General features: G+C 37.0%; 1 protein-coding gene across 2 annotated transcripts; it reads left to right on the top strand.

Moving 5' to 3' along the window:
- The first annotated feature begins 50,843 nt into the window (after positions 1-50,843).
- Positions 50,844-143,856, top strand: TNPO1 (transportin 1). 2 transcript variants are annotated; one of them, XM_045999203.1, is made up of 25 exons: positions 50,844-50,970; positions 90,761-90,874; positions 93,774-93,849; positions 97,921-98,070; positions 101,095-101,201; positions 102,717-102,850; positions 106,939-107,020; positions 110,836-110,958; positions 113,095-113,213; positions 116,144-116,204; positions 116,715-116,883; positions 118,777-118,929; positions 120,106-120,331; positions 122,296-122,467; positions 123,683-123,769; positions 124,873-124,980; positions 125,116-125,274; positions 125,355-125,442; positions 128,003-128,101; positions 128,312-128,407; positions 131,253-131,328; positions 132,208-132,307; positions 134,822-134,896; positions 135,740-135,882; positions 138,123-143,856. In XM_045999203.1, exons 1-24 carry the CDS (start codon positions 50,956-50,958, stop codon positions 135,845-135,847), a joined length of 2,697 nt encoding a protein of 898 aa, XP_045855159.1. In that variant the 5' UTR covers positions 50,844-50,955; the 3' UTR covers positions 135,848-135,882; positions 138,123-143,856. The 2 variants fall into 2 exon arrangements, with proteins under 2 accessions (XP_045855159.1, XP_045855160.1); XM_045999204.1 differs by lacking the exon at positions 50,844-50,970 and adding an exon at positions 90,392-90,626.
- Positions 143,857-144,179: the final 323 nt, after the last annotated feature.

The raw sequence follows: 144,179 nt of genomic DNA, 5'->3' as shown, positions 1-144,179 counted from the left end.
AACTGCTGTGTGTCCTTGTGTGTTCTTGGGGGCGAGTTACTCTGAAGCAAAGAGAACCTGTTTTCATAAAAGACTCCGTGCTGGTCAGAGGGACAGGCTGTGCGGCAACGGGGTCCTGGTAACTCAGTGGGGCGTCAGAGGTGGACCTGGGACCGCAATCCCCAAGTGGAGGCTGCAGAGAGGGCCTCCAAGAAGCTGGTGGGGAGGATGGAGAACAAAGCAGGGTCCTGTGAAGTTTATTCCCATCGGGCTGGCTTGTGGGCTTGTGTGAAGCCGGGCCTCCTGGGGAGAATCACAGACATCTCCGTGGGGAACTTTGCCAGAAGGGTGAGTCCCGGAAACTTGGAATGACTGGGTTTTAACTGGAGAGAACTTAAGGTTTTACCCTACATTTATACGTCCTTCCAATGAACAGCTTATTTATTTATTTATTTATTTATTTTTGGTCTTCTTGTTGTGGTTTCTGCAGAGAAGGCAGAAAAATCATTTGACATCAAATTAGTCTTTACAGGGGCGCCTGGGTGGCTCAGTGGTTTAAGCCGCTGCCTTCGGCTCAGGTCATGATCTCATGATCTCAGGGTTCTGGGATCAAGCCCCGCGTCGGGCTCTCTGCTCAGTGGGGAGCCTGCTTTCTCCTCTCTCTCTGCCTGCCTCTCTGCCTACTTGTGATTTCTGTCAAATAAATAAATAAAATCTTAAAAAAAAATTAATCTTTACAGGGGGTGCCTTTGCAGGGGGCATGGTTCAGTAGGTTAAGCACCTGCCTTTGGCTCCGGTCAGGATCTCAGGGTCCTTGGATCTAGCCCCACAGTTGGCTCCCTGCTCTGCAGGGAGGCTGCTTCTTCCTCTCCCTTTGCCCCTCCCCCTGCTTGTGCTCCTGCTCTCTCTCTCTGTCAAAATGAATACATAAAATCTTAAAAAAACTAATCTTTGCAGAGTTGCATGCTGATCCCCAAACAAGTCAGTTTTTTAGAATATTATGATTAAAACGAGTCTGACATATTTTCATTTGGGCTACTCCACAGTTAATAGGCTTTCAAGAAAAATAAACAGTACTACCTAATGTGGCAGTCAGTCTCCAGAATGGCTCCTTACTGGTTCTCTTCTGGTGTGCATGCTCTGGGTCGTCCCCTCCCACAGTATATTAGGGTTGGTCTGAGTCACCAGTAGAATACAGTACAAGTGACAGTGTGTGACTTTCCAGACTCCCCCATAAAAAAAAAAAAAAATTTTTTTTTAAAAGAAAAGAAAAAAACAGTGCTACTTCCATGTTTTCTCTTGGATTACTCACCCTGTGGAAACCAGCCACACAGTCGTGATGATATGAAAGCAACCCCGTGGAAAGAGGCAAGTGGTGAGGAACTCAGGTCTCCTGCCAACAGCCAGCATTGACTTGCCAGCCGTCTGCGCGAGCCGCCTTGGAAGTGAATCTTCCAGCTCCAGTCAAGCCTTCTGAGGATGGCAACCGTGGCCAACATCTTAACTGAAAACTTCCAGGAGACTCTGAGGCAGAACCACTCAACCAAGTTGCTCCTGAATTCCTGAACCTCAAAAATATTATGAAATAAAAATCAGCAGTATTGTTTCAAGTTTGGGATAATTTGTTAAGTGGCAATATTTAACTCACACACTTAATTTAGAGCCACAAGAACAAAACAACTCACTGACGTAATGCCCCCAAAACAAAGAGATTGCCCCATAACAGGTTTTGTCGTCTACCTTTAGTCAACTCAAGCAAATTTCTGGCACTTTTCAAATTCACTCACATTTTTGTCCTCGCTTAAAGACAATAATGTTCAGAAATATTAAAACCTAAGTCCAAAACACCCATTATAGTACCATGTAGATAGCTAGCTGGGCCGCAGAGTCTGCTAAATTAATTTCGAAAAAGCAGGCAAAAAATTAGTCTAGACAGTATCTATGGGTAAACAACATCATTACATTCAATTATCTGACTGGAGAGGGAAGGCAAAAATAAAATTCTGACAGTAATTTGATTTTAGGAAAAGAGAACTATGATAAAATGCTATTATTAAAGAAAAACTGAACGTGAATACTATATTTTCCAAAGCAAAATGCCTACAGCAACAGGAACACATTCAAAATCTGTTATTGAAATCCCAGGGAAAATGCTGGCCTCTACATAAGGTGAGGAGCTTGAATAGATCTCAGAGGACTAAGAGCAATGTTATAAGCAAATTCAAGCAAAAATTCAAGCAAAGAAACCAAGATGTTTCAATTGGCACCAAAAAATAATAATAATAACCAGAACTAGAGACAACACCCCAAGTTTGGGAGGATCTCGAAGATGAGGCTATGTGTTGTCATCAGGCATAGCTTTGTACTGTGGTTCATGCTTTATGTGTCTGCCTCTTGGCCTAAACCAAAAACTCCTAAGAGGTAGGGACTCGGTATCTGTCTTAAGTCACTGCCCGCAGTTAGGGTGTTAGTCTGAGTTCCCTAGAGGAAAGGTGATTCTGAAGCAAGACTTTCTTGGCTGGTGCAGTCCCAGGGCAGCAAGAGTGAAAGGAAAGACAAGTGAGTCAGAAGAGGGTGGGAAGAGCACGCACGATAACGCACTGACCATGCTGGCTACTCTTCTAGAATAAGCAATTGCCTCATTAGAGTTGTAATTGGACCATGCAGGGAATGCCTGGACAGCTGACATGGAAAAACCATGACTCGCAACAGTCTATGGTAGGGGGGGGAAATGGAGAAGAAATTCATCTGCTAGCTCCATCCTGCCTTCTACTTTTCACTAATCAAAGTTTGCTCCATGAGGAGGCTATTTCCCTAAACACCCAGCTAGTGGCCCCTTGAGCAACCACTGGGGAAACGACAAATCTGAAAAGGTAAGAGGGACCGGAGACCTTGGCCATTCATCTAGGGTAAAAAAAATGCAAGGACCCACACAGAGTCCTTCACTACAGTGGCTATGGCAACGGTATAAAAGCCTAAGGCCTTAGGGGTCAGGTGAGTTGGAAAAATGCATTCTGTATAGCCAGTGTTGGTTGACATTAGTGGATAGAACCTTCTTGTAGTAATAGCAGTAACAACCACAAGAATACTAGTATTTATCATTTTAGAAGTACCAGCTACTGGCTTAGAGTCTCCATATACATTACTTCCTGTAATTTTCACAACAGCCCTGCAAGGCGATACTATTATTTCCCCTTTTTACAGATAAGAAAACTGAGGCTCAGAGGTATTAACTAATTGAGCCAAAATTACACAGCTAGTAAGTGCACCCTTAGTTCTGGACCCAGAGTTCTTTCCACTGTCCCGAACTCCCTTGTAAGGGTAGAGTACGTTAAAGCTAAAATGTGTACATAAAGTCTTTATGTTCACATGTTTATTAGCTCTTTTCATCTTGATCATGACTTACTTTATAGATAAGGAAAATGAGGCTCAAAAAGTTTAGGTATCTTTTCCAAGTTCATACAGCTATTAATAGAGCTGGGAGTCAAAGCTTAGCTGGAGTTTTTGTTTGTTTTCAATCTTTGCTTCTCACCAGAAACTATCAAATGCTTGGTTGAAATCACAACTATCTGAGTTCAACTCAGTGTTTGCTAATCTATCATCATAGACACACCATCTAAAAATTAGTTTCCACAAATCCTATTAGAAAAAAAATCACTCGGAGCAATTGTTTTCACAAGTTCTTACCCTCTGAATTAGTGAGAAACTTCTATATTCATTGATGTAAGTATGATTTTATGCTGGGAACTCATGAGGATTTCAGAGGAGATGAGAATGGAAGAAATTATAAGACCCTCACAGAGACACTGAAAAGAGTATAGCAATAAGGACCCTCAAAGCAGCCGACATCTTAACAGGAAGCCTAAAAGATTATTGAAGGAGGAACAACAGGACTAAAAAGCTGGAGACGAATGGCAACAAAACACCACACCATGGAAGTATTTTAATACACTGAGGAAAATACAGAGAAAGTTTTTTTGGAAAGTTTCTGTTACTTTCTTCAAATATTTATTAGAATGGGGTTTGGCTGCGTAAAAACAGAAAGATCCACACTGACGGTGGAAGTAAGACGGAAGTTTGCATCTCTTTCATGTAGTGACCAGATATTGGCCATTCAAGGAGGGAGTCCACTATGTGGTGTCCATCCAGTGTCAGAGACCCAGCATCTTTTCTTGTAGCCGCTTTGTGATTAACAGCTTCCATGTGCTAAGTCACCTCATGGCCCAAGCTAGCTGCTGGAGCTCTAACCATTATATTCACACTTTAGGCTACAGGAAGAAAGAAGAGGAAAGAAGGGTCTACGTCGTCCCTTTTATTGAGATTTTTCCAGAAATAACTCACAACACTTCCACTTAGGTATCATTGAGCAGAATTTCATTACAGGAGCCCATGGACACCTAGTTGCAAAGAAGACTATCTTTCAGCTGAGTATATTGTCCCCATCTGAATGCAGGTTTTTGTTACTGAGGAGGAGAGGGAATGGCTATTAAGGTGTACAGCTAGCAGATTCTGCCACAAATGTGTAAAAGATTAATAACAATAATAGTAACAATAAAAATGATAAAACGTGTTCAACCTACCGACCTAGCTCCTCAAAGACATCCACAACAGAATATCCCAACGCCATCCATAAATTCGTACCACAGGACCATTTTTTATAGGATTTTTAAAGTGAAGTCAATTTAGAGACTTTTGTCACAAGATCATGGGAATGGATTGATGATAAAGCCAAAAGTGAAAAAAACTTGAATTTTGTATTTTGCTAAAATCTCAATATTTCTCTAACGTGGCAGTTGGCTTTTGTCCTCAGACTGCAGTGGCTGGCAGCATAAGATAAGAAACTCTCTTACATTCCATGTCATCTGTATTCTCCCGTTGTTACTCTGCAGATCGCTTAAATTGAACTTGCAGAAGCCCTCTTTTCTACTTAACTGTATTCATATTTCAGGCAAACACAGCTCACATTTCAAGGGAAAACTCTATCAAAAATGATATTTAACTCCTTTGCATTCAAAACACTGCACAGAAGCTAAATTCTCCCCTCATTCTAAAACAGTAGAGAAATAAGCAATCAAAGGAAAGGAAATCGTGGGGAAAAATAAGGTGCCTGATGCATTCCTGTGCAAAAATAAGTGTTCTTTTAAATGTATTTTTATTTCCAATAATGGTAATAATAGCTAACATTTATTGAGTGGGTATTATGGGCCAAGAGCAGAGGGGAGCACACTATTGCATTCATTCAGAAACTGTAAGAACCTCAAGTGTGTTTAGTTGAACTTTTGCTCCCTAGGCTCTGTCATTCATTCATCCTTCCGTGAACATTTGCCAGACATTTATTATGCACCTAGCACTATGCTAAAAGATAGGGAGACAGAGATTTTTTAAAACAAGATACTAGCCTAAGGAAATTTGCATTTTTCTTGAACGAACAAAGGGAAAAATAGAAGGAGTACATTTTAATCCCTGCTTGCATGGGTTCTGGGAAGGGCCATCGGGGTTTGCATCCTGACCCTGTGAATGCTTAGCCATGGAACTTGAGGCAAATCACATAACTTCTCCAAGTTTCAGTCTCCCTATCTGAAAAATGGGAATACCAAAGTACTGAACAAAAGAAGCCATTTAGGCCCTTAACTCACTGTTTGGCACCAGGTAAGCACTCAATAAATGTTAGGTATTTTAATTTATTTGTATATTGGCATCCAGGGTGATAAAGGAACGCTAAGAAAGATGCTGAACCAGACTCTAGGCTGAAGGGGCCTAATGAAGATACCCAATTTGAGCATTTAAGACTGTACAACTCAGATACTCACCTAAATTCTCTGGTCCTCAGGGGTCAGCCTTCTCTTCTATGCCCAAATAACCCTGATTGCACATGCCTATGAAAGTAGAGAGTCTCATCTTTCACTGGGTCACCCCTCAAGGAGAGCAGTGAAAACTTGAATAATAGAGACATGTTTCACATACCCTCGGGCTCCTCCAGCCAGACGCTCTCTCTAGATGATTCGTCTACTTCGCGCACAGGATCTCTGCTCACACTCTCCACCTGGTCCCTCCAGGCTGTTTCTGCTTTCCCAGGTTCACCCTTCCTCAAGAACGAGCAGAGCTGCCTCCATTGATACTTCGAGGCACAGCCCAGAAGAAGCAGTCCCTTGAGAACGGAAACACACAGAGAAGGTAGCCACAACGAGGGCTACAGGCTTTTTCTCTGAGAGTCACAGCCCAAACACAAGTTAACTATCCCTGACCAGCCCCCACAGATCTTTTCCTGGTGGGGGTCAGAGCCAACTGCTCCCCACCCAGAGGAATCTTCAGGCACCATAATATTCCAGCATCCAAACTCAATTCTCTTTTTTTGATGCCAGGGAAGATGGAAAGACTCTCCTCAGGCTGAAGCCCCTCTCTTTGCCACCTCACGATGGCGGCTGCATGTGCGCCCATTTCCTCCAGGGTGCTGCGGCCCTCTGCTCCAAGTCACCCCTGGTACAAATAGGTGAATCCTCAAAACCTAAATCAGGGTTATCCATTTGGATATCCTCCTGGACAGGAAACCCGAGCCCAGTCCGTCTGGTGCTGCTTCAAGTTAATCTGTATCCACATCACGGGCTTCCCTTGGCCCCGAGACGAAAGGAGGTCCAGGCCTGCGTGACTTTGGTGGTTCCTGGTCTTGTATGGACACTGCTTGGACAAAAATCCACCTAACTCTACCAAACACATCGTTTCCAGGCAAAAAGGGCAGTCTAAATCCAGATTTAGGAAATTTTGTTTCCACTAACTTGTTAATATACTACATTTATATTTTTAAACAGCACAATAGGTTACTTGAAGGTTTTGCATGTGGAGTTATTATTCCTACACTCTAGGCCTCCCTGAGAAAAATGAATAGGTGTTTGCCTTATGGATACATTGCTAAAAGGATTCATTCAAGTGGTCTGTGCTCAAACAAAGGGAAGTCTCACCCCAAAGACAAATGTTTACCTGTCAAATGTCTCATTTCCTCAAAGCTCCGCTCTCAACCAGATTTTGTGTTAGATATACTTTGCTTTTCCATAAGTATATGCTTCAGCCGTTTAGAATGGAAATAGCCCACAGCACTTTGCAAGATGTGGAGAGCTTTTTTGTTAAAAGGCATTTTAGTATTCTATTGTTATTGAACACAATTAATACCTCTTGGCCAGAAACTCTTTCAGGGATATTAGACATATAAGGAAAAATCCCCCTCTAGAAGTCAAGGAGAAGCGCTTCCTAAACAGCAAGAATCATTTGGCATTTGAACATGTACCCAAACAGATTTTTATTAATACTACTCATTAATACTACTAATATTAATACTACTCATGCCTATTAATACTACTCAAGCAATCATTTAAAAGTTAGTGACTCTTACATTCCGAATCATGGAGCTAGAGTGTATTATGCTAAGCTCAACAAATCAGTCAGAGAAAGGCAGATAGCAAATGACTTCGCTCATATGTGGAATTAAGAAACAGAATGGATGAACATAAGGGAAGGGAGGAAAAAAGAGAGGGGAGAGAGAGGCAAACCATAGAGACGCTTCGCTATAGAGAACAAACTGAGGGTTGATGGAAGGGAGGTGGGTGGGGGATGGGCTAGACGGGTGATGGGGTAAAGGAGGGCACTTGTGATGAGCACTGGGTGTTGTACGGAAGTGATGAATCACTAAATTTTACTTCTGAAATGAACATTACACTATATGTCAACTAGAATTTGAATAAGAACTTGAAATAAATAAACAAACCATCCACCATCATCTGTTCCCTGATATCTTTCCTCTGCTTTACGTGAGCAAGTTTAGACAAGTTTATTTATTTTTTTTTTTTTTTTTAGACTCTCCCATCAAAATGTCAAGTTTTTTCTTTCCTCTCGGCAGTAGGGAACTTTAAAAAATATTTCGTTACCATTAAGTGTTACTTAATGTTTAACTGAAATTTTAAAAATAGTATTTTGCCAGGAATTTCAATGGACTATTGGAAAAATCATTTGAGGTAATAGGGTAACGAATGCATAGAACAATTTTTAACACACTGTAGACTGTGTATAAATTACTATCGTTATTCCTTTGTTAAGGTCAGAGGAGGGTAGATAAGCCTTAATTGGACAAATAGCATTTCATACATGGCCTGGAGAGCTGGAAGGAAGAGGAACTAATTCATATTGAGACCAAATTTGTAATCACTTAGTCTTTCTTAATCCTCACAACCAATCTACGAATTAAATATTTCCATTTTACTAGAAAGGAAACTGAAGATAGGAGGGGTCAAATGACTTGTCCTATGGCCACATAATTAATAAGATCCTGAATGGGATTTATACTCAAAAGGGAGGGCTCACAAAGTGTTAGAAGAAGAGCAGCAAGAATGGGACTGGCTAACCTGCATCTCACTATTGCCTGGGCCACCCTCACTTGGTTCCCCTGGCAAGTGAGGAAAGTGATGACTCTCCTCCTCCAGCCCTTCCTGCTCAGCCTCAGCCCCTAAGTTCACCAAGCCAGGCTGGACCCTGGCCAGTCAGCAGTGAGCAGAGGACCAGCACACGGAGTTGGTGTCTGGAGTGCTTAGTGGACCTGCTCTTCTGCCCTGAGCTTCCTCAGACTCACGGAGGTATAGCTCTGTCCCGCTTTTACCAAAGTATCCAGGTTGTAAGACTGGGCTTCTTCCAGGCTGTCCAACCTTCCCATTTCCCTGCTGAGGTCTGAGACTTACCCTGAGTTTCAGTACCCTAAATTCTCACAGGTGGTGGAACTTGTCCCTTGGATTCTAAGACAAGCAGATAGGCCATCTTGAACCCAGGCATGGCCCCTTATCTGATCTGTATATTGCCACCAACCAGAAACTCCTGTTATGCCACCCTATCCATTAGATGATCTCTTTGGGCAAGGATTCCTGGCTACATCAGTTCTGCATTATTTGCTTTGGCTTTTCAGATGTTGCATGTTGGCCAACAGCTAACGCCTTTGGGTCCAGGCCAACCTTGGCCTTCTTTTACTCTCTTCCCAAGTTCATGAAGTTTCAATGTGCCTCACGGCTAAGGCATCCGAGTCAGTGCAGGATGAGGCCCTGTAAGGCTTACCATAAATGGAAAATGCCCATGTGGAAAACAGGCACCCTGCCACGAACACACAAGAGGGTCACAGTTTACCAAAATGTAGCTTGACTGCAGAGTCACAGATTAAAAACAGAAGTTTGGGAAGAGGTAGGTATGAGGAGCTTGTTCCACTGGCTAGCTCTGTGATCTGTAGCCAGTGTCATTAGGGTCGCTGTGCTTCGCTCTGCTCATCTGTGACATAAGCGCAAGGACACCCGTGTCACTAAGTCTTTATAAGGATTAATTGAGATAATGTTTGTCAAGGATCAGGAACAGACCTGGTAATAGCAGACACTTAGTAAGTGCCATATCTAATTGATTCTAAAGTGCACGCTCATTTTCACATTGTAACACTCTAAAATTGGAATGGATCTCATATCATGTCACAGTTTAACCAATCATGATTTTTTTTCTTCTTTTTTAATGGACATAAAATAATGGTAGATCTTAGAATCAGTGACACATAAAGATCGATAAAATGCTGTCCAGATGGTCCCCAACTTACAACAGTTCAACTTACAGTTCTTTTACTTCATAAAAGGGTATGAGAGCAATATGCATTCAGAAACTGTACTTCGAATTCTGAGTTCTGATCTTTTCCCCAGCTGGAGACATGCAGGAGATACTCTCTGGTGATACTGGGCGGTGGCAGCTCCGTCAGCCACGCATGTACAAGGATAAACCACCCACACACTGACAGTCACTTCGTTTCTCACTTTCCGTACAGCGTTCAGTGAATTATATGAGATCATCAATACTTAATTATAAAATGGGCTTGGGGCGCCTGGGTGGCTCAGTTGAGTGTCAGAGTCTTGGTTTCTTCTCAGGACATGAGCTCATGGGTCGTGGGATCAAGCCTTGTGTGGGGACTCTGCGCTCAGTGGGGAGTCTGCTTAGGATTCTCTCTCTCTGTCTCCCTCTGCCCCTCACCCCACTCTTGCATTCATGCTCTCTCTCTCTCTCTCTCTCATGAATAAATAAATAAATAGAGCTTTAAAATCATCATAAATAAGTAAGTAAGTAAGTAAAATAGGCTTTCATTCCAAGCATGTTTACAGCAGGCCAGGTTAAGCTATGATGTTCCATAGGTTAAATGTATTAAATGCGTTTTCAACTTAGGATATTTCCAACTTACATTGAGTTTATTAGGATGTAACGCTAACCCAAGTCAAGGAAGATGTGTGATATCTTTCTCTTACCACAGTATCCAGGACCATACTTTACTCCCTCCCAAACCCGACGAGTCCAACAGCAAAACTAAAAGCAACATTGTAATGGATGGTGCCTTATAACCATGTAGAACAATTGAGAACAATTTTTCCCCATTTCATCTGACAATTCCACACCTAAGGCTGAGAAAAGACCACTGAGATTTTTGTGAAATAACAGGATCTTTAGAGAGGCTCTTCATTTTTGCATTTTCCACAGGCAGGCCTTGTTTTTCCAAAAAAAATTAATTGCTAACTGTAGATAATACAACTCTATGAGAGGAAATATGTTCTCCTTGTTTAAAAATGTTGCGCAGAGACCATACTGGTTAGTTCTGTGAAATCATCAAACATTTCCAAACAGATTGAATTGTTTGGGTCCCTATCCTGAATTTAAAACTGATTCATATGAGGACAGTCTTGAGTGAATGAGCCCCACAAACACACCTACTCTCTCGTTGGTCACTGGTCCCTTTCCTTCTGGGATGCCCTTTCTCCTCACCTCTCCATCTGCTGAATTCTTACCCAAGAGCAACAATGAAACAAGAAATCATAGAACCTTAGAGCTAGACTGAAGCATTCCCAGATATCCCCAACTCAAAATCAACGGTTTCTCTCCTGGGTTTCTATAACCCCTCGGCCTGATTTCCATTCTAGTATTTAGCTGCCACAGTTGTAGTTTCAGGATATCTGTGTCTCTTTTCACTTCTCCTCCTTGGCTTTAAAAGTCCTGTAGGGCAGGGTTTTATCTTTTCATCAATCTGTATCTCCACGGTACCTTATGAAGTATCTTAAATATATTCATTTTTCTTTTTTAGCTGAACTGGACTTATGTACAAGTGCTTTTCACCAAATACAATAGACTTTTGTCAGTGCTGTTGTAGTATAAATAACATCAGAGAATCCACATAATCACAAACGAGTATGCATCCTGATTAAGGAATTGGACCTTCCTTGAAACTTGGTTGGTCTTGCCCATAGACTATTCCCAGAAAACCCTAGATCCTCCATAAATATTGAATGAAGGAATATCTACTCTGCCTTCCATCTCACTATCATCCTATTTTTCCAGATATTCTTCCAAGTAGTTATAACATTTTCCTTTGTCTACTCAAGCAAGAAACGGCCAACTTTCAGGGTGCGTAGGTGGCTCAGTCATTTGGACGTCTGCCTTTAGCTCAAGTCATGATCCCAGGGTCCTGGGATTGAGTCCCACATCGGGCTCTCTGCTCAGCCGTGAACCTGCTTCTCCCTCTGCCTCTGCCTGACATTCTGCCTACTTCTGCGCTCTCACTCTCTCTCTGACAAATAAATAATTAAAATCTTAAAAAGAAAAAAAAAAAAGCAGCCAACTTTCTTTAATCTCCACATCATGACTGTTGCTGTGACTGTCAGAGCCTGACACCTGTCCGCAGTCCTCCTCTTCTCCTCTCACCCCACCCCCTGGTTCTACAGCTTCAGGTTGTCACAGCTACCTACAAATTTTGCTAATGACCATGACCAAGCTACATTTATGTAGATGATAGATAGATTGATATATAGAAAAAGATATATATATATATAACATATATATATCTTTAAAAATATTATAATAACTAGGACAAAATGGAATTATGAACCCAAAACTACAATTTTAAAAAATTATCTGGGGGAAAGGGAGGAAATAGGCAAGAGACAGAGGCAAAAGTTACACTACTCAAAATACATTTTACTTTGTATGTTGGAATTTGAGGCCAAATTTTATGTAATTATAAAACAAAAGTAAATTTAGGGGCACCTGAGTGGCTCAGTTGGTTAAGCATTCAACTCTTGATTTCAGCTCAGATCATGATCTCAGGGTCCTGGGATAGAGCCCCACATCAGGCTCTGTGCCTAGCAGGGAGTCTGCTTGAGATTCTGTCTCACCCTCTGCCCCTCCCCCAACTCTCGCATGCATGTGTACTCTCTCTTTTTCTCTCTCTAAAATAAGTAAATCTTTAAAAAATTTTAAATTTAAAAATTCCACAAAACAGACAAAAATCAAAAAATTAAAATTAATTAAAAAGTATTTCAACTGATTTCACAGTAAATAATTTGATTGTACAATCCTTGTAGGATAAAATGACCTATACAAACAACTGTAAAATTGTTATCAGAAATATATTGTGGGTATAATGTTGATACTGTTATTGTGCTGGGTATGTTTTGTGGGACAAAACAAACGAGTAATGCTGCTGGTGTCATCGGGAAGTAATCAATTGTGGGATGGAAGAAAAGAGATGAAGGTGATATAAGATTGATGATGTTAAATAAGAATTCTGTACTCCTGAGTTTGAATTGGAAGTATCAGTATGAATGCATCATGTATTTTATCTTTATTTTATTTCTTTTCTTTTCAGTGTTCCAGCATTCATTGTTTATGAACCACACCTAGTGTTTTATCTTAAAAAAGTGTTTTCCTAGCTCTGTCCCTTCAAAAAGCCTAGAAAGCAGATTGTAGTTCCAAAATAACATTTTTACGTTAAAAACACAGAGCTTCTTGAAGAAATGGCTGATTCCAGGTCTGGGGGAGAAAATGTGCCAGATGAAGCTGAACTATTACGTTGTTCCACAAGCAAGGAAGCTATCAAAGAGTAATAGGTCCTATCTAAATGTCTCAGAGCCAACTTGAAGATGCTCCCACTGGCCAAAGATGGGACAATTGGAGCAACAGTAAGGATGAAAAGTTTGAATCCAGAAATCCATAATGATACTGAAGAAAAAAAAAAAAAACCTTCACTGGTCACATTTGCAGGATGCTGGCTAAACAATTCATGTTTTGAAAACCGACAAATACAGAGAAAGACTCAAGCATAAGTTTTGTCTATTTTATGCCTATCATACCTCAGACTACAACAATCATCCTTTATAGAGAGAAGTTTCCCCTTATAGAAATAGCCCACGTGATGAGTGAAGAATGATACAATTCAAATATAACCATTTCATAAACCCTCATGAAATAATGGGCCTGAGAAAAGATTATTAATGGCTGCTAACATCACACAAAAAAGAGACATTACTGTCCAGATGGAAGTACCCATGGCTGCTTAGGAAGTAGACACAACCAAATAATCAGACATGAATCTCTTAAGCCTCAAGGTTTAAATACCAAGTTATAGGAATAGGAGGAACAGCAGAACATGCTAACACCTGGGCATGCAAGTAGCAATATCCAGACCACGGGTCATTCTGCAGGACAGAAAGACCCAATTTCTTCAAGAAATCAATTGCAAAGGAGTAAAGGGGAGGAAGGGCAATTAGCCATGGAAAGAGACTTCAGAGGCATAACAGCTAATAAGCAGTGAGGGGACATTGTTTGGGTGGAGATTTAAACAAATCCTAAAAAAAAAAAAAAAAAAAAATTGAAATAACTATTTTATAATGTTAAAAACTGTTGCTAATTTTTAGGCAAAAGAATGGTACCTAATCTTTTAAAGACACATATTGAAACATTTGCAGATAAAGTGATAGAGTGTCTGAGATTTGTTTCAAAAGAATTTAGGACTGAGGAGAGTGGGTGGTGGTACAGATAAAACTCAGTAGTGAAATTATTGAAGCTGAGTAATACGTACATAAGGAGGGGTTCATTATACTGTTCTCTCCACTTTCATATCAGTTTGAAATTCTCTATTAAAAAAATTTGAGGGCGCCTGGGTGGCTCAGTGGATTAAGCCGCTGCCTTCGGCTCAGGTCATGATCTCAGGGTCCTGGAATCGAGTCCCACATCGGGCTCTCTGCTCAGCAGGGAGCCTGCTTCCCTCTCTCTCTCTGCCTGCTTCTCTGCTACTTGTGATCTCTCTCTGTCAAATAAATAAATAAAATCTTAAAAAAAAAGAAAAAAAATTTGAAACATACCACTGTAAAAAGTACTACAACTTATTTCACATTGAGGGTGAGTGATTCCTGTAGAATCTTCAAGAAGTACTAGAGATGGCATGCGTGCCTATGAGTAAAGTCCTGTCTCTTCAAGGTGGTCAGATATTTCAAGATGAAGGACACCATAATCTGAAGGAAGTACCATTTAGGTTCACATAAACTCATTCTGCTCTACTTTTTATCCAAAAATGCACCTTTGGATAGATTGGCTCCAAACACACCAAATTTTTATGCCTCATCACTTCCAGAAGCTATCAGTCATTTCTTATACCAGCTATGTCATTGGAACATCTCAGAAACAACCGTGGGTCCCCTGGCACTACTAATGTTTTTCCTGGGCATCAGTAGCTTTGTCTAGGCCCCTTGATTTTATTTTATTTTATTTTATTTTAAATATTTTATTTATTTATTTGACACAGAGAGATCACAAGTAGGCAGAGAGACAGGCAGAGAGATGGGGGGAAGCAGGCTATCCTCTGAGCAGAGAGCCCGATGCGGGGCTCGATCCCAGGACCCCGAGACCATGACCTGAGCGAAGTGAAGGCAGAGCCACCCAGTGGCTCCAGGGCCCCTTGATTTTAGATTTACTGGTGCTAGCATCAGCTACCCAGTTCCCTCACATTTGGGGCCACAGATATTCCTTACATAATCTTCTCAAGAAGATAAACATCCCTAGATCCTCTTATTCAGTATTTTGCTCATCTCTTCAAGTCCATAGGCACACAAAATTATTCTATTGGTCTGACCAAGTCCGCTTGGCCGGTACAGACCCAAATTGGCAGCAGTAATGGGGACAGGACAAAAGCAGGGGGATCGCCCCTGTGGTGGCTGCCATGGGAGAAAGGAGGGGCTCTCCAGGTGCCCACCATGGAGACCCCGGGTGGGAGGTCGGCTTGCCCATCGGTCCCTGGAGCCTGGACTTGGTGTTTGCACAAATATTAACTCTGGCCAGAGGATGGGCAGGAAGTGCAGGAACCCAGGCAGTAAACTTCCTCAGTAAATTATTACAAAATGAAAGTCTACACATTGACACTGTGAGAAAACATGTCAAGAAGTCCTGATAATCCTTTGAAGAGTTTAGAATCTGTTTTTAAAACTGCTTCAACATTGTAAAGCACATATCCACAGACTGAGAAACAGAAAAGAAATATCAAGACTCAGAAACAAAAAAGGAATTTAAGGATGTTTGACCGTAAAGCAGACTGTGTTCATCTTCCCACTTATTAATAAGGAATAATAATTTTAAAATCCCTTTTTCCTTGCAGTTGGAGATGCGCTGATAGAATGTATGAACCAGAGTTTTGAATTCTAAACAAATCATGAAGCCACATTTGATTTCTTGTACAGCCTCCCCAAGTTACAGGAAATGTCACAGGAAACATTAAAATACCATTGCATAAATTTACATGTAAAATTAAAATTTAACTTACACAAAACAGATTTGTATGAAGAATAAAGTATTTTTAGAAAAATTGTTCCATGAGAATTATCAACTCTAGAAGTATTAAAATTTTTATTTCAAAATAATTTATCAGAAATGTATCTGAGGGGCACCGGGTGGCTCAGTGAGTTAAATAAAGCCTCTGCCTTCGGCTCAGTCATGATCTCAGGGTCCTGGGATCGAGCCCCACATCGGGCTCTCTGCTCAACGGGGAGCTTGCTTCCCCCTCTCTCTCTGCCTGCCTCTCTGCCTACTTGTGATCTCTCTCTGTCAAATAAATAAATAAAATCTTAAAAAAAAGAAATGTATCTGAAATGTTGTCACAGCCTATAAAATACTCTTAACAGCTTCAATAATAATTGCCTCAGCAGAAAAATCCTTGTCAGAATTTTTTTTTGAAGAATTTATTTATTTGTTTGAGAGAGACAGTGAGAGAGAGAGAGAGAGCATCAGCAGAGGGAGAGAGGAAGAGGGAGAAGCAGGCTCCCAGCTGAGCAGAGAGCTCCATGTGGAGCTTGATCCCAGGACACTGAGATCACAACTTGAGAGACACCCAGGTGCCCCTCCTTGTCAGAATTTAAAATGATCAAAAATTATTTACAATCTTTCATGTTTCAAGAGCAACTGTCTCAACTGTATGAACTAAAAATAAAATTGCTAAAAGTATATATTTTAGTGATCTAGTACATAAATTTACAGAAGAGCAAGTCACAGAATAGTGATTAATCAAAATATCACATTAATAAAGTATTATTTATTATATAAAATTATGACATCAAAAATATTTTTACACTTTGTAAGTTATATTGTTACTCATAAGTCACTATTACCTCTGTTGTATTTTATAAGGAAGATATTTTTATCTCTTCTCTTGTTATAAGCAAATCATTTTTAAAGGAAAAGCTTTATTTCTAATTTTTTAAAAAGATTTTATCCATCCATCTGACAGAGAGAGAGTATAAGCAAGCGGAGTGGGGGAGAAGCAGGCTCTGGATGGCTGAGCAGGGATCAGTGTGGGACCCGATCCCCAGACCCCAGGATCATGAACTGAGCTGGAGACAGACACTGAACTGACTGAACCACCCAGGCGCCCCTTTATTCCTAATACTTTAAATGGCATTTTTCTCCTGCTTTTTCAACAAGGACCCTGCATTTTCATTTTGCGCTGGTCTCATCAAATTATGAAGCCTGCCCTTATTCATTAAAAAAACGGGTGTTTTTATATGTTCCATCTGCTTAGGGGAACAGCTAGATTTCTAAATGTAATCATGGCCTTCAAGGTCATTTCTAAGCACTGTTACATGGGAGAAGGGAAGGGGAGGGAGAGAATCATTAAAAATCAACAATTCCATTATATCTAGCAAAACTGAGGCACCCAGGGGCACCTGATTGGCTCAGTTAAGTGTCTGCCTTTGGCTCACATCATGATCTCAGGGTCCTGAGATTGAGCCCCACATTGGGCTCTCTGCTCAGCGGGGAGCCTGCTTCTCCCTCCACCTCTGCCACTCCCCCTGCTTGTGCTCTCTCTCCCTCTCCCTCCTTCTCTCTCTCTCCCTCTCCCTCCTTCTCTCTCTCTCAACCACTAATAAATTAAAAAATTAAAAAATTAAGAAAAATAAAAACCTGAGGCACCAAATTGTGATTGTTTTGAGGTCATAAGTGATGTAGAATCAAACTTGGAACTAAATCTCAAATCTCTCCAGTCTGCCAGGTGCAATTTGTACCACCGGATCTTTCTGATTGTATCATGAAGGATTCAGGAAATCAGAGCACACTCTAGGTATTTCAACAGAATAATATGAGTGGTGACCCCCAAGAAGGAGGGCGTGTTCAAAGGGGCTAGGGAAAGGAAGTTCGGAGACACAATTACTGCTGGCCACCTCCAGAAGCAGAAACCGAAGAGACACTCTGCCTTCTTCCTTCCTCCCTCCCTGCCTTTCATCTTTCCCTGCACGTTCCCATTAGCAGAACTGAGCCGGAAGCCAGCTCTCAGAAGAGCCTGGAAAACTCAGTCCGTAGGAGTCAGCCCCCTGCGATATTCAGCAGAGAAGGGCAAGGGTGAGAAGTGGATTTGAAAGAAAACCAGCAAATGACTGGCACTCCAAAGAAACCAGGAACAGGAACTTCTTCGGGCCTGAAGGCTACCTGCAAATCTAACAGGTGCCGGTAGCCGGACGTCCTTGGCCAACCTCAACGATGACCATAATGCTGGTGAAGCCCTTAGCACAGAGCCCAGAAGAGGGCAAGTGGAAAATCATCACCATCGTCATCATCATCACCATGACTGTCACTATTAGGACTATTACATGGGAAGAAGTGTTAAAAATGAGAAAACGGATCAGGAAAGTTTGTCTAACGGTAATGAGACTGCAATTCAGCATGTGAAATAGAAGGAGAAAGCTGGGTTTCTTGATGACCACGGAGGGGGGCACACTGCTGGCCCGACCCAGCCTCTCCACGCAGAGCCACCTGCTGACCTGATGAAAGGTCTCCGTGGGGGGAGAGCGAGGCGTGCAGGGTGGTGTAAGTGGGCTGACATCACCTGTTGCCCGTGGTTACTCAGCTGCTGATCAGTGGACACTCGCAGGTGTGTTTACTGGAGTGAGTCCACTCTGATTTGCTAACGTGCCTCAGGGGCTTACAGAGGCAGGATCCTCCATCAATGGAACGGGGTTTAAGACGGGTTCTTCTGGCTACTTGTTGCCTTCACTAGAGCAAAAATCAGGCTTTTTTTTTTTTTTTTTTCCTGAGTTTACGGGAACCTCTTTATTTCCATTTTTTCTTTCTGGTTCTTATCCAGGTAAAGCCGCAGCAGAGGCCTTCAAGGACGGTGCAGATCTTCACAGCCGTCCATTTTCCTTGCAGGTGAGCTTTCATTGGGGGAGACTTTAAGTTTTCATGTCTGTTGGCGTGATTTTGCTGGGTTTGTTTTTTGTTTGCTTGTTTCTGGGGGTTTTGTCCTTGAATTATTTGTTGAATCATCTATCAGGACGGGGCTGCACAAAAGCGATTAAGACTCAGGAAAATATTGTAACAACAGTGAGATAAGTAAGTGTAACTGGAAGGAACTAGAAGACGTTTTAGAACGCTGATCCCAAACTTCCCCAACGTGGTGGTGAAAACAAGTCTCAGAGATTCTCTAAGTCTGTTTTTGATAGCGAGGTCGCCTTTTCTTTTAGCTTAGGTATAGATTATCCCAATTCACTTGTAATGTGTAGGTATAATACATAGTGTTAGCCGTGGTTCAGAATCCCCCCTGGTTAACAAAAAATAATAATAATCATAATAAAAAATAAAAATAAATCCAAGGCCATTCTACTATCTATAACTATTTGGTTTAAGGACTTGTAACTGATTTGTTGTACACCAGAGTTTAAGCTGTATTGTTTACAACATCAATCAAAGTAATGGAACAAATTTTTAATGAATGCCTCTTGTAATTTAACTCCTATAGGTAGGATCATTTTTCAGAAGGCTTCTCTCCCCATCAAAGGTTTACACTTTTGGTTGCTGGGGGGAGAGGGGTAGGGAGAGGATGGCTGGGTTATGGACACTGGGGAAAGTATGTGCTATGGTGAGTGCTGTGAAGTGTGTAAACCTGGCGATTCAAAGACCTGTACCCCTGGGGCTAATAATACATTATATGTTAATAAAAAAATTAAAAAATTTTAAAAAAAGGTTTACACTTTTGTACTCTTTAAAAGGAGATCTAACCCATTTAGTATGTTGGAGAATTGTATTAGTTATCTGTCCTTTGTAACAAATTATCTCCAACCGGGCAGGTTGAAAACAAGAATATTCAGCATCTCCCATTGTTTCTGAGGGGCAGGAATCTCGGAGTAGCTTGTACAGTCGTTTGGGGTCAGTATTTCTCTCGGGGTTGCAGTTAAGATGTCAGCTGAGGTTGCAGGGCTCTGAAGTCTTGACTGGGGGTATAGCGTCTGCTCCCAAGAAGGCTCACTCAAACGGTTGTTGACTGGATGCTTCAGTTTCTCACTGGCTGTTGGCAGGCTGTCTCAGCTTCTCTCACCACTTGGCCTCTCCATGGGGTTGCTCACAACATGGCAGCTGACTTCTCCTAGAGTGAATGATATGAGGACAAGGCAAAAATCACAGGGTCTTTTATTACCTAACCTTGGAAGTGACATGGTGTCACTATCGCTATATATTCTGTTGGTCACAAAGATCTACCCTGATAAAATGTGGGTGGGGTATTGTGTAAAAGAGTATCAATTCCAAGAGGCAAGAATTACTAGGGACCTTCCTGAAGACTGCTAGTCATTCAACAGAATAATTCACCTTGGTCCTAGATTGCCACTGAAGAGCCTGATTCCTTTAGAGGAAAAGAGCAAAAAGCCATGTATGAGATAATTCAAATTATCTTGGACTCCAAATATATTGTCTCTGAGTATCATGTGACAAACCATTACTGTTTGCATTTTGTAAGAACCCCGGTGCCAGGATATTTTCCTTCATTAATGGATGGTATGCAAATAGTATCATGCCTGGTAAAGTTTTCGCCAGCTCTTACTTTCATGGATCCCATAACAGATCATTCCCAGTGTTTCTTTTTAAGAATTTAAGGATCCAGATTTTTCTGTATCCATCACAAAATTCTTGACCTTCCCCCTGGACTTGTTATTTTGTTGTTGTTGTTTATATGAGGTCCCTGTATAAGGACTTTAGTCAGTCTGTTTAGTGTGCATTTTGTGAAAATATTTCAATAGTATTTCTAAAGTGTATCTGTTTTATCTATTGCATGATGTGCTTGCTTCTATAAGACTTCTTTTACTGTGAGTCTTTACTTTTATTATAGCAATTATTTTAGATATCGTGAAGGCCTCTCATAATTAATGTATTTATTGCTTATTTGTTGTTTACTTTTAAAGAGTACCTAAGTAAGATTTTAAAACCTCTTTTTTATAGCAAATTCTTAAAAGTAAACTATTTTAAGAGAATACCAAGTAGTGGGGTGACTGGGTGGCTCAGTCCATTAAGCATCTGCCTTTGGCTCAGGTCGTGATCCCAGAGTGCTGGAATCGAGTCCTACGTGGGGCTCCCTGCTCAGCAAAGAGTCTGCTTCTCCCTCTCCCTCTGCTGCTCCCCCTGCTTGTGTTCTCTCTATTTCTCTCTGTGTCAAATAAGTAAATAAAATCTTTTAAAAAATAAAATAAATAAAAGAATACCAGTGTTAATTTATATACTTATTATTTTACTTTAGTAATTTGAAATGCCCAGGAAAGACCACAGTTTAGTCATTGGCGCAATTTGAACAATTGGTAAGGAATGGGATTTTATAAGAGAAAATGGTCTATGTATTGTGAAGGAAGCCCGGTCTTTTTCTTTGTGGTAAAAACACATAACATATAATTTACCATCTTAACCATTTTTAAATGGATAGTTCAGTAGTCTTAAGTGTATTCACGTTGTTGTGAAACAGATCTTTACAACTTTCTCATGTTGCAAGTCTGAAACTCAATCCCATTAAACAAAAATTCCTCTCTTCCGTTCTCCATGGCTTCTAGTAACCACCATTCTACTTTGTTTCTATGAATTTGACTACTTTAGATGGCATATAAGTGGAATCATACAGTATTTATCTTTTTGTGACTGGCTTATTTCATTTAGCACAATGTCCTCAAAGTTCATCCTGTTGTCGCACACGATAGGATTTACTTCCTCTTTGGGGCTGAGTAATATTTCATTGTTTGTACATACTGCATTTTGCTTATTCATTCATCTGTCAGTGGACTCTTGGGTTGTTTCCACCTTTTGGCTCTTGTAAATAATGCTACTGTGAACATAAGGAAGCAAATATCTCTGCAAATACCCAGTAAAGGGATTGCTGGATCATGTGGTAGTTCTATTTTTAATTAATCTATTTTTCCTTTTCTGGGAAATCTCCATACTGTTTTCCTTAGCATTGTACCATTTTGCAATTCCAACAGTATGGCACAAAGGTTTCAATTTCTCCATATTCCCACCAACACTTGTCTCTCTCTTTCATATATATCTATAAACATATATATATATATATAATGTACATATATCATATATATTTACTATCATATATTATCATAATGTATGTGAGGTGGTAGCACATTGTGGGTTTGATTTGCATTTCTCTGTGATGATTGTAATTAGTGATGCTAAACATCTTTTCATATGCTTGTTGGCCATTTGTGTATCATCTTTGGAGAAGTGTCTGTTTGAGTCCTTTGCCCATTTTTTAATCAGGATATTTTATTTTTTTGTTGTCGAGTTGGAATTCTTTATATATTCTGGATATTAACTCCTTATAAGATATACAGTCCGCAAGTATTTTCTCCCTGTTCTTTGGTGCATGGAAGTTTTTAAGTTTGATATAGTTCATTTGTCTATTTTCTCTTTTGTTGCCTGTGCTTTTTCTTGTGTCGTATCCAAGAAACCATTGCCAAATCCAACATCATGAGGACTCTCCCTGTGTTTTCTTCTAAGACTTATAGTTTTAGGTCTTAAAATGAAATTGTTAATCCATTTTTTGTTAATTTTTGTATATGGTTTTAGACTTCATTTTTTGCATGTGGATATTCAGTTTTCCCATCAAAATTCATTGAAGAGACTGTACTTTCCCTATTGAGTGGTCGTGGCACCCTTGTTGAGCATCATTTGACCATATATATACATGAAGGCTTATTTCTGGGGTCTCCATTCTAGTCCATTGGTCTGTTTGCTGGTCTTCTTTTTTAGGCCCATCAACAAACAATATTGCCAGCACTTACTAGTAGAGCAACAAAGAATATTAAGTCAGCAGTTAGTACTGGAGTGTCCAAATATTCTATTCTAAGCATGAAATTAATTATCCTCTATTGGATAAGGGTCATAGAAGTGCCAAAATGAGATTATTCCACTGGTAGATGATAACAGGAGAAAAAAGAAAGCATCCATATTTTATAATTAGTTAATTGACTAGCATAAAAATGCTGAGAGTTTTTCATTAACAATAAGAACTTACTATATATAATATGAGATATAAAGGTGATCACAGTATAAGGGCTGAAGATTTTTTCCAAAGATTGATTGATTGATTTGTTTGTTTATTTATTTGAGAGCAAGAGTGTGCACCAGTGTGGGGTGGGGGGTGCGGCAAGCGGGGGTAGGGAAAAGGCAGATGTCTCACTGAACACAAGCCCTACACAGGGTTCAATCTCACCAACCCAACACCATGACCTAAGCCAAAATCAAGAGTCAGGCATTAACTGACTGAGCCACCCAGGCGCCTGTATCTGAAGATGTTTTAACTTATTTGGTTGAGGTCCATAACTGTTGGAGGCAACTAAATGAAAGGTTGGTTACTGAATTAAGGGACCAGGTTTAATAGACAATAGGTCTTAACTGCCATGTAGGTGACTTAAGACCTTTGGAGCATGGCTTTTCTCTATTTGTACAAAAAATGAAGAGTTTATATAATCCAGGAATACTTTGAAGAACTCTGTTCTAATTACTCTGCCTGCATTCATAGAATTCTGGATACTAATTATTCCTTGAGTGATTTTTCAAACCATGCATAGTATAACTATATTATTAGTCACATCAGCTATAATTTTATTGTGTGTGAGAAGTTTTCTGACTTTTAAAAAAATGGCTTTTTGCAATACATTTTATACAGGCAGATCCATTTGCAAAGAAATCCCTAGGCATTACATTTGTAGGAATTGTTTCACAAAGATGAAAGGAACGTCCTGATGATGATTTTGAAGTGTCAGTTACAGGTTGGGACCTGGGAAACAACTTGGGATTTTTAGAAATTTTTATATTTTAGTGCTTCCAGGAAACCAAGGGGGGGAAAAACTTGTTTTTGCTGACACCATCTGCAATGTACTGTATACCCTCAAATTTATCTTTTATTATCTTCTTTTACCATCTGGCACAACCAGTCATTTTTACTTGAAGATAAAATTTCTGTCTTCTTTCTTTCTGAGAGTCTTTCTCAGTTTTTAAACAACTTTAAAATTTTCCTCTGACAGATCTGGTGTTCTACAGGAAAGAGATTAATGGTCAATGAGTAACCTCCATTGCAATGATAAAACCACATTAGTCCCTCTGAATTAGAAGGAGAAAAGGGAAGTGTTGGGGTTCTGGGTCACCCTTGGAGCAGCATCAATGGACATATGTGGATAATTGTCCTTCTGTTTCTTAGCCAATATAAAATATTGATTCTTTCAACGATTGTTATCTTTACAGTATTTACAGGCATCTTTATCCATAGACTCCCAACTTTTAGAGGACAGACTTTCTAGTGATTTTTTTTAACTAGAGAGTTAAACATTCTATTGAGTTCAGCTTACTTACTTCCAAAGTTTCTGGAAAATAGCCACATGTTGAATAGTTTTTAGATTGGCAATTTTACATTTCAATTTCTTTTTTATTATCAAATTTTCTCTTTCAGACTTGATCCCATTTATAAAGGAAGACACATCTCTACTTTAGCTTCTAGAATAATTCTTGAAGTCTATTTTTCTCATCTTTTGTTTTATTTACAATTTCAACCTTCTTACAATCTTGCCCTTAAAATAATCATCTCTGAAATTACCTTATCATAGTACATTTTTCATTTTTATTGCTCCCTTAAGTCAATTTTTTAAAAGTTCATTTAACTAAGTGACTTAAATATTTAATTTCCTATCTTCCCACTTATTAATGATTTTTTCTATCTGAGAGGCTAAGTGTTGGCGAAACAGATCTGCAATAGATGAAATGAAGTATACAACAAGATATGAAATTCTGTAACAAACTTCTGCCTGTATTCTGAATAGGAAAATCCTTAATTATGTTCCTTAACTTGGCTCGACAAGAATCCTAATTCAACCTTCTGGTCTAGAAATTTTACAATATAACTGTTCTTTGCTGAAGAAAACCCTGAAAAAAGAATAGCTCGTTGAGAAGACCAAGTAAAGCTGACTAAAACAAAAACAAAAACGAAACTGCAAAGTAAACAGTTTTCCAAAGATTAAAAAGTCTTTAAGAGAAACTATCTTTCAAGTTAGAGGGTTTTTTTTGTTTGTTTGTTTGTTTGTTTGTTTGTTTTTGAGGCCTTAGCATATCAGTTCAGGAAACTAATTCCTGATTATTTGAGACTTTGGCTCTTATTATTTTTAGAGTTCCTCTTAATGATATCAATTTAGAGATTTGGACATCTGAGAAAAATGTAAAAGTTAGAATTGCAGCACTTTTTTTTAATTTTTAACATATAATGTATTCTTTGCTTCAGGGGTACAGGTCTGTGAATCACCAGTCTTACACAATTCACAACACTCACCATAGCACAAACCCTCCCCAGTGTCCATAACCCAATCACCCTCTCCCTACCCACCTCCCCCGGCAATTCTCAGTTTGTTTCCTGGGATTAAGAGTCTTTTATGGTTTGTCTCCCTCCCTGGTCCCATCTTGTTTCATTTTTTTTTCCCATTTTATTTATTTTTTTCAGCATAACAGTATTCATTGTTTTTGCACAACACCCAGTGCTCCATGCAAAACGTGCCCTCCCTATTACCCACCACCTGTTCCCCCAACCTCCCACCCCTGACCCTTCAAAACCCTCAGGTTGTTTTTCAGAGTCCATAGTCTCTTATGGTTCGCCTCCCCTCCCCAATGTCCATAGCCCCCTCCCCCTCTCCCAATCCCACCTCCCCCCAGCAACCCCCAGTTTGTTTTGTGAGATTAAGAGTCATTTATGGTTTGTCCATCTTGTTTCATTTTATCCCTCCTTTCCCCCCATAGCCTCCTGCCCTGCCTCTCAAATTCCTCATATCAGAGAGATCATATGATAATTGTCTTTCTCTAATTGACTTATTTCACTCAGCATAATATCCTCTAGTTCCATCCACGTCATTGCAAATGGCAAGATTTCATTTTTTTGATGGCTGCATAGTATTCCATTGGGTATAGATAAAGATATAGATATAGATAAAGATATATACAGCATCTCTTTATCCATTCATCTGTTGATGGACATCTGGACTTTTTCCACAGTTTGGCTATTGTGGACATTGCTGCTATGAGCATTCGGATGCATATGCCCCTGCGGATCACTACATTTGTATCTTCAGGGTAAATACCCAGTAGTGCAATTGCTGGGTCGTAGGGTAGCTCTATTTTCAACTTTCTGAGGAAACTCCATACTGTTTTTCAGAGTGACTGCACCAGCTTGCATTCCCACCAAAAGTGTAGGAGGGTTCCCCTTTCTCCTCCTTCTCACCAACATCTGTCATTTCCTGACTTGTTAGTTTTAGTCATTCTTACTGGTGTGAAGTGGTATCTCATTGTGGTTTTGATTTGTATTTCCCTGATTCCAAGTGATGTTGAGCACTCTTTCATGTGTCTGTTGGTCATTTGGATGTCTTCTTTGCAGAAATGTCTGTTCATGTCTTCTGCCCATTTCTTGATTGGATTATTTGTTCTCTGGGTGTTGAGAACTTCTTAAAGGAAATGGACTCCTTCCAGAGAGAGGATGAGACTTAGGCAAAGGTAAACCCATAACCTACAAGGAAGACTAACCTTTTGGACTGTGTTTTAGACAGGCAGAGACTAGAAAGGAGCTGTACAGTCAATAACCTTGACAACTCCTGATTCTTGAGTATGGATAAAACAAAGTGATCTTCTTTCACAAATTGAACAAAAAAAAGAGGATACCCTCATGAAGTTTTGTGGGGGACCCTAGACAATGTTTGACAAACCCTTTTTTCACACGTTGATTGTTGATCTAACAGGCCTCCAATCATGAGGCCTCAACACTGGCCTGCCTTGAGCTGGAAACTTACCAAGCTTATATTTCAATCCATTCCCTTACACATTCAAAAGAAATAAAGCAAAACAAGACAAAACAAAAACACATGAAACAAGACTTTGTCCAGATAGCTGAGCAGCAGCAAAAACAAGTCATTCAGCAGGAGAAGACACAGGTTAATGGCAAAAACATTTCTCAAATGGCATACCTCCAAAACAAATGTCCAATGACCTTACACAAAGATGTCCGTCTAATCATTTACCAAAAAGTGTACCTCTAAACCAAGAAGTCTAATTGCTGCACACAAACATCTTGGCCTAAACAAAGACTTACTGTGATTCCAAATCCTGGACTAACAAAATAAGTTTAGCAATATGAACTCAATGAAGCTAGTGGAGATCGGTTTGTTATTGAAACTGACTGACTTGAGAACATATCTGAAGAGTAAAGCGAATTTGGGCACAAAATGCCCATGAGTGCACCAGGAATGCTGGAACCCAGGGTTCCCTGGAATGCCGCCAAATGAGGGTCTTCAAAACAATCTTGGTGGAAACTCCAAAAACATCCAACACTCAAATAAAAAAGTAAAACTAACTTATTGCTTATTATGATAAGAGATGCCAGTCAGACACAGTCTGTTCAAGCAGAACAAATTGCCAGTCTTAGGTAAGGTTTAGGGGAAACATGAGGTTCAGGAATTGGTGGACTCTCAGAGGCATGAGTGAGTTGACATCATTTGTGGAAGCCTGGTTATGCAGGTGAGGCTATTGTTGGTTAGGTTCCACTCAGAGGTGTGCTGTTGGAGTGAGTCTGTCCCTGACTGGCTGAGTTTCAGGAGTGACAGACTGACAGAGTGGATAGCTTATAGAAGTGTATTTACCAAGGCGAGCTGTTGTTTCACCAAACAGATTTAAAAGCTTCATGGTGGTCACTTTTTAAAGACTTCAGAATCATCAGTTGTTTCTGACACTTGTAACTTTTTTATTCACAAGTTCAAAAATAAGATAAAAGAAGGAAGAAAAGGTGAGAGAAATATTGGAAGCTACTCATGATATAAAAAATGTACAGTTTAGGGACACCCGGGTGGCTCAGTGGGTTAAGCCTCTGCCTTCAGCTCAGGTCATGATCTCAGGGTCCTGGGATCGAGCCCCACATCGGGCTCTTTGCTCGGCAGGGATCCTGCTTCCTTCCCCTCTCTCTCTCTGCCTGCTTCTCTGCCTACTTGTGATCTCATTCTCTCTCTCTCTATTAAATAAGTAAATAAAAATAAAAATATATTTTTAAATGGTACAGTTTACCACAGTGAACAGGTGCCATCCTTTAAGTTAGACAGTGAAGTGTCTTTGGTTTGAGTGATATTTCCGTGTGTGTGGTTGCACTTTATATGGTTAACCAGTAGAAGAAGGAAAAAGGGGATGATTCTGGAAAAAAGATTGTGATTTCAGTCAGTACATACTTACATAATTTCAAATCTTCATTCTCTACTGTCATCAATGCTTATTTCATAAAGAAGAGTACCAAACACTCTTCTTTATGAAATATATTTGTAAAAATATATGTAAATTTGTTGAGAGGGTGTTCTGTATTCAGCTTCTACATTCCCTTACTTGGTTTTTCTTCTTTATTTCATCATTACACCAAGATACTCCTTAGAGAACTTCACCTGTTTCTCATATTTAATATTAATATCATCAGCCACTTCTAGCTTTAATGTATGATACCCTCTTCATTTCCAAGGCAACCGGTTATAATGTTATTGGCAATCAGAGAGAACTTCATCACAGAGCTAAACATTAGAGAAGGAAATTTTAAATGTATTTTTTTGAAAAGAAGAGGAAGAAAAGACAGTACCAGCATGATTAACAGCTTAATCTCTGGTTTTAGACAGATCTGAGTTTAAGTCCTGGTTCTTCCATTTATGAATTGCGTGACCTGGGGCAAGTTACTCAACTGTGGCAAGCTTTGTGTTCTCATCTATAAAATGGTGATAATAAATAACGCCTACTTTATATGGCTATTGAGGGGATTAAAAGCAGTAAATTATGTAGGGAGCTTAGCCTAGTTCCTGGTACATAGCAGACATCTAACAAATGGAATGTATTATTTTTGTAATTAATAGGAAAACACATGAAGAACCATGCTAAAATAGAGAATTTATGTGTTTTTCTTCTCTTGTTTCAGTGTTGTTACTGTGTAAAAAAAACTACTTGTAGTATTTTGAAACTCTTTTCCTAACATTTACAACACAAAACCCTACTTAGATCTTCACAGTCCTTTAAGGTAAGAAATATGTTGATAATTATGTTAATATGTTGCTAGTAAGAAAAAGCTTTACTTGGGTAAGGTAACAAGGGTGAGAATATGAGACCAAAGAAATGTATGAGTTCATTAAATGTGGCTAAGATGTCCAGCGAAGATGGTCATTTATACTCCCAAAGAACTTTCATTCCAGCCACATTCCGCCCATTTAAAGACATTGTATGTGGAGCCATGGGCTGCTGCAGGAGAACATAACAGAGTGCCTAATTAGGATAGGGCCTCCTGGTCCTTATGAACAGCTCCAAGATACAGGGACAGAGAGAAGGCTTGCAAAAGGCCAAGTAATGTTTTGTGACATTGGTGGCTTGTTCCATTGCATCCTAGGAAAACGAAAGTTCTGACCAACTCTGGTTGAATAATTATCCTTTGAATGGATATACTATAATATGTGTAACCATTTCCCTTGTGAACATGTAGTTTCCCCCCAATTTTTTTAATGTTATAAATGATGACACCACAAGCATCTTTGTAGATAGAACTTCTTTTCTTCCATCATGATGCAGTGATTATGAGTCCAAACCATGGACCTTCCAGTTTCAGCTCCGCCAAGAGACAACCATGGGATCTTAAGCAACTTGGGCATCCCTCAGTCTCCTCATCTGTAAAATGGGGAGTAATCAAAGTACCTATTTCATGTGGCTGCTGGGAAGAGTAAGTTAAAATTTATATGAAGCACTTAGAAATGTCCTTGGCACAAAAAGACACTCTAAATGGTAATTACTATTAATGGTGAAATTTTGTCTAAGGTTGAATCTTTGGTTGTAAAGGCTTTTATGTTTTTATGCTCTTGATATTTAATGCTAAGTCACTTTTTAAGAATTAACTGTTATTCCATTAATTTATATCAACAATAGGGAGGCCTGAGTTGTTATTTTTCTATAGCCTGGTCATAGTTTTGTAGTATTTCTTATACTTTAAAGCTCATTAAATGTGAGATGTTACCCTATTGTTGTCTTTAATGCAAATGTATTTAATTGCCACTGAAGGTATTTTTTACGTTTTCTCTTGTTTGAATGCTGTTAGTGTCCTTTTGTTCTTTTCGGGATTTGGTGTTAGGCTTTAGCTTTGACTAAAGACTGATATATTTAACAATTTTTAGCTCATCTGTCATATTTAACACAAACAATTCCCTGCTTATTTTCTTTGTTAAATTCCTTTACTAATTATTATTCTATAGAAATTTAAAATGTTTGTATAATCATATAGATCTATCTTCTATTTTTTTCATTTCTGTTTCCTCTGCTATTTTTCTCATTTTCTTCTACTTGAGTTTGTTAATATTTAACTTCCTGGAGTTTTCTCCTAAAAGGTAGAAACTCAGTTCCCAGCACAGGGTGACCAACCTGTAAATAACTGTGGGATGAATGAAGAAGTAAAGGGGCAAGTGAATCAGCCACAGTAATTCACAGACCACATAAACCTGGGACTACATACTAAGGTCACATTTCCTTTAGTAGCCTAATGACAAGAACCATGAACCATTTCATAGGCTCTAAGAAACTCATTCTTCCTTGGGATTTGTTTCCCACAGACCTATTACACTTCCCCTAAATCAGTCTTCAAGATCATTTATCACCATGGTTGAAACCAGAGGGTCTACCATTTGATGGACCCAGAATGCCATTCTCCCCAACCAGTTTCTCTCCCAGAATGGGCACTCATTTCTCCATTAGTTCACCAAGGGACAGCCAAGACAAGCCTGAAAAAGTTAACAGAAATGTACTGTGGATGCAGGGATGCAATAATGACACTCGGGATAGATTATAAGCACTGCTAAAAGGTGTTACTTTTAGCACACTGAGTGTGACAAGGCCCACACACACAGGAGAAAAAGAGTTAGAGACAGAGATATGCAGAGAGAGAAGCCTCCTCTCCAAATCCATGCCCTGCCTCCTATGGTTGTTGCAAAGATTGAGTTAAACAAATTAACCAATTGACAGTGGGAACACCCACACGTTCAGAGCTTCATCTGGTTCCCACCCTCACACAAGACAACAATAAAGGTCTGCAGTGCATCTCCCAGAGTGGAGTTCTTCTGTCTTAAGTAATACTATGGGAAATGCACCAGTGGTCCAAACCAAGTATTCTTGTACTGAGTCCAGCCCTGCCGATTTCCCTTTCACACATTTTATCTCTAGCATGAAAAGATAAGGCCTACCCAGCCCTCTTTGTATGGTCCAGTATGACAATCACCTGTAAGCAATTAGTTGAACAAAACACACCCACTCATTCTATCTCTCTGTCCATCTATCTCTTCCAAAAAAATAAATAGTACTTTGCAAAGACCATTCAACCTAAACCCATATTCTGGGGTGCTATAGTTTGAATGTTTGCCATCCCCCAAAATTCTCATGTTGAAATCCCAAGACCAAATGTGATGGTTTGGAGGAAGTGGGGTCTTGCTGAAAGTACAGAAATTAGAAGGCTGACCCCTCATGAATGGGATTAGTACCTTATAAAAAGAGGCTCCAGGATACTCTAGGCCTTTCTACCTACCTTGTAAAGACATAATGGAAAGTCTGCCAGCAGGAAGAAGGCCCTCATCGGACAGACCAGGCTTGGCACCCTGACTTCCACTCCCCAAAACTGTAAGAAATAAATTTGTGTTGTTTATAAGCAACCCTGTCTGGAATTTTCTTATGGGAACCTGAACAGTCCAAGACACGGTGTTTTTCCCCTCTGATTTTGAAAGGACATACACCAGTCAATAAAACCAATTCATGCTTCAAGATCAAACTTGTCAGCTTAGTGGAGACTTCAGTTTCCTCCAAAAGCAACAATTGAGTACTTGTTCCACATTCATGTAATTAAAAGGGTCTATTCTGGTGCTTTTTTCAAAATTAAGGAAGGATTCTTGAAGGATGAATTGATGACCGCATCTCTACGAGAAGGAAACTGGAATCTTTTAAATAGCCAGCTTTCAAAAACAGTAAAATCCTGATGGGCAGCCTTTTGCAGAAGGGATAAAAGTGTAGTGTGAGGTGAAGGCCCAAATTGATTTTTCTTCATATTAATATCTGGTATTCTTACTAGCGCTTAAATCATCCCCATCATTTGGGTAGGCTGTGTTTATATATTAAGCATTTATATAAAATGGGTTTTTTTAAAGATTTTATTTTTTTATTTGACAGACAGAGATCACAAGTAGGTAGAGAGGCAGGCAGAGAGAGAGAGGGGGAAGCAGACTCCCCGCTGAGCAGAGAGCCCGATGCAGAGCTCGATCCCGGGACCCTGAGATCATGACCTGAGCTGAAGAGGCTTAACCCACTGAGCCACCCAGGCGCCCCTAAAATGGATTTTTTAGTCCTTTCATATACCCTTTTCTTCACTTTTAAACTAATACAATATTGTTTCCATTTATTTCCTTTAAAATTCCAGTATCTACCAAATATTGTTCCTCTTGTTTCCTTTTTTTTTTTTTAAAGATTTTATTTATTTACTTGACAGAGAGAGAGATCACAAGTAGGCAGAGAGGCAGGCAGAGAGAGAGAGGAGGAAGCAGGCTCCCCGCGGAGCAGAGAGCCCGATGCGGGGCTCGAGCCCAGGACCCTGAGATCATGACCCGACCCGAAGGCAGCGGCTCAATCCACTGAGCCACCCAGGCGCCCCTTGTTTCCTTTTTTTTCTTTAGAGTGCTAGGGTTGACCACTGAGGGATAATGCACTGATCCCCCGCACAGCTGAAAATCCACTGTAACTTTTGGCTTCCCAGAAATTTAACCACTAAACGCCTACTGTTGACTGGAAGCCTTACCCATAACATAAACAGTTTACACATATTTTGTGTGTTATATGTATTATACACTGCACTCTTACAATAAATTAAGCTAGAGAAATGAAATGTTATTAAGAAAATCATAAGTGAGAGAAAATACTTTACAGTACTGTACTATATTTATTTTTTCAGTTTTTATTTAAATTCCAGTTAACATACAGTGTAATATTAGTTCTAGGAGTACAATTTATGTACTCTATGTACTTTAAAAATCAATGTGTAAGTGGATCCACCCAGTTCAAACCTGTGTTGTTCAAGAGTCAACTATATTTGATAATTCTGTCCATTTGTTTTGTCAGAACAGTTTTGGAGTCATTTTGTTGAGTTCTATATTCTTTAGTTTTTAATGGGAATATATTAAATTTATATATTAATTTGGGAAATATCATCTCTGCTATCCACAGTCAGGGTGTGTCTCTGTATTCATTGGGTTTTTTAATTCTTTCATTAAAGTTTTTTTATAGTTTATGTGCCTTACACCTTCCACATTAAAATCCATGTATTTTATAATTTACTGACATTGCTAATAAGATTTTTTTAGTTATCTTCTCTAGTTTGCTTTTACCGATATGTAGCAAAGATTTGTATGTTTAGACTTGTATTTGTCCATTTCACTGAATGCTTTTAACATTTCAAATAGTTTTGTGGAGGGTAGGAATGGCTTAATTTGGGTCTTCTATTTCTTCAGTTAACATTTCTGTACCCCCTCCCACCCCACCAATATTTAGTTCTCATTTCTTTTGAAGATCCTATAAAAATAATTTTCAGGGGTGTGTGGCCGGGTCAGTCACTGGAGCATGTCACTCTTGATCTCAGAGTCATGAGTTCAAGCCCCACATTGGACACAGAGATTACTAAGGCATATATGTATATATATGTTTATAATTTTTGCATTATAATGGAAAATGCTGGTGACAGCTTTGTTTTGCTTTGTTCATTTTTTTTAAAGGGAAATATTTCTGGATTTGCTCTACCATTTATGAAATTAACTCCATTTTTAATTCTTAGTTCTTCCTTTTTTATGTTAAGAAAGAGTGAGCCTATATCTCACTTTTAAGGTGTTTAAGACTGGATGTTGAATTTTATCAAATATCATTTGGAGGGGCACCTGGGTGGCTCAGTGGGTTAAAGCCTCTGCCTTTGGCTCGGGTCATGATCCCGGGGTCCTGGGATGGAGCCTCGTGTGGGGCTGTCTGCTCAGCAGGGGGCCTCCTTCCCTTCCTTTCTCTCTGCCTGCCTCTCTGCCTACCTGTGATCTCTGTCAAATGAATAAATAAAATCTTTAAAAATATATATATATATCATTTGGAGCTTTTATTGTTATGACCTTATATGGCTTTATTATTGAAATTATTGATATGTGTCTTCTGTTTTGATTTTCCTTTGATTGAATCATTCATGAATTCAGAGAGAATTTCTTTAATTTCCCAGTGTTGAGTAGCCTTCTGTCTCTGTGTCACATTTCTCATTTTATTCTTTCCATGGCAGTTACTGCTATCTTGAATTCTCTTGTTTATTTGTTTATTTGTTGATGTATTTATTGTCTGTCCCCTATGCATTGGGCCCTTACTGGGATTGTTGTTTCAAAGTCCTTACTGGTCAGCTTGTCATTGCCATATTAAATTGTCATATACCCTGATCTAACATTACAGTGCTATCTTGGAGCTGATGAAATCCAAAGCTGTTCCTAAATCCTGGCTTTTCCTATAGATCTGTTTGCAAGTCATGTCTGTGCAGAAGTGGCCTTTCACTCAGGAGAGAGCTCTGCATGGAACTGACAGTTTTCAATTTCTGAGCTGAAGTTCTAAGCCACTGTTAAGTCTTGTTGCCACTGGACACAAGAAGATCAGGGATTTACATATACTTTTACTCAGAGATTGTACAAATAAGACATCATCCTTAAGCTTTTCTAGCAAAACAAAAACCATTCCTAAGCAAATAATAAGAACAAGATATGAGCACTAGATAAGAAAAAACATTTGCTCTTCTCCTATCCCCTCATATCAGGGAGATCATATGATAGTTGTCTTTCTCCGATTGACTTATTTCACTAAGCATGATACGCTCTAGTTCCATCCACGTCGTCGCAAATGGCATGATTTCATTTCTTTTGATGGCTGCATAGTATTCCATTGTGTATATATACCACATCTTCTTTATCCATTCATCTGTTGTTGGACATCTAGGTTCTTTCCATAGTCTGGCTATTGTAGACATTGCTGCTATAAACATTCGGGTACACGTGCCCCTTCGGATGAGTAAATGAAACAAGATGGGATTGGGAGGGAGACAAACCATAAATGACTCTTAATCTCACAAAACAAACTGGGGGTTGCTGGGGGGAGGTGGGATTGGGAGAGGGGGAGCGGGCTATGGACATTGGGGAGGGGACTATGTACTCTGAAAAACAACCTGAGGGTTTTGAAGGGTCAGGGGTGGGAGGTTGGGGCAACCTGAGGGTTTTGAAGGGTCAGGGGTGGGAGGTTGGGGGAACAGGTGGTGGGTAATGGGGAGGGCACGTTTTGCATGGAGCACTGGGTGTTGTGCAAAAAGAATGAATACTGTTACACTGAAAAAGTAAAATGATAAAAAGGGCATGAGTTACCGCCCTGGAAGAAAAGGATCCTCAAAAAAAAAAAAAAAAAAGAAAAAACATTTGGACTCCAGCCCAGATATTTTCATTTATTTACCATGTGACCTTGGTCAAGTTATTTATACTATTAGATTTCTCCTCTGTAGAATGAGGGAACTGCGTTAGATTTATCAATGTCTTCCAGCCGCAATTGAAAATGAATAATTTATTAGAATTTATAAAATTAATATTAATAAACTACTCTTTTTATATCTAAGTACTTACAATAAAGCTTGGTAAACCTTCAGGTATACTGTCATCTTACCAGAATATGATGGTAGCTTAGTGGGATTTTTTTTTTCCCCCTGAACATCAAATCATCTCTTCAAATTAAATCACATGAATCAAGTGATTTAGAGATCGACTTCTATAGTAGAAAACTCTGAGGTAATCTCCTGGGCCCACTGCTTATTCTAGAAACTTCTCCTTCCTCTCTTTTCCCCACTCCCACTGCAATGCATCCACAGCAGGACAGTCCTATTGCAACATGACTCTTCCTTCTGGCCACAGTTAATCAGCGGTGGTCCAAGTTGGACACCACATTCCTTCAGGAACAGTAAGTCCCATCCTCAGGTATTTGGGTCTTAGGGGGGAAGAAAATGGAGAGTTGGTCCCTAATATTTGAAGCTACAAAAAGTAAACCTTGGGTATACCAGGTAACCGTGTTCCCCACGGGAAAGAGTGTCTACAGAAACAGGAGGTAAGCAGACAATCTGACATTGTTGCTCCAAGGACGAACTATATTACAGTCCCTAGAGTAAATTGTTTAACTCTTCTTTGAGATATACTTCAGCATAACCTTCAGTAAGCTACTTTTGCCTTAGTTGGTCAAAATCTGGTTTTGGTGCCCTCACCCTGCCCCAAATCTAACATGACACAACTTCCATCCAAATAAGTCAGAATCTCTAGTCTTCAGTTTATCTCCCTGCCAAGGATGACTACTTCGTTTCTAGCCTTGTTTATCTCTGTGACTTCTATAATACTGTCTTGAGTTATCTGCTCATGGTACTTCTTTGAAATTGAAAGATTTCTATTAGCCTAACTAGTAAAAGATGTACTTTCTAAAGTACCCCTAAAATGACCTGTATGACTTAGAGATATTTTCACCTTGTTTCTTTTACTTCTGAGCCCTTCTCCTTCAGATTCTGTTAGAGCACTATAGTTTCCTGTAAAAGAAAACTCTATAGATCCAGATCAATAGACGATATCTATATACTTCTATACACTATCTACATATTTTTGTTGCACCATAAGAATGGCCTTAATTTCATTTGCTCAGATCTTTATGTAAAAGAAAAAAATAAAAGATGTGTAAGAAATAGTCATTTGAGGCAAAAAAAAATATATTAGAATCATGGTAAATTAGAATCATGGTAAATCATCCAAATGGCAATGTGATGGCATCCTGCCTCTTCAGCAATCCAAATTCCAGTATTACATCCCTTTTTAACAGAGTAATTATGTACTCCCTATATTGGAACGTAGTTCTGAGGAAGGAATACAAATTATTTGAGCATAATTATTGCTAACAGGCATAGAAAAAAGGGTTAATGAGGAAATGGGAAAGGTGTTAAGGGATATAAATTAATGGCTTACTATTGAACTTTTTCTCTGTTTTGATATTTCAGATGTCTTATCGGCTTGTGTGTTCTTCATAATTAAATTCCCTAATGGTTTTTCTTTCTAATTTCTGCGAATCTGCATCCCCTCAGAAAAATCTGATTCCAAGTTAGAAAGCTTTCCTTTTGTTTAGTCCTTAGAGACCCTGAGATATGTTTTCCCCCACAGGCAACACAAATCCTGTGAGATGAAAGCACAGCTTTTATGCCTTAAAATTCATTTATCTGAATTACAATCATGACCAGTATCGACAAAGCAAATCCAAATTACCACTTCCGCTTTCGGCCAAGTAGAGAAGAGATAGTCCTCATTTCAGAAATCTCTACATTTTCTCTGACAGGAGTACTAGGAAAAGCACAACATATGGAATCACAAATTGGTCTTTTGACAAACTGCCAATCGAGTGACTCTTAAAGGAAGAACAACAGTGAATACCACGGACAAGACAAAAGTAGTAGCTGAGAGATGCAGCTGAAAATTGAACTAAAAATGCAGAGAAGGGCCTGGGGGCAAAGAAGTCAGTCTAGCATATATGTAACTTCAGAGCCCCAAGGGAAAACTTCATAAGGAAATCTTTTATTGCTTTAAAATTTATGAATAAATATAGCAGAGAATTCCTGTGGTTTGGTGGAATCCTTCGATATTATAACCTCAGAATTTCTGGTACAGAAATTAAAAGTTAGAAAAAGAGTTTCCTATTTTCTGTCTCCAGGGATGATTTATTTGAAAAGATTTGCATATATATTTAATTTGCAAGTTTTGTTATGACAGTCTATGTTTAAAAACATAAATCTTTCTGGACAGAATATCTTCCTTATATGAGAGGTGAAGATTCACTTGTAAATTAATTTTGTGAGGAATTTTCATGACACTCAAAACATGAAAAATTATAGGGCCGTTTATTTGGATTGATTTAGTTAATGTTATCCTCCATGGGCTATAATAAAATCATAACAGGATTCCTAAGATACCAGTGGAATTACGCCTAATTTTTTTAATACTCAATTCCCAGTTGCTAACTTAATCTACTGACTCAAGTTATATACACTGAAATACTTCCTCTCTTCCTCAAAATTTAAAATGAAACCATGTCCAGTATATTATCTACCATTTACTTTTTTTTCATGTTTTTTAAAATTATTATGTTCAGTTAGCCGACATATAGTATATCATTAGTTTTTGATATAGTGTTCAACCGTTCATTAATTGTGTGTAACACCCAGTGCTTATCACCACACATGCCCTCAGTTTTTCCCCCCCCTGAATCCAGAGTCTCTCATGGTTTGTCTCCCTCTCTGATTTCTTCCCATTCAGTTTTCCCTCCCTTACCCCTATAGTCCTCCTCGCCTTTCCTCATGTTCCACATACCATTTACTTTTTAAAAGCAGAATCAAATTTTCCTGTTTAACCTGTTAGATGTATTTTTCCTCTCCTCTCCTATATTAAATCCCCTGAAAATGTCAGTAAAGGAAATTTTCTAAAACGTGTAAGTCCACAAGCACAAGGAGAGCTGGAAAGACACTACAGCAGACAAGGAATGTTAACAAATTTGTGAAGATGGAAAGCAGATGAAGAAGTGGAAACTGGCTTAGAAGAACAGAGAAACCTAAAATCTGAGTGCCAAATACCAAACTGAGGCATGCTGATTCTCTCTGTAGAGCCAAGGAAGGACTCAGGAATCAGATGTATTCAAACAGGCATAGATGAAGAATTTCACTGACAATATTGAAAATGTTGAAAAGAACTCTGGAACCCTACCTGTGAAGCCTGACCAGGACTCCTGGCTCACCTTAGAAAAATGAGAGGTTTATTCTCCCCAGTAACTGAACTAGAGAGGCCCTAGACTTGAGGATTCTAGACCTCGGAAAGGGCAGGGATGAGGCACCAAAATGAAAATAAATCAGAGTTAGCATGATGACCAAGGCAAGCTCCCACTTCCATGGCTGGAACCCCTTCCAGATCCCGGAATACCCACAGGCATGCTCATTCCTCCCAGCCAACATATCAGAACACTTGTCAACTTAAAAGTTGTCTCTGTGCCCACAATGAAGATGCTCACTTGTCCATAATTTCTCCATCACAACAGAGCTTCCAGTCTGCTTTTCAGTGCCTTACTCTTAAATATGCCTGAATGGTGAGCAAAGTCTCACCAGACATTTAAGAAACCTCCAAAGTGAAAAGATGAAAGGGGGAGGCAAAAATAAAAAGAATTTGGGGCAAAGGGAAGAATGCAAGCAGTAGAAGAAAACTTCACTTTTAAACTTTGATCAATATCCCCCAAGAGAGAAAACGAACCCCGAATGTTTCCTGCCATGCTTTTCTTAAAAGGGCTGGATTTGAGGTGCCTTTAGGTACCTCTGTCACTGAGTTCTACCACTATTTGCCACTATTTCTGCTTTGTCGGGGCTAGGTAACCTGCCCAACTCGTCTTTATCTTAGTAGAGTATAACACAATTACTCAAAACATTTATCAAAACAGAGACATTCTTACAGGAAAAAAAGTTCTTATCCCTCTATTATACAGTTAATAATATTAGAGGAATGAGTATTATTTTCAGTTCACTTAGCAAAAATCATCTCCCATTCCAAGCAGTAATAATAATAATGAGAAGGCAGATAGCTGGTATGTACTGAGTGCCTCCTTTGTGCTGGGCACTGTGACAGACTAAGGACAAGCACAGTCTCTCATCACGCTCTCCATAGCCCTAATCGGTGGCTACTGCTATTACTCTCATCATACAGATGCAGCAACCAAGGATTCTCAAGGTTGCTCAACATCTCCAAGATGGCAAAGAATTTGAATCTACCTGTGCCCGGCACTAAAGCTTTGTCTTCAACCTCTGTGTTCACTACTTCTCAGTGAAGGAAAAGGAAATCAAAGTTGTATTGTAAGCATGCAAATGGAAGGGGATTAAATGGTAAACTGGTGTCTTATGTCATTGATAGATGTCTTCCTCAGAAGTCTTGTAAGCTAGGGAGTCTGCGAGGCTCAGTTGGTTAAGTGTCTGACATCAACTCAGGTCATGATCTCAGGGTTCTGGGATGGAGTCCTGTGTGGGGACTCCACACTCAGCAGCGAATCTGGTTCTTTCTTTCCCTTTGTCCCTCCCTCCCCCGATTCATGTGCACTCATGCTCTCTCCCTCAAATAAATAAATAAAATATTTTTTAAAAAAAGTTTTGCAAGTTGAAGATAAAAATAAACCTAAAATGTTACAGAGGAAGCAGAGCTGTTCTCCTAGTCAGGGACTCACACAGGGCCTCAGCAGGGCCTTTACCTTGATAGGGTTACCATGGTCCAAAGTTGGAGGTCCCAACTGCTATTCTAAGAAAAGTTCCCCAGCAAGATCAGGGGTCACCCAGCAAAACTCTAAGCACAAAGGTAGATCTGCTTCTCAGGAGCAAACTCTAATTAGCCAAATGCAGGAGACATATGCATGAAGAACCAAAATGTCAGTGTCTAAACGTGCCTGGAACAGTTTTTTCTCCATTAATCAAATTTGGGTGGAAAGCTAAGTTATAATCAGAAAGTTGCTTAGCTAGCATGGAAATAAAGCCATTTATTTATGGATTCTCTTAATAGCTAGCTAGCTTCACCAAGTGTTAGAAGGTGGAGGGGGGACAGTGAAGATTCCTCCAGACTGAGAAGGCACTTTGAGGCAAAAAATGAAGCAAACCACCCTTACCATTGACACAGTTTTACTCAAGGTCACTTGCTTGTGGAGAGGGAGAGGGGATCAGGTGGATGGCGATCTAGGTGCTAAACCCCTATATTTTCTGCAAAGTTCTGATCTTAATCCACAAATTTATAGAGCAAAGAGATGTGGTTATCTAAGGTGACATCATCCATATTCCAAAGGAGAGGAAGAGGAAGCTGGCTCTACGAGTTATCTAAACAACTTTAGGAAGGATCAGAACAAGCCTTCTTGCATTCTGGTCTGGGCATACATTAACCTCCAACGAGCCTGGAACATGTACAGCCAAGGGAGGTCATGGGGAGGACATGAACAAGATGGAGGGCCAGAGCTGGAGATGGTATTGTCTGCACTCCTACATCAAGCTGGCCATCCATTCATCCACTCATCCGCTCGGTTACTGTTTATTTAGTTCTTACTTTATGCCTGGCATTGTTCTTAACACTAAGGATGTGAGTGTTGATAAGAGAGACAGAAGTCCCTGTTCTAATGAAGTCTACATTTTAGTGTAAGACGTGGACAACCTCAAACAAATACAGAATATGACTTCAGGGGCGCCTGGGTGGCTCAGTGGGGTAAGCCTCTGCTTTCGGCTCAGGTCATGATCCCAGGGTCTGGGAGTGAGCCCCACATCTGGCTCCTTGCTCAGCAGGGAGCCCTGCTTCCCCCTGTCCCTCTGCCTGCCTCTCTGCCTACTTGTGATCTCTATCTCTCTTTCAAACAAATAAATAAAATCTTAAAAAAAAATGACTTCAGATACTGATAAGTGCAATGAATAAAATTTCATGGTGAGAAGATAGAGGTTTAATAGGTTGTCAAGAAATATCTAGCAGGATGTTTGCAACCCGAAGGGGGACAGCAATTCAGCAGAGAAAACAGCAGGTGTTGAGAACCAAAGGTGGAGATGAGCTCAGTATGTTTGCGGGACAGTATGGCTGCAGTCAGGTCCGCAAGTAATGGACAGGTGGGAGGTGAGGTCAGAAAGTAGGAAAAGGCCAGATCGTGTAGGGCTTCATAACTATGATAAGGACTGTATTCTAGGAGTTATTGGAAGCCCTTGGGGAGGTTTTCAGAAGAATGGTGGAATGCGATTTCTGAGAGGCCCTGGAGCAAAGTGAGAGGTAAACTTGTACTTTTCTTTGAGAATGGAGTAAGGCCTAGATGCCAAGCTAGGTATGTGACAAGTGACAAAATTCTAGCTGATGACAAATGAAATCGGTGCTTGCACATTTCTCAAAGGAAGGCTCATATACCTCTCCTTATTTTTTCCCCATCCTTCTGGCTGGGATGTGGTTATAAATCCCCAAGGTAAAACCTGGGAATTCATACTGAACCATGAGAAGGGAGCTTCATGCTAAGGATACAAAAGCAGCAAGATGGAAGAACCTCTGTCCCTGGTAATTTTGAACCTTCCTAGGCAGCTGTGAACTGCCTATGGTTTATATGAGAGATAAATTACTATCTTGTTATGAGTTTTCTGTCACTTGCTGCTGAATCGAATCCTAACACACTCTGTTCTTAACTTGCTTAAGATTGCATACTGACTAGAAATTTAGGGCCAGGACACTTACAGGAGTCTTCCCAGCAACACTGATGCAACATACTGAGCCCTATTTCTAGTTTGTGGTAGAGAGGTCAGAACTTGGCAGTCTGCTCATTGTGGCACCCAAACTCCACGTAGTAGGCAGCCCCGGTCTATTCAATGAAGTCTGTGTCTTCTATTCCAGTGAACCCCTTGGTTGAAATTTGTGTTTCTCTGACATAAGATAGGCAAACACATTCTCCTTCCAACCCTATAAAAACTTAAAAATTTGATGGAATCTTGCACTCTTTCTTAATGTAGGACCCCTCAACTCTTACGAATAGTAAAACCATACCCAGTTTAAATTAGCAAAAGTTGTGGAGGGAAAGGTTGAAGATAGAGGAAAGAGAAACCTGGAAGGAGATCAAGCAGATAAATGGTCTTTGCTAGAAGAAATCTGGGGTAGGCTTTTGTCACTGAATGTTCTCCGAAAACCCATCCAGGTTGTTGTGTGTATCAATAATTTGTTTCTTTTTATTGCTGAGTAATATTCTATGGTAACTATTTATCTATCGAAGAACATCTGGGTTGTTTCTAATTTGGGGTTGTTACAAATAAAGCTGCTATAAACATACAGGTTTTGTATGAAAGCAAGTTTTCATTTTTTCTGGGATAAATGCTCGAGAGTGTAATTGCTGGATTATATGGTAATCACATGTTTAGTTTTTTGAGAAAGTGCTAGACTGTTTTCCAGTGTGGCTATTCCATTTTATCTTCCCAGCAGCAATGTGTGAGTGATTCAGATTTGGGTGGTGTGGCTTTTTTTTTTTTTTTCCTTTTTTCACCAGCCGTTCGGACATGTGGATAGGGATATCTCATCTCTTATGGTTTAATTTGCATTTCTCTGATGGCTAATGATGTTGACTAGTTTTTATTTTTGTTTGTTTTTTAAGATTTTGTTTATTTGAGAGAGAGAGAGAGTACACACTCACACACTTTGTGTTTTTTTTTCTCAGTCTTGCTAGAGGTTTATCAATTTTACTACTTTTTTTCCCCCAAGAAGCTTTTTGTTTCATTGATTTTTCTCTTCTGTTTTTCCTGTTTCCAATCTCAGTGATTTCTGCTCTTATCATTATTATTTCCATTTACTTTCTGTCTGCTCTTACATTATATTTGAAGTGAATCTCTTGTAGATGACACTTGGCTCAAATTTTAATCCACTCTGCCAACCAAAATACAATGATGTTTATATACCATTTATGTTTAATATAATTATTGATATGTATGGGCTTTCAGTCTATCATTTTACTTTCTGTTTATTGTTTTTTATTTTTGTTTTTCTGCCTTTCTATGAGTTATTGCACATTTTTTGAATTCCATATTGAGTTATCTATAATGTTTTCGAATGTAACTCTACATAACTTTTTGACTGGTTTCTCTAGCTGTTACATTATATATATAGTTATAGTTATATATTGTATTATATATTTTATGCATTACATATAATAAATATGTGTTCTATTTAATAAATATTATGAATGTGTAAGTTATCCCAGTATAATGGTAGTGTCATTTTACCAGTTCAAGTAAAGTGTAGAACCCTTGTCTCCTTTTATGTCTCTTTACCTTCTCGATTTAATACTACAATTACATTACATATTTCCTCTTCATACATTTAGAACCACATTAAGACAATGTTAAAATTTTTGCTTCAACCATCAGACATCATTTAGAAGATTCAAGGAAAAGGAAGGGACACCTGGTTGGCTCAGTCAGTTAAGCATCTGATTCTTGATTTCCACTTGGGCCATGATCTCAGGTCTGTGAGATGGAGCTCCACGGTCAGAGGGGTGTCTGCTTCTCTCCCTCTGTCCCTCCCCCAATCACATGCTCTTCCTCTCCTTCTAAAATAATAAATAAGTCTTTAAAAAAAAAAGAGAGAAGGGAAACTTATTATATTTACCCATATTTTTGCCTTATTCTTTCTTCCTTCTCAGTGTTTCTACACTCTTTATTTTATGATTTCCTTTCTGTTTAAATACCTTCCTTTAGCCATTCTTTTACAAAAAATCTGCTAGTTACAAAAAGCTTTTAGTTTTCCTTTTTCTGAAAATGTTATGATTTTCACTCTTAAAGGATATTTTTGCCAGATATAGGATTTTGGGTTGATAGTTCCTGCCTTTCAACACTTGAAAAATGTAGTGTTACTTCCTTTTGGATTCCATGATTTTTTTTTTTTTTAACACAGATATTATTTATTTATTTATTTGAGAGAGAGAGTGTGTGTGCATGAGTCGGGGCGGGGAGGGATAGAGGGAGAAGGGGAAGCAGATTCCCCAGTGAGCATAGAGCTGACATAGGGCTCGATCCCAGGACCCTGAGATCATGACCTGAGCTAAAGGCAGATGCTTAACCAACTGAGCCACCCAGGATCCCCCGACTCCATGATTTCTGATGTAAAATCATTGTCATTCAAATTGTATCCCTTACAGGTAAAATGTCATTTCTTGCTCCAGTTTTCAATGTTTTTCCTTTGTTTTTAGTGTGCAGAAGTTAAACGGTGGGTCCTGTCATGAATTTCTTTGGGTTAATCCTATTTCATTTGTTTATTTTTTAAGATGACTTGTATTGAGATATAATTTATGTACTATAAAATTTGCCCTTTTAAAATGTACCATAATGTGGTTTTTAGTATATTCACAGACTTGAACAACCTCCACTATCTAATTTTAAACTGTTTTCATCACTCCCAAAAGAAACACTATATCTATTGGTAGTCACTCTCTATTTTCTCTCTTCAGATCCTTAGAAACTATTTTCTGTCTCTGTAGATTTGCCTATTCTAGATATATATAGAGAGATATATGGTCTTTTGTAAGTGGATGCTTTCCCTAGGCATGTTGTCAAGGCATGTATTAGTACTTTTTTCCTTTTTAGTACTAATTAATATTCCATATATGGATATATTTATCCATTCATCAGCTGATGGACATTTGAGTCCATCATTTTCCAATTTATGGCTCCTATAAATAATGCTATTATGAATATTTGTACATAAGTTTTGTATAGACATATGTTTTCATTCCCATGAGGAGTGGAATTGCTGGATGATATGGTAAATCTATGTTTAATTGTTTGAAAAAATGCCAAACTGTTTCCCAAAACAGCTGTAGCATTTATATCCCTACAAGCAATGTATGAGAGTTCCAATTTCTCTACATTTTTGCCAATATTTGATATTACCTGTCCTTCTTATTATAGCTGGGTATGAAGGGGTATCTCTTTTTTTTTTTTTTTTAGATTTTATTTATTTATTTGACAGAGAGAGATCACAAGTAGACAGGCAGGCAGAGAGAGAGAGAGGGAAGCAGGCTCCCTGCTGAGCAGAGAGCCCGATGCGGGACTCGATCCCAGGGCCCCGAGATCATGACCTGAGCCGAAGGCAGCGGCTTAACCCACTGAGCCACCCAGGCGCCCCAAATCTCATTATTTTAATTTGCATTTCCCGAAAAGCTAATTATGTTGAGCATCTTTTCCTATACTTATCAGCCATTTGTATAGGTTCTTTGGAGATATACAGATTTTTGCCCATTTTTTAATTTGGTTATTCATCTTTTTTATTATTGAGATTTAAGAATTCTTTATTCCAGACGTAAGTCTCTTATCTGATAGATTATTTGCAATTTTTAAAAATTCCATGGGTATGTTAATGCAGATGTCGCCCTTAGCTAAACTAAGAAAACAGGAAGACAAAACACATCAGGGAGGACTTGGGTTACAGATTTGTACAGTATAAGTGTATAGAATGGAGAACATCTATAGAACATCACATTTAAAGGAAGCAGGGAGATGGTAATCAACACAAGTTTCTAATGTATTTGGACAAGAAGATGCAAATGATGAAAATGTAAGCCTAATGTACAGTTAAAGTTATAGTAGGCCAACTATGGAGCTAAATGATGGAAACCAACTGGTTGGGACCTGACAAGGGAATGTTACATCCATCTGCCTATACTTAGTTTGGTAGGATGCCTGGGTGGCTCAGTGGGTTAAGCCTCTGCCTTCAGCTCAGGTCATGATCTCAGAGTCCTGGGATCGAGCCCTGTATCAGGTTCTTTGCTCAACAGGGAGCCTGCTTCCCCCTCTTTCTCTGCCTGCCTCTCTGCCTACTTGTGATCTCTGTCTATCAAATAAATAAATAAAATCTTTTAAAAAAAATTCCATGGTAACCCTTTTACTTCCTTTCTTAATGGTATCCTTTGTAACACAAACTTTAAATTTTGATGAAGTCCAGTTTATCTAGTTTTTTCTTTTGTTGCCTGTGCTTTTAGTATTGTATCTAACAAGTCTTCAGTTTTCCTAACTGAAGGTCATAAATATTTACTTTCATGCTTTCTTATAAGAATTTTATAGTTTTAGCTCTTTCATTTGGTTTTAGCTCTTATACTTAGCTCTTACATTTTGAGTTAATTTTTGTCCAACTTTATCCATTGGCATGTGGATACTCAGGACTGTTTGTTGAAAACAGTCTTTCCCCATTTTATTGTTTTAACACCTTTGTTGGAACTCTGTTCAGCTTCTTAAGTCTGTAGTTTATGTCTTTTGTCAAATTTCTGAAGTTTTCAGCTATTATTTTTAGTGTCACCCTCTTTCTTTTCTTCTTCCAGGACTCTGAGGACATGAGTGTTAGACCTCTTGTTAATTCCATGAGACTCTATTCATTTTTTTTTAAATTTATTTGCTCTCCATTGTTAAATTGAGTAATTTCTATGGTTCTATCTACATTTTCAGTGATTCTTTCCTCTGTCTCCTCCACTGTGTTATTGAACCCATCCACTTTGTTTTTTATCATGGCTATTGTATGTTTTAGGTCTAAAATTTGATTCAGCCATTCTTTACATCTTCTATTTTTCCCTTTTGTTCCAAGTGTTTTTGTAGTTGCTCACTGAAGTGTTTCAGTTCTGCTTTAAAATCTTTGTCAAATAATTCTAACATCTCTGTTGCCTTGGATTTGTCATCTATTAGTTGTTTGTTTGTTTGTTTTTTGGCTTTGTTTTTGCATGGTTTGAGATATTTCTGGTTCTTGTTAAGATGAGCAGTTTTCAACTGAAACCTAAACATTTGAGGTATCATGTTATAAGACTTTGGATCTTATTTAAATATTCTGTTTCAGCTGGCTTTTTCTGACAAAGCACTGTTAGAGGAAGTGGGGGTGGGGAACAGGCACCACCTCCTTACTGCCAGGTTGGAGAGTAGTCTAAGTTCCTCACTTGGCCTCCATAGACACCCAAGTCTCTCTCTCTCTCTCTCTCTCTCTCCCTCCCTCATTACTGGCCAGTGGGAAGAAAGTCCTGGCTGCCCCCTAACTTCTTTGACACCATAGGATGGGAGATGGGGTTAAGGCACCTTGATACAGTCTGGTGAATGAGAAAGTCCAGGCTTTCCACTAGACCTTTGCTGACTTGAGTGGGGGATGGGGAGGAGTGGTCATGATTTTTACCTGTAGTTTGCTTTTCTTTAGTTTTATTGGTTATTGTCTAAATGGTTTTTGTTTGTTCTTTTTGTTGTTGTTGTTTGTTTGTTTTATCTGTTATATTGCCTCTTTTCTCTTTCTTCAGCTAAAGTGAGCATTATTTTGTTGGGGATTTCTTTGTCTGAACCACTGGAATTTTCAGGTTGCCAACGCCTTCAATTTCAAGTCTGAGATAGAGGAAGCAAAAAACCAAAACAAACACACACCAAAAAACACAGGGAACTACTCTTTATGTTGTTGCTTGGGTCTTGAGGTCCTTGCTGGTCTGTCTTGTCTCCTTCTTTCAGAGTCTTCATATGTTTGTTTTATATGTAATGTTTAGGGGCACATAATTGTACTTACTAGGAGGAATAGGGAAAAGTAGGTCTACTTCATCTTCCCAGAAGTAGAAGTCTAAGTAGACCTTTTTATAAATAAGACTCATATTTTAATCACTGAGAGACATTAATAGTTGAGGGAACTTTGAAGTTAATCCTTTCCCAGATAATAATAACTTTCTAATTTATCTTTTTTGTACATTCAAACAGTATAGTGGGTTTGCTTAAAATGAAAAATGCCTCTAGATTATTTACACATTTCTGAATAAGTAAATAACTGTTCTCTTTCAAAATTTGAATTAAATTCTTCTAAATAATTACTTTAAAAAAGTTTTTTTCCTTAATGCCAATCTGAAGATACTGCAATGGCAGGCGATTCCTGAAACTGTCTAGTATTAAAGATTATAATGAGAATTCCCACATCTTTCCCAAAGTATACGATGAGAATATTTCCAGAAGTATTCTATTTTAAAAGATTGCCGGTATCTAAGATTATTTCACTTCTTTTACTGTGTATCTATATATTCACGAACAACTTCCTATTAAAGATAGATTTCCAAACCTATAATTTTTTTCAATCACCACTCCTCCTTCTCAAACATCTGTTCTTTTATATATATTAATACCTAGTAATACTATCTTTCATTGTCCTCTATCTGCCAGGCACTTTGCTAATGAGCTCTTAATATACTTTATCTTATTTAATCCCACTTAAGACAGGTGAAGCTCAAAAAGGCTGAATGGGAAGCATTCATAAGTGGTAAAGCGAGTATCTGCATACAGGCCCTCTGCCTCCCAGCTTCATGCTTGTTTTGACAATGCTACATTGACAGAGTAAGCATCTTTTTCTTCCAAGGGAAAGTTTATAGGTATGTTTCTCCCTTAATGCTATTTTGTAATTTCTACCATTGTTTATTTTTATCTTTGTCAATTTTTTGACAATTCTAAGAAAAGAATTAATGCACAAATTTTAAATATAGGGTATGCGTAATAGATTTGGGGGTTAAAAATTTAAGTTATTTACCACTTTTAATTTAAGTATATGTCATCAAAAAATACTGACAAAAGTTTTACTACAGGAGTTCTGCTGCTTTGAATTTGGGCGTAAAGAGAAAATATTACTGAACAGCTGCTATTTCATGTGCAAAGTGTGCAAAGGGTAAACAAATAACAAAAAATAAAATAAAATAAGCCATGTTAATAAACCCTTGTTAATGGTAAGAAGATCTACTGTTTAAAACATCTATTTTTAATTTAACCTAGAAGGTAGAGACAAAAATGCTTTATATAGAACCATCTCTTCATTCAATGCAGAACTATTTCATACTAAATTTTTAATTCACTTTCATTTAAATTTCATAGAAGTATGTAGAGTAATTTACTCGGTCTCAATTTCATATTTGATAATCAATATTTTTTCTTTCAAAAGATTTTGGTCAATAAGTCCTTTTACATCAAACAATACTTCATTTTCTTAAGTTAATTTCAATTATTATATATAATAATCCAAAGTATTATTCAGGTGAATTCCTGACTAATTGCTTTGTCAGTAGTTATTTACATCCATCATTATTTGCTCAACCTTTACATTTAGAAAGAATTCCTATTACGTTTCTTTAGCAAAGTAGAATGCAGATACCACACAACTGATTTGTACGGATCAGGGCTCCCTTGATGTCCCAAAAAAGTCCCACAGTGGGACTTTTCAAATGCAGAAATAAGCCCTTTTTGTTATTTGGATAAATACACATATTCTGGATAAATGTTCTTGCAGATACACTAAACGACCATTTTGGAAGGTTTGCATTAAGTATTTTTTTTTTTTTTTTTTTGCAATCTGTTCCCATTTATAGATCTCTTTTTGCTGCATGATCCTGTATTCAAGTGCTATCAAATTAACATTAGGAATGGTGGAGCATTTCAGTTATTAAAATATTTTTCTTACTATGTTCCATTTCCTGATGATAAAAATAGTCCTATACTCAAAATTTAAGTGAAATAAATTGTTTTGTAAAATGACTTGTTGCAAATAAAAATTATTAGCAAGTTTGTTAACAAATAATCTACACCAATATAAATTTAAGAAACTTTCTAGTACCGGTACTGTACTTTTATCTAGGCTATGCCTGGACAACAACTGCTACACACTTTCAAAACGTGATATATACAGCACTTGCAAATAGGATAGTCGAAACTGCTGGCATTTTACAGAAGCTGATCTTATGAGGAAGAATATTATCAGCGGCATCATCACCGTAGGATATAATGATTATCCAGCTATGCAAATTAAAAATATTCACATATAGTCCATTTATATATAAGAATAATGTGGGTAAGGGAACTGTTATTTATCAATCATTACCATTATCATAATTGAGTATAAAAATAGCCACCTCTCCCATTTTTAATTATGTTCTGTTCAGAAAACCGAAGACATTTTAATTTCTCGTGATGGCTGCTTATGGAGAGAAGGGCTTGTTATTTCTAGGAGCAAGAAACACTTTGAATTCAAATGAAAACATTTGAATACACACTAGGACATGTAAAAATTTTATAAGCCCATTAATTTTAACATACACGCTAGGTCAAAAGTCAATCACGCAACATTAGCAATCAGCCTTCTGCCCTTATCCATCTACTATAGTCGTTTGTTTGTTTGTTTATTTATTTATTTATTTATTTACCAGCGACTTTGGAACTGTATTATTGGGGGACTGGTGGCATGCTCCGTGTTAAGTAGGCTCCCGGGGTAGGGCTGTCACTTGGGAGATTCTCCTGGGGTACGGAAGTTCGCTGGCGTAGGGTCTTCATGCTAGGAGGCCCTGGACAGCCCCCAAGCAGCCACACTTCGAGGGCCATTTTGGTCGAGGCCTCACCGCGCAGGGTAGCGGGCGGCAGCGCGGCTTGAGCAATCACCGCCGCGCGCTGCTAGGCGCAGGTCCGCAGGCCCCGCAGGCCCCGGCCGCGCTTTTCCCAGCCGCGCCGCCGTTGCCTAGGCGACCGCCGCGGAACGTTCCCGAGGCGGGCCCCGCCCCCCGGCCAATCGGACCGGCGCTCGCTGGAGCCCAGATTCTCTTTGTTCCGCAGCCATTTCAGGCCCCGGACGGGAGGCAGCGCCGCTACGGCAGAGGGCCCGAGCGCCGGAGGCCTCTGGGATGGTGTGGGACCGGGTAGGTGGCGTGAGGGTACGCGACCCCAGACTGGAGGGCGGGAGCGGAGGCCAGCTGTTCCGAAGCTGCCTGACGGGCTGCGGGAAGAGGCGCCCGACCCGCCGCCCTCCCGGCCGTTTGGAGCCGGGCGGCGGCGGCGGCGCGGTTCCAAGCCCAACAGCTGCCGGCCGGAGCGTCCTGCGGGACACTGGCAGGGGTCGAGCAGCGCTCCTCAGGTGTCCGAGGTCAGGCCCTGGGCCCTGTGGGGGCGGTGCGAAGGGGAGAGCCTTCTCGCCGGGCGCTTTTTATTAGACGCGGCATTTGAGGGCCCTGGTGTCGCAGTCGCTGCCCCAGGACGACTGCTTCCCGCCGGTTCTGGGCGCTTTGGGGCACTGCCGGGCGCTGCCCCGGATGGCCGGTCTTTGTCCCCGCCCGGTCCTCTCTGCCCTGGCGTCCGGGGCCCGCGCACACCTTCGCCTCCACACTCAGCTGGCTGATCGCTTTCTCTGGGCTGCTTTTTGCCCCCCTCGGGGCCTCTTGGCCTCACGACGTATTTACATAATTTTAAGGTTTGTACGGGCTTCGCGTGGGTTTGTTTTTTGCACTTCCACCCTTTTGTACTTCTCCCACGCGAACACGCAACAGGGAACAGCTGCTGAGGAGCCGACCAGCTATCACAATTAAAAAGAAACGACTTCCTTTAAAAATGATCGATTGTTTGTCTATCAGCTGTAAAAACCAACTGGATGTTGCAAAGATTGCTTAGCCTTTAAGTCCGTTATCTTAACGATCACTAATCACTTTGGTCCATCAACAGATGTAGAAATTTGAACTTGGCGGCTGTCCACAAATTGATTTTGACAGTTGTATTAAGAAGCTTAATAGCAGTCCTGCCTTGAAACAGTGTTGAGATTATAAATAGTACTTTATTTTTCAGCCTAAAGATTTTTTTTAAAAGTTGTATGGCCTAATAGATATTTGGAAATGTGAGGTTATACGATGGCTATCCTGATCTACTCATTTATAGGATAACAAAAACACCTTTTGGATTTTAAGTTTCCCTGTTACATCAGAGCTTTCCTATTAGAATGGCAAATAAGTTATACTTAGTGAAGCAGGGACGCATTCCTTTTTTTGGGAAAAGTTATGTTTTCTCCTTTTATCCTACTCTGCACACCATTCTTAGACAATGTCTCCACCGAGTTGAAAACTTGTAGCCGCAAAAAGGAGATTTTAGTTCAAAGGTGCAGATTTCTTTTTTACTCCTCCGCATCTGTAGTCATAAATGCATAACAGTTTAGCAGTCTGGTTTTTACTTCACCTAATTTAATGTTAGCCTAATGAACTATTAGTGCTGCAGTTTCTTTTTCCTATAAGGGGCCCCCACCTCGATCAGCCTTGATCAGTTACATTTTTGCCCTAGGTATTCAGGGAATTATTAAATTCCTTCTATTGAAATATCTATAAAAATCTTTCAAAGTAATCAAGCTTATTACCATTATATATTATGAGCAGGGTAAGATTTTAGCAAAAATAATTATGATCCTGGTTGTAAATATTTCCATTATCAACACGTGATACTGTATTCATTGTTTTTATGACCAGTTTTTCTTTTTTGTGTAATGTTAAAGCCTTCACATGAACTCAGTTTTTCTAAATACTGTAAATGAACTGCTTTGAAATGTAAATGTACTGTCTTTAGAAGAATTGCTGGCTTTTATCCATGTTGGATTCTGCAAATACTGTTTTTAAGAAAAGAAATTTGGTTAATAAAGGAAGGCAAAACAAGTGACATAGGTCATGAAATAGATTTATCAAGTGTAAAATGCAGAGAGGAGCACAGCAATTAAGTGAGAATTGTTTTTATTGCCCAGGGTATAAGTTGTGAATATTTCTTCCTAGGATTGATATTGAATACATATATTGGTGCCAAAAAATCTATTGGGTTTGCCAGCAAAAGGGTGAGAAAGCTGAAAGAATCAAAGTGATTGATGAACTGATAATTGTTTTCAAAAACAGTAGAGAATAATGCCATCTTCAAAAATAGGGATCAGAGACAAAAAAAATTCCCCAAATCTTGGGAGTCTTTCTTAGTTGGTCCCATTCATCCAGTCCTATGGTAGATATCCAGTGAGAGTTGGCAGGTGAGGGATGTCTCCTGGGTCACAGGGTGAGTGAACTTTGTGATGGAAGATGGATGTCTGTAAGGCTGGTAACTAGATTTTTAGTTATATGAATGGGTGTAGGAGAGAGTTCCTAGAAACCTTGTTTGGTTAACTCTGGACCTCCTTACTAGAATTCTTTGGAAGTACTGAAAGTAGGTGTAATAACTAAGAATGGTTAAATGAGTCTCAGTGGTTAAATGAGATAATGGAATGGGAAATAGGGATGCAGATTTGTCTTGGAAGTTTCTGGAGTACATAGAACCTATAGAGGAATAGTGGCTACGTCTTACTCCAAAATGACACCTTATGGCAGAGCAGTTATTTGATTTCATAACTGAGGAATGCCTAAAGCTAAAAGAAAGCTGGTAACTGAAAGACCACAGGATTTGAGTTGTCTTGTGCCTTTTTAGTAATTAAAATTTAAAAGCAAAGCAAATCTTTGAATGTTGCAGTTAGGAATAGGAGCTCTAGAGCCAGACTTTTCAGATTCAGATCGTGGTACCTTCTGAAATTAAGTGTTAATTTGAGCAAAGTATTTAATCTCACTGTGCCTCAGATTTTTTCATCTCACAATTCTGTGAGGATTAAATGAGTATGCTCTTAGAACTAGGCCTGATGTAGTAGACACTCCATAAATAATAACTGCTATTATCATCGTCATGATCATTAATATGTTAGAAAACAACTCATAAAATTATAATCACTAGTATCTAGATTATGAGAAAACTGCTGTAAACCCTCTGTTACATTTTCTTCCAGTATTTTTTCTCAGTTTATTTGATTTTTACATAGTTGAGACTTAATGAATAACTTTGCATTCTGCTTTTTTCACGCAGCATCATAAGCAGTTTCTCATGCTATTAATTATTTTGTCAGCGTCTTTTTAAAATGACCACATAATGTGACTTTCTCGTGATTAAACATTTTCCTATTGGACAATTGGCAAGTTTCTGGTTTTTTTTTTTTTTTTTTTTTGTAGTTCTAAGAAACACTACACTGAACATCCTTGTACATGAAAAAATTTCTGGGTTTTAGATTATTTCATTAAGATAGATCCTCCAAAGTGAAAATATTGGGTTGGAGTATATGAACATCCAAAGCTCATGGTCCATATTCCCATTTTGCTTTTAATTAAGGGAATTTAATAATGGGCTTAAGATAAATTGAGGAGCACAGTATTTATTGACCTTTATTGCTTGAGATGCGAAGGAAGAGAGAGTAAATTAACATTTTTTCCGTGTAATATGCAAGGCATTATTTGTAGGCATTTATCATCCATTGTTACTTTTACATACATTCTGCTCCTTATCATAGCCCTGTACGATGCATGGCAGTTACCTATAGATAGGCAAGTACTTCCAGAGTTTTCAAGGTGACTCTGATTATAGATCTGCCTGATTGCAAAGCTTATGTCCTTTATTTGTAAAATTTTAGGTAATATACATATTAGGAATCTCATAATGAATACATATATATTGAATGAATACAAAACCTTATAATGAATTTCATAATTTACTATAATTTAATGGAGCTACTAATTGTAGATCATAGACCATATTACAAAGATAGTAAAATTTGACCTGGAAGTAATGAATGGGTAAATGACAAAGTTAAACCAGACATGGCTTAAGTATCTGCTTATATCTTACAAAGGGAAAAAATATCCTTACCTGAATGAGATGTAATTGGTAATGAGTATTTAAAGCTGATTTCAAAAATGATTTGTGGTGAAACACTCTTAGTAACGACCTCAACACAAATAGGGTAGAAAAAAATCCCATCAGATTTGGGGCATCTATATAAGAAGTGACAATGGCCTATTAAGTAACCAAATTGAAAAACAGGTTTAGTAAAACCCCTGCCAAACTTAGCTAAGGTCTTAATAGAGAAATAACAACAACAACAACAAAAATCATAGAGATATTTCAGTTAAGGAGAGTAAGACTACCCACAAGCTGTTGGAAATTAATTATATACTGAAAGCTAAAGGGAAAAAATTTAACTGGATTTTATAGTTGACTTTGAAGCACTCTGAAGCCATTAGTAAAATAATATTTGGCAAAGCCCCTTAATCCTCAGGTGCAGAAGTGGCTGCCATAGATAAAAAGGGTCACCTCAGAAAAACAAAGATTTCATTGCTCTTGTCTTTACTAAGGAGGGAATTAAATCAGAGAAATACTTTACAAAATTGTGAACATTCTAAATAGATACACATGAATGATTAGGAATAGGTAGGTGGTATTCACCAGAACTATAAAGAAATAGTCATAAAATTAATATGCTGCCATTAAAAATAATGTTTTTGAAAAATACTTAAGTAAAAATAAAAATAGTTTTGGCTGGAGCATAAGAAAACAGGAAAAGTATGAGAAAGATGGCAAATTATGATGGATTTATAATGTGGCCATTTATTCATTTGCTAAACATTTATTAGTGCTGAGATTGTCCCTTTTCATTAAGAGATTTACATACTACTGGAGAGAGAGAAGTAAATGAAAAAGTACAACAAAGTGTAGTTACAGCTTTTATGGTATAAATCTGGAGGCATCCAGCAGGGCTAGTAATAGGTTCCAAGCAGAAAGTGGGAGAAGTGACTCAGGCATTTCAGGGGAATAGGAGCAGCATTTCAGAGACTATGTCAGCTAAGATAAGGACCTACTGTGTTCCTGAATCTCCCAGTAGTTCAGGGGCCCTAAAAGGTACAGAGCAGGAATCCACAAACTTTTCTGTAGAGAACTAAATACTAAATATTTTCTGCTTTGTGAGCCATACCATCTCAAATGTAGTACAAAAACAGGGACAGTACAGAAACTAAAGGGTTTGACCAATTTGACTGCTGGGTCTTAATTATCTCTAATAAATAGTAGAGGGATTTGAGGAGGAAATAACCTACTGGGCCTAGCATGAGCCATTGGAATATTTGAAACAAGAAATGCACAACACTGATTTGTGTGAATCATTAAGAATGGAATAAATTAGGGTGCCTGGGTGGCTGAGTTGGTTAAGCAACTGCCTTCAACGGTGGAGTCCTGAATCGGGCTCCCTTCTGCTTCTCCCTCTGACCCTCTCCCTTCTCATGTGCGTGCTCTCTCTCTCAAGTAAATAAATAGAACCTTAAAAAAAAAAAACAAAAAAACAAAACCAGTTTCTTTCTAAGCACTATAAACCGTTAGGAAAAGACAACTCAATTTCTTAAATGGCCAGAATCACAGAGGAGGAAATACAGAGAGCTAACATGAAATAATGCTCTCCCCCACCAGGAGGGAAATGCAAAGTGAAATGGTGAAAATTTTGTTTCCCATTATACTTGCAAAAGTGAGGAAGTTTTGCTAGCATGTATTGGCAGGGTTGTACCAAAACTCATACATTAAATAAATCAGTAAAGCCATGTTAATTTTCAAGCAAAAACACTTTGACCCAGCAATTTCCATTTCTTAGAGAAGCATGTGGGTGTATCAGGAGACATTTGTGTTCAAGGATCTGTCAGTAGCCACAGAACCTCCAGACTTCCAGGTCACGTTTCATCACCCACACTCCAGTTCATAAAATGGTCTGTATTTGTCTTTTAAAAACAAACAAAAAGCAGGGGCACCCAGCTGGCTCATTCCGTTAAGTATCCGACTCTTGCTTTTGACTCAGGTCATGATCTCAGGATCCTGGGATTGAGCCCCATGTCGGGCTCTGCTCTCAGCAGTGAGTCTGCTTGCTTGAGGATTCTTCTCCACCCACCTCTTTCTCTCTCAAATAAATAAATCTTAAAACAAACAAACAACCCAAAGTCTTCTCTGTATACCCTTCTACTGTTCCCACTGGTACAGTCCAACATCTGTAAAGTCCAGCCTCAACCTATTCTTAAACATTCCCTTCACTTTCTTGCTCATATGAAAATCTGACTTTTGTACTGTGTGGCTGTGGCTGTTTTTTTGTTTTGTTTTGTTTTTTCCTTTTCTGTAGCTCTCCCTATCACTATTCCTGGAGGTGAAAAGGGTGTCTGCTATGCATCTCTTGGTTGCTTTTGGACTATTCTCCCTCCCTTCTCTCTAAAAATCCTCAGATTATGTAATCCATTACCCCTTATGATTGTTACCAACTATTGATAGCATAATTGATATCGGTGACTTCCAGGTCATTCCTCTTCACTCTAATTATTTTAGCTCCAGCCTCATTGCCCTTTCTTCAGTACTGCCTGTCTTTATAATGAAATTAAAAAGAATATACATAACTAATCTTTCCAGTACCCTGTCCTCTCATTCCTAGACCTTTCCTCCAGGGCTTGTCTACCCTGTCAGTTATTCACTCCCATCGTGAATGCCCCCTTGCCTTTTCAGTAATGGCAGGCCTTCTGTAGTTACAATTTTATGTGTTCTACTATGATCCCAAATCCTCCATTTCTGTCAGTGGCAACTCCATCCTTCTCGTGGCTTGGGCTAAAATCTTAGAGTTATCCTTGGCTGTGGTTTTTCTCTGACATTTCAAAGAAAGTGTCCCACAAAGGCATTTGTACTAGATCCCATCCTCTCTCATGTGCTCAAGGATACTGATTCAGCTTCTCTTCTGCCATGTTGTCTTTATTGAATTATTTCTTTTTTGTTTGTTTGGGGTTTTTTTTGTTTTTTTTTTTTAAAGATTTTATTTATTTATTTGACAGAGAGAGATCATAAGTAGGCAGAGAGGCAGGTAGAGAGAGTGAGAGGGAAGCAGGCTCCCTGCCGAGCAGAGAGTCCGATATGGGACTCGATCCCAGGACCTTGAGATCATGACCTGAGCCGAAGGCAGCGGCTTAAACCACTGAGCCACCCAGGCGCCCTATTGAATTATTTCTATCAGCAAACAGGCATGCTGTTATTTCTCCCATTATTTAAAAAGCGAAAAACAAAACAAAACAAAAAAATACCTTGATTCACTTTTCACCCCATTCCCTCATTTTTCAGATTTCTTTTTGCAGCATTATTCCTCAAAAGACTTTTCTGCACTTGGTATGCCAAATTTTCCCCTCCCATGTACTCTCCTAAACCCATTGCAGTCAGGCTTTTGTCTGCAGCATTCCTGCTGGAGCAGCTCGTGTTCTCCAGTAACTTCCATATTATCAAATGCCATATGCCATTGATTCTGTTCATCTTACTTGGCCTATCAGCAACATTTGACAGAGCTGTTTGTTCCCTTATCCTGGCAACACTTTCTTTGCTTTTCAGTATACCACATACTCCTGCTTATCGTCTATCTCTGTACTGGCCTCTTGTAATTCTCCTTTCCTTTTCTCACAGACTTATGTTGGAGAACCCCAGGGCTCAGTCCTTGCTTTTTGTTTTCTGTTCTTTGTTTTTCCTATTAGTACTCACTTCATTGGTTATTTAGTTCAGTCCCTTGGCTTTTATGCCATCTAATTACCAGCAACATGCAAAATTAGATCTTCAGGGGCGCCTGGGTGGCTCAGTGGGTTAAGCCGCTGCCTTCGGCTCAGGTCATATCTCAGGGTCCTGGGACCGAGTCCCGCATTGGGCTCTCTGCTCAGCGACGAGCCTGTTTCCCTTCCTCTCTCTCTGCCTGCCTCTCTGTCTACTTGTGGTCTCTCTCTGTCAAATAAAAAAAAAAAAAAAAAAATTAGATCTTCAGCTCTTCTCCCTAATTCCAGTCTCATGTGTTCAGCTCCCTATTCATCCTCTCTACCTAAATGTCTAATAATGTACAACAAACTCATCATGTCCAAAACCTACCCAAACTTCCTCCCCAGTGCCTACTTTACATACAGATTTTCCCCATTTCTGTCGGTGGTAGCTCCATCCCTCCCATGGCTCAGGCTAAAATCTTAGCATTATCCTTGACTTTGCTTTTTCTTTGACTCTTCATATCCGTTCTTTCAGGACAGCCTGTTTTTTTCTGTGCATCAAAATACATCCAGATTTTACTGTGCCTTGCCTTCTCCAGTACTACCAGCTTGATCCAAGCTACTGCTGTCATAAATACTGTTTAAATAGGTTACTATCTGGTCTCCCCATTCTACTCTAGTTGTTCCAACAGCCTTTTCTCAATATAGTGGTGAGAACTAGCCTTTTTCAAATACAGACAGACCCTATCACTTCTTCATTCAGAGCACTGCATTGGCTCTTCTTTTGATTAGAAAATCTAATGCTTGGGGCGCCTGGGTGGCTCAGCGAGTTAAAGCCTCTGCCTTCAGCTCAGGTCATGATCCCAGGGTCCTGGGATCGAGCCCCGCATCGGGCTCTCTGCTTGGCTGGGAGCCTGCTTCCTCCTCTCTCTCTCTCTGCCTGCCTCTCTGCCTACTTGTAATCTCTGTCAAATAAATAAATCTTTAAAAAAAAAAAAAATCTAGTGCTTATAGTGGCCCACAAAGGCTCTATGTAATTTGCCCAACTCACTCCCCTTTCTCCTTACCTCCTTGATCCTATTTCCTGTTACCAGTTCCCTCGCTCACTGGCCACCTTGCTATATCAAAAATATATCAGTCATGCTCCTACTTAGGACCTTTGCTTTAGCTGATTCAGTTGTCTGGAATCTCCTTTCCCCAAATATCTACTTGGCTCACTGGCCTTACCTTCTGTTCTTTGCTCAGGTCTTACCTACTCTAAACACCCGTTTTAATACTGCATCCTACCCTCTCCCATCCTGGATTCTCTTTTTATTTTTTGCATAATACATACCCTTCTATAATGCTATATCAGGGATCAGCAAGCTAGAGCCCCACTGCCCTCTGGCCTGTTTTTGTACAGCCTGTGAGCTAAGAACAGTTTCTACATTTTAAAGGGTTGTAAAACAAAAATTGATAATATACAACATGTGACTTGCAAAACCTGGAGTATTTACTTACCTGGCCCTTTGCAGAGGCAGTTTGCATTGTATATTCTGTTTATTATCTTTCTCCTCCCACACAAATGTAAGCTCCAAGAGGGTAGAGATCTTTTGTTTTATTTATCGCTCTATCTGCAGCAGCTAGAACAGTGCCTAGAATATAGTAGGCATTCAGTAAATATTTGTTAACTGAATGAATTGCTTATAATAGTACAAAATTATAAATAGGTTAAGTATTCAGTAACTCATATTGCAGTTAGTAATGAAGTAGAGCTATATATAATGAATAGGAAAGCGAAGGCATATTTTGAAAGGGTTTTTGTAATTATTTATTTACTTAGTCTCTGTAGGTACAGTCTTATAGGCTGTGCTAAGAATGTGAGGTTTTATTTTAAGTGTGATGAGAAACTGTTGGAAAGTTTTGATGGTTGGAAGACTTGATTTAATTGCAGCTTTGACATCATTTTTGCTGCTTCGTCTCAGAGAATGGGCTGTAAGGGGACAAAACAGAAAGGCAAGGAAAACCCATTTTAGTAGAACATTCTCTTGTAGAACGTGCTAGTATATCCTACATACCTGGACTTATGGTAGCCTGGAGGAGGTGAGAATTGGTCAGATTCAGAGTATATTTTAGAGTAAAACATGATAGCACTGACTGTTGATTTGGATGTGGAACATAAAGGAAAGGCCTGAACAACTGGATGAACACTTAGTGACATAGGCAACTAGAGGAGAAGCAGTTGTGAATGGGATGAGGAGAAGTATCAAGAATTGTGGTTTAGCCAGCAAAGTTTAAGATGCCCATATCACAAACAAAGGAGTATGTCTTATAAAATGTTGATGCTTAAGTGTGGAGTTCAGAGTGCTATTCAGTGACTCAGACTGAATGAAGATTATATAGACAGAGAAAAGAAAGGGACCTTGGGTATTTAGGGATAGGGGGCCAGCAAAGGAGACTGACAAAAGAGCAGCCAATGAAGTAAAAAGAAAACCAGTGAGATGTGAGGCTAGGAAGGAAAAGAGTGGTTGCTTTGTTCAGCACTGTGGAGGAATGGTGTTAATGCCAGGAAGAAATCACTGGGTTTGGCAACAAGGAAATCTCAGTCTCACTGGAGTGGAGTAAAGATGGGGAGATGGTGACTATAGAGAACTTTCAAGTTGTTTCTGTGAAGGGCGCGTGGGTGGCTCAGTGGGTTAAAGCCTCTGCCTCCGCTCAGGTTATGATCTCAGGGTCCTGGGATCGAGTCCCGCATCATACCGGGCTCCCTGCTCAGCCAGGAGCCTGCTTCCTCCTCTCTCTCTGCCTGCCTCTCTGCCTACTTGTGATCTCTGTCTGTCAAATAAATAAAGTTTTAAAAATCTTTTTTAAAAAAAATGTTTCTGTTGAATGGAAGGAAGTGGAGAAATTGAGTGATAGTGGAGGGGATTGGAGTCAAAGCTGTTTTTTTAAAGATACTATTTTAAAATAATTTTAAACGTAGAGGAAAATTGTGGGAATAATTCAGACAGTTCCCAAATACACCTTACCTGGATTCACCAGTTGTTTACATTTTGCCACATTCTTTTCTCCCACTACCCCCCCACAACACACAATTTTTTTTTGATCAGTTGAGAGTAGGTTTCATACATCTTGCCTCTATCCCTTCAATACTTTAACATGTATATATCTTAAAAGCCAGGATATTCTCTTCTGAAACCACATATAGTTATCAAATTGAGGAAATTTAAGTTTTTTACATTCTGTATTACAGTTTTGTCACTTGTCCCAGTAACTTTTTTTTTAAATAAAGATTTATTTATTTACCTATTTTAGAGCAAGAGAGCATGCACAAGCAGAGGGAGTAGCAGAGGGAGAGAGAGAAAATCTCCAGCAATCTCCCTGCATCATGAGCGTGGAACCCAATGTGAGGCTCATTCTCACGACCCAGAGATCATGACCTTAGTCAAAATCAAGAGTTGGGTGCTTAACCAACTGAGCCAGCCAACTGCTCCTTAGTAACATTCTTCATAACATTTTTTCCCCTAGTACAGGATCCAGCCAGGGTTTTATATTACATTTAATTGTCTTTTTTTTACATAGAGGTTTTTTGGTTTGGGGTTTGGTTTTTTTGTTTTGTTTTGTTTTGTTTTTGGAAACTTGGCTATTTTATCCTCATAACTACCCCATGGTTAATTATTCTTTCTCTGACCAATAAATGGCAGGATGGAAACTCAAAGTCAGGCAGAGAAATTCCAGGGTTTGCACTTTTTTTTTTTTAAGGTTTTATTTATTTGTCAGAGAGCTAGAGAGAGAGAGCGCACATGCATGGTCAGAGGGCCCCCTGCTTAGCAAGGAGTTCTTGATGTGGTGAGCCGAAGGCAGATGCTTAACCAACTGAGCCAACCAGGTGTCCCTCGGGTTTGCACTCTTAAGCTCTGTAATACAGTGCCTCTCAAGCAGTGCATGGAAAAATCTGAAATTTCCTGTTTGAAGTGGACAGATAAGTCAAATATATAGATCAGAAGCAATGAGCCTTCTATCAAAAGGATGATTTTAACTTTCTAGATCTGCATTATAACTCTTTGTAGTGGTGGATCAGGGTTTAATATGTCACCCTGATGAGCTTTAGGACTGAAGAAAAAGCAAGAAAAGTGAAGATATTTAAACTTTGTGTGTAAAACCTGGGGCTCCTGGGTGGGTCAGTGGGTTAAGCCTCTGCCTTCGGCTCAGGTCATGATCTCAGGGTCCTGGGATCGAGCCCCACATTGGGCTCTCTGCTCAGCGGGAAGCCTGCTTCCCCCTCTTCCTCTGCCTACTTGTGATCTCTCTTTCTGTCAAATAAATAAAATCTTAAAAAAAAACAACAACAAAATATTTTGTATGTAAAAGTTTCCAGCCTTTGGCATAAATTATATGTCTTCAGAGTTATTGGTGCTGATTCTTCAGAAAGGCAAAATAAAATACTTGGTTAATTCTTTTGTGATAGAGTTCAGTTGGAAGTATATGGGCATGATCTAAAGAGCCCTGATGGGGGCGCCTGGATGGCTCAGTGGGTTAAGCCGCTGCCTTCGGCTCAGGTCATGATCTCAGGGTCCTGGGATCGAGTCCCGCATCGGGCTCTCTGCTCGCAGGGAGCCTGCTTCTCTCTCTGCCTGCCTCTCTGTCTACTTGTGATCTCTCTCTGTCAAATAAATAAATAAATAAAAATTTAAAAAAAAATTTTTTTTAAAGAGCCCTGATGTGTTTCAAAAAGAGTTTATTTAAGCTCATAAAATGCTACTTGTTAAACCATTATTAGAAAATATTATGAGACTTAATTTAGAAAGAGCATTAAACAGTGGCTCATTGATCACAGGTACTGCAGAACAGGAATTAGAATGCTTCATTGGATTTTTTTTTCTAAGATTTTATTTATTTGAGAGAGAGGGAGAGATTGAGAGCATTCACAAGCACTGGGGAGGAGCAAAGGAGGAGGCAGAAGGAGGGGGAAAGATTCTCAGGCCGACTCCGCACTGAGTGCAGACCCTGACCTTTGCAGGGCTGAATCTCATGACCCTGATTCATGACCTGAGCCAAAACCAAGAGTCCGAAGCCCAACGGACTGAGCCACCCAGGCATTGGATTTTTAGTTGAATAATGCTTTACATCATCTCTGTTAGAGTTTTAAAGTATTAATGGGTAAAGACTTCTGTTGGGTAGAAACCCAAGTTATGATAAAACATTTTCTGACATTTTCAACTAAAGATTGTTCTTGCTATTGAATGTGACTTCTGTAAGAAGTGACCCGATACAAGAGCCAAGTATTTGCAGAAAGAATCAAATGACATGTAACTTGGTAGTCCCATAACTACATTTGAACACTTGAGTTGAATACAAGTTTCACTGAAGGCTTGGAGAGCTTTCAGTAGCAAGTATAAAGAAGAAAGTCAGGCTTTTATGTGTGGAATATGACCAGACTGATTGTTTATAATCAACAAAATGTTTCACTTCTAGAAGCTGAGAGGACCATGGTCTTTAGTTGCTGTAGAGCTAGGGAAATGAACCAAATGAATATTAAGTGATTTGTGTAGGATTGCCAGGCAGCTATTCTCTGTAGGGAAGAAGTGAAACAAGTGCCCCAGATCTCTGACATGCCTTTTTTCCTGATGTTATTTTGGCTGTTCATGGCATAGAAGGTTTAAAGACCCATGGTCTGAAGCAGTTGGTCCTAAAGCTCCATGAAATTACACTGGGTTTGTTAGCTCGAGAAAGGCTGTGTGATTCAAGGGTCTGTGTCACCCATCCTTCTGGCCTCACACTTCATCCTTCCATAAGTCAAGGATGAAACACTTGGAAAAACTATAAAAGTAGGAGGTTTTCCTGGAGTCTTGTTTTAGTGCAGATAATAAGCTCAGATTCATGAGTGTGATATAGAATTTTAAGATTTAATGTAGGAATTTGATGGGGAATCTTAAAAGCTGGTAGAGAAATAAAATGTTGAAGCATAAGAAGGAAACGGCTCTAATAAAAATCCCAGCTTTACTTTCCCCTTACATCCTAGAGGGCAGGGGCTTTTGTTTTGGCGTTGGTGCTTGCTGATCTGGTACACAGCAGGCAGTTTTTTATTTGTAAAACAGAATTGATACATTCATACTTCCATGACATTCCAGTAGAGTTTCAGTTGCTCAGCCATCAGGACAAAATTGTGATTTCAGGTAAAATTATCATTTTCTGGGGCGCCTGGGTGGCTCAGTGGATTGGGCCGCTGCCTTCGGCTCAGGTCATGATCTCAGGGTCCTGGGATCGAGCCCCGCATCGGGCTCTCTGCTCCGCAGGGAGCCTGCTTCCTCCTCTCTCTCTGCCTGCCTCTCTGCCTACTTATGATCTCTCTCTCTCACTGTCAAATAAATGAAATGGAATCTTTAAAAAAAAAATAAATAAAATAAAATAAAATTATCATTTTCTGAATCTTGGAGATACAAACTCCTGGACATCTTAAATATTTTGAATCAGATTCCTCAAATGCCTCACAATGATTTGAATTGTTGAACTTATTAACATAAAGAAATCTTAGGAATTTGTGTTTGTAATTTTCAGCTATAAAATCCCACATTTATCAGTGCTTACTGAATGTTTGCCTATTGATTTAATTTCTGGAGTTCCTTCCTTCTAGAATATGCATACTACTGTAAGAAAGCATAATGAAGAGTTGACTGGAGATTATGTATTTTATGATCTGTAAATGTGGATTAGTTGCTGTATGAAATTTTTTTTTAGTGGAAAGAAATGTAACAGAGATTTGCTTTCTGTGCACCCAGCTCTACTCCAAGAAAATCATGTAGGAAAAGTGTTTTGTTCTGTTTTTTTTTTATAATAAATGAATTTATTTTTTTCCCTAAGAATCAGTTTCATGTAATGGAAATAATGCGTGCTTTTGAAGCTTTCATTAGACTCCTTTGTCTACCAATTACAAGTGTGTTTATGGATGGTTATCTATCTCATAGACCACATGGGTACACAGAACTTTACCACTGGTTTCAAGTGAAGATGATTTATAAGCATGTGTTTGTTTTCCATCGCTTCTTAGTTATTACATTAACTTCCTTAGGCAGAAAAATATATAAAGAATCCATTGATGATTCTAACAATTTTTTTAATCTTGAACAGTTTTTATTTACTAATTTCTGAAGGTTTTAATTTTAAATTATTTATGAATTATTTTCTTAAGGAGTAAAATGATACATGACACAAATGATTGACTAGTAAAATGAAAAGAACCAGTACTCTAACCTTTATCAGTTTAGTATATGCTTCATGACAAATTTAAATTATTTGTAGTATGTGCTCACTTATTTCTGCAGTTGAAATTTTCTTGTACATTAGTAAATTTTGCTTGTAATATTCATACTTGTGATTACTGAGAGAATCTTTAGAACTTTTTGCCACAAAAGTCTTAAGAACTATTGTAGAAGAATTATAGACCCTCTTTTCTAAGCTAAAATTTATTTTAATTTACTTTTTGCTTTTATATTTTTGTGGAATTTTCTTTTCTTCTCGTTCCACATAGGGTTTAATCAAGATATTTATTGATTTTTTTAAGTGGTACTTCTGGAATTATGTATCAGTGTTTTGAAAAATTAGGAACTTGATGAGAGGTGATTGAAATTTTTAAGTAGTCTCCAGACCTAACATGGGGCTTGAATGCAAGACCCTGAGATCAGGTATCAAATGCTCTATCAACTAAACCAGCCAGGCACCCTGAAATTTTTTTTATATTAAACAAAATGTTGGTATTCTTGTTTCAAATTTTGTAGTAGTGTTTTCTGTATATCTATTACTTAGTATTTCATTTAAACATTTAAATAAGTCCTAATATTAATTTGTTATCATAACATTAAAAATTTTTCTGTGCATATGAGATATTTAAACTGTAATCTAAAAAACTAATCAGAAATGTAGAAACTATAGTAATTCCCATCATCTAAGTAAAAGTAAAACTTCCATTCTTTTTGTGAGACTAGGTCTCTGGGATTATAAAACAGCTTCTTTGGTATAATTCTTTTGCTTTGCAGAAACTGAGTTTTTTCCATTGCTATAAAGATTTTTTTTTATTTCCACTATCTTACAAGTGTGTGTCTAATATTTTAATGGCATAATCGAGGAAAAAGTTTTGCAAGTATTTCAATTTTCTATAATTCCACAAAGTTTAACTCTTTAAGTGCCATAACCTTTAAGCATTTTCACATAAAACTTTCTAAATTATATTTCACATCTCGACATTTTAACAAGTAGAAAGGGTGTTTTAGCTTTTTGATGATTCTGTCATTATTATGAACATTCTCTAGGGTTTTTGCCCTGTCCTATATATGATTTCAAACAATTAGACTTTGGGAGATTTTTATTACTTATTTTCATTTTCAAGGTAATAAAACCACAGTATTGAAAATTTTTTAAAAAGAAAAAAGGCCCATAATCTTAACACTAATCCACTGCTAGCTTTTCATTATTTCCTTCTAGTTTCTTTCATTTAACAGTTCTGTCTTTATCTTATACATGTTTTACTTCTTTGTAGTTGTTTTCTCCATACAACTTTTTTCACTTTCTAATCATAAACATTTTCCATATCATTACAGAAATTAACCATCTTTTTGAATAACTGCATAGTAACCCAACAGTTGAATGGTTACGCATGTATTTATTGCTGTATTAGAAATAATCCCAGGATAAACTCTTTGAGAATAACAGGGTTTTTTTTCTTTATTTAGGATTCTTAAGATACAGTTTAAGAAGTGTAATCATGAGGACAAAGGGTAAAAAATGCGTATGGCTCTTGCTACAGGTTGCTGAGTTCTGTCAGTTTACCTTCAGCAATTTATTGGAATTGATTCATATCTTCAGCAGCAATAGGGTATTATTGTTATAAAATTATCTTTGCTAGTCTAAAAATTCTATTTCATTATTACATTTTTTGATTACTAATAAGGTTCAATATTTTCCCAGGTTTATTTGCTCTTGTATTTTGTGCATTTTCTTTTATGTGTTGTCTGTTGGTTCTAAAATAGTTTTCTAGATAATTAATATATTACTGTCTTGTTGCATCATCTGACTTTGTATTGCTCTGATATGCTAGGAGCTCCCTTTTGTATTTGTTCAAATAAGTCATGTGTTTATCCACCATATTTCTAAATTGTGGTGCTTCCTGGAAATGTGTAAGAGATACTGTAGGTTCTTTGACATGCAGACTGTGCTAGTCTTTGGAAACCAGTATTAATTGAAAGCTAACATCATAGAGTAAATTGCCACTCGTTCTACATCTCTCACAGGTGTAAAGTATTCAGGAAACAAATACTACAAGGAATTTTTTCCCTTGATGGCAGCAGGGGCAGTGATTGCCAGTGTTCAAAACCAAAACTGTGTAATTTGGAAAAGGCAGGGAACAGGCACAAGTAGATGAGTAAGGAATTCTGCTGTCTGTAAAAAGGATGTACACCTGAACTGGCAGCTGGCTTTATTCTTGGTTTTCTCTATCTTCCTACTTGGTTTATTCTCCACCCATTTGGGTATATTCATTATACTCCATATCTCTCGGGACTTCCACATCTGCTCTCCAGTTTTGTCTGGTTGTTCAAGCTAAGGAAATTTATTTCCATAGTAGTTATCAGCCTCATTGTACCAATCCTTACAGTTCCTAGATAACTCCCTAAAAAGTTTGGTTCCTTCCACTTAAAGCAAATAGAATTTGGGAATGGCTTGTTATAATGTAACATTTAACGTATATAATCATGTGATTATATATAGTAGTTACCTAATATTTCTATTATAATTAAGCTCTTTTGGTTCCAAGGAAGAGAAATGCATTCAAATTGTCTTAAGAGAAACGGAGAGGTTTATTTTAAGTCATTTGTGGAAGTAGAAAGCCATCAGGAAGCAAGGCAACTCCGAGGAGTAGTTACTGTCTGTCCGGTGGTCTGTATAATCTTGCTCAGTGTTTCCCTGCTTCTCTCTGTGCTGTCCATTCTCGTCTCTGCATGCTTAGAATTTCCGCCCCTTTGTAATTTGTCTTGCATGTGAAGTCTCATGATGGCCCTGTGCCTACCACATCGTAACATTTTAGCGTCTTCTTTGAGAACTGTTAAGTGGTAAATGATCCTAGTACTTTCTATTCATATTTATGAGAGAGGAAATCCAGTTTATTTAGCTCATCCTTTTGTGCCAGGATTCATCATCATGTACCTGGTCTTTGTTTAGTCAGTCACATTTAGGAAATGCAGTCACAACTTTGCCATTAGACCCAACACTTGGGCATGGGCTGAGGGCTACCCAATTCCCTTTAGAAAAAGGTTTTGGTTTTACTGGTAGATAACTAGCAGAAAATTGGTATACTATGAAAAAATGAAGGGGGTTAAGAACTTCCATGTTAGGAGCGCCTGGGTGGCTCAGTTGGTTAAGTGTCTGCCTTCAGCTCAGGTCATGATCTCAGGGTCCTGGGTTCGAGCTCCGCATCGGGCTCTCTGCTCAGCAGGGAGCCTCCTTCTCCCTCTCCCTCTGTCTGCCGCTCTGCCTTCTTGTATTCTCTCTCTGTCAAACAAATAAATCTTAAAAAAAAAAAAAAAAAAAAGAACTTCATGTCATAGAAGTGAATCTTCTGTGTTTTTAAAAGTTGAAGTCAGATTCTTCCGAAAATTCATTTGTAATATTTCTAGGTCTTGATTCCAACCCCCTTTTTGAAGGATTGGGAGCACCTGGGTGGCTCAGTTGGTTGAGTGTCTGCCTTTGGCTCAGGTCGTGATCTCCGGGTCATGGGATGGAGCCCAGAGATGGGCTCTCTGCTTAGTGGGGGTCTTCTCCCTCTTCCTCTGTACTCTCCCTCTCTCTCAAATAGAATCTTTAAAAATAAAACAGAAGGATTAGGTAGAGGTCTGTTGTTTTCATCTTGAAGATGAGATGTTATGATTGCCTTTCTGAGTACAGTTAAAGTTGATGAATTCCAGTTTCATGGGTCGAAGGGATTGGATGGTGCTAAGGATGTGATATTCAGTTGGCTAATAACTCAGTATCTCTATTTGGAAGAGGGCAATAAGGTTTTTAAGCCAAGATACAGTTTTAAGGGTATATTCTTAGGAGCTGAACACTTTGTTAGTATATATAGTAGATTAGCATTATTGTGTTTGTATCCTCAGATTTCCTTACCATCTCACATTTCATTCTAGGTTTTATATTCATTAAATTTTTTATTCCTCAGTCTTGGTTGAGTCTCATTGTCTCTTTGTCACAATAAGAGATAAACAGACTTGAATACTCACAACATGTTTGCTTTTGTTTTCTGTGCTAAATTTGCTGTATAGTACCATCTGTCCTACCTTATTTCTTGCTATTTTTTTTCCATTTGTGGAAAATGGAATTTTTCACCTCTGTGGAATTTGTTTTGTGATATTCTTTTCCAGTCTCCTTGTATACTGTGAAGACTACCCTCACTCAACTAAATTTTTACCCTCGTAAAATTTTTATAGATTGATTACATTCATATCTGATTAAATTATTCAACATTTGATTTCTGATGCTTTGTTCTCCTTATTATTCCTCCAATATTTCTGTTTAAATGAGAAGTCATACAGCCTATTTTGTTGAATATCCTTTTATCATACAAAAATAATTCATCTTTGGGGTGCCTGGCTGGCTCAGTCAGTGAACATGTGACACTTGACCTCAGCGTTGTGAGTTTGAGCCCCATACTGGATATAAAGATTACCTGAAAATAAAATCTTAAAAAAATAATAATTTCACCTTCTTCTTAATGGTGTCTGATGGTATGAACTGCCATCAGTAAATCTGTCTTAATGATAATTTTAGTGGGAGTTGAAGTGCAAAGGGAATGAATAAACATTAAGGACCTACAATTGTAGCATTTTGCATTCTCATTTAATCTTCCCTTCAGCCCATTTCACAGAAAACTAAACTGTCACTTAGAAAATCAAGCTACTTTTCTCAAAAAGACAGTGGGAAGGACTGAGGTTTGAATTCCTGTATGTAGGACTCTGGAACCCATGCTTCCTTTATCTTCTAGCTTACCAACAATAAATAGCGTAGAACAGTATTCAGTTTAGGAACTAAAATTGCAAAAACTGATTTCCTTTTGTAAATTGTTTCTCCCACCTCTGCTTTCCACAGTACGATATGTGCCTCTGTTAAGTGTGAGAAAGATTTCAATGAACAAAGGAAAGATTAGATAAAAGCTAATGCTGATCAGCCTACTAACCACTTAACTATTTATTACCTTTCTATTTTATTGGCTAAGGTACTCTGACCCTTTTCCAGTTCAGCTCTTGCCAGTGAGCATAGTGCTATGTTCCTTTTCCTGTTTACACTTGAAAATGTGAAATAGTGAATCAACTCACTGCACCATAACAATCAAGTATATAGACATGAATGAGAAATTCTTAGGGCCCTGTCACTTTAGAAGCAGTCTAACCACAATGACACAGTACACTTTTAGTTACCAAAATGATGTGTAATGGTGGTCCTAATTTTTCTAAAAATTATCAACTTAAAGTTCTATCAATATACAGTATCTCACTTTATAAACACATAGATCCTAAAATACTGGGGGCACCTGAGTGGCTCAGTGGGTTAAAGCCTCTACCTTCGGCTCAGGTCATGATCCCAGGATCCTGGGATTGAGCCCCACATTGGGCTCTGCTCGGCAGGGAGCCTCCTTTTCCTCCTTCTCTCTCTGCCTGCCTCTCTGCCTACTTGTGATCTCTGTCTGTCAAATAAATTATATATATATATATATATATATATATATATATATATATATGTAAAAGTCTTTAAAAAAAATAAAATACTGGCTCATGCCTTGTATTGACTGACTTTATAATTTCAGATGTGTTACGCAGAAAAATGTTTGACTATTTGCATCATAGCCCTTTTTTATCAACTCCTTACTTAAATATAGTGAGTATAGCTATAATCAGTAACTTGCCTGGTGCTGATATATTTTAAATCATTCAGTACCAGGATTTTACCAAGAGCTATCATAGTCTTGCTAGAGTACATACAGATTTGTCTCTGTCTTGCATACATGTTCACACATAATCAAACAGTGTAGAGAAATGTTATTTTCAAACAAGCTACTCTTCTTTATACTTAAATATCTTATGAGCCATGAATTAATAAAGGAACAGTTCAGAGTAAAAGAAACTTTGGAACAAGAATAGGAAGGCTTCCATTCCAAACCCAAGTCTTTTTTTGGTGGGGGAGAAGAAGGGAGAAATAATAGTAAAACTTTCTTATCCACCTACTTATTTTTAAAAAAATTTTTAGTTTTATTGAGATATAATTGACATGACATTGTGGAAGTTTAAGATGTACAACATAATGATTTGATGTATGTATATATAATGAAATGATTACCACAGTAAGATTAATTAACATGTCCATCATCTCACATGGTTATAGTTTTTTAATTATTATATTTTTTGTAAGAACCTTGAAGATTTATTTTCTTAGCAACTTTAAAATATATATATATTTCAAATGTAAATATATATATGTATATATATATACACACATAAAACACTATTGTTAACTACAGTCATCATGCTATATTACATCCCAGAACTTAATCAGCTTATAATTGGAAGTTTGTATCCTTTGACTGTCTTCAGTCATTTCCCCTCTCCACTTTTTTACCCTGGCAAGACCAGTCTGCTCTCTGTTTCTGTGAGATTGGGGTTCTTTTTATTTCTCAAATAGATGATCCACAGTTTTTGTCTTTCTCTCTGATTTATTTCACTTAGCATAATGCCCTAAAGCTTTATCCAAATTGTCACAAATGGCAGGATTTCCTTCTTTTTTTATAGTGAATAATATTCCATTATATATATACAGTTGACTTTGAGTAACATGGAGGTTAGTGGTGCTGACCACTGTGCAGTCACAAATACACATATAATTTTGACTTTCCCCAAATTTAATTACCCATTGCCTACTGTTCACTTACCAGTAACATAAAAAGTTGATTAAAACATATTTTGTATATATTCTATATCCTTTATTCTTAAAGTGAGCTAGAGAAAGTGTTACTAAGAAAATACATTTATAGTATTTATATCAAAAAAAATTTTGCACCTAAGTGAACCCATATAGTTCATATCCAAAGTGGTGTTCAAGGGTCGACTGTATATCACATTTTCTTTATCCATATATCTGTTGATGGACAAATTTATTTCCATGTCTTGGCTATTATAAGTAATGCTGCAGTCAACATGAAGGCTTAGTTATCTTTTCAGCATAGTGATTTTAAGTAGAATTGCTAGATCATGTGGTAGTTCTATTTTTAAATTTTTAGGAACCTCCATCCTGTTTTTCCATAGTGGCTGCACCAGTTTACATTCCCATCAATATGAGTTCCATTTTCTCCACATTCTTGCCAGCATTTGTTATCTCTGTTCTTTTTGATAATAGCCATTCTAACAGGTTTGAGGTATTATGATATTCTGGTTTGGGTTTGCTTTAATGGTGTTGGGCATCTTTTCATGTACTTTTTGGCCATTTGAATATCTTCTTTGGAAAAAAATGTATATTCAGGTCTTTGCCCAGTTTTTTTTTATCAAATCATACGGATTCTTTGCTGTTAAGATGTATGAATTTCTTACATATTTTGGATATTAACTCCTTAGCAGATAACGATTTGCAAAACTTCCTCCCATTCTGAAGGGTACCTTTTCATTTTGATGATGGTCTCCTTTGCTATGTGGAAGCTGTTTGGTTTGATGTAGTCAAAAGTTTATTTTTGCTTTTGGTGCTTGTGCTTATGGTGTCATACCCATGAAATCATTGCCAGGACCAGCTTGGTTTTCTTCAGTTTCTTTTATTCAGTGTCTTAAAGTTTTCAGTGTACAGATCTTTCCCATCCTTATTTTATTCTTTTTATTGTTGTTGTAAATGGAATTACTTATTTTTCAGATAATTTATTGTAAGTGTATAGAAATGCAACTGGTTTTTGAATGTTGATTTTGTATCCTCTAACTTTCCTGAATTCATTTATTAGTTTTTGATAGAGTCCTTAAGATTTTCTATGTATAAAATCATGTCTTGTGTGAATTGAGACAATTTTACTTCTTCCATTCTGATTTGGGTGTATTTTATATTATTGCCTGATTGCTTTGGCTAGGACTTCCAGTACTGTGTTGAATAGAAGTGGTAAGAATGGGCATCCTTATTTTGTTCGTGATTTTAGAGGAAAGGGTTTCAACCATTCACTATTGCATTTCATTTTACATGTAGTTTTGTCATAGATGTGGTTTTGTCATAGATTATCTTTGTTATGTTGAGATATGTTCCTTGTACACCAAATTTGTTGAGAGTTACCATGAATGGAAACTGAATTTTGTCAAATGCTTTTCTGCACTTCTTATGATCATATTCTGTCTTTCATTTTATTAATGTGATATATCACATTGATTGATTTGTGTCTGTTGAATTGTCCTAGCATCACAGGGATTAATCCACTTGATCATGGTGTATGATTTTTTTTATATGCTGTTGAATTCATTGTGCTAGTAATTGTTGAGAATGTTTACATCTATATTCATCAGAGATAATGACCTATGGTTTTCTCCTAGTGTCCTTACATGACTTCACTACCAGAGAATTGCTGGCTTTGTAAAATGAGTTCGGAAGTGTTCCCTTCTCTTCAATTTTTTGTAAGAGTTTAAGAAGAATTGATGTTAATTTTTCTTTAAATGTTTGGTAGAATTCACTAGTGAAGCCATCTGGTCCTAAGCTTTTCTTTATTGGGATTTAACTTTATTCATTTTCCTTATTTTAAGTCTCTTCAGATTTTCTTTCTTCATGATTCAATTTTGGTAGTTATATGTTTTCTAGGAATTTATCCATTTCTTCTAGCTTGTCCAATTTGTTGGTATATAATTGTTCATAGTATAATTGTTCATAGTATAATTGTTCATAGTTTATGATCCTTTGTATTTCTGTAGTATCAGTTATAGTAGCTCCTTTTTCTTTTATAATTTTATTTTTACCTTTTTTCATTAGTCTAGTTAAGGGTTTGTCTATTTTATCTTTCCAAATAATCAACTCATAGTTTTGTTGATCTTTTCTGTTGTTTCCTTAATCCCTATTCCATTTATCTCTGCTGTAATCTTTATTATTTCCTTCCTTTTTCTAACTTTGGCCTTACTTTGTTTTTCTTTTTCTACTTCCTTGAAGTATAAAGTTATGTTGTTTGATGTATTTTCTTGATATATGTATGTGCTTATGACTATAAACTTTCCTCTTAGAACTGCTTTTGCTGGGGTGCATGGGTGGCTCAGTCAGTTAAGCATCCACCTTTGGCTCAGGTCAAGATCCCAGGGTTGGGGGTTGACTCCTGCACAGGCTTCTTGCTTAGTAAGGAGGCTGCTTCTCCCTTTGCCTGCCGCTCACCCTGCTTGTGCTCATGCTCTCTCTCTCACAAATAAATAAATAAAATCTTAAAAACAAAACTGTGTTTGCTGCATTCTATAACTTGAAATGTTGGATTTCCCTTTTCATTTGTGTTGATATTTTTTTTTATTTGTCTTTTGCTTTATTCTTTAATCCATTGGTTGTTCAGGAGTGTGTTGTTTAATTTCCATGTACTTGTGAATTTTCCATCTTTCTATTCCTGATTTTTAGTTTCACCATTGTGATCAGAAAAGATACTTGATATAATTGCTATCTTGAATTTGTTGAGACATATTTCATTTCATTGTCTAACATAAGATCTGTCATAGAAAGTTTTCTGTGTGTGCTTGAGAAGAATATGTATTCTGCCTCTTTTGGATGGAACGTTTGTTAGGTCCATTTGTTTTATAGTGTTGTTCAAATCTGCTGCTTCCTTATTGATTTTCTGTCTGGATGATCTATCCATTGTTGAGAGTGGGATGTTATAGTCCCCAGCTATTACTGTATTGCTGTTTCTCTTTCTAGTTCTGTTTGTATTTATATTATATATAAGTGCTTTGATGTTGAGTGCATAAATATACAGTAATTATATAACTTCTTAATGGATTGACCTTTTTATATTAAAGTAATGAGCTTCTTTGTCTGTTTAGACCATTTTTAGTTTAAAGTCTGTTTTATCCAATATAAGTATTGCTAGTCTGCTTTGTTTTGGTTACCATTTACTTGCAACCTCAGTCTGTGTATGTCCTTAAAACTGAAGTAAATCTCTCATAGGCAACATATTGTTGGATCTTGTTTTTTAATCTAGTCTCCCATTGTCTTTTGATTAGCGAATGTGATCTACTTACGTTTAAAGTAATTATTGATAGGTAAAGACATATTGTTGCCATTTTGATAATTGGCTTTTGACTGGTTTGTAGATTATTTCTTTCTTCCCATCTTGCTATCTTCCTTTGGGATTTGATAACTTTTTATATTGGTATGCTTTAATTCCTTTTTCGTAATCTATCAGATTTTTCCTCTATGGTTACCACAAATCGCACATACAGTGTCTTTTAACAAAGTTTAAACAAGGCTGTCCTTCAGATTAGAAGGAGTGATAAAAAGCTTATAGGACAAACAGAAGCTAAAAGAATTTGGGATCACTAAACCAGCCCTGCAAGAAATATTAAAAGGAATCCTATAAGTGAAGGGAGATCCCCAAAGTAACATGGACCAGAAAGGAACAAAGACAATATACAGAAACAGTGACTTTACAGATAATACAATGGCCCTAAATTCATGTCTTTCAGTAGTTACTCTGAATGTAAATGGGCTAAATGCCCCAATCAAAAGATACAGGGTATCAGATTTGCTTTAAAAAAAAAAAAAAAAAAGCAAGGCCCATGCATATGCTGTCTGGAAGAGACTCATTTAGACCAGAGACACCTCCAGATAGAAAGTGAGGGGATAGAAGACCATTTATCATGCTAATAGACATCAAAAGAAAGCTGGGATGGCAATCCTTATATCCGACAAAACAGATTTTAAACCAAAGACTGTAATAAGAGATGAGGAAGGACACTATGTCATAATTAAAGGTGTTTCCAACAAGCAGATCTAACAATTATAAATATTTATACTTCTAACGTGGGAATGCCAATTAACAAAATTAAACACAATGATAATACAATAATAATAGGGGAGTTTAACACACACACACACACACACACACACACACCCGCAATGTACAGATCATCTAAGCAGAAGATCAACAAGGAAATAAGGGCTTTGAATGATACACTGGACCAGATGGACTTCACAGGTACATTCAGAACATTCCATCCTAAAGCAACAGAATACACATTCTTCTCAGGTGCACATCGAACATTCTCCAGACCACATCACATACTGGGTTACAAATCAGGTCCCAACCAGTACCAAAAGATTAGGATCATTCCCTGCATAGTTTCAGACCACTGCTTTGAAACTGAAACTCAGTCACAGGAGGAAATTAGGAAATACAAAGAAGCAAAAGAGCTCCTACTAAAGAATGAATGGGTCAACCAGGAAATTAAAGAATAATTTTAAAAAATTCATGGACATAAATGAAAATGAAAACACATTGTTGAAAATCTTTGGGATGCAGCAAAGGTGGTCCTTTCTCAAGAAATTAAAAAGGTCTCAAATACACAACCTAACCTTACACCTAAAAGAGATGGAGAAAGAACAGCAAAGAAAGCCTAAACCCAGCAGGAGAAGAGAAATAATAATTAGAGCAGTAATCAATGAAATAGAAACCCAAAGAACACAACAGATCAACGAAACTAGGAGCTGGTTCTTTGAAAGAATTAATGGGATTGATAAACCCCTGACTAGACTTACCAAAAAGAAAAGAGAAATGTCCCAAATAAATAAAATGAAAGAAAGAGGAGAGGTCACAGCCAACACCAAAGAAATAAAAACAATTATAAGAACATATTATGAGCAAGTATATGCCAACAAATTAGGCCATCTGGAAGAAATGGATGCATTGCTAGAGACGTATGTAAGGATAAGCTACCAAAAGTGACCCAGGAAGAAATAGAAAACCTGAACAGACCCATAACCAGCAAGGAAATTGAAGCAGTAATCAAAAATCTCCCAGCAAACAAGCGCCCAGGAATTCCCAGGGGAATTCTACCAAACATTTAAAGAAGAATTAATACCTGTTCTTCTGAAGCTGTTTAAAAAAAAAACAAAAAAACAAAACAAAGCAGAAATGGAAGGAAGACTTCCATATTCTTTCAATGAGGCCAGCATTACTTTGTTCCAAAAATGAGACAAAGACCCCAACAAAAAAGAGAATTACAGACCAATATCCCTGATGAACATGGATGCAAAAATTCTCACCAAGGTACTAGCCAATAGGATCCAACAGCTCACTAAAAGGATTATTCATCACAGCCAAGTGGGATTTATCCCTGAGGTGCAAGGATGGTTCAACATCCACAAATCAATCAATGTGATACACTACATTAATAAAATAAAGGACAAGAACCATATGATTCTCTTAATAGATTCAGAAAAAGCATTTGGCAATGTCTAGCATCCTTTCTTGATTAAAATTTACTCTTCACAGTGTAAGGATAGAGGGAATATATGTCAATACCATAAAAGCCATCTACGAAAAGCCCACAGTGAATATCAATTTCAGTGGGGAAAAACTGAAGCTTTTCCCCTAAGATCAGGAACACGGCAGGGATGTCCACTCTCAGCACTGTTGTTCAACATCATACTAGAAGTCCAAGTCTCACCAGTCAGGCAACAACGATAACAACAAAAATAAAAGACATCTGAATTGGTAAAGAGGTCAAACTCTCAGTCTTTGCAGATGACATGATACTCTATGTGGAAAACCCAAAGAACTCCACCATAAAATTGCTAGAACTCATACAGGAATTCAGCAAAGTGGCAGGAATATAAAATCAATGCACAGAAATCAGTTGTATTTCTATCCACTAACAATGAGTCAGAAGAAAGACAAATTAAGAGTCGATCCCATTTTTTTTTTCTATCAAATGTGGTTTTTATTTCAACTGAAAAGCACTTTTCTACAGCTGCACTTGTGGAATATCACATGGCAAAAACAGGAGTTTTTTTTTCTCTAGACCTTTTTTTTTCCTTTTTTAAACCTTATTAAATGAGATTGGTCCTAAAAATATAGAAAAATAAATTTAAATTCACAAATTTGATAATTCACAAATTATCAAAAAGTCACTAAAACACTGCATTTGGTTATATAAAAAGTCAAGTCCCTTTTCTTGTAAAAGGAACATGCAAACTTGTTGGTGTTGATGGTGTGGTTTCTTCCTGTTACCAGACTGATAGAGGGAGGTGAAACAAAAGGGCAGGGGGTGGGTTTTATTATTTTTTAACCTGCCTTCCCTACCAAATACTCTTATTTGTCAAGAAGAGAAAATCCACCTAGCTCAAGGGGCGGTGGAGATGAGGAAAGAAACATGAGAAATGGCCCCTTTGATCATGCCCTATCCCCACCCCCTTTCAGCCCCAACTTCTTCAGACTGAGGCTAGGACTCCACCCCACCTTAAGAGTGCCTGGTCCCTAGGGAAAAGAGATGGAGCTGGGAGAGGAACACAAAGAAGGAACATGGAGATTTCACTCCCCTGTCCACCCCACCTCCAACAATAAAATTAATCTAGTACATTTTATACCAGGGAAAACTGCCATGGGGATCCCATTTACAGTTGGATCCAAAACCATAAGATACCTAGAAATCTTAGCCTAACCAAAAAGACAAAGGATCTGTACTCAGAAAACTATAAAACACTCATAAAAGAAATTGAGGAAGACAGAGAAATGGAAAAATGTTCCATGCTCATGGATTGGAAGAACGAATGTTAAAATGTTTATGCTACCTAGAGCAATCTATATATTCAATACATTCCCTATCAAAATACCATCAACATTTTTCACAGAGCAGGAACAAACAATCCTAAAATTTGTATGGAACCAGAAAAAAACCTGAATAGCCTAAAGAGTGTTGAAAAAGAAAAGAGCTGGTGGCATCACAATTCTGGATTTCAAGCTGTATTACAAAGCTGTAATCATCAAGACAGCATGGTACGGGGGCGCCTGGGTGGCTCAGTGGGTTAAAGCCTCTGCCTCCAGCTCAGGTCATGATGTCAGGGTCCTGGGATCAAGCCCTACATCGGGCTCTCTGCTCAGCAGGGAGCCTGCTTCCTCCTCTCTCTCTGCCTGCCTCTCTGCCTACTTGTGATCTCTGTCAAATAAATAAAATCTTAAAAAAAAAAAAAGACAGTATGGTACGGGCACAAAAAACAGACATATAGATAATGGAACAGAATAGAGAACCCAGAAGTGGACCCTTAACTCTATGGTCAACTAATCTTCAACAAAGCAGGAAAGAATATCCAGTGGCAAAAAGACAGCCTCTTCAACAAATGGTGTTGGGAAAATTGGACAGCCACATGCAGAAGGATGAAACTGGACAGTTTTCTTACACCATAAACAGAAGTAGACTTAAAATGGATGAAAGACCAAAATGTGAGGCAGGAATCCATCAAAATCTTAGAGGAAAACACAGGCAGCAACCTCTTTCAACCTCAACGGCGGTAACTTCTTGCTAGATATGTCTCCAAAGGCAACGAAACAAAGGCAAAAATGAACTATTGGGACTTCATCAAGCTTTTGCACAGCAAAAAAAATCAGTCAACAAAACCAAAGACAATCAACAGGATGGGAGAAGATATTTGCAAATGAAATATCAGATAAAGGGCTAGTATCCAAAATCTATAAAGAACTTATCAAACTCAACACCCAAAGAACAAATAATCCAATCAAGAAATGGGCAGAAGACATGAACAGACATTCTTCCAAAAAAGACCTACAAATGGCCAAAGACACATGAAAAAATGCTCAACATCACTTGGCATCAGGGAAATAAAATCAAAACCACAACAAGATACCACCTCACACTGGTCAGAATGCCTAAAATTAACTAGTTAGGAGAGGACAGATGTTGCGAGGATGTAGAGAAAGAGGAACCCTCTTACACTGTTGGTGGGAATGCAAGCTGGTACGGCCACTCTGGAAAACAGTATGGAGGTTCCTCAAAAGGTTGAAAATAGAGCTATTGTACAACCCAGCAATTGCACTACTGGGTGTTTACCCCAAAGATAACAAGTGTAGTGATCTGAAGGGGCACCTGCACCCCAATGTTTATGGCAGCAGTGTTCACAATAGCCAAACTATGGAAAGAGCCCAGATATCCATAGACAGATGAATGGATAAAAAAGATTTATGTGTGTATAGATGTGTGTATATATATATGTGCATATATACACACACAATGGAACACACACATACAGTGGAATACTACTCAGCCATCAAAAAAAGAAATTTGCCATTTGCAATGACATGGATGGAACTAGAGGATATTGTAGTAAGCAGAATAAGTCAATCAGAGAAAGATAATTATCATATTAACTCATTCATATGTAGAATTTTTAAAAATAGGATCATAGGGAAGAGAGGAAAAAATAAAACAAGATGAAATTAGCGAGACAAACCATAAGAGACTCTAAATCATAGGAAACGAACTGAACTGTAGGGAAAGGGGGTAAAGTGGATGGGGTAAATGGGTGATGGAATTAAGGAGAGCATGTGATACAATGAGCACCAGGTATTACATAAGACTGATGAATCACTGACCTCCATCTCTGAAATTAAGTATAAAAATAAACAATTTACCATTTTGAAAGAAATAAAAAAAGCTGCACAAGGACATCAGACCAAAATGTACAAATCAACCATATAGTTTTTTAAGGTCAGTTATTAATAAACAACCCCCACGGGCACATTTTGCATATCCTTACTATACCAATTAATTGCCAATTATTTTCAACTAAAAAAATTAACCCAAATTTCATGTATAGATATGATTTAGTATGGAGAACCATAGTTTCCTGATCTGTATAGACAAAATTTAAGAACACATTTCTGTGTAATGAACACATTTTGCTAATGTCATTTTAAACCAATGGAATTTTTGTGTTTGGGCTGTGAAGTAAAGGTAATAGTTATTTATTAAAGATATTTTGATATAGTGCCTTTATAATAAACTAGTCCATAAATTAAAATAATAATAATAATAAAAATGAATAGTTTAAACACTCTGGAGCACCTAACTGGCTCATTTCAAAGAGTATGTAACCCAATCTCACAATTATGAGTTCGAGCCTCATATTGGGTATAGATACAGCTTAAATAAATAAAACTTAAAAAAAAAAAAAAAAGAAAAGTGTAAACTCTGGAAAGAAAAGTTAAACTCTGAAAAGCAAGGTGTAGTTACCACACCTGACCTGAAGAAAGTAGATACTAACCAGTAGAGCTATTGAATTTTTGGTTATGTATGAAATAGAGAGGAAGAGAGAAGTCTACTCAAGAAGTCTACCCAAGAGTTCAGTTAATGGTTAGTCAGATGTTCATGAAAGTGGCAGAGTGAGAAAAATACAACAGCATGGTTCAGTGGACAGGCCCTGAAGTCAGGTAGGGCTGGGCTTAGGTCCCACCTTTGTTCATTATGACCTTTGTGACCTTGGATGCATCTGTTAACTTGACTTAAGACTGTTCCTTTTCTGGAAAATGGAAATGATAATAGTCCCTATTCATGGAATTCAGTGAGATCATGCAGTTAAAGCACTTAGTGTAATAACTGGCACATAAGAAGCGCTCCATAAATGATAACAGGGTTGCTGTTATTACTAGGCACAGTTGAAACTTTAAAATCACACAGATTTGGTTTTGAATGCCCAATCTGCCACAAACTGGCCAGGCAAGTACTTAACCTCTCTCAACCTCAGTTAATATAAAATGGAGTTAATATCTACCTCATACTGCTGTTGTGAATATTAAATGAGCTGAAGTATCTAGGAAGTACCTGGTTGTAGATTGGATTGGATTTTGAGATCAAGTTTTCCTTCTTATTACCAGTTCGCTTTGATACTAGACTCCTTTTTTTTTTTTTAATGTTTATAAATTATTTGAGTCATATGTCTAGTCATCTTTAAAGGTCTTCCTGAAAGAGCACTCTAAGAATGTATTTATTTAAATTTCCCTTAGTACCTGTTTTCCATTTTCTTTTTTGTTGTTAATCTTTTTTGCTTTTAGATGACAATAAAGTGTAGTGCCTAAGGATTATAATTTTAGCCTTTTAGCATAATTCTTCCAAATGGTGAGCTAGATCATTCACTCCAATCAATCAGGGATGATTTAAAACCTATTATGTGCCTCACACCTTGTAACATCAGAGAAGCCGTTATGCTACGGTCCCTCCCCTTTAATCTGTTCCAGCACCTTTCAAACAGCTTGGGCTGTACAGTTTGGTTTTGCTTTTCTCCTTTTCGTTCTTGAGCCTTGATCGTTGATTACTTTATAGAATCTCTTAAAGGACTTTGTAGTTTCACTGATAGCTATAATTTAATAAGCCAGTTGACATTTTGATTCTTTGACATTAAAACACCTCATTTTTTAAGTTATTAATAATCTGCTACCTTTAGACTTTGCCTTTTTTTCTTTCATACCTGAACTTTGATTTGATTTCTCATAAAAGTTTTATTAGGTATCTTTATTTTCCTTGTAGCCCTTTGGATATATCTGGTTTTTTTTTCTTCCTTGTTCATCATAGCATCTTTTTGTACAAAGCCAGTGTAAGAGACATTAACTTTGGAAGTCTACAGATCTGATTCACATTCAGCAAATGATTTAAGTTGTATTTTGTTGTATCTGTGAAGATAATACTTACCCACCTAGTTACAACAAAGCATTGTTGTAAAGAATAGATTTAGGATATCTTGAATTTATGTACTCAGCACTATTAAAATATTCCATTTTATTACATGTTCCCGATATATGTACTGCTTTATTTATTTATTTTACAATAGTGAAATACGATTTTTACTTTTCTCTCTTACCTCATGACCAAGGTATCAAGTATATGTCTTTAGAATACAAATGGTTTTATTTATGATTAACCAGTTTACAGAAATTGATGTTTCTGTTAGAAAGGCAGTATATCAGAGGCTTACAGACTGGATTCTGGAGCCAGATTAGATGGGTTTGAATCAGGGCTTTGTTTATTATGTAAGTAACCTTACACAATAAAGCAAGTAATTTATCTTCTTGGTTCCTCAATTTACTTTTCTGCAAAATACAGGTAATTTTAATACATCATAGAGTTGTAAGGATTAAATTAGCATATATGAGTGCTTAGGACACTGACTGGTTCTCAGAAACATTAGCTGTTTGTATTTTTTTTTTTTTAAGATTTTATTTATTTATTTGACAGACAGAGATCACAAGTAGGCAGAGAGGCAGGCAGAGAGAGAGGAAGGGAAACAGGCTCCCCGCTGAGCAGAGAACCGGATGCGGGGCTGGATCCCAGGACCCTGAGATCATGACCTGAGCTGAAGGCAGAGGCTTTAACCCACTGAGCCACCCAGGCGCCCCAGCTGTTGGTATTTTTTAAGCTATTGGTATTAATTGACAAAATAATATATGTGTTTATCCTTTTAATATATAAGTACCAGATATTTTGGTAGTATTCTGGCTCTGTGTGAAAGACGACAGCCTTTCCCCTAACAAACTGGAACTCTATTTTATTTTAAAGTTTATTTACTTAAGTAATCTCTGCAACCAATGTGGGGCTCAAACTCTGAGATTGGAACTCCATTTTATCTATCTGTCTATCTGTAGAGAGTGAGATAGCTAAAGTGGGGAAGGGAAGAGGCAGAGGGAAAGAGAATCTCAATTAAGCAGGCTCCCCGCGCTCAGTGCAGAGTGCAAGGTGGGGCTCGATCTCATGACCCTGAGATCATGGCCTGAACCTAAATCAAGATTTGAGCTGTTTAACCCACTGAGCCACCCAGGCTCCTGGAACTCCATTTAAAATTCAGATTGGACAGTTAGATCTCCTGCAGCTCCTGCCCTCCACTGATTTCCCACTTTGATGGGTTTTATGTAGAAATCATTTTTTGTTAGGAAAATATTATGCTTACTGTGAAAGTTAACATAATACTGAACAGCAGAAAGTTAACCTCTCCTTTCTCATTTCTACTTCTTAGAAAGAGTAATTCTCTTCCGTATTTTTATTTGATCATGTCTTTTATTACTTTATAACCCCTTTCACAAGCTTTCTGTTAGCCTTAGTATGTATGCTCACCCTTAACATGGCTGTGAGGTCCTCTTAGCCTCTGCCCGCCTCTCACTTTCATTTTTGGTAATTCCTGTTAGAGTCTCAGGCAAAAAGTCATTTCTTCAGGGAGATTCTTTTCTGACTTCCTAAAGAGGTAAGTTTAATGTCCCCCAGCCCTTGTACTTGTTGTGCCATAGTCGTTCTCCTACTGTAGTGCTGCTCTCTGGGGTGGGGGTAGAGGGGGGTCTTAAAATTGATGAAGTGCTCTTGGCATTTAGTTGGTGAGGCTGAGGGATTCTAGATGTTCACCATTAAGAATTATCTTAAGCCCCGAATGATTTTTGACCATCCCACTAGATGGTCACATAGATGAAAACAATGTCAGCCTAAAGCCTAACATAATTTTACATATACATAAGGAATTTTTTGCAGGATTTTAATTAAATGTTGAGTTTTCCAGGAATAAAACTACTGTACTATTGAAGGAAGAGTATGTCTTGTTTTCTTTGGAGTTGTTCACTGTTTTGAGAAATTATGTCAATGACAGCAGTATTTATCACATTTTTGTAATTCACCATATAGGTAGAAACATCTGACTCCTCAGTAAATATTTTTTTGAAAGTAATTGAAATTAGAAGGAAAAAAAAGCTCTGAACCAAAGAGGAGGTAAAGCATTTTTCTCTTTCCTGGCCAAATACATTTGTGTTCCTCTCTTTCCTGTTGCGCCTTATTCATATCATTCACAGACCACACATCTGTCTCTCTCATTAAACCAGAGTTTAGGGGGGTAATAACAGTATTTTACATACCTTTGAATCTTTGTTGCTCATTGAGCACATGGTAGTTGCTCATCTTAATATTGAGTTGAATTCATTGCAACAGCAGCAGTATTTATTCAGCATATATTTATTGAATCAGACTCTGCTAGGCAAAGAGGGCAAAAAGATACTGTTCCTCTCAAAGAACACATGATCTATTGCCAAGACAGACCTGGAGATAATTATAATATGATAGTTTCTGAAATGGCAATAGCTATAAACTTTAGATCTGTAATGAAATAAACATATAAGTCTTATGGGGAGGTCCTGGAATAATACCATGAAAGAAAAATATCCAGTATCAATCATAGTGCCAAGGAAGACTCTCAGTAAATATTAGAAATTGAATAGATGAGCATAGCTCATCTGAAGAGTGCAAAGGAGTTTGCCAAATTGTCAAATGTAAAGAGAACATTCCAGTCAGGAAATCCTATTCAGAGGCTCAGAGATATGGGAGACTCAGTTGGTATTGGTGGAGCATAAAGTTTGAGGTTAAGTCATAAGAGAGAAAGCTGTTCCTAGAGGTGATGGACCTGATCATGAACCTCCATGGACCTCCATGAAAAAGAAGTTAGATTTTTATCTTGCAGGCAGTGGAAAACCAATGATGTGACAAGTAAAATTCCTATATTTCAGGGGCACCTGGGTGGCTCAGTCAGGTAAGCATCCGCCTTAGGCTCTGGTCATGATATCAGGCGCCCTGATGAACAGGGAGTCTGCCTTTCCCTATCCCTCTTCTCCTCCCCCTGCTCGTTCTCTCTCTCTCCCTCTCTCTCTCTCTGTCAAATAAATAAATCTTCTAAAAAAAACTACTATATTTCAAATCATACCATATGCCAAGCAGGTATGTATAATCATACTACAGAGTTGATACAGTCTTATTTTACAGTTAAGAAACTGAAGCTCAGGGGGCGCCTGGGTGGCTCAGTGGGTTAAGCCGCTGCCTTCGGCTCGGGTCATGGTCTCAGGGTCCTGGGATCGAGTCCCGCATCGGGCTCTCTGCTTGGCAGCGAGCCTGCTTCCCTCGCTCTCTCTCCGCCTGCCTCTCTGTCTGCTTGTGATCTCTCTCTGTCAAATAAATAAATAAAATCTTAAAAAAAAAAAAAAGAAAGAAAAGAAACTGAAGCTCAGTGAGATTAATTAACTTGCCCAGGTTTTCACAGCTACTAAGTGGAAGAACTAGGATTTAAACTTAGGTCGGTTGAGTCCAGACCTCCCATCTGCTTTTTAAACTATATTTTACAGCCCCTCCAGCAAGGAAGAAACTAGATTTATTTTTGCTTTTTTCAACCAGTGTCTTTACCTTGCATGATTTACAACTCTGGCAAAACTCAAAATTTTTATGTACTTTTAAATTCTTAACGGTTTGGGAGTCTTTCATTTGCTGAAGGCCCCAAATGGTATCTTACAGTAACTTAGCAGACTACTTTCTATTTTGGTGTCATCTTCGATATAGCTAGTTCAAATAACTGTCTTGACTAATGAAGAGCCTTTGGTTGCTGGGGGGTGTTCACTATGGAATGCCATGGCCCAATCAGCATGATTTGCATACTCTAACAGAGAAAAATTTAAAGCACTACTTCCCTTTTTTGAAATACATAGATCATAGTCTTCAGCATGTATAAAGAATTATAATTACTTTAAGAACATCCAGTGTTAATCTTGATATTCTATTTATTACGGTTGTAGTTTACTATTTAAATAATGAGTTCTGCCTCAGAATCTGGTGTCCTTGGTTAGCTTTAAGTGCTTCTGATGTTATCTAGATTTGTGATCCCTCTGGCCACCCTAGCAGAAGATTCTTCCTAATTTTAATGGCTATTAAAATGTGGTGAGTTCTGGAGATAGGGTTGTGATTGCACAACAAATGAGAATGCACTTAATGCCCTTAAACTGTACATGTAAAATGGTTAAAATGCTAAATTTTAGGGGCGCCTGGGTGGCTCAGTGGGTTAAAGCCTCTGCCTTGGGCTCAGGTCATGTCCCAGGGTCCTGGGATGGAGCCCCACATCAGGCTCTCTGCTCAGCGGGGAACCTGCTTCCTCCTCTCTCTCTGCCTGCCTCTCTGCCTGCTTGTGATCTCTGTCTGTCAAATGAATAAATAAAAAAAATCTTAAAAAAATGCTAAATTTTATATCATGTATATTTTACCACAATAAGAAAAATATGGCATAGAAGTTCAAAATGACTTCAGATCTCTCTCTTATCAAGCAGTTAACCACATATTTTTGAGAATCTTTTGTTCCCAATAACTTGAGGTAGGTGTAAGGGAATGGTTTATCTTCGTTCTACCTATCCCATCATCAAATTAAATTTCTTAATACAAACTTAGGGAAAAAAAGGTCTCTGCTTACTTTGATGCAGATATAAAGACAGAAGCATGATAATGATATTACGAGGCACTCATCCTCAGGATGGATGTGATGAAGATGCCTTTTGGACTGGCTGCTATTGGCCCCAGCTTCCCTTTATTCAGAAGTGTGGCTAAGGAGTTAAGTAGGCTATCCAAATGTCAGCTAGACTGGTGTGAAGTGCATGGTTGCAGCTCCAGCTCTCTTAAGTTCAGATTTTTAGGTTCCCTCCTCTTAACTCCCCCTGTCCCCATACCCCAGTATCAGGAGAAATTAACTTTTCACCCATAAGATTCACAAAAATTAAAAGAATGTGCTGGTGAAGATATGAGAGACATTCATATTGTTGGTGAGTGTGAATTGCATAACTGTTTTTAGAAAATAATGTAATAACTGTTAGAAATTTTTAAGTTCACATACTTTTGGTTTAATAATCCCACTGAGTTGCCACTATTGTGTACAGACATTAGTACAAGATTATTTTGTGTGTGTGTGTTTATTGTGGTTAAAAAAGAAAACAAAGGGGCGCCTAGGTGGCTCAGTGGGTTAAGCCGCTGCCTTCGGCTCAGGTCATGATCTCGGGGTCCTGGGATCGAGTCCCGCATCGGGCTCTCTGCTCGGCAGGGAGCCTGCTTCCCTCTCTCTCTGCCTGCCTCTCTGCCTACTTGTGATCTCTCTCTCTCGCTGTCAAATAAATAAATGAAATCTTTAAGAAAAAAAAAAAGAAAAGAAAAAAAAGTACAAGCGTCCTGGAAGCCAGTTAAGTGGTTGAACAAATTATGTTCTACCATTCTAAAGACCCATATTTAGCTATTAAAAAATGAGTTAAATCTATATGTTGGCCAGGAATGAATAGTATATTATGTGTTTAAAAGTTGTAGCATTAATAATTTGTAGTATGATCTTAAAACAAAACAAAACCAGAACTATATGTATGTCAGAGAATAGAGAAAGGTGTAATAGGATTCATATCAAACTTAAAATGGATTCTGTCGGGACATAAGCTTAGAGGTAGGATTGATTAACTTTATGTGGACCACCATGTTGTTTGATTTGTTATAATTTTGTAATTTTTAAATTTTTTTTTTTAAGATTTTATTTATTGACAGAGAGATCACAAGTAGGCAGAGCAGCAGGCAGAGAGAGAGGGGGAAGCAGGCTCCCTGCGGAGCAGAGATCCTGATGCAGGGCTTGATCCCAGGACCCTGAGATCATGACCTGAGCTGAAGGCAGAGGCTTAACCTTAACACTGAGCCACTCAGGTGCCCCCAATTTTTGTATTTTTAACAAGTTTCTGAAGTAAGAGGGAAGGAGAGATCTATAATGATAGAAATTAATAATAGGGATTACTTTGGATGACTGAGAAGTGGGTACAGTGGAAAACCTTGGTACTGGTAATGATCTATATTTTGATGTGGGCTTTGGTTACACAGGCATCTTCAGTTTGTAATAATCCATTTAGTTATATGCCTATGATTTGTATAGATTGTATATATATCAAAGTGTATTAAAATTATGTCACAGCAATACAAGGGAATATGATCATGTTTTTAAAAAGCACTTTGAGTAAATACAATGATATATGAAGGTGGGCAAAAAAAAGGACAACCCCATTATTATGAAATATAAGGTACATATAATATTATGCACACAGAATGAGGACTGGAATAAACTACGATATTAACAGATACCATGTCTAGATTATTTTTGGTTTTGGGTTTTCATTTTTGGTAGTTCAGGGAGTCTGTGGGAGGTGGTGAGCAAAGCCGCACTACAGGATATTAACCAGAAAATAAGGGTGAAGGAGAGAGGAAAGGTTTAAAAAAAAAGAAGGAAAGAAAGAAAAACAATGCTAACTAGAGACATGCGGTAAGGTCAGGTAACTTTAACCCCTGCTAGGAAGGGACTCCTACTAGGAAGGGACTAATTTAATTTCATCTGTCAAACCATCATGTGGTAATAAAGCCATATGAAATATTCTTTCATCAAACTGTTTGATTTTTACAAATAATTCATACTTGATTCTCAAGTTCTGTTTTTGATTAAGCATGTTTTAATGAAACTGTCATTGATATAGTTTCAACTGATTGTAGCAAATGTAACTCTTAGTAGCTTAAGAAACCTATACTTAGCCCAGTCTTCACTAATTAACTATGGTAATTTGCTCAGATATTTTTGAGCCATAGTTGGCACATGGGGGCTAATACCTCCCCAGGTTGGCTTGAGAATGAAATGAGAAAATATGTGAGAACACTCCAATGGAATTAAACACGATCCACTTATAAAATTACATTATTTTTGTTTTTCCTTCACCCTAAAGTCCTTAGTTGTGAAGTGTGGTTATTTCAGATGGAATTTATTTCACTTGAGATCAGAAGTTTAAAAGAATGCAGTTTTTTCAGTCACGTTCTGCAAATGTCAGTGCAACATTTAGTGTTTATCGAAGTGTGGATTGTGGTTACATTTTTAACATTTATACCAAATATTAGTGCTATGTATGTCAAATTGAAATGTAAACTTTTTTTTCTAAGTATTGTTGAGTTGTCGGGAATTATCAGGCTTTTTTCCTTATTCCAGTTATTCTTCATTATTCACCATGTTAACTTAAAATGACTAATACCCAAAATCAGGTCTCTTCAGGTGTTTTGCAGGGGTTTGGATAAGAACTCAACTTCTGGTGAGTCGTTAAATCAGTAATAATCTGGACAGAACTCCACTTGGATTGGGTTGGAGAAAACTGCGTGGCACTAGGACCCAGGGGGCTCCCGTGAGCGGATCTAGGGGCCAGATTGCAAATTCGCGGTGACTCAGTCTGGTCGGCTCCTTGCGCTCGGCGGCCGCGGCGGCAGCAGCAGCAGACGTTGGCGGCCGAGCTGCTAAGATCAGTTCCCCCCGGGTTTCTCCGTCCGAGACTTCTTTCGGGGCACCCCAAGCAGGTCCGAGGCGTCTGGGGAGCAAAGGGGTCGTTCTGGAGGGGAAAGGGGGGGTTGCTTGGCGCGGGAAGCCCTCGGGCCTGTGCACGGGGAGTAACATTTGCTCCGTCTCTTCCTGTGTCTGGCTTTATTTGCAGCAAACCAAGATGGAGTATGAGTGGAAACCTGACGAGCAAGGGCTTCAGCAAATCCTGCAGCTGCTGAAGGAGTCCCAGTCCCCAGACACCACCATCCAGAGAACCGTGCAACAAGTATCCTTTCCGAGGCCTTGCCGCCGCCCTCGCAGCTCGCCCCGCGCGGGGCCCGCTCCCGGCGGCCGGGTGGCTCCCGCCGCCCCTCCCCCTCCTCCCGCTCCCCGGATCCCTCCGCCCGCCCGCGGGGAGAGGCCCGGCGGCCGCCGCAGCTCCTACCCGGCGCCTCGCGCACGCGGCCCTCGAGCCGGGTCCGGGGTGCCGCCGCTGCCGCCAGCTTCCGGCCCGCGGGAGGCGGGGGCTCTCGGCCGCCGCCCGCGATCGCGACATGTGCGCCTGCCGGCCCGCCAGCCCGCCACGTCCCCGCCCGCCCACCGCTGACCTGCTCACGGGGTGGAGAGAGGCGTCGGCGGGTGCCCCGGGTGCGGCGCGACCCCCGGCCCCACACAATGCGCCCCGCGCCAAGGGGCGGCGGTCCGAGCGAGAGTCTGGGTGGAGGGCGCTGTATGCGAAACGGGACTCGCCGGCCGAGCGTCGGGCCAGAAATGGGGTGGAGCTGGCGCGGGGTTTAAACTGCCGCCGCATTGGTTTGGGGTTTCTTCGAGGCCCTTGCCCTCAAAATGTTGGAGGACCTACAAGTGGAGGGGTCTCCGGTCTCATCCCGGGGCTGCTTTTGCTCACACCTGTTGCTAGTTTCCTGGCTCCTGAGGGAAATAGTCTTTTTGGCTCAAAGGCCAACTGCTCAGTTACTCCGTGTTTACCGAGTTTGCTGGGGTCGCAGTCATATTGCTACGGTTTTAGAGCCCGAAAAGGTTAAAAACAGCAAAACCTGTGCTGTGTGTGCTGTCTGTGGTTCCCTGAACGGTGGACAAATAAAAGAGCTCTTTTTGGATACGATAAAGGAGACAGATTCACTCAGTCACAAATAAGCTTTTTATCCCTGTTACTTTGAGGCTAAAGAATTCTTTAAAAAAAAAAAAAATTAAAAGTCTGCTGTTGTTGCAGAGACAATTTGTTTTTTATTGGTAGTGAACAGAACTATAAAATTTGGTAAGTAAGCTCTTTAGTGCAGTTGGGGCTTATTTGAATATAATACGCTGTTAAGGTGAAATTATGTACAGTTCCGACAGAAACTCTGGTAAGTTGGAAGTACTGCATTGCTACTCTAAGTTAGAACTTTAATTAGGTGAGGTAATACATAACTTCTTGATTACTATACTGCTCTTTTAAAACCGGAGAGGATAATGTGGTGCTAGCACTGAGGTAAGAGAGTAGCTTTGGAGTGTGTTGGACCTTGTATCTGAAACCTTGCTGTAGCCCAGTCTTAATTTCTGTTGCATGGCTGTAGGAATGACAAGATATTTAATGAATTACAGGTGATAGTATGACACAGTTATTTCTTAAGTTAGCCAAGCCCATAACCACCTTGTAATTTCTTCTATAGCACTGTATATCATTATTTTCTATTTTGGTCCATATTTATTAAATACCTTTTATATGCCCAGTACTGTGCTTGGGCTGACAATCAATTTTACAGTTTATTCTGTGTGCCTGGAGCATGATATGCCTGCTGCATAAAGAACAAATTAAATTTCAGTACGTGAACTGTATTTAAAAGTACACATTGCTTTGTATTTTCAAAGTGCCTAATGATGAATGACTTTGTTCTTTTGTGTGTCCTTAGGAAAGCATTTATTTTGCTGTTGTTTCTTATAGGCTTGAGCACTGACTATTAGTAATATGGATGGATGGCCCAAGTTGTAAGAAAGTAATTCTTACCAGGAAATATTTTTGAAAAGTTAGCACATCAGCTTGTTAATATTGGCCATTCACTAAAGAAAGAAGCCACAGGGTTTTTCTTTGTCAAGAAAAGTAGACTTTGGGAATTTTTTAGAGAACGTCTTTTGCTAGTTAATTCTGACCACTAACTATTGAGGGTATTTTAGTATGAAATAAATAGCTAATAGAATGTACCTAGAGTTTGTACCATGGGATTAATTTAAAAAATTTAGATCTCAGTAAAAACATTTGAATATTTGTCTAATAAAACACAATTAGGAGTGTTATTAAGAAGGATATTAGAGGTTAAGAGGGTGTGAAGAAAGGTATAATAGGACATTACGTTACTGTTGACTGCCAACAGAATGAAATACCTGCAAATTTAAGTCACCAGAAATGATAAGTCTTGGGGAGGGGGGACAATTTTAGAACTATTGCAGTTCAGTAATTTCATACTGACTTTATGTAATAAGACTTGATATGTAGACTTGTGTATGAGTGGCATTTTATAGTCAGTTTTTTATCTCTGGAAAAACGAGTCTAGTAAAAGCACTTTTATAAAGTTAATTTTTCTAAATGATTTTATTTCTTTGGAATGCTTTTCATTTTTGTCATTATTTTTTGTACCTAAATACCCTTCTTTTTTTTTTTTTTTTTTTTAAGGTTTTATTTATTTACTTGACAGACAGATCAGAAGTAGGCAGAGAGGCAGGCAGAGAGAGAGGAGGAAGCAGGCTCCCCGCTGAGCAGGGAGCCCGGTGTGGGGCTCCATCCCAGGACCCTGGGATCATGACCTGAGCCGAAGGCAGAGGCTTTAACCCACTGAGCCACCCAGGCGCCCCGCTAAATACCCTTCTAATTAAGGTTTTTAAAGTTCAAATAAATCCAGAATTCTGTTTTGAAAGGGTTTTTTTGCTATGTTGAACATTCTGAAGATGGAAGTTGGCTTATGTTGTAATGAATATAATTGATATAAAATAGTAAGTTTAATATTTCAGTCATAAAGTACCTAAGAAATCTCATGGTGAGGTTGATGGTTTTAATAAGATAACTTTATTCTTCTTGAGAAAAAAATGCTGGATTGAAAATACCGTGAAAGGGATTCTTGATTTTAGATTTAAAACGCTTAATTTTTCCTTAGATTACATTGAGAAGTTTCCTTAACTACTGTTTGTTCTAGAAACTGGAACAACTCAATCAATATCCAGATTTTAACAACTACCTGATTTTTGTTCTTACAAAATTAAAATCTGAAGGTAAGTGAGGATTGTATTGATACAACTACTTAAAAAGGTCTTCAAGACCTATTAAAATAGGCTGAGAGTTACTTTGATTTAAAGGTTTTGCATTTTGTAGTAACCACTACTTTACATATGTGGAATGAGCAGAGACTTGAGTCTTAAGTATTTAGATGCTTAATAAGCATTAGGTTGTTAACAGGGTGTTTTATAACAAATTCCCTCATATTTTGTGACTGAAAAGACTGTTTCAAAGTCTGCTTTGGTATTTTCCTTGAATTGTTATTTCATGAATGTCATAAAGATTGATTTAATACACAGATTGAATGTAGGATTTACTAATTAAGTTTATGTGGGTACAGAAAAAAAAATTGAAAGTTCATATAATCAAAATATAAGTTAACTTAGTCGTGTCACCCAGAGAGAATTATTATTACTTTTGGTTAATGAATTCTACAGTCTTCTATGGCTATATACATTTTAAAATTTAACTATAATAGGGATCATTCTCTTCATAAACTTTTGCGGCTTTTTTTTTAAACTTCTAACATGCACTGAACAGTGTAATGAAATTTTTTCATTAACTGTTCTTCTGCAATAGTCTTAAATTATTTTTATGCCACTTCAAAGCCTGAAAATTAGTTTTATTTATTTATTTATTTTTAAACTAGTTTTATTTTTTAAATGGTGTGGTCATTTGATTGTTTCTAATACAGGTCATGTGTCCCAGTAGATTTTATTCATTTCACAAATATTGTTGAGCACCACTTCATTTCCAGGCTCAGGGGCAATAAAAGTAAGCAAAATAAGAATCTCTGCCCTCATGGAACCTACATGAGAAGTGTTCGTCATAGAGTTACTTGATTATTGAAGATTCCCTTCCTGAAACATTGTCAGATGCACAAAAGGCACTCAAGTACTATGGAGTAACTATAAATGTAAACATCATACGCTGTTCAGTGATTAGTGTTTCGGAAGCCACAGAGCAATTAGTTAAAAAGGAAAAAAAAAAACCAAGGGCACTTGGAGTTGGGAAGCAAGTCTTAGTGACACTGCTTCACCTGTCTTGCTTTTCTCAGCTATATAATGCCTGTGTTAAACTACCAAATCATTTGTAAGGGTTCATCTCCGAAGCTCTAGGGGGTTAATGGCCTTAGTGTGTGGTAAAATCTCACTAATTTTTTTTTTAAAGATTTATTCGTTTATTTTACAGAGAGCCACTGGCATGAGTGGGAGGAGGGGCATACTTCCTTCCTGCTGACCACCCAGGCTTAGTTAGTTCCAGGACCTGGAGATGATGACCTGAGCCGAAATCAAGTGTTGGCCACTCGACTGAGTGAGCCACCGAGGCACCCCTCATTGATCTTACATTTATTAAGATTTTGATAATTTATAGGGTACAGCGATTTGTTTTTAATTAATTTTAAATATTCTGGTTAACTTGAGGGATTTTAATTTGTGATTGAGGGATGTAGTGGAAACTAAAACTTTTCCTAAATCTAGGTTTTAAGAAACTAGAAATTCCTTCAGCATATATTTAAATTCAGCAATTAATATTCTTAGTTTTTTAAATATACTTAATATTTTTTCTTAATATAGAAATTTATTTTTCCTGCATAATAATTAATAATCAAATTAGTGTTACTCTTTTTTTTAAGAACTTTAGTACTTACTAAGATACCAAGCCATCTACTCTCCTGTTGTGTGCACACCCTAAATTCCAAATATTAGAGATTGTTAGAATATTATACTCTTTCTTGAAGTTTTAGGGATGTAAGAATAAGTATTTTTAAAAGGAACCACAGAATTCATAAAGCAAGAGAGGATGGGTGACTACCTTCATTTCTTTAGTCACTATTTCTCAAAGAACATAGGAGCTTAACATCTGTGTAACATAATATTCTTGCATCTTATTTGGAACACAAGTTTACTATGTCTAGTTTTTTATTTTAAACAAAACTGGCATTGGGGTCATCATGTTAGTGAAAGAACATAAATAACATCTTTAAATGGAAATGCTTACTTAGTAATCTGTCCGTCCTCTTGTGAATTTGTTTACACTGAATTATGGAGTAAAATTTTAGGTTTGGAAGAGACTTCAGAGATAAGTTTATTTAACAGCAAATTGAGGTCCAACAAAGTAAAGCCTTAACTTTTTTTTTTTTTTTTTTTTTTTTTTTTTTTAAGTAAATGGTTGATTGGTGGCTCTTTGGATTTAGGACAGGACATGTTTTACCTTAAGTAAATATTTTAATATAAAATACTTCTTAATTTTAAACCATTTTTTTTAAGCAATTTTCACCTTTTTTTAAAAAATATTTTATTTATTTGACAGAGAAATCACAACTAGGCAGAGAGGCAGGCAGAGAGAGAGGAGGAAGCAGGCTCCCTGTGGAGCACAGAGCCCGATGCAGGGCTTGATCCCAGAACCCTGGGATCATGACCTGAACCGAAGGCAGAGGCTTTAACCCACTGAGCCACCAGGTGCCCCAATTTTAAACCATTTCTGCTTTGTTTTGTGACTTACTAAAACTCTTCATCTTACAGCATTTATTGTAAAAAACTGTAATGAGTATTTCTTATAAACAAATAACATGCCATTTGGGATAAAATTATATGACTGAATTACTAAGGGCTAATTTAGACAAAAGGATTATTGCTTGAAGAAGTTAAAAATCTGGCTATTCATTTATTTTATGGCAGTTTTAAACTTGCAAGAGAATTTAGAACTGTTTGTTTCATTTTAAGTTATTCATTGGAATGGGTTGTAATTAAAACCAGAAAGAAGTTTCTAAACGGTGACATAAAAGGTTTCAGTGTATATTGCTGTGATGACCTGAATGGGGTTTATGTGCAGAGAAACTTTGCTATGCTTTTGCCCATCGGTATGCATCACCCTGGAATATTTCAGTGCCAGTCAGACTATGGGAGCATACTGCAAACTAGACAAGCTCAGAGTATTCAATTTTTTAAATAGTGTTTGTAGAACAGTAGTGCTGTAATAGTATATTCTGTTCCCCACACCAGCTCTTCATGTCTTCCAGTCTTTTAAGGAGGGTGATACTGCAGCATGCATTGAAGTCTAGACTTGAGCCAGGCTCCTGAGATTCATATTTAGGCTTCCCCACTTAATAGCCTTGTGTGACTTTGGCAAAGCCCTCAGTTTCTTCATTTATGCAGTGGGGATAATAACTCCTGTCTCATGAGGTTGTGAGGATTAAAAGCACACTATTTGAAATGCACTTAGCAGTGTTAGTACCTAATAAGCTTCAAAAGATATTAACTATTACTACTAATACGGGTGGTGATGCCAATTGGTAAAACATCAGTTACATTCTACTAGTATTAAATTTCTTCTTAAAAATTTGTTGACACCCATCTATGGACTAAACTGTCTTATGTAAATTCTGTTTTTAACTTCTGAAAATTTTAAAACTGTTTTACCTTTTTTTTTTTTTTTTAGCTCAGAGTCAAGTGAAAAACATGATATAAATGAGCATCAGTTTATTTGTATGTGAAGGTGATCCCATGTATTCTTTGTCCACTTAATTTTTTAATAGGATATTTGTAGTCACTAATACTTTCAGATCTGTAATTTGATGTTTGTATCAGGTCCAATAAAGCTTGAGTACAGTGGCCATATATAAACTAAATTAACTCTTAAACTAAGTCAGTGGTTCTCAACCAGGTGCAGATTGCCCTCCTCCCCACCCCCTATTGCAATCCATGCTACTTCTCCAACAATCCAGACATTATCTGGAAACATTTTTGTTGTTATACCTTGGGAAGGTAATACCGGCATCTCTGGCCAGTAATACTGCTAAACATCATAGGATGCACAGGACAACACCCAGCAAAGAATTATCTGACCTAAAATGTCAATAATGCCAAGGTTGAGAAACTCTGAACTACAAATCATGGAGCTAATCTTCTGATAATCATTTATGATACTTTTTTTTCCTTTTTCCTGGTTATAGCAAAATTACTGGAATGTCGCAATCAAGTTTTGAATAAGTATTTTAAAAGTTACTGTTCTTACATATTTTGAAATGAAAACTACTTTAAAAGTCTAATGCTGTTTTATTACAGATGAACCCACAAGATCGTTGAGTGGTCTCATTTTAAAGAATAACGTGAAAGCGCATTTTCAGAACTTCCCAAATGGTGTGACAGACTTTATTAAGAGTGAATGTTTAAACAATATTGGTGACTCCTCTCCTTTGATTAGAGCCACTGTAGGTAAGTTACATTGTTACATAGTTTTGCTTATCTGGTTTGTAACTGGATTGTTCTTTGAGATGGTAGACTATTCTCATAGGAACTTTTGTCATCCGTTTCATGTTGAATTGTGAGAAGAGAGGGGGGTTTTTCATTGCCGCTTTCAAATGCTTTAGAAAGCATTTGAAATTCATTACTATAATAATGAACATAGTAAAGGCCCTTAATTAGTGAGACCAGAGTCACTGGTAGTTGCTTAATCAAAGTTCATCAAGTGGGACATAAACAAATGATACTAATTTAGGACTATGGCCCCTTTTTTTGAATTCCTTACTATCTGATTTTCGTGTATAATAAACATGGGATATAATTTCGTTGCATTTTCTTTACGTGGAAAGATTTCGTAAAATAACTTAAGAATAGGACATTAGGTTTTGCTATTTTCTATCCTTGTATTTAATAATTGCCTTGTCTGTATCTAATTACAGCAATTTTTGAGTCTTTGCAGAGTTTTCAACTTGAATCGAACTATCAGTTTATGTAATGCTGAATTAAAATGTTCAATTATAATAGCTGGTATAAATAGGTTTGGGAGTAAACACAACTGACTGTTGGTGATAGTTGGTGATAGCATTCATGGACGCAGAAATAGGCAGGAGGACTTAAAAGAGTGGCCTACTAAAGGGCAGCATTCAGTATGCCATGGGATTTAAAGCCACTAAATTTCACAAAGACCTGGAAAGCTTCTGTTAATCTGGCAGGTTGGTTGAATGGAAGTCAGTTAAGAACCTCCATAATGATTAAATCATTTTCATTGAATGTTCTTTTGTATTTTTTGTCTCGTGGGTTTGAAAAGTACCCAATACATCTTTTACTTAAGAAACAGGCTCTGTGGCTTCTCTCAAAATATGTAAGTCTTAAATACTGCCATTATTAACACTGATTTTAAATGGGATGGATGGAGGGCATTTGTGATTTGAGAAAAGGGAATTCCTGGTTTATTCTGATGGACTCTCATATACCTTCCTAATGTTCTGCCCCCTCTTGACAGTAGTAAAAAAGAATAGTGAGTATATGCCAGACTTCTCAAATATTTTTAATCTTAACTGCATATTAGGAATCTTGCCGAGGAAGTTTGTTTGAGAAGATTACATTTTGTTGACTGCGGTAATCCATTAGACAAATGTAAAATTGTTTGTCCTGTTAAAGAGTATGTGGTTGGTTTGTAATTTTATTATTTTGGTGACTATACTTTATGTGTGTTTACATAATATGGGGAAAAAGATTTTGGGGGGAGTGGATGAAACTATATGGGCCAGTTAAATTTGAATTTGTTGGTCTATCAACATTCTCTAATGTTCTTCTAGCAGAAGTAATGCAGTCTGTTAGTGCCAAGTTGTAGTTTGGCATTTAATTTTTGTTACTGCCTTTTTTTTTTTTTTTTTTAAGACATGCTTAGTTTTCTTTAGGCAGATCCAGAGCTTGCTTTTACCCTTAATTCTTAAAAATTTTAACTTTAGGAAAGAAAAATTGTCAAGAAGGAACAGCTCTGCCCTTGGCCTTCTTGCTTTTTGATCTTACTAGAGGACTGTTTTAAGGGTTATGTCTTTAAAATGCTACCAATCCATTGACTCTTACCAAATAATTTATGGGGGGGTTTGGGGAGGTTTTTTGTTTGTTTGTTTTTAGTGCAGAGTATATATTGGCTAACAACGTTAGGCTTTTTAGTGCTTTGCCACTGGGAGCAGACTTCTCAAACTAACTGTGGAAAATTCAAAGACAATTTATACACAGAAATAAGAAGAATTCACTGTTTAGTAATTGATGATTTACTGTATGCCAGGCAGGCATTTTGTTTACGTGTCTCACTGTGAGTTCTCAAAATAACAAGAGAACACTTTTTCTTTATTCTCACTTTTACAAATTAGTATTTTGAAGTTTAGAGTGCATGTAATTTGCCTACTGTCAGAGTTTATACAAATCTTAATTATGGTACTAGAAGGTCTAAAATCATCAAATGAAGTATATTATCTTACTCATGTTAAATTTGCTAAGGCAGAGAAAAACAAGGATGATGCCAGTGATTCATCCTTGATCCTGAAAGTGGGAACTGATGGAGGACTGTGTGGTTCTTTCCACACCAGAAGGGTTGTTGCACACAGGATTGTTAGCCATTGATGGTTCATCTACTTTCATTTTCCCTACCTTGGTCCTTGGCTGTGATCCTTCCTAGCTTAGTCAGAGAGCTGATTTTTGCTTTATGCATTTTTGTTAAAAACTACCAGATTCAGATACTCATCACCCAGTGATAAGCACTGCTAATGTTTTGGTATATTTTCTTTCTACTATTTTGCGTACAATTTCTATAAAAGGAGGAACACGTTTGACCCTTGGAACAGTACAGGTTTGAACTGCGTGGGTCCGCTTACATGTGGAATTGGTTTTTCTGTAGATACAGTAAATGTATTTGTATTGTGATTTTTAATAACATTAAAATAAAACCATATAAAATACATGTATACAAAATTTGTTAATCAGCTGTGTTATCATTGAGGCTTTCAGTTAGCAGTAGGCTGTTAAGTTTTGAGGAGTCTGCAGTTACGTGTTGATTTTTGACCGGGGGGTAGCACCCCTAACCCGGCCACATTGTTCAGGGGTCAACTATAATGAGTGGAATTGTTCTTGTTATTGTTGGAAAAGAGTGAGTCGTATAGTTTTTTTGTACATATAATTGTTAACAGCACAAAAGGTAAACGAAGTGTTAGAAAACAAGATTAGAAACCTCTTATTTATTATGCTGTGGTTTTTCTGTAGAAGTGTTGTGGTGAAAAGAGGTCCTGGGCTGATGTTGGCCATTTAAATGAGCATGTTAAAGAGTATGTGGTTGGTTTGTAATTTTATTATTTTGGTGACTATCCTTTGTGTGTGTTTACATAATATGGGAAAAAGATTTTTGGGGGAGTGGATGAAACTATAGGGGCATTCGTGTGGCAGTATCTGACATAATGCAGTCAGATTCCCTAATGGTATGTGTTTCCTTTCAAGGTATTTTGATTACAACCATAGCCTCCAAAGGAGAATTGCAGAATTGGCCTGACCTCCTACCAAAACTCTGTAGCCTGTTGGATTCTGAAGATTACAACACTTGTGAGGTAAAGAAATATGCTTCTCACATTTTCTTCTCTATTTTTCTTGTCATGTTGTATATTTGCAACCTTTGGAAAAAATACTTGGTCTGAAACATACAACTTCAAAAACTTGAAAGCTTCAAGTTACCCTCTATTTTTACATTAGTGACCATTTATCTTATTGTTTTCTATAACGACTATTAGGTTATGAAGCCTGTTTATTTTAATTGCTACAAGGACGTATAATCAGTCAATCCATTAATGTGGTATTTTTCGAAGATAGGCTTAAATTTACCAACCTTGAGCACTTTCAGCCTTCTCTAAATTGTTTCTGTGCCTCTTGTTTTATGACATGGCTGAAGTATATGTAATCTAGCTTTAATCACGTAATGATTATAATCTCCTATTTGCCACTGATCAGTAGCAACCTTTCCATATGGGAAAGGAAGTCTATGGATTTCTCACTATTTATGAGTACTTTTAAATATCTCTTTCATTACCAGGCCTCTAGTTTGTGTAGAAATCTGTTTTAAATGGAAACCATTTTAGGTATTGTGCTTCTTTTAAGGAAATAACCTAACAAAAAATTTCAAATGGTCTTTTGATTTGGCAGTTTGTTGCCAGATCTGAAAGAAGGAAAGGAGGGACTGGAAAGAGAGGGAATAACCAAAGGGGTCTCTAAAGTTACACTTCTCCCCGCCCCCCCAGAAAAAAAATTACTTTCTCATATATACATTTTCCTGTAACACCTAAGAAATACACTAAGATTACAGAGAAACTAAAATAATAATAGTGTTCAACCATCAAGTAAGAGTTGATTAAAATTTAAATTGTGCTTTGGTATAGTGACAGTAACATGAAAGGAGATGAGAATTTTTAAAAACACTTACCAAGAATAAAAACTTAAAACTGCAGTAATCATGAAATTATGGAGCTTCTACATAAGTCACATTTTAAAAAGTATTCTTCAATTAACTGTGCCATGAAAATAAGCACCAGGTTTCTGCTACTGGTGGAATTATAAGCAGTAAATCAGATGTTTGAGGTAATTAGTAGGTTGCATATTGTTTATAGGAGCTCTAGGTTGGCCCATTTAGTGTAAAAACGGTTATAGGAAAATAGTTGCTAATTTGAATTTTCTGCCCTTTTAACTGACTTTGTAATCATTATCCAGTGAATGGTTTTCGTATTAAGTAATTTTTCAATGATGTTAAGACTTCTTTCTGACTTCTAAAATTCCCCAGAATATTTCGGGAGAAGTTGGCTTTTTTACTATAGTTTCTGCCAACCAGAATATCCTCTAATTTTTAAGTCATTCAATGCTAAAATAAAACATACCATTATATTTGAACTGAGATTTTAGGTAACTTAGTGGTATAGTGATTTCTGTCTTAAAGTTGATGACTAAATTTATGGATTTTATGAGGCAGTATTTTATGGAGACTGAGAACATTAATTCATACAAATTCATCAGTATTCTTTAGTTTGCTTTTAAAATGCCTTCATTTTTAGTTCTAATGATATAAATGTCTTTCACAGGGAGCATTTGGCGCCCTTCAGAAGATCTGTGAAGATTCTGCTGAGATTTTAGATAGTGATGTGTTGGACCGTCCTCTCAACATCATGATCCCCAAATTTTTACAGTTCTTCAAGCACAGTAGTCCAAAAATCAGGTACTTGTGTAGCCAGTATTAAATTAACTCACCCTCCAATATGACATCTGGATTGTTTAGTAATTTTAGATTAAGAGTTTACATCTAATTAAAAACATTTGGAGCGTGAGGGTGGAAGGATTTTTTAGAACATTCTGCAATCAGTAGGCCTGCTTGGCCAGAAGTTAACCTTGGGTTGCTCTATTGTCCTGTATATATCCCTAGTTTCTTACATGGTGCCTAGCATATAGTTGTTGCAAGATTATATTTAAATATTAAGTTAACCTTTGACTAACTGATCATCTGTTATCCTGTCAAGCTATAATTACCAAGATGCTTTCTGTTGAAGTGTGTAAGCCTCCTGTCTGTAACTACACCAGAATTTCCCTCAAACTGCTGTACTTCCCCCCCCCCCCATCTCCAGTTAATGTGTTTTAATCTAACTTGTCTTTTGTTTATTGCTACTGTGGAAAAGTCATTGCTCTTCCGATTGGTAGTTGCTTTGCTTTTTGTTGTTTCTAATTGTCAGTGCTTCGTGTTTTTATGTAGAATGACCAAAAACCATATTGCTATTTAAAGTAGAAGTTATGAGGGTTCCTAGATGTGGTTGTTTAAGGATATCCATCCAACAGCATGAACTTTACTGGATATGCTGTGAGTGTTTGTTTAGATGTCCTTTGGAGCTTACCCCAAGATCCCAAGCTGTATTCAAAGGATTATGGTTTGAACAGTGTGACCAGAGGGTAATCAGGCATCTTTCTCTCGCTTAAATTCTGTATTTAGTTCTTTTTCTTTTACCTCAATTTAATTTTAGTTATTTTTCATCTTAAATGGTACTTAATGCAGTGTTGTTCTCAGAGAGATACATGCTCATTTATGGTAGTGCCATGCAAATAAGTAGTAACATGCCCAAAATAAGATGTTACTCTTCCTGAAATAGTTAACTAGATAGAGTTCATGTTCCCTAGGGAGTTGTCTATTAATCTTTAAAGTAAGGTGATGAAAGAAAGTGTGGTAATTTGCCTACTTTACTTCGAAGAAAGAAACTCACTTTTTGTGACAGGTCTTAGCAAGTAAAAGAGTAACAGAAAACTCTAAATAACATATTCCTGGCAATTGGTACACTATTGCTGGACACACAAGTTTTTTGTAATTTAATACATTTTTGTAGCTGGTCAGTTGTTTAAACTTAACTCGGTAGTGTTCAGTACTACAGAAATGTTTCTGTTCAGTGAGTGTTCGTTATTTCCCATTTGAGAATCTGTTCTACATACCCATAAACACTTTTTCCCATTTTAATGTATACTTGGGTAAATGTATCTGCTGTATATTTTAGCAATACACTGAACTCCATCTTCGTAGGATTTTATTCTGTATTATTACTTACTATCTTATTTATACAGCTTAACTGGTATTTCGTATGTACTCTTAAAAACGTTTTTTCCATCTCAGTAACTGTTGAACTTTGAGAATATAGAATGAGGCAAAGGAATGTAGTTTTATCCATCACATGACTAAGCAATTGAAAAATTAGGGCTGTTTTATTTTTTAAACCCTACCAGAGGTACACAAAGATGGGTTATGATCTTTGCCTCATGATGTTCTCATCATGGCCCACTTCCATTTTGTCTTTAGTTACTCATTAGGTATTTTTAATAATCACTACCACCTAGAACAAAAGCTAAGATCTTGATGACAACAACCTACATCTCAGCCCAACTTTTTCCTTCCCTTGCATTGTTAAAAAAAAAATATATATATATATATTTTAAAGATTTTATTTATTTATCAGAGAGAGCACAAGCAGGGGGAGCGGCAGGCAGAGGGAGAAGCAGGCTCCCCACTGAGCAAGGAGCCCGATGCTGGACTTGATCCCAGGGCCTTGGGATCCTGACCTGAGCTGAAGGCAAGATGCTTAACTGAGCCACCCAGGCATCCCTAAAAAATAAATATATTGCATATATATGTAAAATGCATGTCTTTGTGTGTATGTCTTTGTTTTTAACTTTCTGGGAAGTATTTAATGAATTTAATCTTTGGTGGCTTTTTAAATTTAATATTATATTACTAATGTTTCATCCATATTTTGTCATTGTAGCTCACTTGTTTTGACTACTATATACTACTTGGCATGGTGATTAAACAATTTATTCATGTTATCTGCCCCCACTCCCCCCCACCCACCCTTGCAGCTTTTGGGTGGCTTCCACGTATTTGCTATTGTGGATAGTACTGCTGAAAACATTTATTTCTTGTCTCCGTTTGTGTATTTGCAAGAGTTTCTCTAGGAAGATCTAAAACCTTTGGGGAGGAATTTCTGGGACAGAAGGCAAATAACAAGGAAAGAACACCAGAGTTTTCCAGGGTGGTTGCATCAATTTATACTCTCTAATAACAAAGTGCAAGATTCTCTGGGTGCACAGCATTTAGTATTGTGATGTATTTTAATTTTCACCAGTCAGATATAAAATTGTGTTTCATGATGAATTTGATGGTTTACCTCTCTGTCATTAATCATGTTGAACATCTTGTCACAGGTTATCTGTTCGTAGTACCTTTTTCTTTTGTCTTTTTCTCTTGGGTTATCAGGAAAGGCAGAACAGAAAAATAATTTCATGATGAATACTGTGGAAAATAATAGAATAAGGGATTAGACAGTGATTCACAGGTATTGTATATAGAAGGTTTTCTATAAAGGTAATATTTGTGCAGAGACCCTGAACAAAGTTAAAGTAGCAAGTCTTTGAAAGGTCAAGGAGAAGGACATATAAGATAGGTAACACCAAGTATAAAGGTCCTGGAGTTAGGGATAAGCCGTTTAACAGTGACAAAAGAAGAAAACTTTGTTAGCACAGTAAAAATGAAGTTAGGAGAGTAAGAGTAACCACAGCATAGTGGAAGGTCTAGGCCTAGGCCAGTAGTCAGCAAACTATGACCCATGGGGCCAAATTCAGCCCATAACCTGAATTAAGAATGATTTTTTTTTTTTTTTTTTTTTTTTTTTTTTTAGAATTTATTTATTTATTTGACAGAGATCACAAGTAGGCAGAGAGGCAGGCAGAGAGAGAGGAGGAAGCAGACTCCCCGCTGAGCAGAGAGCCCGATGCGGGTCTCGATCCCAGGACTCTGGGATCATGACCCGAGCTGAAGGCAGAGGTTTAACCCACTGAGCCATGGGGGATGAAGCTGCCACAGAAGTCTTGTAATATTTATCATTCTTTTGTAGGAAAGTAGATTGTTTATTTTCGGAGTAATCTGAACAAGGGTGTAATGTGATGTTATTTATGTGTGTCTAAAAGGTAACCTTTTAGACTAGCAGGCCATCCTGCTAGTATTTTTGTTGGAAAATCAAAAGAAAGGGGGGAATGGTGTCATCATTTTTTCTCATCACTTAAATTGACAAGATTGTGTCCCACTTGTATTTACCATTTGATCTTTTGTAGGAAAACTTAGATAATGTGTTTTTGGAGCAACCTGAACAAGAGTGTAATGTGATGATGTTATTCATGCATGTGTAAAAGGTTGTAGTGTAGTCCGTAAAGGAGCTCAGGAAACCAGTTAGAGCCTGTTGGAGTAATCCGGATAGTTTGGACTAAGGAAGAAGTGATTGGCTTAGGGGTGTGTTTTTAAAGGTAGTGCGATTAGGAATTGCTGTAGAGTTGAATTGGCTACATCTGAACACAAAAACTATAGACTTAATCATTTTTAGTTTTAAAAGGAGTAAATAGCCATTATTTTAAAATATGTAGGTATATAAAACAATTTTCCAGTATGCCTCCATCCACCGTCCCACGCTTCAGAGGTATCTATTAAAAATGTGGACATGCCCTTTCTGGCACTTAACATTTTGAGAGAAGTATTAATGTAATGCTCTGGAACCTGTGTTTTTCACTTAATATATCATTCATTTTCTGTGTTAAATATTCAAAGAAATTTAACTCATTCTTTTCAGGGTATGTATGTGTATATACATATATATGTATGTACAAACAAGTTTATGGCTATACGTACATCATAATTTATGGAGGAATAGTTAAGTTCTTGTCAGTCCTCTGTAAATAGGAAAAAGCTATAGTGAGCATGTGTTAAAGTTTAAATTTTGTTTCTAGGTCTCATGCTGTTGCATGTGTCAATCAGTTTATCATCAGTAGGACTCAAGCTCTGATGTTGCACATTGATTCTTTTATTGAGGTAAGATTTGTCTCCCCTTCCCCCCTTTTGCTTTTGGGGAAGTTAGAAAATGTTAAATTTTTTCTGATAGTATTAAAATTGGATACAGTGTAGACTTTGTGATTTTCGTTAACTGAAAATAAAAGAATTGTCTGTTAAACTGATTTTTTTGCTTACGGTACAAACATAGATTATGGTTTGTGGGTGCTTAATATCTTAACTAGAAATTTTTTATTTGAATGTACTATTCAAATTCCAGATGTAAATTGAGTGTCCCAGTTCATTTGCAGTATTTGAAACATGAAACATTGGTGAGTCTAAGTAATCTTAAACTTGTTCTTTATTAAGAATCTGAAGGCACAGACTAGTAAGAGGTTGGTGCTTCATTTTCCATTGGTTTCCATTGTAGAATTGGAGGTGTCGGGGAAAATTTGACTCTTAAATCTCTGTAAGCATTTAAAGGCCCTTTTACCTTTTTGATAAAAGCAGAAGGTCAAGCATCATTTTCTGGCCATGAACTCAAAGCAATAGAATTGTTTTTCAGAATTACTACCACTTGATAACAGCAATTGTGAACAAGTTAAAGTTCTTTAAGCACTTCACTTTGATTTTCATTAAATGAAAGTTGTCTTTTCCTCTTCAGTTTTTTGTTTTGTTTTGTTTTGTTTTTTTAAGATGTATTTATTTATTTTTAGAGAGCGACCCTGGGTTGGGGAGAGGGAGAGAGAGAATCTCTAGCAGACCAACCACTGAGTGCAGAGCGTGTGGGGCTTGATCTCATACCCATGAGATGATGACCTGAGGCAAAATCAGGTGTGGGACACTTAACTGACTGAGCCACCCACGCATGCATGTGCCACCCACTCCCCTCCCATCCTGGTTATGCTTAAAAATTTTAGAGGCCATCCTGCTAGTATTTTTGTTGGACAATTAAAAGAAGGAAGGGGGGAATGGTGTCATCATTTTTCCTCATCACTTAAACTGACAAGCTTCTTTCTGAGCATTTCTGACCAGTAGACTATGAATAGTAGGATCCTCTAGCCATTTAAAAGTTGAAACTAAAATACGAGTCTTCAGTGGATATTTACTGAGTCATACTGTAAATGAGGCACTGTGCTTGGTACTAGGGTTACATAAATAAATCTTCTGCCTTCAGTCTACCTTGAGGTAGAGGGCAATGGATAATACTAAAAATCTGGAGTAAGACTGCCTGGGTTCAAGCAAAGCTCAGGTCCATAGCTGCTAACCTTGGGCACATTATTTAACTGATGTTTTCAGTTTCAGCATCTGTAAAATGAGGGCAATAATAGATGTACCTTGTTGGATTGTTATAAAGACATTTGCTGTAACTAAATTGGAACAGTGCCTGCTACAGAATAAGCTGGTCTACATGTTAGCTATGGCTGTTATTCTTAGAAGTAGTAGTTGTAATAATATTTCCTCTTAGTGTTTCACAGCTTAAAAAAGGAATAGGAATAAATAGCCCAACATCTTACACAGAAATGTAATTCAGAATAAAAGAAATAAAATTCTCTCTGAAAACAAAAATTCCACAGGAGTGGAGTAAGCATGTTTCCCAACATTTTAAAGTATTTCCCATTGGTGTTAAATACCATGTGAACACTTCTTGCTCCTTGATAATCCTGTGAGATTCAGCCAGTTCTCCATCCAAGAGGAGTAAACCTCCATAGGAGGTGCCTGACACATAGTAGTCCCTCGAAAACTGTTGGCTAAATTAATAAGTGGATCATTTGTTTCTTTAATTATTATTGTTTTCATTGGGGGGTGGATGTTTGCTAAGTGTGACAATAATGAATGAAAATGTATTGGTTACTAATACGTGCCTAAGACGTATCTTACTAGATATTTGCACTTACTAGATATTTGCACTTAAGACATCATCAGATTTAATGAAGACTATCAAACATATGTAAAATATGTCCGATTAAAAAAGGAACTACGGAGTTTTGAAAGCGTCAGATGCAGAGGCAGGACTTGTAGAGGTCGAAGTTTTTAAAATTTCACAACAGTACTTCACATACTGTCACATTTGGAATTTGAATTTCTCCATTGTCTTACCACTTGTAATAAGCTTTCAGGTTCCTCAATTTGGAGATGTTCCTGTGCTTTTTTTTTTTTTTCCCAATTATTTCAAGATACTTTATTTTTAAAACAGATCACAACACTAAGCTTTTGGCCCGTTCTGCCAAAGTACAAGCTACAAATGCTTGCTCAGCAGCGGAGGGGCGCCCCTTAGTAGCATGTTTGAAAATTGAATAAAAATCCATATAAAACAAATATTCAAATAGTTTCCATAGGAACACAGATAAGTGACCCCATCTCCTCATCTTCCACACTATTGCATCCATGCCGACCCCACTTACAGACATCTCAAAACTAGCAGGAATTAAGTTAAACGGCCCCCCCCCCCACCCCGATCCCCCGATCCCAGCTCAACTGGAAGCTAACAGCTACAGGAGCGGCACCTACACGTTAACGCTGGCAGAGGCACAGGTGGCCGGGGGGCGCTTCAGCCCGCTCTCCTGGGCACAGGACACGGGCAGGGGGCTGGCGTCCAGCTCCTCCAGCTCGGCCGGGAAGTCACGGCTCTGGATCTGCTGCATCAGTTGCCACGTCGGCCCCGACATCACGTAGTAGATGGTCGGCCTCTGGAACCCATTGAAAGTGGAAGCAGCAGCGACCGTGTAGGCACCCATGTTTTCAAACACCATCCAATCGCCCACATGCATCTCGGGCAGGTCGCAGCGCTCCACAATGCGATCCAGGCCGTCGCACGTTGGTCCCCATATGCTGGTCGAATAGTTTTTTTTTTTTGAGAGAAGATTGTGGGACACTTTGGATTTTATGTATTTTTCAATGATTGTTTTACTACTTTTAAATAAGTGTAAGTGTGTGTGTGTGTGTGTGTGTGCGCACGCACGCACACACACAGAGAAAGAAAAACTCAAGAATGAGATGGGAGAAGGCTTACTGTATCTTTTTCTCACATGTCCACTTTGCAACCTCTACCAAAGACAACCTCTTCTTCTAGTGGAGGCTTGTTGATATAGTGAACGAGTGTGGACTTAAAATTCCATGAAAACCATATTCAGATTCTCCCCTGCCTAGCAAGTTAGGTAACTTCTAAATTTCCTTATCTGTAAAATCTAATAATAATGTCTTGTAGATTAAATGAAACAGTCTGTCATTTATTCAGGCACTTTTTCCCCCTTAACCTTGGTGACAAACTTGTTAAGAACAGCATAAGATCAGTGGCTACTTTTACTGCTTATTCAGTAGTTGACTTGGTGAACAACAGCAGTTTGGGGTTAAGTTGTTGGAAACTCAGCATCCATTTCCCCATTATTGATGTTTTTAAAAGAACATATATACCTGTTACTACCTTAAGAATCTGGATTGGTAGAAATAATCTCTTGACACACAGTACTTTTGAAGGAAAATAAATTGTATAATTTTTTAAAATAGTATTTTAAAGATTATCTTCTTCTAGGTGAGCTAGATGAGTGTCCCATGTTCTAATGACACGATTTTATTCTCAAAAACTAAAAATAACCTTAAAACACAATTAGTCATAGTCTTTCCAAACGAATGGCTTTAGATTATTTAGATTATACTTTTTAGCAGTTACAATCTTATGTTTAATTAATTGTTTTATAACCTAGTATTGCAGTCCAGTTAATACAGTGTTTATTTGTACCATATCTTCTTAGGGTTTCTCCAGATGTTACTAACTTATAGATGACTTGTTATTATGTATAAACCTTTCTAATACCGGGGAATGCTTAACTAGAAAAAAAATGTTTCTCATTCACTAGAACCTCTTTGCTTTGGCTGCTGATGAAGAACCAGAGGTACGGAAAAATGTATGCCGGGCACTTGTGATGTTGCTTGAAGTTCGAATGGATCGCCTTCTTCCTCACATGCATAACATAGTTGAGGTAATACAGGTGACTTAAAGGCGCTCTCCTCCTTTTTCTCCCAAGAAAGATCTTGAGAACAAAATGTATAATGTTAAATTTGTTTAACACATTTGTTGTCAGTGAACTATGAAAAACAGTTCATGATTGTCTTAAAATTGTAAGTTCTCTTTATGGTGACTTTTCTTTTGTGAGATTGAAGATGTTTATAGGGGGGAAAGTTATTTAAAGGAATAGACAGCTTTTAACAAGAATAACTAAGAAATATGTAAATTATTTGTGTTCGCTAGATACGTGTTAGGCTAAATGAATACTAGAACTGTGGTAGGTTAAGTGGCACATTCTTGTGTCATTGGAGTTGGAATTAGAAGTGTTTGCTTTCCACCCATTACCGGTAAAGCTGATCTGATCCACTTACAATTTATGGTAAAAGTGAAATTTCTGAGTAGAAAATACATAATTGTTACAGTTAGTTCCAGCAGACCATTTAGATTTTAAAAGACTCCTTCAATCCCTATGCAATTAAAATAATTTTACTAGGAAATTCTGAGTATGTTGATGATAGGTTAGTAGGAGGTAATATGTAGTAACAAGATAAAATTATTATTAGAATAAAATAACTTGCTTGGACAGTACTCAGTCCTGCTACTGGCAAACTGTACCACCTACTTTCATATTACTGGATACATTTGTATGTGAGTAGTATATATATAGCTTTCCAGTTGTATTAAATAATACATTATTTAGATCCTCCTTTTCACCTCCAGAGAATTATATGGTCCGGAGAGGGAAGATCTTTTTTTTTTTTTAAAGATTTTATTCATTTATTTGACAGAGAGAGATCACAAGTAGGCAGAGAGGCAGGCACAGAGAGTGAGAGGGAAGCAGGCTCCCTGCCAAGCAGAGAACCCGATGCGGGACTCGATCCCAGGACCCTGAGATCATGACCCGAGCCGAAGGCAGCAGCCTAAACCACTGAGCCACCCAGGCGCCCGGAAGATCTTTTTTTAAAGGATGGGGATCTGTGACCTGTTAGAAAAAAGCTAGCATCTAGAGTGTGCAGCAGCTCCTTTTCTAAAGCAAAGGAAGTTAGTTGTAGAGGTGAAGATGTGTAGCAGCATTAGAATAAGTGACATTTTCTCTGATGAACCTGTTCTCTCTGAAGTGTCTAGAAGAATTGGGTCAAGTTGGTTGAAGGTTTAGGGAAAGTTGGAGCTAACAGGAAAATTAAAAGATTTTATCATTTGCTGGGGCCATGTCACCTGTGGGGAGCCTAACTTAAAATGGTATATTTATTTAGCAGTACTCAGCATGGTAATAGGACATGGTGTGGAATGTAATAGGGGTTGGCCTGTCACAATTCTTGTGTTGCCACGTTTTGTCATGTGAGATGTTTCAGTCTAGAAGAGAATATGTACAAAGACTTCATCTAACACTTGATCCCATTTCCAGACCCAGGTACTTTGGGAAATCATATGCGTACCTTTGATTATATTTATTTTGTTTTTGCATGTAAAGGTTTTTTAAAGAGGGGTAGACACTGCCTTTGGATAAATTTCAGGTTGATGTTCCCTAAGAATGAATTTGGTTAAGAATGTTATTTGAAGTTAAGAATAAGAAATAAGGTAAGAATGAATTTGGCTTAGCATGTTAGAGACTACAGATTATAGTTGCTCTATGAAATATCCCTACTTCCTTCCAAATATAAAAATTTAAGTTTTGTAATTGTATAATATATGTATGTCACATATGTTCCATATGTGAAAATACATGTAAGAGGTTAATTATGTTATGAAAAATTTTTCATTTTTTTAATGAAAGGTATAATGGACTTTATTTTGATATTTCCAAGAAGACTGATTATTAATACATGTTTAAAATCTCCGTGGTTTCATAAAAGAAAATACACCTCTACAGAAGCAGATATGCCATACATAGTTTGAACACTTTTCATTAAGCAGCATTCCAAAGTTGTTCTTTAGTTTGGCTGGATTTTAGAGTTGACTCAGGAACTTTTAAAAAAAATCAAAGCTGAGGTTAAGAATCACTGTAAAGTTCAAGGCGATAGCAGAGGACCTTTAACTTGCTAAGCAAGCATTAGGTTTACTTTAATTTTATGATTTAAACCAGTTAATATTAACGCTTCTTTGTTTTCAGTACATGCTGCAGAGGACACAAGATCAAGACGAAAATGTAGCTTTAGAAGCCTGTGAATTCTGGCTCACTTTGGCTGAGCAACCCATATGCAAAGATGTACTTGTAAGACATCTTCCTAAGTAAGTGTTCCTTCTTTTGAATGCTACCTTTTTCTTAAATTTATAGTGATCCCTCATTTTTACATTTTTATGTTGCATTCTGCCATCAGGGAAGGAAGTTCTAAAGAAGCCAGACTTAATTTTACTTGGCATAAGCATGGGTTATAACCAAAGAGATTTTTCAAGAAGCAGTTGTTTTTTGGGATTTTTTTTTTTAAATTGCAGATGGTTTATTCTAAATCATAATCTTAATTGCCCAAGTAAGTTACTTTGTTCTAATAATAATTTCATCTTTTTACTACATATTACTTCCTTTAAATAAGGTTAACCTATCATCAGTGTACTCAGAATTTCCTGGTAAGATAATTTTAATTGCATAGGGATTGAAGGAGTCTTTTAAAATCTAAATGGTTAGCATAATTTTTTCTTAAGGGACCTCATCCCATCAAATGGATACATTCTCTCTTCGAATTTCTCTTTCTCCATAACTTTATCATTTTTTCCATCTTAAAAAGGAAGGACAGGGCTCACTGTCTTTACTTCTTTACTTTACCTCATATTAACTGCAGAATTTTATAGTCTTCCATCTGTCCTCACTATTTCCCTCCAAATTACTGACAGAGATGATAAATGATTTCATTGTTGGTGAATGAAATAAATCTGACTGTGCTGCAAAATGCCTGTAGCTTATGAATAGGGTTTTATTTATTTTATTTATATAAATTGGATATAGTTCTGTTTCATTAGCTATAATGTTAAATTACTATTAATCTGTATTTTAGAATTTAGAAGGACTTTTCAGCTTGAAAATTTGGCCGTCCCACATTTTTTATATCTATCTAGGGGATTTTAAGTCCCACTGCTTTCCCCTGTTTACTATTCCTTTAGTTAATAAGGGTTTACAAATTTACTGATGGTAAAGTTGTACTAAGAATTGGTTTTGCACATATTTAATTGACATTAAAGTGTTTAAGTCTTTGAAGTAAGGCCTCTGCAAAGCCCTAACACATGAACGTGGAGAGTGAGAGTTTCTTATATCTGGTGTGGGGAAAGAATTATTTTGGAGGCAGGCCAAACTGGTCTTGAATTCTGACTCTCCCATTACTTAAATCTAATGACCTTGTGGAAGTAATGTAACCTCTCCGAGCCTTAGCTGAATCATATATAAAATGAAGATCATAATATTTTCTCACTAGATTATAAGGAAAGTGCTTATTAATAAGCCCACATGGTAGTCATGGGTATGAATTTCCTTTGGCTGTTCACATTTCCCAAACCACCCGGAACAGCTAAAGGTAGAATTCAGAAGCAGAGAACAATGGACCTTTTTTTTTTTTTTTTTTTTTTTTTTTTAGATTTTTTTTTTTTTTAATTTATTTTGAGAGAGAGAGAATGTGCCAGCTGTGGGGGTGGAGGGTGGTAGTGGTGCAGAGGCATGGAAGAGAAAGAATCCCAAGCAGACTCCCTGTTGAGCGCTGAGCATGGAGATCTGGGTGGGGCTTGATCTGCTGAACCTTCATGACCTGTGCATAAATCAAGAGTCGAATGTTCAACTGACTGAGCCACCCAGATGCCCCTAGAACTGTGGACTTTTTAAATGCTTCCTAAGTTTTCTCAAAACCTTTTATCCACAGTAGACTCTTAAACGTGTTAAGGGCCCAGTGAGAAAGGAAATCATCAAAACTTAAACCACTCAAAGCTTAAACTTCTCATAGCTACAAAGGGAATTGAAGTCACTAATATTTTGACCTTTCCTTGTGTGTTTTGGTAAATTTTTTTTTACTAACTACTCCAGGATACCTGGGATTCCATGTTTACAGACATCTTGGTTCTGGCTTAATGATTATGTTAATATTCAGATTAGACATGATATCCTGATTTAAGCATTTTCTTGATGGAAATTTAAATTTTTAATTTCTTAAGAAATTAAAATTTCTGGGGCGCCTGGGTGGCTCAGTGGGTTAAAGCCTCTGCCCTCAGCTCAGGTCATGATCCCAGGGTCCTCGGATCGAGCCCCACATTGGGCTCTCTGCTCAGTGGGGAGCCTGCTTCCCTTCCTGTCTCTCTGCCTGCCTCTCTGGCTACTTGTGATCTCTTTCTGTCAGATAAATAAAATCTTAAAAAAGAACAATTAAAATACCCTAATTTCTTCTTTGAAGGCTATAATATAATAACCGTATTGGTAGAGCTCTTTTTCCATTTTTGCATTATTTCTTTTGAATAAATTACTTTAGACTTACTGTACATTTTAAACACTGTCATTTCTTTTATTAAAAGGAGTACAAATACTGAATGTAGGCTAATTGTAAAAGTGTCACACTCTTTGGAAATAAAGTAAATGATTAATTTTATCCCTTTTTGGCCTATCCAGTTTTCCAAAAATACCAGTTTCTTTTGCATATCCTTTTTAGATAGTAGTCTGCTTATACAAGTAATTACATGGGTAATCTCATTATTTTTCACTCCAGTAGAACCATGCTAAATGTGTTTTACACATTTCTGTTTCATTTATAACTTTACTGTAGTTTATTTTTAACCAAGCCCTAAATGACTTACATTTAGATTATTTGTAGTTTTGTTACTTCATCAAGAACCATTAAGTCTTTAAGAACTGGGAATGTTTGTTAGGATGTTCAGGATAAATTCTTAGGGGAGAAATTACTAAATTTTTTGTTACTAGTTTTATTTCTAACCACTCTTGATAAGCTACCTTATTCTTAGTAAGATTTCATTCAGTAGATCCCATATGTGAGTATGTAAGGGGGGCCTGGGATATGTCTTAGGAATACTCAATATTTGAGAAGGGCAGACATCACAGAATATGCTTCAAGACCAAATTAGCAGTGGTAGTTGTCTCTTTGGTATTTCTAATATGTGTAAGGTCATTAAGACTTCATACTAATTCTTAGAAGATTTTTAGATCTTTGTTTCATGAATTTATTCCTTTACAGATTGATTCCTGTATTAGTGAATGGGATGAAGTACTCAGATATAGATATTATCCTACTTAAGGTAAGGAAACTGTTTTCTGATGAATAGGTAAGGGTTTGTTTTTTTTTTTTTAATTGATTTTAGAGAATCTTTGAATTTGACTAATAGAATGTTTATTTAAAATCGACCCTGTGTAAGTATGTTTCTTCTTATATGCTACAGAGTTTAAAGGTAGAAGCCAACAATGAATTTGGGTGCTAATGTACTCCAACTTCATTGGAACCCGATGGTGACACTGGTAGAGTTAGCATAAATTACCTGTTGATTCAAATTACTTGTAGTTTATTTAAAAAATTTTAAATACAGTCTGAATTTTATACAGTTAGTCTGGATTATACCAGCTGATGGGAAACAATGTAATGCAGTTACAGGGCCTGAACCTAATACGCAGTGTGATAGTTTTTTCTCCCCTCGACAAAGATTTCTTTTCTGCTCAGGGGAATGGTTCTTAGGTACACTTTCAGAATCACGTACATGGCATCATCTCTCAATAATGATATTTGAATATCATCAAAAAAATTTTTTTTAAAGGGTGATGTTGAAGAAGATGAAACAATTCCTGATAGTGAACAGGATATAAGACCACGTTTTCATCGATCAAGGACAGTGGCTCAGCAGCATGATGAAGATGGAATTGAAGAGGAAGATGATGATGATGATGAAATTGATGATGATGATACAATTTCTGACTGGAATCTAAGTAAGTCAAAAAGAGAAAATGCAGTTGCCTGCTTTGATAGCATCTGTATTGATAACTAAGTCATATATTATACAATGCCCTCATGAAAGACTACAATTCAGTGGTTTTTCATATATTCACAGAGTTATGCAGCCATCACCACAGTAAATTCTGGAACATTCTCATCACCCCAAGAAGAAACCCTGTTATATTTTGTTTTGTTTTGTTTTAATATCCCATTTAATGTTTAGAACAGCCTTAGGTTGGTGAGGAAACTGCAAAAAGAGAAACTTACCAAGGCTGGTTATTTAACATGTCTAGTACTAATGACACACTTAATTTTGGAACCCAAGTTTCCCATAGCAAGAGAGCCCAACGTCTTCACCTCTGTCAGATTGTAGTAGCCCTGTTATCTGCACGGGGGTATGTTCTAAGATACCCCCTCAACCCGACCAAGTGGCGCCTGAAATCACAAATAGTACCAAACCCTGTATATAGTGTTTTTTCTAACACATACATACCTACAATAGAGTTTAATTTATAAATTAGGTACCATAAGAGATTAGCAATATTAATGATAAAGTAGAGCAATTATAACAATATACCATAGTAAACATTATATGGTGTTCTTTCAGGATTTCTTACTGTGCTGCATTCACCCTTGTGATGATACGTGATGATAAAATGTTCACATGATGAGATTGGGGGGGCGTTAACTGAAATAGGCATTATGGTATAGCGGTTAGGCTGCTGCTAACCTTCTGATGATACATCAGAAGGAGGAGCATCTGCTTCCAGACTGCACCTAAGTGAAGGTAACCAAAACCATGGAAAGCAAAGTAGCACAGTTGGGGGACTAGTATACCACCTCCTTGTATATCCCTACTTTTAGGCTGGAGGCAGGATACAGGTAACTTTACAAAAGCACTAATGTAAATTGAATTGGGGGAAGGAACTACTCCCTCTTAACATCCCACCCATTTTCATACCCTTCCAGAAGTTTTTCTGTGCACATGCAGAAAAAATATATTTAAAAAAAATTTTTTTGGAGACGAGGCTGACTTCCCAGCAGTGAAATGAGATTACATGTACTCTGTTTGTTCTTTTCCATTTATAACTAACTCATTTTGTATCAGTACATTAAGATTTCTTTGTCTTTCATGGTAGTATAGTACTCATTTGTATGGTTCCACCACACAATATAACCAAGACCTTTACTGATGAGTAAGGTGTTATTTCTAGCCAATTTAACAGCCTTTTTTCAAAAAGGATTTTAATATTGTTTAATGATTTGTGATCCACTATTTAGTATGCCTAATCCTATTTGGAAAAATTTTTATGCTCAATTATATTTTTGTTTTCTTAACTATTACATTAAATGAAATCTTAATTGATCCATAGTTCCATGGCTAATAGTTCTTTAATCTAGAAGGAATGTTTTCTGGCCTGTTTTATGCTTCAGGTGCTAGTGACTTGGTAAGATTTCTTTGCTAGTGACTTGGTAAGATTATAATGAGTCATTATAATGACTCATAATGCTGAGTCATTATGTATTTGATTCGAAATGATCTAAGAATACTAAGTAGAAATAATAAATGTACACATTTTACTGCAGGTTTGCAGAAGTGGGTATCATATCTTAGAAGCACTAAATTGAGTGGAACAGTATGTATTTTGATTTTTCTCTATAGACAAAAGAATCCTAATGTGGCAGTCATATGCAAAATGGAATACTTTCATGATTAGGTTTCTAATTCTTGGCCAAAAAATATTTCTTGTTGACAGATTGCTTCCTATTTAATTGAATTCTTTGAAACTGTAGGTGAATAGAGTGTTGTACATAGAACAAATATGATAATGGGGTTAATGATAATAGAGTTTAATGTAATGTTTTTGAATTAAATATTTCTTTAGGAAAATGTTCTGCTGCTGCCCTAGATGTTCTTGCAAATGTGTATCGTGATGAGCTTTTGCCACACATTTTGCCCCTTTTGAAAGAATTGCTTTTTCATCATGAATGGGTTGTTAAAGAATCTGGCATCCTGGTTTTAGGAGCAATTGCTGAAGGTAAGTCAGAACTGAACTGTGAAGTCTTTAATAGGCTCTGATGCAGATGGACCACTTTAAGGAATGTTATTCTAATAAGCAAGGATGATTCAGTCTGGAATTCACATACTTTTTTGCTCTCTTATGTTGCTGATGGGGAATAGATGACACTGTGCTTTACATTAACCTTAAAAAAGATGTTAAAATCCAAAAGTCCTCTTACCAAAATCAAAGAGGGAGGCAAACCATAAGTCCTATGACTTTTAATCATAGGAAACAAACTGAGGGTTGCTGGAGGGGAGACTGGGGGTGGGAGGCGGGGATGGAGTAGCTGGATGATGGACATCTAAGGAAGGCACATGGTGTAATGAGCACCAGGTATTATATAAGAATGATGAGTCACTGACCTCTCCCTCTGAAACTAATAATACATTATATGTTTGTTAATTGAGTTTAAGTTAAAAAAACAAAACAAAACAAAAGGAATGAACTGGAAAAAAAAAATACCTAAATAGCAGCATTAGTAAATGATACTAATGGATAACTAACAAAAATGGGTAGACAAATAGCCCTTAAACACATGAAAAGATGTTCAGCCTCACTCAGAGTAAAAGAATGCAATTTAAAAAAACAAAACAAAACACCTGTCAGGATAAGTTTTTACCTTGAACCAGTTAATTATTATTTAGCCATAGGCTTACTTCTAAACCCATCATGATATTTTACAAGTGCTTCTGTTACAATAAAGGGAACAGAATGAGAAGGCTGATGTTAGAAGCAGTGGGGACACTGCTAGAAAAACAATTTTCTCCATTGGTAAGTGTTAAAAACATGGTAGGAGAGTTGCATCAACCCCCATAAAGGGTTACTTTGTCTTGGAGATAGGCGTGTATATACAAGAAATTGAATTATTTTGTAGGCACTTCTGAAAGCCGTAATTTGTGTAGCAGAAGTAAAACGAGCTTTCCTAACTACTAGAAGATACTTAGGACCAATTAACTTTCCTTTCTTCTTTTTTTTTTTTAATTTTGGAACAGATTATTAGAGAATATTGGGATAGAGGTGATCTCAGTATATTCTGGTTTTTTGATCTGAATATTTTTCATGGCTGCATTTATCAGTTTAGTATTCAACTGAAATAATTTTGTTTTAACTGAATTTTAGCACTTTCTGAGAGATTTGTTACTTTTTTTTCAGGTTGTATGCAAGGCATGATTCCGTACCTGCCTGAGCTCATTCCCCACCTTATTCAGTGCCTCTCTGATAAAAAGGCTCTTGTGCGTTCCATAACGTGCTGGACTCTTAGCCGCTATGCACACTGGGTAGTCAGCCAACCCCCTGATACGTACCTGAAGCCATTAATGACAGAATTGCTAAAGCGAATCCTTGACAGCAACAAGAGAGTACAAGAAGCTGCCTGCAGGTGGGACAAATCCATAACATTGTTGATTGTGGGAAAGGGGAGTGGGTATTTCAGTGAGAAACTAATTTTCAGCTTTGTGGTGGAATGTTGGTTTTAAGCTGTTAATGGAGCTTTTATTACCTGTAGATTCTGTAAATCAAAATGTGAGTCAACTAGGTGTCAGCTGTTCCTTCAACTCATTTCCTTTCTTTATGCCTATGATAACAGTAGAATTTTCTTTCATCGTAATTCTTGCAGACATCTAGAGTGGTGATAGTGAGGGTCTTGCTCTTGAAGGAATAACAAAGTTTGACCAGACTCACATCATTAGTTTAAAGATCAGCTAGAAAGTCCCACAATGCCTTAGCTTTCACTTAGTGAATCCTCTCCAGTAGCTGTGTGTCGTTTGGGTTTGGGACCGTCTGTTTTTCTATCAGATTAGCAATTAGTTTCATTACTATAAATATTCTAGTTTTCTGGAACAAACCTTTTGTGTTCTGAAAAGGCCTGACATATTTACAGCTCTTAACTTTTTAATTAGAATTGCTTTACTGTTGACTTTGTTAATAAGAAGAAAAAAGGGAAATGAATTTAAGTGGAGTTGTACTCTTTACCATATGAGAAGCAAAAACACCTGAAAGCATTCTAATTCTTAATAAGATGAAAGAACATTGAACCAAAAGGGCTTTGGTATTAATGGCACTACTTTTTTTAATGAGGGGAGGATACATATTATATTTGGTTTCCTTAAGGTGTTTTGTGGTGTTTTTTTTTAAATTCTCCTAGTCATTAGGCTTATATTAAATGCTATGTTTACAGTCCCTGCCATCTTAAATTTAGAGGCTAGTATAGAATACTAAACAACTGTATAATTATAATTCATGGCAAGTGCTGTAAAGGAAATACATAAACAATTTAAGACTGGGCTTTCACTAACAAATGGCTTAAGCCTGTTGTTTTGGGAAATTGCTGAGTGGGTAGAAGAGAAAATAATACAAACCTTAATTTTAGAAATGGAGAGCCAGGTACACCTTAGAATCCAGACAAATTTAGGCCAAAATTGAAGTAACTACTCAGACTCTGGAGTGTTTGTTTTTTGTGTCTTAATTTGTCTTAATAGGTAAGCCATATATAAGACAAGTTTGTAATAACACACTTTGCATCCTAATGCATGGTGTAGAATTTAGACCGACATTTTTAAGCTTCACTGAGGAAAAGTTGACCAAAATAATCCATGTATTTAAAGTGTATAGCGTGGGGGCGCCTGGGTGGCTCAGAGGGTTAAAGCCTCTGCCTTCGGCTCAGGTCATGACCTCAGGGATTGAGCCCTACTTCCTCCTCTTTCTCCGCCTGCTTCTCTGCCTACTTGTGATCTCTGTCAGATATATAAATAAATTTTTTTTAAAAATGTAAAAGTATACAGCGTGATGACTTGGTAAACATATATTATGGAACAGTTAGTAAGATAAAGATAATTAAGACATCCATCACCTGACATAGTTGACATAAGTGAGTCTTTTGTGTGGTAAGAATGGTTAACTCTCAAGTATACAACACTGAATTATTAATTATAGTCACCACGCTATACTTTAGATCTTCAGGATTTAATCTTACAACTGAAAATTTGTGCCCTTTGACCACCTGCATCATCCCATTTCCCCTCCTGCTAAGGGAAACATTTAGGAGGTCATGACACTGCTCACTTTGTTGAATGACTGAATATTAAGAACCAACAATAATTTTAGGTGTTATTATTATAGTGAAGCAAATGCCTGTGGGTGACAGCCTCTTTGAAAGAAGTGATAGGAAATGGGGAATGAGTAATAAAAATGAACCTCTAGTATGGTGAGGTATGGAGATAGGCATATAAAGTATAAATAGATGTTCTGTATACTACAAACTTGGTTTCCTATCTCTCTGATAAACTGCAGCAGTAATAATCTCTCTCTCTCTCTCTCTCTCTCTCTTGTTTTTTTAAACCGTAGTGCCTTTGCTACCTTAGAAGAGGAGGCTTGTACGGAACTTGTTCCTTACCTTGCTTACATACTTGATACCTTGGTCTTCGCTTTTAGTAAATACCAGCATAAGAACCTGCTCATTCTTTATGATGCCATAGGAACTTTAGCAGATTCAGTAGGACATCATTTAAACAAACCAGTGAGTATCTGTGATTAACTATTAAGAAAAAAAATACATACCATTTTTAAGACCAAAAGGTTAACATATATTTGGAAATGAAATTGGGGAGATGTGAACACTAACTAGTGTTGGTTACTTTAAGAAGGTAGATCTTAAGTCAGCAAACATTTACTTTCTAGATAGTATTAAAAGTAAATAATGTTCTTGGTGTGGAAATCATATCAGCATATCACATGAATGTACCAACACTTTTTAGAAAAGGGATGATAAAGGTCTTGTGGGTTTCAGCTTTTACTTAATTCCAAGTATTTTTATCTACCACTTTATAAATATTAAAGCTTTAGAGTACCACATTTAGACATCTTTGTTTTCTCACTGGAACTTAGAGGTGTGGGGGGAACAAACATACACTGAGATAAGACAGTTAGAAGTACTGAATAATGGTATAGAAGAAGTATGTGTGTATGACTAAGGAGTCAAACTCTGTTTTTCATAGGGTTAAGAAGAGTATGATGGAATTGGATTTGTTTGAATAGGATTTAAGTAATAGAATTTCCCGTTCAAAATTCCCAGCAGAAGAATAGATGACATGTTTATGATTACTATATGAAGGCTTTAAAAAATTGTGTTTAGAAGTTAAAGTTTGGTGCAAGACACTGGTTTGTGGGTTTGCTTTGATGTTGGTTGGTTTTATTTTGTGCAGGTGGCTGGAAAGAGTTTTTCTGAATATGTTAGACCCTTTGGAATCTGTGCCCCTTGTTTACATGATTACCATTGTTTATTTAGTATTTATTTATTTATGGATTTAAAGTTTAAATAAAGATGCTTAAATGATTATGAATCTTCTTATACAAATGCCTCTGTAAGTTTACCTGTCATTTATAACATAGTGTACAGCAAGAACCATACTATATGTTAAAAGCTCGAGGACTAAAAAATTCAGAGTAAAACTTAACACAGATTATCCCTATTTTGATCAAATAATTTTTGGGTAGTGGTATACTTGTATACATTTTATTTCAAAAAGGATATACGATGACTTAAAAATAGAACAAGGTTATAAAAAAGCAGAAAATAAAAATTTAAAAGGCACTAAGGAGAGCAGACTGAGTCTTTAAAATGCATTCTGTAATGATTTTAAACAATTACTCTAAATGGATTTTAATTTTCATAGACCCAAAAAGGACTTGTATGATATATGATAGTGGAGCTTTATGTGTTTTTCACAAATAGGAATATATTCAGATGCTAATGCCTCCACTGATCCAGAAATGGAACATGTTAAAGGATGAAGATAAAGATCTCTTCCCTTTACTTGAGGTATGCTAAGCTGGTAACCTTTAGTTAATCTAATAGCATGTTTCATTAAAATACATCTGTAAATATAAAATGTGGGAAATTGTGATGAGTAAAATGTTAATAGATGTACATATTGAATTACTTATGTTAAATTCCGGAATAAGTAGGTAACTGCCCTTAATTATGGTATTTCCATACTAAGAAATACTGTTAAACAGAAAACCCATAATGGATGTGTTAAGTTGGTTGGTTTTTGTTTTCTTTTTCTTTAGGTCATCAAAGGATTATATTACATGTTTTCTCACCTGCTCTGCTTCAGTGTTAATCAGTTAACTTGGAGATCTTTCCATATCAGCTTATATGTCCTCTATTAAATTGCATTTCTTTATATAGATACATAGCTATACCATGACAGTTGATATAGTTTAAATTATTTTGTGTGTTATATAACTACTGTATATACACACATTTAGGAATATGTGAAGTAGCATTGAATCTTGGTGCTGATAAGGGAAGGACTTTGCTTCATACCCTTTCTGTCCATTTTGAAGTTTGATAGTTACATGTTATTCAAATAACATGCAATCAAATATAATTTAAATGAACTGATGCTGGTAGAGCCATTTCAGTCATTGCCATTCTTGTTTCCCCTGTCCTTACAGGGGTCATCATTTCTGCCATGGTTTCTTTGTCCCTAGCCAGAGAAGTAAAAACTTCCATGACTAAGAACAGTGGCTGATTCTGGGCCCAGCAAAACAAAAATCATTATACTTAAATAGATTTACTTTCAGACAGGCGCTCAGGGTATCCTCATGAAAAGTCCACCCATATCATTAATCATGAAAGGATAAATATCTTACATTTGATGAAAAAAATAAGCATATGTAATACCTAATCTGGTTCTCCAAGGATAATGTTCCTTACAGAAACTTTTTTGAGGAAACCTCCACAAACTGAACAACAGTGAGTGGCATCCAAAGAGGAGAGCTCTGAAAAGATAACCTGCTATTGTAGAATAGTGGAGCAGGCTCACAAATGACCAGAAACTTACTGAGTACTCTTGTAAGCATTTATCATAATTTTAAGTATGTCCAGAAATTTACATTTTCCTTTATTCTTTCTAGTGCCTATCTTCAGTTGCCACAGCCCTGCAGTCTGGTTTCCTTCCATACTGTGAACCTGTGTACCAGCGTTGTGTAAACCTAGTACAGAAGACTCTTGCACAAGCCATGGTATTTTTTAAAAAATAGTTACATCTACTCTCCCTCACATCATAAGCATTTTTCTAAGGATACACATAACGTATACAAATTTTTTTTATCTAATTGATTCAAACTAAGTTTTTTTAAACCTTTGTCTAATTTCAGCTGAACAATGCTCAACCAGATCAGTATGAGGCTCCTGATAAAGATTTTATGATAGTGGCTCTTGATTTACTCAGTGGCCTGGCTGAAGGGCTTGGAGGCAACATTGAACAGCTAGTAGCCCGAAGTAACATTCTAACACTAATGTATCAGTGCATGCAGGTGAGACTTGTTAAATTAAAATGTATTAAAACCTGATTCTCTGTGTCACATTGTGGTTAATTTCTTCTTCTTCCTTGTAGGATAAAATGCCAGAAGTTCGACAGAGTTCCTTCGCCTTATTAGGTGACCTGACAAAAGCTTGCTTTCAGCATGTTAAGCCTTGTATAGGTATGAACATTTCCTACTGCTATGATGTGCTTAACATTAGTTTTACATCAGTTATATTTCTCTATTATTAAATAAAAAGTCATGGAATCCCAGCTTTTATAAATACATATTATACTAGTTAAAGCTGCTCTGAGTGAAACAGGTAGGAAGAGAATGTCCTTGCTCCCTTTAATTCATGATCACTTGAGCTGCTCATGAGGCACTCGTTATGGTATGATTGGAGAAAAGCTGGAAAAATATTACTTTAGTGTGAAGGACATGCTACCTGTGTAACCTTGGTACCATATGCTCATTTACTGGTAACTTTGGAGTAACCTTCTTTTGCGGGGGTTAGAGGCACCCACAAGTAATAATAGCCTTTCTCATAAACCTGTATACTTTTTCAGATATCATAGGAAACTTTCCAAAGCATTTAAGTAACAATTTGCTTTTGTTTTAACATTACAGCATTGTCTTAGCCTTTTGTAACAATAAGGGATTCCTTGAATAACGTAAATTGAAATGCTCTCAAAATCGTGGATTAAATGGCTTTTGGTTTAGAATCTATATCCCAGCATTTTAGATCCTAGTTTCTTAAAATACACGATTTCTTGGACCATGGTTTAAAACATGGATCTGAAATGATTTTTTCATTTGTTACAGTTGTATTTTGGGTTTTTCAGCTTTCTGTCCCCAGTTTTATTGAGATATGATTAACATATAACATGTGTCAGTTTTGGCTATATGACCTAATTTGATATAGGCATATATTGCAAAATCGCAGTAAGTTTAGTTAACATCCATGACTTCGTGTACTAAAAAGATTTTTTTTTATTATGAGAACTTTTAAGATCTCTCATAGTAACTTCCAAATATACAATACAGTATTGTTAACATGTCATATAGTTATCATGTCATATAGTACAACCCCAAGATTTATTTATAATTGGAAGTTTGTACCCTTTGACCAACTTGACCCAATTCACAGTGTGCTTTTGAATAACAACTGTATTTCTGAACTTTGAGTAATAACATTAATTATGCTTTGCTAAACCCTCAGGTTTAAGCCTAACTACTCTAAATGAAAGTATAATGAATTCTTATTTTATAGAAAGCTTGTTCTACCAATACTTAACACCTGCTTTAGTTTTTATGAATTTAAACTTGTATGAAGGATTTTTTTTTTTTTTTCTCTCCCCAGACTACAAACCATGTGTATCTTCAGGAGGTACACTGTGTCTAGTTACCTTTCTTTCTTTTTTTTTTTTTTTTTTAATGTTACTGGCCATGATGGTTATTTTCTAGATCAGGGTTTATTCAGCCAGGGGCAGTTTTAACACTACATTTGGTAGTGTCTGGAGACATTTTGTTTAACCTTGGAGGTATGTTACTTGTACCTAGTAAGTTGAGGCAAAGAATGTTGCTAAAGATCAAATACATGATACAGTGTCCTTCATGTGCACTGCTCTCTCCCAGAGGCAGAATGATCTAGACAAAATTATTGTATTGCTGAGATTTAGAAACTCTGGCTTAAGTCTATTAACTTAGGGTGTCTGGGTGGCTCATTCAGTAAAGCGTTTGCCTTCAGCTCAGGTCATGATCTCAGGGTCCTGGGATTAACCCCCACATTGGGCTGTCCGCTTAGTGGCCATTCTGCTTCTCCCTCTCCCTCTGTGAGTTCTCTCACTTTTGCTCTCTCTTAAATAATTAAATAAAAATCTTTAAAAAGCTTACTGGGGATTTAAAAAAAGGATGCTACTCTAATTCTTGATTTAACAGTGAGAATACATACATAGAGACATTTCTCATAACTGTGTATTATTACCATGAGGTACAAACCATATAGGGGAGGCAGGATAATTACTTGATTCTTTCTCTTTGTTCACCAGTTTTCAAAATAATGAATTGATTCCCAGCATCTTCCACAGGTATCTATATTGTGTTCCAGAGTTCAGTTTTTGTTTGTGTTTGGTTCTTTTTTGAGTGTCAGTATGAATTCATGATGCTCAAGTTGTCCTACCACTGGCAGTGGGAGCTTAATCAAATTGGCTCCTTAGTCCTTCCTGGTATGACAAAATAGTCCAGGATTGTTTTGTACATTTCCTGCCTTTAGCCTGCAATGAGACATTTCTCTGGGAGCCCTCATTCCTTTTAAGTGGAAAATGATATTTAGAGATCACAATCTGAACACTAAGGTCAAAGTTCTTTAAAAGCCAAAATCATTGATTTTTTTTTAAAAATTTGTGCGTGTGAAAAACTAATTTTGAAGAAAGTCATATCACGTTTCCCTCATTTTTAATTTGAATTTTCTCCATCTGATGATAAGAGCGATTACTCTGACCAACTCATTTTAATGATACCTAAAATAGACCAAAAGTAATGTTTCCTGGTCTACTTCATAGAAAGTTCAGTGGCCGGATAGTGCCTTTTTTACTTTCCTAAAATTAAATATTATCAAAACCTTTTAAAAATCGGTATTTCTTGCCTAGATTTCAGTTTCCACCTAGTAGATTTTCTTTGAAGCACAATACACTGCTGTTGAAAAGTTCACTACATAGTTGTTAAAAAATTTTTTTTCTAGCTGATTTCATGCCTATACTGGGAACCAACCTAAATCCAGAGTTCATTTCAGTCTGCAATAATGCCACATGGGCAATTGGAGAAATCTCCATTCAAATGGGTAAGATCTTTCTCCCCTTTTAAAAGCACTGTAAATTTTTAGATGCCTTAGTATTTTTGTAATTGCTTTTTCTTTTTAACCTAAATGAGTTTTATGCATAAGTATTTATTATTAACCTATGTCACAGTTAATAAAGGGAGCAAAATATTTTATGTTGATATTTTAACATTCAAATTTTTCTCTTTGTTTTCTCTTTTGGGGGTGATTTAGGTATAGAGATGCAGCCTTATATTCCTATGGTGTTGCACCAGCTTGTAGAAATCATTAACAGACCCAACACACCAAAGACGTTGTTAGAGAATACAGGTACCATATGACTGAACTGTTATGGTGAAGAGAAAACTATTTGCCTTTTAAAGTTAAGATGCGTAGAGAAACCAAAGCAAAACTAGCTTTAGAAACCCAGCTTATTATTAACAGCTGTTTGAGATTTTAATGACAGTATGTATTGTTTTAACTGTATTGCATAACCAATTTTCAGAGACTTTCAAAAACACTTCTCCCCTATTATGTGTTTAAATACTCCCTCAAATGGACCCCAGCTAAAATAACTATAGAACAATATGAATTTTAATTTATATTAATTCAGAGAGTAACTGGCAGCTGGGAAGTAATTTTTTTTTTTTAATCTACAAAATTGTAGCCAAAAATAGACATCAGTGTAGAGGCTAATTGGTTAACAATGGCATGTGTATTTTGTATTTCATTGTATTATTTTCCTTCAAATTGGGAACTTGAGGCAGTACTTTATGGGATTTTTATTCAGGAGGCTTGTTTCTCTTGCATTTATAGAGAGCATGTTGATATTAAAGAGTACCTTCCATACTATAGAACACATTTCAGGGTGATTTTTTTTTTCCACCTGCCCTGATTTTTGTTAATAATGATAAAAGATGTGAATTTTGTTTTCAATCAGGCACATCCTTTTCTCTATATAACTAAGATATAATTCCAGTAAATATATTCATAGTGAGGGTTTTACCAAAATACTATGTGAAGATTAAAATAAGGTCTTCTAAATAAGAAAATTTGTTTTCAAAGGCATCTTAATTTTATATTTAATTATAGAAGGTGAATATTTTAATGTGACTAAAGTTGATATGTTTATTGGTATGGAAGGAAATCTTTGAATTAAGAAACAGTTATATAGCTGTTTGGCTGTATGGGTACTGTTTATATCATGAAGTGAATTAGATTTTCTTGCTGAAAGTATAAAAACCTATGTATTAGGATGGTTATGAAATCTTGTCAGGTTTTTATCTCTTTAGAATGCAGTACCGATACATGACATTCAGATTTGGAACACTTGCCATTATAAAATTACTGTTGAACCTAAAGAAACTTCCTATTTATTTTTAAATGTGAATGCATAACTGCAAATAAATGTTGAATGTAATGTATATTAAAGTTTCTTGTGGGATATCAACTTGTGAATTTGTTCCTTTAACAAATTGGCTTTATTTGTAAGTTTATATTCTAATTATTATTTTACTGTAAACCAAGAAGTTGATAATGCCCATCAAGTTGACAAATTAAGTTGATATGATTAAAAAGCACTTGGGATTCACTGGATTAATCTTATCACAAGTGGCTGCAGAAAATGTTTCCATTATTCCTTATCCAAAAGGGGGAAGTGGGTGTTAATTAACAAAAATAAAACCATTGTCAGTGGCTAATGTCTGTAGATTTTAGCAACTTAATTACTGTCTTCTTAATATTTCATAAAGCCAATTCTAAGTATATGCAGTTATTTGCTGTTTTTCCAATTAGTATATCCTACACTGAACTTTTTCAGTGGACCATCATCTGCTTTATCGCATGTTTCATTGGATTGTTCATACTTGCCTGTTTAATGAGAATGTTGCATAGTTTGTGTCTTTTGAACATAGGTTTTCTTTCTCTTGCTTCATATGAATCTGCTGGATTTTAGTATTATCTGTGTAGTTTGCTTCAAGTAATCCTTAAACATTTTTCTTTACCCTCCCCCACCCTTTTTTTATGAAAGGTTAACCTGTAAGTTTTTGAGAGAACACCATTAAAGCACCTTATGGTTTGTTTTCTGTTTGTATTTTTTTTCCCGTTGTGTATAAATGTATTTATATGTATGTACCTTTGAATTGCAGAATGCAGTTCTGAGTTGCAACTTCTTTTAGCTCTTCTTAAGTTTAAGGACTTCCTGAATGAATTTTGATGGTGAATATATTTGAGTAATTCCCACTTCGAAATTTTTAAGTAAAATTCTAGCATGTGATCAGTATAATGTCTTACCTATTTTGTGCTATGCCTTTTATAGCAAAGATTATGTGTTTGTTCCTTTTGTCCACATTTCACATCATTACAGTGGACTGTAAATTTTCTTAATGTCAAATAATGGTTTGAAATTAGTGGGCTATTATCTGAGTTGTTACCATGATCATCACCATCAAAGGTTAATTGGAATGGAATTTGACAACAGCACAGCAACTTTCCAATTCATTCATTCGGTGTATAATGTAACCCCTAAAATTTGATGGTTGATTTTGATATCAGGCAACAAATGATCCACTGGTTCATTTTAGAAATGTTAACAAACAGAACTACCTAAATTGCGATTAAATTTCTAGATGATTTTGAAAGATTGGAAATCACTTATTTAAAAAGACGTAGAGAAGTAAAGAAATTTCAACTTTTAACTTCTGAGAACTGTGTTTGAGTAAACAATTCAGAAATGTAATCATTCGCATTTACTAATAATTCTTGGGGGAAAAAACATAGATTTCATTATTAAATTCTGAAATTTCAACTGGCTTTGAATGGAGTATCTAAATCCATGCATTTTAATCGCTCATCTTTTTATTAACAGAATTTCTTCTTGATTGAGCGAGAAAAGCACTTCATCATGGTTTTTGGTGTTCTCTCAATCTTTAAAGTTTTTTTAATTCCTTTTGTTTTCCTTTTTCCAAGAGTATGCCATATATGTTGCTGCCCCTTATTTTAGGGGGTGGTAATAAACAGCACTGGTGAAATCTTATGTTTATTATCATACACAAATTCTGTTGGTTTCTGTTTCTGAGTTATTTGTTGTTTTTTCTTTATTTTTTCTCCTTCCCCCTCATTTGCTCATGTCTTGGTTGGCGTTTGGTGGTGTATAACCGTGATTGCGTTACCTTAGCAATAACAATTGGTCGTCTTGGTTACGTTTGTCCTCAAGAGGTGGCCCCCATGCTACAGCAGTTTATAAGACCCTGGTGTGTATTATTCAATCTTTTTTTTTAATTCATTTTTCTTCACTCTTTCTTTCTCTTTCTATCTCACTTTTAGATATATTTTCAGTTGGTTACAAAAATCACAATCCTTAATCATTGCCAACCATGTGACTAATCTTGTCCTATCAGGTTTGTGAGGTTTTTCAGTAGCATCGTCATGTATATTTATTTTATGTTGTGGCTAACGACTAATTGATGCATGGGATAAGATTGTCACATGCTTGCTGTGTTAAAAAGCTTGATTATACATGAAAAGCATTTAAATATCCACCAGTAAAATAAAGATGCATGCAAATTCTATAAATTTAGGTTTTTGCATTGTTTTTTTTAGAATTAATTTGAAAACTTGGATTGCATTAAGAAATACATGTTTAAATTACATTATGTATAAAAACTTATTTGCTTGTTAATGTTAAAGTTAAACATCTACACCATAAGTTGTGTAATAATAGTTTATATTGTGGCAGTATATCCTATGTTCTGCTTCTTTCAATTGATAATCTTTCAATTCAAGTCATTTTTAGTAGTGTTTAATGGAATACAAGTCATAATACAGTTTTAAAAATTCATAACATACTCTTGGCTCAGCCTCATTAAGTTTAAATGGGAGATTAAAATCAACTGTCCATTTTATAGATGCAATCTATTAATAAGAAAATGTGCATTTCAAGGCTTCCACTATATTGAGATTAGAAGATGAGCCAGACATACAGGGAGAATGAGAAACTTAAACTTCATGAAAATTCTTTGACTATAAACATTACCTATACTGTGTGCTTATTCCATTAAATACTGTCCATTAGTATTGTGATTGAACCTGCTTTTTACTTAAATGCTAATCTCAGTTCTATAATTTAATAGGTGCACCTCTCTGAGAAACATAAGGGACAATGAGGAAAAGGATTCAGCGTTTCGTGGGATTTGTACCATGATCAGTGTGAATCCCAGTGGAGTAATCCAAGTAAGATGTCACAAAGATTTTTAACTTCTAATCTTCTGAATAATGAAACTTTAAAGGGTGAATTATTTTAACACTTTAATTATGAAAGTATCATATTACATATTTTTCAAATGTAATAAAAACAAATTATGTGTTGTTGTTTAAAGATTTTATTAATTTATTTGACAGAGATCACAAGTAGGCAGAGAGGCAGGCAGAGAGAGAGAGGGAAGCAGGCTCCCTGCCAAGCAGAGAGCGTGATGCAGGGCTCGATCCGAGAACCTTGAGATTATGACCTGAGCTGAAGGCAGGGGCTTAACCCACTGAGCCACCCAGGCACCCCAAAACAAATTAGTTTTTAAGAAGTTGTATACTTCTTAATATTTTGAAATGATAATGCTTGTTTATGACTTCCTAAATCTTTGTTGTGGAATAAATAACACATTAGGGTACTGGAGTTATATTCTTGACTCTGATTAAGCCGGAGCAGCATCTTCCACTTTGTGCATGCCCTTTTTTTTTTTTTTTTTTTTTTTTTTAAAGAAACACAGGGAGAGGGAGAAGCAGGTTCCCCGCTGAGCAGGGAGCCCGATGCGGGGCTTGATCCCAGGACCCTGGGATTGTGACCTGAGCTGAAGGCAGATGCCTAACCACCTGAGCCACCCAGGCGCCCCTTGTACATGCCTTCTTTTGTTGAGTATCAAGTTGTTGAATTTTCAGGTGTCTGCACATAAGAGAGTGACCTAAGGAATTAGAATTAAACTTAGAAATTCAATAGTTAACAAAACAGAATACCAAATTAACCATTGAAACTGTTATAACTTGGAGAGGTTAGGATTTACTCCTCTTGTTTCCTTAGTTTAGATAGTATCTGGACATTTTTAGCATTTAAAAAATTATTTGGCGGAAGTATCAGATATGAATCTGATAACCTCTGGATCCAAGTCAATTTGCAAGACACACACACCGGAGGAACATGTTGATTTGACACCATGTGTATGAAATCAACAAAATGCAGGCTGTGGAACTCTAGGTTAAGTATCCCAGGTTACTCAGCAGGTGAATGGTAAGGAAAAGAAATTATGGGACATGTTGTCAAGAAAATGTCAAGAAAACTTTTCGTTTCCAGGAGACACATGCTTTGAACATCTTTCAGTCAATACTCTTTGATACCTCTTGTCTTGTGTTAATGACTGTTTGTTAATTTGTTTAGAAACATTATTAATCACCAGCTTAAAAATTCAAATTAATGTAGTGATGCTCATTGAAAACTTGTAAATTAGAAATGGAACAAGTCTTTTGACTTATTTCACATTTGTAAAACAATAACTTAGTATCAAAACAAGCCCATGCTATCTTTGGAAATAGTCCCTAGTTAGTTGCAAAATAACCTCCTGCGATTAAGATTCTGTTTTTTTTTTAATACTTAAGAACTTTATGTCATCTTAAATGTGTTTTAGAGTTATCTGATACAATGTATATTATATTAAGAAGAAACATTTTCCCATCAGGATTTTATTGTTTGTTAAAAAGCAAAGATTTGTACTAATTCTTATGTATTTTATTTGGATGTGGTTAGAAGAAAATATCTTAAGTGTTATTTTTTATGTTTAAATTTTCATCACAAATTTTAGATATGTAAATATTTTAATTTTTAACATGAGACTTTGATATTTGGAAGAAAAAGAATCATAATTTGAAAAAACCATGAACCTCAGGCACCTGGAATTTTAATTGCTTAAATGTGTGTTTTATGCACATACTTTAGTCAGTAAATTTTGAAATTAAGAAAGTTCTCTGACTTTAGTAAAATTTTAAATAGTTGACATTAGAACATAAGCAATAATCTTAAGTGCTCTCTATTGAACTGCTGTTGAAGTATGATAGTCAAGATCAAAAAGTACTTAAACAGTTCAAGCATATACCTTTTGTCACCTTGTTCTTATCATGAGAGTAATGCAGTTTTTTCTAGTAGTTGAGCATTGGATTTTTTTGTTCTCTTGTTCACTCTGGGTTGGGTTGCGTTAGGTATTATAACTATATAATTAGTTTTTCTTCTAGCTTTTGGTCATTTTCTTTAAATTTCATTCTGAAATTTAGATCTGTTAATTACTATACTTCCAATCAAGCTTATTTGACATATACTTAACTTGCTTTAAATTCTTTCTAGGCCAGTTAGAATTGTGAGATTATTGAATTTATGTGTTTCTTTAATTTGTAATTTAATTAGTTAATTAATTAAGATTTTAAGATTGGTGCTCATTTGGTACTTTAATTCCATTGTTGGTGCTACATATATACTAGACAGAGGTTCTGTGGTGTAAAAAGAAATTTAAAAAGCGCGTTAAATTCCAATATAAACTGAATGAGTAGAGGTTCCTTGATGGTGGAATAATAGGGAAAGCCATTATTTTATAATTTCTTATCATACTTGATTTTTTAAAAAATTTTTTGAGGTAGGATTCTATCATGATAGGTACGTTTTGCTGTGTTTGACAAGTAACAACCTTAAGGTGTATTTCCTGCTTGTTACAGGATTTTATATTTTTTTGTGATGCTGTTGCATCGTGGATTAACCCAAAAGATGATCTGAGAGACATGTTCTGTAAGGTAAGGTAACTATAAAGTCTCCATGATAAACATCTTGGGACTATTTCAAGACTACTTGGAAAGTTTAAATTACATTTACATTTCATATAGAACTAGACTCTTTGCTTCGAATCAATATTGGTAGATTATCTATATTGATCTTTTTTTAAGGTACAACAGTGACTCTGTATCAGAAGAGCACCCACTTCAAAAATATTTTCTCAAGCAATACTGCTGATTGATGTCCCATCATCCCACCTACCCAAAGCAGCATATATTTTCAAAGACAGCTGACTGAGATTTGGAGTATAATGTAAACTGTTGAATAAAGTAAATCTGAAATGGTTTCCACGGGGATTAAGTCTATATAGTTCTTTGTTTTAGTAGTGTCCCTTTGGATTCATTCCAGTCAGTACTTAGCTATAACAAAATAAGAGATAAAATGTTGTTACCCATTTGAATCCTCTTATACTAAAATTAGTCAGCTGTGATTGCAGGCATGAGCTTAAAGCTTTATATATTTCCAATTTGAAAAAACTTAATGTGACATAAAAATTTTATCCGTTGGATGAATTCTGTACTTTGTTGCCATTAGTGGTAGGTCAGAGTTTGCTCAGCATACATCTGTTACTAGGACACTTGCTTGAATTCTAAACTTTTCAAACCAAGGTTTAGAATATATTATGAGGTGCTTTTAGGTAAGACATGTAGTGGTATAGCATCCAACAAAGTTTGAGAACCATTGATTTAAAATTGATAAAATTTTAGAAAAACAAAGTCAGTAGTGTTTTGCTTCAAAAGCTATGCAGATTGGAATTTTTCTCCTGTTAGTGATGAATTAATGATTCTTTTCACTTTTTGCAGATCCTTCATGGATTTAAAAATCAAGTTGGGGATGAAAATTGGAGGCGTTTCTCTGACCAGTTTCCGCTTCCCTTAAAAGAGCGTCTTGCAGCTTTTTACGGTGTTTAATCTCATACACTTAAGCTGCAGTCCCATAATTAGGGGTAAGTTTTAAGAAGTTTGTGGAAGTTTTTCAGGTTAAAGAAACTTAGGTCTGCAATCTAAAATTACTGAGTAGAATAAAAGCTGTATGTTTTCTACAGAGGTTGAGTAAAACTCAGGCTATATTAGCCTTGAAATTTAAAATTAAAGCTAGAGAATTTTCTTTAGAAACTAGCAAGCAAGGTAAAATGCATCGTTTTACTTTGAATCTTGAGTAAAAAGAAAACCCAATTGGTATGCTGTTTGGATTACTCAACAAACTAATCCTCATTTTTAAAATTTTTGCCCTGTAAGAAGTCACCCACATTTACTTTGGTAGGGTAAAGATTATTTTGAAGTGTGAACTTGTAGTCTCTGATACATCAAGGATTCCTGTGTTGTGAACTTTTGAGAAAAACCTGCTAGAATTGCAACTAGTTTTGGGCTCAGCAGATGGGAATATTTAATATTCATTTTTCAACATATATTTTATTGAGCACCTACCATGTGACCTGCATTGTATTTTAAAATGGACAATGGATGAGTCTGTTTGGATTTGGGGTAGTAGAGGAGTAAGTCCATTTGGACTCTTGTTCCTTCAGTTTTTCTGTACTTAAGTCAGACTAACAATCCTGATCTCATAGCTTCAGTTCTTTCGTTATTTTGAAGATTAAAACTATATGTGATGTCCGAACTAAGTATATTACTTAACACACTAAGTTGGCTCAATAAATGTTAGGAATATGGGTCAATACAGTGAATAAGGATACACTTCTTTAGGTTTTTAACATGAACTGAGACATAATTGACTGGAGGGCTCAGAGAATGTACTCAGTGTGTGTCCAAAAGATGTCCACCAAATTTAATTATATCCTTTGTTGGAGTTTTTGTTTGCTCTCCTGCTCATTTACTTGGAGCTAGATTTTAAACCTGGAAAGGTTTCCACATGCATGCTGTATAACCTACAAGGCAGTAAAAATGGACTTGCAGCCTCTGGAATATCTCAGAGCCCTTTGTGTATTGCCCCCCTGTAGTTTTGAGTACTTGTGGCTGTTTTATGGCTTTAGCATTTTGAAATAGTGTTTAATTGTCTTTATATTAAATCCTGAGAATGTAATGGATGAGAATGACTCTTAACATCAGGGCCTGAGAGATGATATAATAGTGAGCTGAGTCTTTAGCACTTGCAGATTTGGTAACTTCCGTATCCCTGTCATGTCACCAATTATGTTGATTTATTGAGTTGATCATGTTCTAAGATGAGTTATTAAAATATTTACCTGTTTCCTAATTAGGGGTGAAATTCCTGCTTTTTTTCAGAGGCAGGTAAAAGGTGCTGCTTGCACTTTCCCACAGATGGGCTAATCGTTCTCTGTGAATCCACATCAGTCTTCATATATACCCCGTATTTGGCTTGAGTGGCTAGTAGATTTTTGTTGTGAAAGGACCAGCATCAGGTGCTGGTTACAATATCTTAGTGATCTGATTTTTGTTCTTAATGTGGTTATCATTAAAACTGCTAGTGTTAAAAAGGTTCTTTACAGGAATATCAAGAGGTCTGAGAACATACGAAACAATTGTGTAGGATAGGGTCAAAAGAATTATTTATAAGGAACATCTAGAAGGAGATGTTAAAATTTACCTTTTTTTAAGATTTTATTTATTTATTTGACAGAGATCACAAGTAGGCAGAGAGGCAGGCAGGGGGAAGCAGGCTTCCCTGCACCTTTAGTGCCTTCTAAGCTAGAACATCAGACACCAGTAAGATGTAATGTTCCTTTATTTTTTGATGGATTAGATTTTTTGTTTGCTTAATATTGGACATATTGGGGGAAAAAAGAATAATGTTTTCATTCTCACCAAGTTAAAGGATTGTTTTAAAGAAAGTGTTACTTGATTTTTTTGCAAAAAGTAAGGCATCTTGTTAAACAAGTGAGGAATAACCAGTTGGGGAATAAAGAATTAGATTGATAGCATCCTACAGGGCATCCACTGAATTTCATCTGTGTAACGTAGAGCTCCACACGTCTCTGCGTGTCCTCAGCTTGGTGTCACTTTTCATATCTGACACAGATGACTGTTGAAAGCCATAGGGGAAGGTACTAACATGGGTTATCAGTGACTGCTGGCATGATCTTGGGCAATTTGTCCAGTTTTTGTTTTCTCTGGTTAGAGATAGCATTCTTAATTAAATTCGTGTTTCGCTGGCTTTAAGAGAAACTGTTGTTAAAATATAAAATTGCTTTGTTTTGTTTTCTTACAGGTCCTTCAGTCTTGGAGACTATGAGGGAGCCTCTGCACCCAGGGAAAATGTTACCCTTTACAGGGGGGAAGGGTAAACCAGTAGGGAATACAGTACAATCCCAACCCTACTGGGAGGGGCGGGAGGGAGGTGTTGCCGTCACTGTATTAAGTCGATGTTGGGAAACGTTTTAACATCTGGAGCCTTTGTGGGTGGAAATCTGTCTCCAATTACAACTCCGCACTGGATGTGAAGAAGCAAAAAAACAAAAAACAAACAAACAAAAAACCTATTCAGTCTACTCACAAAACAGTACATCCTGGAATATTATGGGGAATTGTACCAAAACAAGAACCACATAAATGATGCATAGGGATAAGAAAGAGGAAAAATTCTATAGCGTACAATAAAGGAAACCTAAGAATGGGGGGTTACAAACAGTAAAGAAGCTTTTTTTTTCTTAATTGAAAGATTTTTATAAATTTTCCCACGTGTTGGGCCTTGTTTTTGCATGCTGATGAAGAACTACACAAATGAAGCTAATAGAATTAAAATCAGCTTGCCTACCCATAGTAGAAACAGGTTCTTGGAAGTTACAATTTAAGGTACCCCCAAAAAAGTTGGAAATAAAACAAAACAAATTTAAACAATGAAGCACCCTGTGAAATGCCAAATGAGTCACTCCTTTTACCTTTGTGGGGTGGGCAGGGAGGGAGGAATAAATGGGGTTGGGCATATCAGACTAAAGATTGACATCTTGATTTTGCATTAAAACATTAATGTAGTGGATATAATTTGATGGTTGTACTTCATTAGATTTAATTTCTAGGCCAAGACGTTCTTTTTAAAGTGCAGTTTAAGGTTCAGGCATGCATTCTGGCTCATAGTGATTGAAAGTACTTTAAATTAGTGGGAAAGTAGCATGCTTGCATTGCATAGAGTGAGATTGGTATTCATTTACCTCTGTGGCGCCAGTTTGTGTTGCAGTTTACCAATTCAATATAGCCCTGCATTTAAAATTCCTTTTGAAGATTTGTGGATTTTTTATTTTTACTAAGAATATAGATATAAAGTACTGTAGTTTACAGCTAGGCCTTGAAATATCTTTTTAGGATCTTGTTAGGAGTAAGATTGATATTGTATTGTGTGTAACCTGCACAATGTGGAAAGCTGATATACCTGTGCAAAATCTTTGCCTCTGTGCTGTCAGTGTGATGTGCTTTCTGCATGGTTATATACTACTAGTGATTTTATCAAAACTTCTAAAATTTAAAATACATGGTAAAAGATCTGTAAGAGGCTGCGTAAATGTTAGTTGGCACATAAAGACAATTGTAGAAGTTGAAGACATGATTGCTATATTTCAATGTTTATTCCCACTCAACATATTGCCTTCTAAGCTTTCTTTTTTTTGTTCAAAGCATGATCTTAAAGATATGTTTAAGTTAATGGATGTAATGCAGGGTTCCTACACTGTATTGGCGCATGTTGGTGGCCCTCTGTGCCCTAGATATATGCACACAGGGTGCAAGTAAAAAGCTACAGAGTGAAAGTTGGTTTGGATCCTCTTCATTTCATTTGTTTAGCTTTTCTGTTATTTTTCTCTACTTACATGTATTCCTGTGAATAAATCCTTGTTAAGTTAACCCTTTACTTTTCCTTCCATGTGTATTTTCTTATATACTGTGAATGTGAAATCCTAACTGGTACACTTGATCTTGTGTGCATATGGAAGTGCAAGTCTTTATTAATTCGGATTGCCTGAACAGTGTATCCCATGATGATGAAGGAAAATGGAGAGATTTTTTTCTTTTTAACTCTGCTGGTCAGAGGTGAAGCCACACCTTTCCATTTTTCAATGCTGCATATTTAATCTGCAACAAAAATGTTAAGCCATAACAACCTTTTTATATTTTAGTTTGTCACCTTTGCATTGCAGAATAAATCCTGAATAACCATTTTTATAAGCAGTTGCTCCTCTTTGCATGGTTCTGTTCTTCTAAAGGTGTTGAATGATACAGCCATTGCACTGAAGTTTGAGCTGTATGCGTGTGAATTTAAAAATACCGTTTCAAAAAATTTCAGATGCATGGTAGCATGCAGAAAAGGTTTTTGTTACTGTGTGTGTGTGTATATGTGTGTATTTTTTTAAACATGTTCTTTCACCTTTTTTCCTCTATTTTGGCTTTGCAAATTTCAGTCTGTAGAGCCTGAAATTAAATCCTATTTTACAATGTCCAGTTTTTTGGTTTTTTGTTTTGTTTTTAATTATAAGTTGGATCCAAAGGGTATGTAGCATTTTGCTTTCTAGTACCTGGCTTCGCTGGAAGCTCAAAATTTGCTTCATAGTCTTCAAAACCTGACTAGAGTAGCTATTTTATCCCTAAATCCTAGTTGATAGTCTAGTTTTTCAAATATTTTTTAGAATTTAATATGGGTGGTTACCTTAGTATTCTGGAATAAGTAAAATTTAAGTTGGAGAAAATGGCAAAATGCTTCTCTAAACATATTATTACTAAAACAAACATATAAAAACAACCTTCAATAAAGTTATCTGGACCTGTGATTGACAACTCTGTATTGACTGAAAAGCAGTTTGTCACCTATTTGATTAAAAGTTGGTTTTCAAGTAAGAGATAACGTAAGAATGTGCCCATTTTTGTAGTCACTTAACTTTTTAAATTAAAAGGAAATTTAATTTAAAAATAGAAAGTAAAATTAAGTAAACACGACTGGCAACCTGATTGGGTTGGGTTTTTTGTGTGTCCCCTCCTCCATGAGGTTATTGTTTCTCCCTAATTTATATTTCAGATACATAGTATAGCATAGGAATTTGCAGAAGCCATTTAAGTTTTCTTTTGAGGTAAGCTCTGATTTAGCATTTATTCTGATAAAAATACATCATGGGATATATAAAGCAACTTAATTCTTGTGGTGTAGTCTTAATAGTTTTGAATGTTGACTGAATGTCTATGAACTTGTGTTTGTCTTTGTTACATTCCAGTGTTTCTGCCTCTTGGCATGCTTAAAGCACGGCTTACTTCATCTGCTCCTTACACACTAAAGTGCTGTTAGTGTGCTCAACTACAGAAATAGCCGCTGCTAAGTGATGTAGATTTTCTACTTGAATATTTTTATGTTGTAGGAACCTCAGGAGGTCAGTGTTTACTGTTTTATATATGCCTTCTTTTTCCTGTTCAAGCTTCTCTCTTTGAAGGATTCTAACAGAACAAAAGCTGCTGATCAACCTAAGTTGGAAACAGAAAGTGTATTTAATATAATTTAAATGCATGTTTGGCAGTTCAGTGTTGTAGTCAGTCCATTAGCAGGTGAACTTAGTGCCACAGAATTCATTATTCAGGAAAGAATTTTGCTTTTTGTATTGTCTAATCTCTTTAATAACTTCATACTGTATAAAAAATCACTTTTTTATATTTTTTAGTTGGTTATTTCCCAAATAATCAACATGTAAATAATCTTGAAGAGCCAGTTCTGATGCTTTACATTATTGCTACTTGATTTTGTGACGCAAGTTAGGTTTCAGAAGAATAGATTTTAAGATACTTAACCAAGCCATTACATCTTAAAAACGAAATAAGTAGCATACATTTTGTAATTAACATATTGATAAACACTGTGATTTTTTTGTTAAGACTTTTTCATTGATCTGAATTGCTTAAATGGCATATATTGTAAAATAGGGTCAGATGTATATTTTAAAATAATTTCAACTGACTTTCCTCTATTGAAATGCTTTGTCTACTCAGTTATGGAATATTCAGATACAAGTTTTATCTCAGGTGAATACTCTTGTATCCTTTTTGCTTTGGTGACATATGCTTATAAGGGGTCATCATACTTAACTTTGTTTTTTTAGTGTATTTCAATGAAGAATCTTTGCATTTAGTCGGATTTTCTAGTCCTTACTCTAGCAGACTAGCGGGGGCAAGATCCCTCCTGGCAAGCTTTTTGCATGCAGATTTACCTTGAGAGTGAGTTTAATTTGGTCCTCTTCGCCAAACCCTCAAGATAGGAAAATGGATTTTGGTTTTTGTCCTATATTAAATTACCCTGCATAGCTGAAATGCCAGAACTAAAGTAACTATATCTTAAGCCCTTTAGTCTAAATTTAACTTAAGTCCTTCGCCATAAAGAAAAAAGTGGGTTTTTTTGCTTCATATAATTATATTATTCATATTGAATGTATTAACAGATAACGGTGCAAAAGACACTCTTCCCAAGAGAAAAGTGTACCATGCATAACTGCAATTTAAATCCTTTAGTAGTACTTTAAATAAAATACACACAGCTTTGCTTATTGAGGTGTTTTTTGGGGGGGTTTTTTTGTTTGTTTTTTGGGGTTTTTTTGCAAATATTACAAGGGGGAAAACACTAACTGTTGCTACTAGTACTGTTACTGAAGTGTAGGCATTGGAATCTTAAAACTGTGGTCTTCAGATTAAGGGATAATCTAGTTGAAAAATCAGATCAATAAAGAGCAGTGTAACAATATCATCTAGTAATTATACCATGCAAGAGCATTGTATACCTACTTTAGTACATTTCATACTGTATTAAATATGGAGATATTTCTAATGCCTCTTAAATTTTGCATAAAAGTTTCATTCACTTGTACACTTTCCGGGTGACATGTGACTAATTTTTTCAGTCTTCTGTAGACCTTTCCCCCATTGGTATTACTTATATGTAGAGGATTCTTTATCTTTATGCCTAATTATTATGCATATTAATTTTAAGGTATACATTTAATTATAGCAATTGTTTATTGTGATTTGTATCCCAGAATGTATTGTTTAAAAAAAAAAAACTGTATGCATGATTTTGAGGGAAGTTAAAACGGTGTTTTTTTCACCTCTTGTACATTTTAAAACCAAACCAAATCTATTTGCCAAGCATTGTATCACTAATTAGGAAAGTAGTATTTTCCCTTTCGTTAACAATTTTTGTTCATCTACCATAGAGTCCCCTTTTACTATGGCTTGGTATTACGCAGAGTTAGTTATTTTGCAAATCTAATTATCTTCCTTAAAGCCTACTATAACATGGTTAGCCTATAAGGCAGTGTTTGTCCCCACCTAATACCAGCCTCATAAAGGGGTTTCACTGTACTTTCCCCATATTCCCTTATTGATGTTCTCCTGTGTGGATATATAACCAAATTAAGATTGGATGATTTTTATGGAGATAATAATTAGACAATACTGTGTAATTAATTTTACTTAATAGATTATCATCTGTGAGAAGAGATGTTTAAACGTGGTTAATGACTTCACTTCATATTATAAGGCAGTTTTACAATTAATATTCCTGTTAACATTGGGTGCAATAATTTAGTATTAGCTTTAGTTATAAATAACTGGATCTTTCTGCTGACAACTTAGGTTGTATGAGTTATGCTTAAAAGCTTTAAATCTGATGTTTCTGTACTTGCCACACTATGTTAGAATGTGTCCTTCAAATATATCCTCCTGCAACTTCTCAAACTGTACTAAATTGATATTTCTTGAAGTCTAACTCTGTGCTAACAGATCTTCATTTTAAATAGAATATGGTTTTAATTTTTGATAAGCTGCTGAATTTTAAAGAGAGTTTTTTGGGGCCACCAAATATTTTGGATCATGCAGAGAATATATATTGTACTGTAGTAATTTTGTATTTACATTTGTATGATGTGACATAATAGATGTGAATGTTAATCACTGCTTGACTATGTTAATAAAGTTGTTTAACTATAGATGTTTCACTCTGATTTTTAATGAAAGGAAGTGAGCTTTCTTTTCCCTCCCTCCCCCCATTTTGGGTCCAGATAAGTCTTGTTGCGTTGTTTTTTGTTGTTTGGGGTTTTTTTCTCGTTTGAGGTATTTTTTTTGGTTTTTGCACACCGTACACTCTTGTTTGACAACCATTTTTAAATTGAGTATTTTTTTTATTTGTATAATACAGAAAAAATTTTTGCCCCATGTTTTAACTGCTGTTGTTGGTGTATTTTCTAAACAGTAGATTCTAGATTCAGCTCTTGGTGGGCAAGGAGGGAGAAAATACTGCTCTGCAAAGGAA

The sequence above is a fragment of the Meles meles genome, chromosome 3, assembly GCF_922984935.1.
Source record: "Meles meles chromosome 3, mMelMel3.1 paternal haplotype, whole genome shotgun sequence".
In the NCBI taxonomy this organism is placed as follows: domain Eukaryota; kingdom Metazoa; phylum Chordata; class Mammalia; order Carnivora; family Mustelidae; genus Meles; species Meles meles.
This window is presented reverse-complemented; position numbering and strand designations above follow the sequence as displayed.

Coding starts and splice junctions, on each gene's coding strand:
- TNPO1 (XM_045999203.1), top strand. Junction 125,275..125,354: donor TAATGTATCAGTGCATGCAG/GTGAGACTTGTT, acceptor TCTTCCTTGTAG/GATAAAATGCCAGAAGTTCG. Junction 132,308..134,821: donor ATCCCAGTGGAGTAATCCAA/GTAAGATGTCAC, acceptor TGCTTGTTACAG/GATTTTATATTTTTTTGTGA.